This window comes from Pinus tabuliformis, chromosome 9 (genome assembly GCF_031772625.1).
Source record: "Pinus tabuliformis cultivar Carrire ecotype Pingquan chromosome 9, CPIR1, whole genome shotgun sequence".
Taxonomy (NCBI): domain Eukaryota; kingdom Viridiplantae; phylum Streptophyta; class Pinopsida; order Pinales; family Pinaceae; genus Pinus; species Pinus tabuliformis.
In genome coordinates, this window is record NC_142307.1 from 328,231,789 (window position 1) to 328,375,967 (window position 144,179).

Genomic DNA, 144,179 nt, shown 5'->3' on the forward strand with positions numbered 1-144,179 from the left:
CGCTTAGAACCTGAGAAGAAGTGGTAGCTGGTGCATCGCTTGTCTTAGAGGTGTCTGTGTCTTTGGAGCCTTCCTTTCCACTGATAATGGAATCGAATTGGTTCCATTGTTTAAGCAATTCTGGATCAATGGAGGTCTGTTTATGTTGCTCTGTCTGGGATTTGCTCCGCTCTTTTTCTTGTTCTAATCTCTGCTGCTCCTCTAGTCCTTTTTGCCGCTGCTCCTCTAACTCTTTTCTTTGTCTCTCTTCTTGCTCCCTTTTCTGCCTATCTGCCAATTCCTTTTTCTGCCTATCTGCCAGTTCTTTCTTTTGTTTCTCCTCTTCTTCCTTCTTTCTCTGTTCCTTTATCTCTTTCTGCTTTCTCTATTCTTGATCCTTCTGCGCCTTTTGCTGTTTTTCTATCTGCTCCTTCTTCTGCCTCTCAGCTTGCTCTTTTCTTTGCTTTTCTGCCTGCAGCTTATTTTGCCTTTCCTCCTGTTGTTTCTTTTGTTCCTTAGTTATAATAGGAGGTTGGCTCGTTTGCTGCCGAACAGGCTCGCTTGAGGAAGAAGCTGGGGTTGTTGTCAATAAATCTAGAGGCAGAGTTTGCAACCTCTGCTCTCTAAGTTTATTGAACTCAGTTAACGTCTCATCATTATATCTCATTCTAGCAAGCTCTTTGGCCTGGCCTATTGTATCGGTGGCGACGAACAAGTCATCAAACATATCCTCTTGATGGTCAACTTTCGTTAATTTGGCCTGTTCTAGGGCAGTGTAGGCAGTTTTATTTGGATCATAGAGTCTGCTTGGGATAGTGGCCAGGGATAAAGCTTGCATCTTTGTTGCCTCTTTTTCTGCATGCTTGAGATCATGCAGAGTAAAAACACCAATTCTCAAGGGAAAAGAGGGCCAACCCCTCTTCTTTTCTTTCTTGAGAGTTTGTGTGACACTCTCGGACATAATCTGGTAGGAGATTTCTCGGGCCAACAATTTGTCTGGAACATATATAGGAAGAACATGCGGCTTGGCTTGGCTCCCGAAAACCCTAACATAAGTAAAATGCTCTTCTCTGAACCAACTTGCTATAGATGGTAAGTCGAAGGAAGCCAGATAGGAGATTTTGGGAATAGGCCGATAAAAAATGGAATAATGAATGGGAACCATAAAACCATTGCAAATTTGATACAAATGGTCCTTGTAAGAGGACTTCCACAATTTCTGATGGTACAAATGAATGGGTGAAGGGTCTTGGGTGGTCCACCTCCAACCGAGGATAGGAAACTCAGAATTAAAGCACAAGGTATCCATAATGTAAGCACTATAATAAAATGGTGGGATTTTCCTTTCGGTAACTACGGATTTGGCTCTAAAGTCACGAACAGCTACGACCAACTTATCAGAAAGAATGGTGGCCCAATCCATGATTATACTATTAACAGCTGCTTCCATCAGGGGAACCATTTCTATGTCGAAATTAGTAGAGTCATGTAACCCCCATAGTCTACACATCATAATCCCCGCATAGCAATAGGGAGAAGCCAAAGAATCGACGGAGTACTTACCCGAGCTTTCGTGCTTGTGTTTGGCCAGATTCTGCCTCCAATCCCGGATGGGTTCAGATTGTACTTCATTTTCGACTGCAAATTTCTCCACGAAGGCTTTGTTATAGATTTTCTCCGGCTCGGGCAAATGATACATTTGCCTTAGGTGCTCTGGCTTGAACGACCCGAAAATCCTTCCATCCCTTGTGTGAAACGTTCTATCAATCATTGGAATTTCCTCGATTGCCCATCGCACTACATCAGTGTAGGGAAGGACTTGCTCTCTGGTTGCTATCCTGTGGAGGAAGGAATTGGCCAAGTCTTTGAGAGTAGCATTGGACTTCTTCAGTACATCCACACTAGCCTCTGTCACTATCACTTTTGGTTGCTCAGCCTCTAATAGATTATATGTGCCCTGCCATGAAGTCCTAGTGAGACCAGTGCACGTAGTGTCTGAAATTAGGCCTTTCTTCTTATCCGCGGCAGCTTGGCCTGCAACAGATGCAGCAGCGGAGCCCGCGGTCCTCTTGGATTTCTTCCCCATCATGCTCAGGCTTCTCTCAACAGATGAATTCTACACAAATGCAATAGAAATCGTAACAAGGAAATAACAATGACAATCCATAACGGGAAAGATATATCATTTGAAGCGTGGTGAGATTAATTCTCAAAAGTGGCTGCGGATCCAATCACTGGAAAGATATTGCAGATGCATTAATGGTGATTTAAGGCCTGCTACCCATTAAATGACTATTACACCGTTATCCGGCTGAATGACCCCCTTAAGCGTGCAACAGATATTTTGGCGGTTAAACGCAAGTGTTCGTTAATCGAAGGGGCAAAGTTTTAAATACAGATGCATTACCTTATCCCTGCATTTAACGGCATTTTGAAATTTGCGCTTTATCAACCGGATATCAATATAACTTTAAGGCTTCAAGCGATGACTTTTTAAGAATGCCGACTGCCGATGAGCGATATCGCATCGCATCGGGGAATAGATGCTACACAATCATTAGGAAAAGATCCTGCTGAGTGCCGATTGCGACATCGCATCGGACTAGCGCATGGAAACATTACAAAGTGCATATAAAGTGATTTACCGATTTTCGATTGCGATATCGCATCGCATCGGGGGTAAGATCTGAGCGCCTTATCAGAGTGCATGGGATTCTGTCGACGGCCGATAGCGATATCGCATCGGGTCGGGGTTTATAACTTAAAGCGTTTTTTCCACATGAGGCAATGCCGATAGCCGATCGTCGATATCGCGTCGCGTCGGGGCTTGAGTTATGTGCCCTTATTAGGTGTGCATGGAATATCGCCGATCGCCGACAGCGATATCGCATCGGCGAAGAACAAGGTGCCATTTTAATATATTTCTCATGTCATTGCAATATGCGATCTTGCGATCGCTTTATCGCAATAACAAAAGATTGTTTTATTATTGGAACACTATTATTCAAAAAGGCTTAAATACATAAACTCGTTTGATTATCATACCTTTTTGAACACAAAAGCATTGATGCCAATTAAATTTTAAAAGGGACCCATTCCATATGTTAATTTTTTGTGTGAGTGAAAATGTTATGAAATGGGGGGTTGTTGTAGAGCACAACATTACCTTTCAGAGGGAGTCGGGTTCTCCCCTCACTTTGTGATATGTTATGTATGATCTTGGTTTGAAGAAGAACGTGGTATTTGTTTCCATGTTGGAGGATAAAGGCTATGATGTGATATTTAGTAAGGAAAAGGCGTTCCTTCATCACATAGCCATGGGCGAGGTAAAGAGGATAAGGATTAAGGTGAAGAATCTCTACAAGTAGGAGGTAGAAGATTGTGTTGCCTTGAGCATGAAAGCAGATAAGGTGTAGATTCAAGATATCAGTGAGTTATGGCACAGGTAGTTGGGTCACTTGCATCATGGCGCTTTGAAGATAATGCAAGAAATTTCTACCAGTCTTCCCAAAGGTACACTAGAGAAAGTTGACACATGCAAAGGGTGTACTTTGGGAAAATTCACCAAAGCTTTTTTTCACGACAAAGGTAGTCGATCACAGGCGATCCTAGATTGCTTCCATTCAGATGTGTGTGGATTTTTCTTGACAACATCCATGGCCAAGCACATGTATTATGTTAATATTTGTTAATGATTTTTCTCATAAATGTTGGATCTTTTTCTTGCAAAATAAATATCAAACTTTTTCAAAGTTTTGTGAATTTAAAGCATTGGTTGATAAAGATACTAGTAGGAAGGTTAAAGCTCTCAGGAGTGATAACGGTGGAGAGTATGTGTCAAATTAGTTTAAAAAAATATGTGCACCAAAAAGGGATTAAGCAAGAGTTAACAGCACCCCATAACCCACATAAGAATGGGGTGGATGAAAGGAAGAATATAAGCATTGTAGGGGTAGCACGGGTGATGTTGCATGAAACAAAACTATTTATTTGCATAATATAAGCCCTCATCAGATTATTGGGATGAGTACACCAAAGGATACTTTCTCAAGGAAAATACCAGATGTGGATCACTTCACGATTTTTGGCTCATCGGTATATTTCCATGTGACCAAAGATGCATGGAAGAAGCTTGAGTCGACAACAGAGTTGGGGGTATTTGTGGGGTACGTTGATATAACTCACAATTATTAGGTGTACCTGTCAACCAACAGGATGACAGTGGTTCTCAGGGATGTCCACTTCGATCAAGAGGAGGCCATGAGATGTTCCCTTGAGAGGGAGCTTCAGCTAAATTTGGTTGATGAGATTTTAGCTCCTAAGGAGGAGCCTCATATTGATGTGGAGAAGCCACATGCAAAGGATCCGGGAGTGGATACATCCACTAAGGGAGAGTCTTCTAGAGATGGGAGAAAGCGCACTAGAGAGTATGACAGATTATTCCAGGATGCAAGAGAGAATGTGGGGTCATCCACATCACAACACAGGAAGAGGAGGTCACCTAAGAGGTGCACTGGATAAATGGCTCTTATGAGCGTATGTGCTGAGATAGAGCCATCTTATTTTGAGGAGGTAGTGCAACAATTGGTTTGGTTTGATGGCATGGTGGAGGAGTATGACTCCATTGTTTGTAACAATGTTAGGGATGTGGTCTGAACACCGACATACAAGTTAGTGGTGAGTTCCTGATGGCTTTACAAAGTAAAGCAAGCAACGAATGGTAGTGTGGAGAAACATAAGGCCAGGTTCATGGCCCGAGGCTTTTCTCAGGTAGATGGGATTGATTACGATGAGGCATTTTCTGCTATTGCAAGGTACTCATCAATCAAATCCATTTTGACACTATCAACACAAATGGGTTGGAAGATACATCATATCGATGTAAAGAAAACCTTCCATAATGACATGATTGAGGAAGAGGTGTATATGGAGCATCCTGAAGGTTTTGAGATCTTTGACTGAGAGTCGCATGTGTGCCAACTCAAGCAAGTTTTGTATGGGCTGAAGCAAGTACCCCATTCTTGGTACACTAGAATCGATAGCTACCTCACTGGGTTGGGATTCACCAAAAGTGAAGCAGATGCGACCCTGTACCATATTGTGGTGGAAAGTAAATAATTGATTATTGTTTTATATGTTGACGATTTGATTCTGAAAGGTGATGATAAATTGATCAAGTCTTACAAAGAGGATATTTCAAGAGAGTTTGAAATGAAAGACTTGAGGCTCATGTACTACTTTCTAGGCATGGAAGTATGACAAGGTGATGTGGAATGTTTTGTATCTCATGGAAAGTATGCCAATGAGATATTGAAAAGGTTCCACATGAAGAGCAGTAAACCTGTGGACACTCCTCTAGCAGGTAACTAGAGGAAGGAGGATGCTACTTCGGGTGAAGTAGTGGAAGCTATTGTTTACAGGATCATCATCTTCGAGATTGTGTGTAGAGGTGTATTATGTTGCTGGAGTGAATACCCATAGAGGAGTAGGATGCAAACATTTTGACAAAGCCATTGTCAAGATGTAAATTCAAGTTTCATAGAGACAAGATCAGGGTAGATGATAATCCCTTTCTTGTTGAGAGGGAGTGTTAAAAATAGAAACAAGAAATTCCAATTTAATTTGTGCTTGAATTAAATTATGAATTAAAATCGAATTCTATTCTCATAGCAACTTTTAAGTAGTTAATTAATTTAAATTGACTTAATTGACTTAGGAATTTGGGAGATTGTTGGGTGTGGAGCTTGATTATTTCCCTAATTCAGAGGTCTTGTTTCAGTTGCATTTGGATCCTAGTCCCTGATGGGGGTGTGTGGGGAGGCTTTTCCCCCCACTAGGAGTGCCACTAGGGGGGTCCACAAGGGGGTGACAATGATTCTTTAGATCCCCCCTCCCCCTAATGGGGGTTTGAGGGTATCACCCCATAAGCAAAAAACTAGAAAATAAATTCCTTGTAAAATATTGTCATTTCATTGGGTCATTCATTAGGTGGAAGATTTGATAGTAGAAGTTATGTTAATTAAGGTTTTTTTTCCATAGAAGGAAACCCTCGATTAATTTGAGGGAATTGTATTGTGATTGTGTATTGTTCTGTGTGCGAAGAAAAGAGGAGAGATTGTATGAAAGTAAAGAGGAAATTATAATGGATTTTTTGTAGGTTGTATCTCTTCATTTTGTTAGATGATATAAAAGGAAGGACCGGTTGTTTCTTCATGGATGTAGCCCAAATTGGATGAACCATGCATATTTATGTCTCTCCATTTTTATGTTTTTCTGTATATATTTTCTATAATATTATATGTGTTCTATTGCTCTGTTATTTAATTTCTAATATTTCTCTCTTTCAATCCATTTCTCTCTCCTTATCCTTTTGTCTCCCTCATATATCCCTTTCTTTGCTTCCCTAAGAACCCCATATTTTTGTCTCTCTATCCCTCTCTCCCTAAGCCCCCAAACCTTCTTTCTTTCTCTATTCCTTTCTATCTCTTTCTTTCCTTATTTTTTCCTCCTCTGTCTCTCCCACCGCTCTCTCCCCATACCCACCCACCCCCTCTCCATGTCTCCCTCTCCTTATGTCTCTCACCTCCTATATCTCTCTCCCTTTCCCTTCCCCCCCATCTCTTTATCTCTCCATTCCATCATATCTCTCTCTCCCTCCACCCTACTTATCCATGTATGTGTCCCTCCTATATCCCTCTTTCACTCTCTTTCCCTAAGCCCCCCCTCTCCTTATCTCTGATTCTATCTCTTCCCCCCTTCTATATTCCCCCATTTCTCTATATTCATTTCCCCATCGCTCTCTCTCTCTCTCTCTCTCTCTCTCTCCTTCCCACCCCACTTGTCTCTATTGCTAATAACCCTTCCTCTATCTCACTACCCCTTTCCATATGCCTTTTTATCTCTCCCCCTCTCGCCATCCCTACTATTATCTCTCTCTTCCTTTCTCTATTCCCCCTCTCTCTTTTCCTTTCACCATTACTCACTCTCTTTATTCCCCTTTCCCTATTCCTTTCTCCCTATTCATTTGCCTCCCTCTTTCTATTATCTCTTTTTCCCTATTTCCCCATCTCTCTATATATATGTACCCATTTCCATATCCCTTTCTATCTCCCCCATTCTTCCTATCCCTCTTTCTATCTCTTTCTCCCTTTCACTCTACCCCTCATCTCCTTTCCTTTTCTCATATCTCTCTCTCGCCCCTTTTCCGTATTCATCTCTCTCTATCCCCTCCAACCCTCCTTATTTCTCCCATTTTCCCTATCCATCTCTCTCTCTCTCTCCCCCTTTCCATATCCATCTCCCTCTCCGCCCCCATCCCTCCTTCCACTACAAGGAAAATACCTTCTAGTGGAGGTTTTTGTGGAAGCTCCTATAAAAATAGCCCAAAAAATTGTTTGTAGCAAAGGTCACTAGTGGAGGTGGGCAGATAGATGTTTTAGCAGATTATTTTTGAACGGTGTGTCTAAAACACACAAACGCGTTGATGCTTTACTATCCATACAAGCACTGGTGCTACAATAACATGTTCCACTGTCAAAAATTTATTTTTATAAAATAAAAAAACATGGTGCGCTAAATACCATAACACAAGTATGCTTGAAAAGTCTATAGCACCGGTACCCTTCACATAGTAAAATGTCTTGTTTCCAATGACACCTTGGTGCAAAAGTCTTAAAAAAATGCCATGAGACATCTTCTATAGAGCATTACTAGGTGGTTTTTAAATTCTAAAATTACAACGGTGCTATAGTAGAAACATGACACTGGTGTGGTACTTGTAGAGGAATGCCTGGGGCGTCTCAAGAGAAACACTGTGATATTTTTAATTAAAAAAAATGTGGTTCTTTTGGACATATCCCGCACTGGTGCATTTGGAGAAACACACTAGAGGAGGGCTAAATAAAAAAACCCTCATGGTCATAATTTTCATTTTTACAATCTACAGTGTGGGAGATATCTAAAGCACCGGTGCCATTCTTGCCACATGAAAGTTCCCTGACGTCGGTACTTCTCTTGCTCACCATACTTCCTTACCCTTCTCATTGTTTGAGTTTTCAATTTTTTCAAGCTGTCCTAAAATAAAATTTCTCCATTATATGTCCACAATGCATCACTGGCGAAAAAATGTCCAGGTAATGTCTATGTTTCTTTGTAACTAAATTTTTCAATGGATTAGAATTGTAAATTAGGCTAAATTTTCCACTGTTTAAAGAAAAAAAAAACCGTCGCATGGTGCATTCGATAAGTTCGGCTTGCCCCGCTAGTAGTGCGCCTTGTAAATTTTCAGGGTGCACCACAATTTGGTATCTGAACATAATACACCGCCATTGTTGCAGTTCGTTTTGTAAACTAAAATGCACCAGGATAGATGTGACAGATTATACATAAGTGCATCATGCCCAATGCATTTATATTTACCAAACACACCACAAACATAATATTTATAAATATAGCCATATCTCAATGTGTTCAATAACTTGAACGTTCCATACCTATGCGAAAAGGTTATCTGTGCACAAGGTTTCCACATCGCTATCAAAATTTGAAATTGTGAACCAACAATGGTGTATCATACTTATGTGTGCACCGATATCGGTGCAGTTATAGTTGAAAGTGCATTGGCATCGGTGCATGATTGTGTTTTGAGCGAACCAGTTTTTTGTTTTGTTTTGTTTTTAATAGAAAGTTATGTTTCCATATTTATAAATGCATGTTACATTCAATAAAAAAATAATGTATTGTATGTGTGAGGTTGATGTATTTTATATGTCAATCAAGTAGTAGAGATGCCAGTAGAGGAAGCGCCAGCAGGAGAGAGGAGGACCCATACAATATGGTCTGAACATGGCAGGTCAGAGAGAGGGAGAGGGATTTATTTCCTCGCCCTATTATTGCAGCAATCTAAGTGCTCTTGAGGAATATAGGCCTCCTCAAGTACTATGAGGAGGTTACATCCATAAAGGCACACTTTTCATTTTTGGCACATTCGATACGCCAATGGAGTGTGTAGGAGCAACCTTCACTGGCCTATCAAGGAGAGGGGATGATTTTCCCCAGTTCGCTAATGTCCCCCATGGGGTTGTAGTTGAGAGTCAGATTACGTACACTCTGAGATATGTCGGGCCTCATGCAATCCATCTATCAATTTTTCAGGTCCATGTTGGACAACTACGAATTTATTCTTTTGTTGCAGAGGAGGTTAGGCGCCTCTTATTATTAGTCACCACCATTGCACACTCTAGTAGTGATGTGCAGTGCATTAGTTTCCCTCATTTATATTATGTCGATTCTTTGATTCAGGGGCCATGTTGCATTAGATGGTCTACCAAATTTTTGAGGCAGTTTTGAATGGCTTTATATAGATGTGCATTGAGAAATGTAAGGGAGAACTTCCCTTTGACTTTCGAGTTTTTTTGGTTTAATTTTTTATAGGTTTACAGAGACAAGCCTATTTTTTCATCTCCTTCCTAGGCCAATCACTAAGGTTCAAATGCACATGTTGGGGTAGATGATGCCTAAGAGGAGCCTACCAGAGTTTCCATCCAAGATTTCTAGTGAGGCACTGGCACTACTGGACAGTAAGGATATTCTTCACTTTTATTTTACCAGGGGCTATGAGAGCCAACATAAGATGTTCATTCTTCATGGACAACCATGGGGGTATATTGTTATTGATCAATATTGTAGGCCAAACAAAATAGTTGGTGTTTTAGAGGGAATATGGGTTGACGCCATCCATGGTTATGCTAAGTTGTAGACTTCATACTTCATCCTTGAATTTTTTTAGGCCTTATATCCTCTATATGTTTCATGGCTAATGGATCTATTGGTATTTTCATAACTTGTGACTCACTTCTATGTGAGGCATAACATCCAGGCTGCAACATAGATAATTCTTCACAACGAAAAAGTCTATGAATCCTTCATATTATATGCATGTGCCTCAATATCTTATGAGGAGGACCATGCGATTTACCCCATTTTTTTTAATTACGGTACCTGTTATGCCCACATTTTTGACATATCTCTTTATCTACGTATTCTCCACTATATAAAATACAATCATTCAAACATGCATGATATGATATGTACTCAACACCAAATATTTTCAACAACAACTTTGCCTCTTCGCAGCTACTCGACAAGGCATTATCACTTGGAAGAAACTTATCTTTGAATATCCTAGAGTTGATGGTGAATAAAATTGTACAATGTCAATATTTAACATTCATATAATCAACCATTTTTAAATTTGATTGTGTGAAAAAATATAAGGAACTTGATCGATCATGTAATTCAAGTACCTCAATATTACCAAGAAACATGCATTCGACATGCCAAACTTCGCTTTCACGTTGTACAGCAACATCATTGTCCCCAGCTGAGTAGACTTTGACTTGCTGCCAAGTCCAAAGAGAGGGGTGGAGGAAGTAGACTTTAGGCTTTCGAATAAGGTATCAGTGATATGAGCATCATCCCCTAGCTCATCATTCTAGAATGCATCTAACAATATTGCCTCCATTTTAGTTGTATCCCATAAGTAATCATCCATACCAACCTCTATTTGAATACATCCTACATTTCCAACTTGTGATGAAGAACTATTATTATTGTAGTCACTCCTTATTGGTGAATCTAGACGTAGTGGGAATTGAATAGGTGGTTGATTCAACCATTCTTTTTATGCTTCCTCTTTTATTCTTGCTCTTAATGCAACCTTCTCTCGAGTTGAAATTGTGAAAGGTGCTCTGGACGATTTTAGGTGGGTTGTTCATCATCTCTAGAATCCTAATTTCAAAAATATTGAACGTCATTAATACAATATCAATGATATCAGTAAGCACGTCAATGCAATTGGTTTGTTGACATTACATTATATGAAATAACTATTACCATTGTTGATCTAGGATTGCGGCTGGAAGATGCCATGTTCCAATTGGCAGTGTGAGGAGGCTTTCCATTTTCATCTACCAATTTCTTGTGATATGTTGCTCTTGATAAGAGCTTACAAATTTTTTGAAAATATGGAGTAATATTTTATGCATCTAAACTCGATTCTGAATTAGGCTCCTACAAATTTGGATACATTTTTATTTAAATTGACTTGGATTGAATAAATAAATTCAATTAGATAATCAAAATATAAATAAAATATGAACTTACTGGAGATGGAAAGGAAAAACTTTGTGAAGGACTTTGATTAGCAATATGGAACGAGCTAGGATATGAAGAATTGGCCATTTGCAAATATTATTGAGATTTTGTCCCTGCATCTGAGAAAAATCAAAAATAAAAGTTTGTGTGCATATCCAAAAATTAATCTCGACAACCATATAACCACAATTTGAATTTTAATATAGTTTTCAAACCATTTTTCAAGAATAAGGTGACTTTAAGCAGAAAGTGTATATGAACTATTATAATTCATGTGGATGCATTCTAAAGGATAATTTGAGATTAATATTCCATTTTATGTGAAATTAAAATTTCAGATAGCTTTTAAACCAAACTGGTGCACTTATAAGACCAAAGCGTACCAATGGGTTTAAAACATTAACAACACCAGGGCATTTAAAAAATACCTGCACCGGAACCGTTGGGCCATCTATGCCAGGGTAGGACATGTAATTCTTCTCCGAACGATGGGTAGTATAAAACTTTCAGGGTATGGGAATATGTATGACCTCAACGTTGTCGGAACTTTCTTTCATTCAGTCAATGTTGTCCGAAGGGAGGGGGCCTAAATAATAGCAGTAAGAAGTGTATAAAGACGATACGGCATAATCAAAAGAAAGGGTGCTTCCTCAAACTACTTCACTTTTATTACGCTTGGATGGGTTGCTTCTAAGACCTTGGGTTTTCATACGCTTGGGGCATACGGTTGGGGCTTCAACTTGGGCCATCATTCCGAAAAAAAATACGTTACCATATCGGTGCTCTTCTAAAAAAACGCACCAATGCATTTAAAAAAATATAGCATCTCTACGCATCTATTTCCCGATTAAAAAAATAAAAACGAATTCAACCAACTCGGTGCTCTTATTACAATTAGAGCACCGATGCTTTTAAATAGAAACTACAGTGTTGCGTTAGAAAAATTAATCGCATTGTTTCGAAATTTCAAAAGTAAACAAAAAAAATGTATCATGTTGGTGCGTTGAAAAATTATGTCGCCCTAGAAATTTCGGTGCACTTTTTTTATAAATGCATTGGTTTGCTTGACTATCAAACACACCATTGTGCAGAGAAACTGAAAAGAAAAAAAAAACTTGTGTTTTTTTTCTTTTTTAAAATTAAAAAACGAGCGACAATTGATTTTTGGAAATATAATTTCATAAAGTATTTTAAATAGTAAAAATTTATTCACCATTTCATTATTTGACCCAAAATCTTAAGTGAGTGATTTGCAAGAGAGACATAACATGAGAATTGTGCAACAACAAAATACTTTGGATCAACAAAACTATGTAGAAGAAAAAGTGCATAATAAAACTTTTAAATTTTAAATTTTGTTGTTTATTTTACTAATAATTGTTTTTAAAATTTTGATTAGGGTTTAATTAAAAGAGAGGTCATTTGCTAGAGAGACACACTGAGAGCACTGTGGAGCTACAAAATATTTTGGATCCACCAAATATCAGAAGTTGAAAGGAATGGTGATTCACTCAAAACCTTAAATAGCAAAGATCTTAAATTTTATTGTTAAAATATTTTACAATTTCTTTTAGAGTTATTCACAATTCAGAAAAATAAAATAAAAACACTTGTATAATAAAAAAATTTACTATAGATTTTAATAGTAAATTTTTTTATGATCTGCTTTCCTATTTAATTAAAAGTCAGACAAAAAACAAAAAAAATCAATATTTACCTTAAACCCTTGCTTCTTCCTGCAAAATTCCACCTTAGAGGTTAACTTCCTCTACCACTTCACAATTAGAGTTTTTCAATTTAGGGATTTATATTTAATGGATTTGTGTACTTATTACATATAGGGTGTTTGACATGTAAAATATGAGAATCAATTATTGAATTAGATCCAAACCCAATAAGTTGTCTCCTTTTTTATAAAAATGGCTATATGTTCCAATGTGCACCCTCTGTAATATGATGCCTCGGTGCTCCCTTCGTAATACAACGCAACGACATATTATAACACTCTCTATTCTATTCAGTCCATTAACATTGCTTCTAATGTAATATAACGCACCAACGCGACTCTTTCAAATAACATCGTTAAATCATTTCGATGCATTTATCCTTACAAATTGCACCGTAATAATTTAAAATTATTTTGAAAAAATAATTTTCCATGATGGTACGCTTAAACAATTAAAACCTTGGTGTGTTTAATGTTTTAAATGCACCAATATGTTTAATTAGACAAACACATTGGTTTCCAGAGCTTTTTTGGCTAAAAATTATTTGATTTATTTGTAAAATATATTTTATGACTTCTATATTGAATGCTACAGGTTGTATATTGATACAAATGTCTCCGAAGGTCTCAAGTAACAAAAATGTTGATCGACACAGTGATAGCACATTAAAAAAAACAAACAAGGCAAGTTCTTTGTCAATTCTTTACAAAATTAATATATTTGAGCTATATGTAAGTTTAAATAATATGTATTGGTTGGTGTATGTCATGCAGATCCACAAAAAGAACAAAGTCAATATTAAAATTATTTCTAATATAAGTGCAGAAAAGCGTAAAAGCTTTGGAGGAAATTTGTAGAATGATGAACTAGGTGAATGAAAAAATATTATTCAATATGAGTTTTTGGTTTTTTTTTCATTAATAATATATTTAAGAATATTAGATAACATGTTTCAAACAATCTATTAATTCATATATGTTTAATGTTATACAGGGAGCAACAATAAAGGAAAAAAGCAATGTCCTTCTAAGAAAATAAAAATTATAGAACATGTAAATGACATGAATTGGTCCTTAGCTCATCTGGAGTGATGTTGGAAGTTAATGGAAAGGAGAAAGGTTTTATATAACTATGATGGATTTAGTGGAATGAATGTATAGACATACTTCCCACTTACAATACAAAAGTCAATCCAATGATTCCAAGAACCAAATTATATCTAAACTACAGGAAGTGGTTCCAGAAAAATGGTCACTGAGACATGTCAGACTTGCAATAGCAAAAACATAAAACAACAAAAAAAAAGAATCATTCAAAAGGTAATAGTTCTAATTGTATAAAATAATTTTCTAGAAGTATATGTATATATTACTACAAACCATTAATTTATTAATATCAATTTTTTTATATTTACATTTTATATACCATTATAAAAATAGTTTCTTACTTTTTTTTCAAGAATATTGTGAAATCCAAAATGATCAACGTGTTGTTATGCGAAACATGCCAGTAAGAATGTCCAAAAAAATGTATAAGGAGATGGTCAAAGAAATGGACATAATTACATCATAGGAGGAGCCATCTCAATAACAATGTGCTTAAAATGTATGTAATCATGATTTACTTTGTACATATATAAAAAATAATTTAGCAAGAAATATTAATCTCAAGTATTTTCTTGCAGGAGAGAAAACAAGATGGTACTCATTCAACACATAAAACAGGACGACAAGGAACAAAAGGGTTGATTTCAAAGTTTGTAAGTAATTGTTAATACTTCCTTATAACAACTCAAGGTTTCGTTTTTGTATATTTTAAATTGTTTTACAACAACCATCCTTAAATGTCTCCAAATAGGTGATAACATACAATGAAGAGTCATCAAAAGAATTGATTGACATTGGGTTAAATAAGGGTTGTGAGTATATGTTGGCATATTAAAAATTAATTGTGGAAATTGTAAGTATCTATGTTGTTTTACTTCTCTCACTTTATAATTAATAGAACAAAATAATCTTTCATATTAAATCTATGATTTATAACGGGGTTTAAAACATGTAAGAAACAAAGTATGGAACTATGCCACCAGAAAACTTGTTGCAACAAGGCATGATACTTGGTTTTCAAACCATGTGCATAGTTTATGAGTCACTTCTTGCTATGGTACATTTATATTCGATTAAAAATTGATCTATATTATTTATTTCGATTTTCATTATTCTCACCAATGTAGATACACTCATTACACTTTATGGAAATGCAAGACCAAGAAGATGAAAACAACCGTTGCAATCAACAAAACATTCTCCAAATAACCCAAGTCATGGAAGTAGCTCAAGTAGTGACAACAATTCCAGCAAAGAATCATGATCAATTTGGATATGAATGCAACCTATTGTATTTTTTGAAATAATTGTTTGTGAAAATCAAACATTTTATTTAATGTAATGGACTTAGTGTCCCAATTGAAAGAAAAGGGGTTACCAATAACAACCCATTTTGTATTACAAAGAGCCTCTTATTGATATATAATAAAATATATTTTAATTTATTCTCTTGTGTTATCCAATGTCGTTGTGAAACGTTACACCACTGATTAAAAATGTGGATGATTAAATATTATACTGAAGAGATGCAAAATATGATAATATAAAAAATTAATCCAAACATCATATACAAATGCACTAATCAAATTTAATTTATACTAATATTTTTATAAGATATATGTCGATTTTTTGAAGAATAACGGATTTAAACAATTACAATAATTACACTGTCACATGTCGATCTTTCCAAAAAAGAGAAAATCTCTTTCAAAAAGCTAGTGCGTCTATAACTTAAAAAAGCATCGGTGCGTTATGTTATATAAAAGCACCGTGACAACATATTTTTGCATGCCCGATTCCTTTTAAGAAAAAGAGAGCATCAGTGCATTTATCACTTGAAGCACTGAACCTATTTGAGATTAACGCCCTGGTGCATTGTAATTCTTAACACATCAGTGATTTCATATAACTAACTTCTGAGTCCTACAAAATATTATTTCCAAACTGGTGCTTTATGAAAAGTAATAGCCCTTGTCCTTTTGTATAACTAATGGGGTACTTTGTGCTAATGATACACATCGGCACTGCAATTTAAAAAAAGAATCACCTGCACAACAATTATTTTTTGTGTGCCCCAGTATGATTCCTTAGAGGAACGCCTCAAGGATTTTTGTTTCATAGCACTGGTACAGTATAGATTACGCACCAGCGTTATTTTCATTCAATGCCTTAGTGATTTTACTTATGTATGTTTCCCAATGATTTTATTTACATAGCTCACGAGTGCTACTTATTCCATTAAGCACACCGAACAAAAAAACACCCACTAGGACCTCCATCCGCCCAGATTTTTTCAATTGTAATGAAGTTCCATTAAAACCTTTGATATCCCAAATGAATGTTTTAGCAAATTTTTTTTTGACAATTATTGCCAGTTTTATAACACTAAAATTATTCATTATAACCTCCACTAGAAGGTATTTTCCTTGTATTGTTCTCTCTCCCCTTTTCCCTATCCATTTCTCTCTCTCTCTATGTTTCCCTCTTTCTATCTCTCTCCCTCTCCCCCTTTCCCTATCCTCTTTCTTCTCTCTCTCTCTCTCTCTCTCTCTCTCTCTCTCTCTCTCTCTCCTTTTCCTCATCTCTCTCTCTCTCTCTCTACCCTTTGCCTCCATCTCTATCCTTTCATTGTTCCTCCATCTCTCTCTTCATATCTATATGTCTCTCCCCAATTTTCCCTCTCCCTTCCTGATCTCCCTCCATATTTCTCCCTCCTCTTTCTCTCTCTTTCCCTAACCCTTCCTCTCTCTCTACCCCTGTCCCTATCCCTTTCTACCTTTCCCCCTCTCTTTATACCTCTTTCTATATCTCTTTCCCTTTCCTTACTCCTCATTATCTCTCTTCCTTTCCCCATTGCACTCTCCCTATCCCTCTCTGAAACTCTTTCTCTCTCTCTAACACCCTATTTGTTTCCTTTTATATCGCTTTATCTCACCTTATCTCTCCCTCCCTCTCCCTCATTTTATCTCTCCTTATCTCTCCATCCTTTTCTCTCTCTCCTTATGTCTCCCTCACATATCCCTCTCTCTCTTCCTCTCTAAGCCCCCCTTTCTATGTCTCTCTCTCCATAACCACCCCCTCTATCTCTCTATGTTTACTTCATCTCCATATCCCCTTCTCCCTCTTTCCTTATCCCTTTCTCTCCTTATCTCTCCTTATGTCTCCAACTTTATATATCTCTCTCTCCATTTCCCTATTCCCCCATACCTCTCTCTCCCCCCATGTCTCTCTTTCTCTCTCTCTCTCTCTCTTCCCATGTATGTATCACTTCTATATCTCTCTCTCCTCTCTTTACATAATCCCTCTCTATATATACCCCTTTCCTTATCCCTTTCTATCTATCCCCCTCTTCTTATCCCTCATTTTATCTCTTTCTCCCTTTCCTTATCCCCCATCCTCCTTTCCCCATTATTGATTCTATCTCTCCCTATCTCTTTTTTTCATCCTCACCTATCCCCCCGCCTCCCCCGCTCTCCCTCCTTTTCTCTCTCTGCTTATCTATCCCTCCTTCTCTCTCTCTCTCCTTACATTTCCCTCATATATCCCCCTCTCTCTCCCTCTCTAAGCCCCCCCACCCTCTCTCTCTCTCTGTTTCCTTTGTCTCCATATCCCCCTTATCCTTCTTTCCTTATCCCTTTCTATCCTTATCTCTCCTTATTTCCCCCTCTTTCTGTCTCTCTCTACCTTCCCCTATTCCCCCATACCTCTCTCTCCCCCCCATCTCTCTATTTTTCTCTCTCTCTGCCCATGTATGTCTCACTTCTATATATCTCTCTCCTCTCTTTGCCTAAGCCCTCTCTATATATATGCATTTCCTTATCCCTTTCTATCTCTCTCCCTCTTCCTATCCATTATTTTATCTCTTTCTTCCTTTCCCTATCCCCCCTCTTCATTTCTCCGTCATTGATTTTATCTCTCCCTCTCTCTCTTTTTCACCCCAACCTATCTCCCGCCCTCATATATCCTACTTCTCTCTCCCATGCCCACATGTTTTTATTGTATGTCCCTTCCTTCATCTCCCTCATTTTCTCTCTCTCCTTATCTATCCCTCCTTATCTCTCTCTCCTTATGTATCCATCATATATCCCTCTTTCTCTCCCTCTCTAAGCCCCCCTCTCTTTGTCTCTCTCTCCCTTTATAAGCCCCCCCTCTCTTTTTCTCTATCTCCCTCTCTAAGACCCCCTCTCTTTGTCTCTCTCTCCCTAACACCCCTCTCCCGTTCTGTCTCTATCTGTCCCCCTTCTCCCTCTTTCCTTATCCCTTTCTCTCATTCTCTCTCCTTATGTCCCCCTCTTTCTATCTCTCTCTCCCCCCATCTCTCTCTTTCTCTGCCCATGTATTTCTCACTTCTATATATCTCTCTCCTCTCTTTACCTAAGCCCTCTCTGTATATACCCATTTCCTTATCCCTTTCTATCTCTCCCTCTTTCCTATCCCTCATTTTATATCTTTCTCCCTTCCCCATCTCCCCTCTTCCTTTCCCCATCATTTATTTTATATATATATATATATATATATATATATCTCTTTCACCCCCACCTATGTCCCCCCCTTGCATATCCCTTTTCTCTCTCCCTTCCCCTACCCCACCCCCCTCCTCCTACCTTTCTCTCTCTTGCTAAGACCCCTTCCCTTTTATACCCCTTTCCCTATCCCTTTCTATCTCCCCCCATCTCACAATTCATCTTTTTATCTCTATCTCTCTTTTCTTATTCCCCACCCACTCTCTCATATCCTCTATATCTCTCTCTCTCGTTCCCTAAGCCCCCTCTCTATCTACCTATTTCCTTCTTGCTTTTTATCTCTCCCCCCTTCTTGAAAAGATACGACTTACCTCTAAAGTTAGAAGACCTCTAAATCCTCTGAAGTTAGATGACCTCTAAAGCTAGGGACCTTGAGAAGGGGTGAGTGTACATTTTGGCTATGTTGGAAAAGAAGAAATCACCATGGTTTAGTTGGGGAAATAATGAAAACTACATCCCCCTTTTTATTTTATGCACAAAGAACCACACACATGTTATTTTTTTAAGAACACGTGCACATTATTTTTTGAATAACATGTGCCCATTCCAAAGCCATTTCAAAAACCAAACATGGAGTTAGGAAAAGCTCAAAACTAGAAAAAAAGGAAAGTGTTCACATTTCTAAGAAAATGTATACATTCTTGAAATTTTCACTCTCGCATGCTCATGTTGCACCAAAATGAGGTGACATCTCCATGTCATCACCAATATCTAACAAATGTTGACTCACATTCCACCCTAACTTAATGGAGATGAGGGATGGGGTGTCACAAATTCACTCTTTCGCATACAACCCCTACTTTAGGAAAAATGAAGGTGGAGTGCATTTGTAACAATTAAAAGTGATGGGCTAAGGGTGATTAAGATTGAAATAATACATTTGTAACTCATGATTATGAGGACCATAATAATATGCAGAGGATTACATGACGATAGTGGTGGAGATGAAAAATTGCATTTTTAACTTAAAGACTTCTTCATCATAGAGTTAAAATTGTGTTCCCCAATCCTTAAATACATACCTACACCCCAAACTCTTAAATTCACTCAATTATCACCTATGAGAAGCATTAGAGGTACCGTTAGAGGATAAAATTTTGTTACAAAAGCTACCTTCATCCATACTCCATCAATACTACGACAAGATTAGGAAGAGATAAATATTTCTTTATATTTTTGTAAATTTCGTCAATGTATTTCTATTGATATAAAAAAAATATTACATATGATATTACATTAGGAGCCCTTCATTCCATTGTCTAACTTAGAGGATCATGAGAGTCCACCAATATTACCATAAATATAGTAGGAACTACCAATAGTAGAACTTTGCAAAAAGGGACTACCTTACTGATTAGCATGAGGACTGTGAACTATATACATGAAAAAGGACAGAGTAATGGTAGTATATGAGACTAACAATAACTTCTAGTAAAATTGATCAAATAAACTAAGATTACTAGACAAAAGAGGTTCCTTCCAACAAAAAAGACTAAAACCAATTTCTTGATGGACATATTAATCCAAAATGATGACTAGTGAGTGAGGACAAGAGTTTGTATTGATAGTGTTCAAAGGAGAAAGGTTAATGACTATTGCCTCTTCTTGATTACCATTTGAATCAGTGTCTGAGTATGAGACCACAAAACGTTCAACACGACTCAATCTTACCACTATATCATCCATATTATACCTTATGTCCCTCAAGATTATCTTAATATCCTCCTGGCCTACAAAGAGTTTGTATTTGTCCACCTACTCATCACAGATTACCATGTTGAGCAGTGTTTCCGTTTGAGATAAATATATATTAAAATACACTTTTTCAATTCATAGCGCCAATGTACTCCATTTTCATTTTATATGAAATTGAATTGCTCAATTCTAGACCTTTAATTATTTTGTAGGCATGAATAATATTTATTTCCACCGTATTATTTTTTAATATGAAATAGATGTGTCTGGATGTAATTGGATGAGAAATTGGTTGAGTGAATCCGTAAATATACGTCTAGCATTAGCCATCTCCCATTGCGATTGTTGAGTCTTCTCAATATCAAGTTCTCTGCCAACAAAACTGAGAGATACAAAGAGTTGTATATTGATTTCAAATGGGTGTTGGTTTACTTGGCTGCCTAACTATCTATGTGATAGTTCAAGTGTAATTCCTATAACTCCTTGGTTGCAAGGAAATTATCACGTTAATATTATTGTGTTTTTGCTTGATTGTAAGTTTTTAGGTTCGTAGGTTTTTAATATTTTTATTTTTTAATTGGTGATTCATATATTTTTTTAAAATAAAAATATGGCTTTATACTTTGTTAAAATGTTACAATATATTATAATGATTTTCATTATTATTTAAAAGTAAATCATTTTAAACGATTTTTTTTTGTTTTGTAAATAAGATATTATGTATTACTGAAAAAAATCTGAAAATTACAGATTTTGGGTTGTGCAGGGGAGAGCGCCCGACAGAAGGACCAACAGAAAATCCTAAAATGGCCTTAGTATTATCTTTTTTACATAGCAGTCATGGAAAAAGTGGGGTCTGAGTTCTTCGATGGAAATATAGCAGAACCCTTTTTACAACATACTCAAAAAGAAGAGTATTACTTATAACCGAAGCGTGCTAGACTAGGCCTGAGTCTATTATTTACAAGACTAAGAAGTTTGTTGCAAGCAGACCTCTATAGAGGAAAAGAGACAAAAGGGAGTTGGCAGAAGTCATTCTTGGTTGGTGGTCACCAGATCATTGTCCACGCTAATGGGGGCCTCCTAGGTGCTCCCCTCTTGCTACGCAATGGAGTTCGAGCGACTGGTAGAGGTACCTGCGAGATCCTTTTTTATGCTTGGGGAGCCTTCAACAAAAGAATTGACCTTTGCCGTCGACCTCCTCCGGATGACCATATATTGTGGTGAATCCGGAGTTATGAACCTATAGTGGTGGACGGCTTCAACATAAATGACAAACTTCTCAGTGAGACTATCAATATTTGTTTCGAGAACCTTGGTGCACTCCTCCTGCTCTTGCATTGCAAGCCACGTGATGGTTTTCATCTGCCACCCTGTTTCTATGGTTCGTACATAGAATATTTTGTGCGCTCTCGTGAGGGAAAGATCAAGGATCCAGCTGAATTCAGTGTCAACATCCTCAGTCGTGACCTTTGTGCGAAGAACATTTGCTTGGGCTTCCAAATTGTCTATGCATTGTTGAGTTTCTGGGTTAACAGCGGCTGCATAGCACAGATTTGCGCACTCGTGGAGGTCTCTGTGCAGGTAGTAGGGGGCAAACCCATTGAATTCCATTAGGAAGCTACGTGACTGTGCTTCCCTTCCCGACTAGAGCCTGGGATGGAGCTATTTTTCGGAGCTATGAGGAAAACAAAGGGGTTGGGGAGCAAAAGGAAACAAAGAGCGAATGATGAGCGAGGAGGAAAGAGAGCAGAGGAGAAGATGAGGGGGAGAAAGGGAGGGGGGAATGTATATAGGCCAGGGGATGAAGGGAGGCATGGGGTGGAGAAGAGGTGTGGGAAGGGGAAACATGCAAGGAATGAATGCTAGGAGGAGGAGGAAGAGCCAAGTAGAAAGGATGTGATGGGGAGGTGGTGTTGGCATAAGGGAGAAGAGAGGTGGCAGTAAGGGCCATGACATATGGCGAGCCAGGGATGGGTCTGAGCACGTGCGCAACAATGGTGTGCTTCCTCCTATACTTGTAAACGACCTTGAAATGATGAAGGGTACACGAACAATTATTGTTTATTAGATTGGATATCTTTGACATTAATGGATGTGCAGTGTTGACGGAGGTCACCATCCTCCAGATCCTTCCATGCTCTGGAGTTCAACTTAAGGGTCCTAGTTGTACCCTCATTTGCAAGTATGTCCGTGAGCTTATTACCACTCCTTCTAATGGCCTGAAAATGGATGCCTGCCATTCTGTCTATTCTGTGTTTGATCTGCTATATAATTTTTTTTAGTTGCTAGTTGTCAGAGAATTTTTCCACGTCAATGCCCGGATGTAACTTGTTGCCTATCTGGGCGACCAATGTGGAATCTCCTTCCATGATCAGAGGACTAAGATTTTAGTTGTGCGTGATGGTGATACCATTTTCCAAAGCGTGAAGTTCAGCAACATTGTTTGTGGTTGAACCTATGTTATGCTCATATATCCAAATTATTTCGCCTTTTGAGTTCCTGAAGACCCCTCCAAAACTTGCTTGGACCAGATTACCTTTTGCTGCGCCATCATAGTTGAGCTTTAAGGTGCCCAGCTCTAGCGACCTCCACATGTCTTTTTGATTTCCATGCTTGGGAAGGAGGTGACTTCGTTAACCTTAATCTGAAGAAGGCCCAACATTGAGAGAATGTTTGCTTCAGAGTTGGTGGGAGGGGCTTTGGAAGACTGAGTGGGTAGAGAAGTCACTGATTCCCGGATTTCTCTTTTGATCTTCGATATTATAGTTTCCTCCTAAGTCAAGATGCCTTAGAAGATTCTTACATTGTGCTCCTTCCACAGTGCCCAGCAGACCAAACCAGGAATTAGATTCCATGCACAATTAACTAGTGGATGTGAGGAGAAGGATGATCTCTAGTTCACGATGGTGTTCTGTATGGAGGAGGGATCCCGATCTGATCTTTTGAAAACTATTAATATCTAGTCCCAAAATTTGGACGCGAATGGGCATTCATTCAGAAGGTGACTGGGGGTTTCTTCTTGTTTCTGATAGAGATGGCATCTGGAGGGACCCATGAAGCCTTTTCTCCTTAAGTTTTCCCACGTTAAGATCTTCATGTGCATCACTAGCCATAGAAAGATAGATATTTTAGGCCACTGCTTTCTGTCCCAGATGGAATTCCATTTCGAGTCTGGTTGCAGTTGATCCAGCTTGGTAATGTATCTATAGGCTTCTTTTAAATTGAAGAGACCTGCTGAATTTTTGCCCCATCTAGTTTTTTCCTCACTAGAGTCAAGGAGGATTTGTCTTTTTTGAAGTTTTGAAGGAAGATCAGACCAAGTTTGAGGATTAGTATGGGGAGCCCAATCCTTTTGATCCAACTAGATTCTCCATCTGTCCTCTTCCTCACTCGGTTTCCAATACTGGCTTACTTTAGTCTTCCCTCTGTTTTGCATGTAGGTCTTGATTTGATGGTATTGATCTTGATCCAGTTCTAACCTTTTTTTCCAAGCGTCTTTCCAGAAGAGAGCCTTGTTTCCATTACCAATCTCCCTGAAACTATGTTTTTGAATGATATCCTTGTTCTCCCAGACTCGATTCCAGATAAGTAATCCTTTGATGATTCCATTTAGCCTTATGATTTTCTCCTACGAAAGGGAAGGGGTGTACTTAGCTTTCTATAGGATTCCCCAATGGGAGTTGGGATTTGAAATCCATCTCCATAAGGTTTTGGCACCTAGGGTTTTCCCCCGAAGGTCTATGTCTCTTAGACTAAGGCCTCCATATTTTTTAGACTTGCAATTTTTTTTCCCATGCAACCAGAGCCCATTTCTTCTTAACCTCTGCACCTCTCCATAAGAAATTCCTCTGCAGGTTCCTGATTTTGTTTAAGATCACTTTGGGGGCAGCCAAAGCCGAATACAAGTAGAGTGGGATGGCCTGAAATACAGATCTAACAAGGACAAGAAATCCTGCCAGATTGAGGGATCTGAAGGTCCAATTTGCAATTATTTTCTCCAACTTATTGATCAGGTCTTCCCAAGTAGCACTGGAGAGTGGCTTGTCTATCAGGGGAACCCCTAGGTAGTTGGAGGGGAGGGTGTTGATGGGAAGTCCAAAAATTTGGCAATGTTTATGTAGATCAACAATGGGGTGTTAAATAAGAACAACTTGGATTTTTCAGGGTTGATAGTGGTACCAGAGGCTGTAGAGAAGTCAGACATAATGGAATTAAAAGAGGATGCTTCTCTAATTGTCGAGAGCCCCATAAGAATGGTGTCATCCATGAATTCTTGGCTCATAGAGGGGGGAGCAGAGGCATAAGGTTATAAAATTGAGATCTTGTTGGAGTGCAAAGCATCATAAATAGAGTGGTTAAGCCCTTCAGCCATGATGACAAAGACGAAGGGAGAGATAGGATCTCCTTGTCTCATAACCCTGGTAGGATTGATGGGTTGTGAAGGGGAACCATTCACAAGGATGGATAAAAATTCTCCAAACACCATTGTCATGATCCATTTGATGTTGTCTTTGTGGAACCCAAATGCTTCTAGAACTTGTCTCATATACTCCCAGCTAATTTTGTCAAAGGCTTTGGACATGTCCAATTGAATCATCATACGAGGGTTTTTTTTAGTTTTGAGAGAGTGGATGAGCTCGTGAGAAAATATGATACTATCAAGTATTTTCCTACCTTCCACGTAGTCGGATTGGTGATGGGAGATAAGGAGAGACATAATGGATTTTATCTGATTGGCGAGGACTTTGGAGATAATTTTGTAAATGAAATTGCAGAGGGCTATAGGCTTAAATTTGTTTGGGGAGTCAATGGTTTTTCCTTTGGGAATCAAGGTTAGGAAATTGGAGTTCAGGGATTTTAGGACAGACTTCTGAATGTGGGACTCTTCCACAAGGGCATGGACTTCTAGTTTGAGGATGGGCCAAAAAGATTTGTAGAAGTCAATGGTGAAACTGTCCAGACCAGGGGCTTTGCCATTAGACATTCCAATTATCACATCTTCCACTTCTTGGAGGGACACTTTTTTTATGAGCATTCTGTTATGCTCTTCAGTGAGGATTTTGGGGATATGGTCGGTGATCCTTTTAATTTCCTGCACTTGGACATTCCTTGGCTCTTTGAGAAGAGAGCTAAAGTAATGAGTGAGCTCAACTTCAAACTCCTCTTGAGGTTGAATGAGATGACCCTCTTGGTTCTTCAGAGCCAAAATTCTATTGTTCCTCATGTGTTGTATCATTGATTTGTGGAAAACTGCAGGATTCTTTTCCCCACATTTCAGCCAACTAATTCTAGATTTTTTTGCCACAACTTCTCTTCCGGATGGCTCTTTCCCTTTAGCTTTGTTGTAATCTTTGTTCCTCTTGCTTTCTGCTTTTTGTCAGCCCTTCTTCAATTATATTTAGTTGGAGAAGTTCCAATTTGTGCTCCAATTTTTATTTTATTTTATTTTTTATTTATTTATTTATTTTTATTTTTTTCTGTGATGATGTTTCCGAATGATACTCTATTCCATTTTTTTATTTCCTCTTTGATATGTTTTAGCTTTTGTTGGAATTTGTACATTTTGTTTCCTAATCTGGTGGGAGGATTTTTCCACCATTGTTTAATTGTTTCCATGAAGTCCAAGTGATCCAACCAAAAGGCTTCGAATCTAAAAGGCTTATTTTTTTGGCCATTGGAAATTTGAATCTTGAGAGAGATAGGCCAATGATCTAAGCCTGCTTGTAGGATAATTCTCACCTCTGTTTCCCAAGAGGTGAGATAAGTTGCCTCTGATAAGAGAAGGCGGTCTAACTGTGAGGTTATTTGATGGTCTCCTCCTCTTATGTTATTCCTCGTAAAAATTCCATTAGTGGTAGGTATGTCTATGAGGTTGAGGTTTTCTATAATAGTAAGGAAAGCCTTTGAGTCCTTATTGAGATTTTGGATACCATCTCTCTTCTCAGCCACATTAGCTATCATATTAAAGTCATGCACTATGATATTGAAAGGAAGGTGTATAGGATCAAGGAGGTTGAATATGCATTGGAGAATTTTTATTCAGTCTATAACCTTATGCGTGGCATATAAATTTGTTATGCTGATACTCTCATTGGTGCCAATAATTCTTAGGACCACTGATATGGAATGATGACTGGCCAAGGAGGATATGGCGTTGACCTTGGATTTTTTTCATAGGGTCATTATTCCTCCCGCTAAACCTGTTGCCGAGTTGGCTAAGAAGTTGTAAGGCTTGCAACAAGAGTTGAGAAGGAGAGGGGGGTGTACCAACTCAAGCTTGGTTTCTTGAATTAGAAGGATGTCTGAATTATCAGAAAAAATTCCTTTTTTCAAGATACATTTCATCCCAGGATTGTTCAGTCCTCTAATATTCCAAGAAATGCAATTCATTGACATGGAGAGGGATTAAGGGCGAGATCTTTTACCTTTCCTTCATTGATTAGGTTGGCTCCCAGTTCTTGGAGGAGCTGGCTGGTGGTCTTTTTGCCTATTTTCCAGCTTAGCCCTTTGAGTTTGAGTCCTCCTGCTGGAATATTTGTTAAGAAGCCCTTTGATGCCATACTTTCTTGAACGGGGTGGAGTGCTCTGAGTATTAAATATTCTTGGAGGAGATAAGCACCTTCAATTTTTTGTAGCTAGTATTTTGGTATGGCATTAATTCCATTTAATTTCCATGCCTCTCCAATTGTTGCTAAATCCACCCCCTCTAGAGCTTCTTCTATGGCACTTTCCTCTAGTGTTTCTTGTATCACTATTTTCTCCATTTTTGTATCCTCTTGTGAGTACTCCTTCCCACTATTCGTATAGAATGTGTCCCTATCTTCGTATTATCTATCTGCTTGGTTCAGTCCCTCTTCTCCTTCTTCATCTCCTGTCAGTTAGTTGGGATCCGTTTTCCCCTAACTGATTTTCAATGCCTCGAACTGGTTTTGACTTGCCTCTTTGAATTGGTTCTTCTTGGGGATCACCTTTTTCCTGTTGTTCTTGTTCCTGGAGATGACTTTAGTGAATTCTTCACTCTCTCTTTTTTTTCTTGCCTACTCTAAGGATTGATGGGTTTTGTTAAGAGGACAGTCTCGGGAGAGATGCCCATGCTCGTGGCACTTCCTACATCTGAAGGATATATGTTCATAGTCGATACCTTGAATCCAAACTTCATACCTGAATATTAATTTGATTGCTTCCGGAAGGGCTCCAGAGACATCAATGTATGCGCAGATACGAGCATAGGAAACATAGTGTCCAGTTCTAGCACCTTCAAACAATTTGATATACTCCCCCACTTGGACTCCTATACCTTTTAAGATCAAAGGTGCCAAGTAATCAATTGGTAAAGAGTAAAGGTGAACCCGTACTAGAACTCTTGTGAAATTATCCTTTTCCAGTGTGAAGTTGTCCTTCCAAAATCTCATGTATAATCTAGCTGAGCTGTAGAAATAAGGTCCTCCTTCAAATATTTTGTCCCTATCTTCTAGGAGGTCAAAGATGATTGTGAAGAATCCTTTGGATCTGTTGTGGTATTCAACAACCCCCCATTTGTTAATAGTAATAGTTATTGTTACATTAACTAAATGGGGACCCTTTAAAAATTTTCATCCAAAAAACAAAACTTAGCATTTAGTCATTTCTTTTATTTTTGAATAAAGCAAAGATAACAATCAAAAACCTTTTTGGGAACTACTAAAGACTTACCTTTTCATATATAGCATGTCTAAAACCCACTAAAGGACCTTTCTAAAAAACCTCTGAAATCAAGCAAAGCATTTAAAATAAGGGCTCCATGGTCTAAATTATCATAAAATCCAACGAAAATGGAAGTCCTTAAGCTTTTTAGGCTTAAGTCTCGCATCGCATATCACGACCTATAAAGAGCTCTCTCTTAAATACGATATAGCAAGATTTGCGAGTTGTAAAACTACGATGGCACTTTGACTTTTATCACATCGTATTTCGGGTATTCGAGCAAACACTTTGCACTTACCATAAGCTGATATTACGAAATGTGATTCGTGCTTGGACCCCACCTTAGAAAATCAAAAGAAAATGTTTCGAGTCCATCAAGCCTATTGCATAGGATGGACCTAGCAATTAACTATATGTGAAACAGCTATTGATGGCTCGCATCTCACATCTCGCAGACACACAGAAGAAGGTAAGAATGCTAAAAGACACATCTTGTGATATTGCGATCTTCAATATTGCTTTGCAAGTCGCACAATTGCTATCATCGCGATATAATGGCTCACCACCCTAGAAGTTTTCATCCCATTTTTCGACGCAAACATTTATGAGAAATAAAGCTAAGGGAAAACGAATCATTGGTGGGAATTAGCGGGAAATAACTGCATTTATGTGTGAAAATCCATTTATTTTGATATGATATCTTGTTACGTGCATTCAAATAATTCTCCTTTTACCACCTTTACAAGATATCTGCATTATTTCATTTTTACGTTCATCTTTGAGTTTCCGATAGCTGTTGTTCTTCATTTAAGGAAAAACCCGCAGAGCAGAGCATTGAGAATAATGGGGAAGAAAGGCAAGGTTGTAGCCTCTGAAAAGATAGAGATGACTCCCTTGTTCATAGACACCACATGCAACAGAGAGGGAGGAACCTCTACATGGGAGACTATGTAAAACATACTGGAGTAGGAAAAACCAAGGATTATGAAAACAAATGTTACAGTTGATGGATGAGATTCCTCACACGCTTCCATGTTATAGATGGCTTACTCATTTTTGCACCGCATAGCCACTCGATTGAAGATAATTCCTTATACTGACATGGTAAAATGGGTTATCGATGAAGCAGACATCTCAGATAGGGAATTCAAGATGAGAAGCCAAGGGGTCATCTGATCTTTTACCCCAGAAAATTTATGGCTTATGTACCACCTACCAGAGCCACGAGTCATTTACAACAGGCAATTCGTAGAAAACTTTGCTAAAGAGAACAGCGACCCAGCGGATTGCACCCGCGCTTGGTCGAATAATGAAGAGAAAATAAAGAAAGACAAAAATGGTATGTACACTACTGCATCTAGTTGTCCCCCTTATAGTTTTGTTGTGGCTATGTTGTGTAGACTATTTGGCAAACCTGATAGTACCAAGTTCTCCCAAGAGTGATTTCCATTAATAAACGCAGTCGTTAATGCAACTATTATGAATTGGGCCCAAATCTTGTCAGACAATTTAGGAAAAATGATTATCGAGTATAGAAGGAGAATAAGTATTGCTTTGAGGGTTTACCCTCCATTTTTTATGAGCGCCTATGTTATGGACATTATTTGTTTTAGTTCAAAGTTCCCCATTATGGGGTGGAAATGGATTGTTCGGAATCCAATTGCCATTCACGTGTACCACAAGGTCATGTGGGAATCCAACTTTCAACCAAATTTTTTCAATATTTTCCATGGAGTTATGCTCCCTATTTACAAGTGGCTGTATAATCGAGACACCCCTGGGTTTTCCCAAGAAGATGAAGTTGACATCCTCCCAGTGGCCAGATGGTTCGGGGAGGAAACATTTATATATATCAAAGTTTTTGGCAGCATCACCTCCCCGCACATCCTCCCTGTTATGCTCTTAACCTGCAAAGTAATACCCAAACATAGAATTTGCGAAGAAAAGATACCGAGAACACAAAATATGCGATAAAAATATACCCAGAGCACAGAATAGCAATGATTTTATTATTCAGAGAGAAATGTTCACAAGCCTCTTCGAGGGGGCAACCTCCAATAGAGCAGAGCTCAATTACAAAACAAGACACGATGCTCCTCGCAGGGAGTCTCTATCCTTTATATATGACTCATACATGCAATACCACGGGCCAATATTTTGGGTTTTATTAATACCATCTATCTAATACTACCGCCCATTTACCATCTATCTAATACTTCCGCCCATTTGCAACTAACTGTGGTCCCGTCATTAATTGCGGGTTAACCACTTACAAATATTAATATGGGATTTATTGACTCTTGACTCTGACGTGATCCCATGACATAAATAAGGGGGTTAGGGTGGGACCCTAACATGCCCTCCCCCTTAATACTAGCCTTGTCCTCAAGGCTGAAGCTGCGGAAACTGCTGAAGAATAGTGGCTGGTTCCCAAGTTGCATCTTCCGGAGAGGTGTCTTCCCATTTGACGAGGACCTCCTTAATCATGCGGCCGCACAGGTGCTTGTCTCGTGTGTCTAGAACCTGTTCAGGTTGAAGCCAGATTGACCCTTCTTCATCCAATTCAGGTAGACTGGTTTGAACTCGGCAATTGTTCCCAATCACTTTCTTGAGGCACGATACATGGAAAACTGGGTGGATTTTTGCTGTAGGTGGCAAAGCCAACTTGTAAGCCACTTCTCCAATGCGCTGAAGTACTTGGTATGGTCCGTAGAATTTTGGGGAGAGCTTTTGACAACCCTTGTCTTTGAGTGATGTTTGCTTATATGGTTGCAGCCTCAAAATTGGCGCTCTGAGAGATGTTGGTCAGCCTGTTGCTTCATACAGTTCTGAGCTTGATGAAGATTCTCGCGCAGATGGGCAAGCATGGTTGTGCGGTGTTGTAGGAGTTGATCCACGGCTTGTACTTTGGAGCACCCCGTGAGATAAGAAGTAGGGGAAGGCGGAAGTTGTCCATAGACTGCTTCATAGGGAGTCATTTTGGTGGTGGCATGATAGTTGGTGTTATACCACCACTCTGCCAGAGGTAACCACTGTACCCAAAGGTGTTGCTTTTCTGAAGTGAAACACCTAAGGTAGGTTTCTAGACATTTGTTGATGGCTTCGGTTTGACCATCTATTTGCGGATGATATGAAGTACTGAGTTTGAGTTGAGTGCCTTGTATTCTGAAGAGCTCCTGCCAAAAATTACTGGTGAAGATTGGGCCACGGTCGGACATAATAGAAGTGGGCATGCCATGCAATTTGAAGATCTGATCCATGAAATTTTGAGCAACCAAGGTTGGTGTAAATGGTTGGGGTAGGGCTCAGAAATGAGCATACTTCGACAGTCGGTCCACAACCACCATGATGACTGACTTGTTCCCAGACTTTGGAAGACCTGTAATGAAATCCATGGAGACCTTTGTCCAAATTGACGCCGGAATGGGCAATGGTTGTAATGTGCCTGGTGTGTTGACGGTTTCCCCTTTGTGGCGTTGACAGACGTCACATTCTGCTACGAAAGTAAGGATGTCATGTTTCATGTCGGCCCAAAAAAATGATCTTCTGGTGCGAGCATACGTCTTCTGAAAGTCCGAATGTCCTGCAATGGGAGATGAGTGCAATTCTGCCAAAATGCGACTTTTGAGGGTAGATGTTGGCGATATTACGACTCTGTCCTTGTAGCGAAGAATATCATTCTGCCACGAGTAGCCCTTGCTAGAATTAGGATCTACCTGCAATTGAGAAATGAGTTGGGAGAGCCCTGGATGTGAAAACCATTCCCTGCGAGCCTCTTCAATCCAGTCGGGAATGGGGAGGGAAATTGTGAGCAGAGTACTTTCCTCCTCAAATTGGCGCGACAATGCATCTGCTACCCTGTTGTCTTTCCCTTTCTTGTAAATGATCTCATAATCATATCCCAGCATTTTGGCTAACCATTTATTTTGTTGTGGGGAAGATAGGCGTTGCTCCAAAAAATATTTAAGACTGTGATGATCTGTGCGGATTTGGAAACGTCGCCCCAACAAGTAAGGTCGCCAGGTCTCGACTGCATGTAAGATGGCCATCATTTCCTTCTCGTAGGTAGATTGGCCCAGATTCTTCCCACTTAGTTTTTGGCTGGTGAAGGCCAATAGTCGCCCTTCCTGCATTAAGACCGCTTCAATACTTGTTCCCGAAGCATCACATTCAATGACAAATGATTTGGTGAAGTCCGGTAGTGCTAAGACATGAGTGGAACACATGGCGGTTTTGAGAGCGGTAAATGCCTGTTGTGCTTCCTCGTTCCAGAAGAAGGATTTTTTCTTTAGGAGTTGCGTTAGGAGCTTCGCTATGCGGCCATAGTTGCGGACAAATTTACGATAATAGCCTGTGAGACCCAAAAATCCTCTCAAGCTTTTCAAGGTCTTAGGTTGAGGCCATTCTTGCATTGCCTGGATCTTTTTGGGGTCCACCTTGACACCTTCACGCCCCACAATGTGGCCCAAATACTCAACTTCTTCCATGCCAAACGAACACTTAGACATATTGACAAATAATTTATGCATTCGGAGCAGTTTCAAGAGTAGATCTACATGCTGAAGATGTGCCGCCCAAGTGCCACTATAGATGAGGATGTCATCGAAGAAGACAAGGACAAATTTTCTGAGATATGGTTTGAGGAGGTGATTCATAAGGCTCTGAAAAGTAGAGGGGGCATTACAGAGACCAAATGGCATGAAGAGGAACTCATAATGGCCTTCATGAGTTCTGAAAGTTGTCTTGGGAATGTCGACTTCCTTCATGCGAATTTGGTGATAGCCTGGGTGAAGATCCAACTTAGTGAAGAATTGAGCCCCATTGAGTTCGTCCAGCAAATCGTCAACCACTGGGATGGGAAATTTATCTTTGACTGTTAACTTATTGAGGGCCCTGAAGTCGGGACACATCCGCCACTCCCCATCTTTCTTGAGGACCATGACCACTGGGGATGAATAAGGACTAATGCTAGGACGAATGACACCTGCTTCCAACAATTCCTTGATGATTTTTTCTATTTCCTTCTTTTGGGTGAACGGATATCTGTATGGCCGCACATTTGGGGGTTGGGCCCCTGGAACCAATGTGATGCTATGATCATGTTCCCCTCGCGAGGGTGGAAGCTCATGACGCTTGTCAAAGACCGTCCGATGTTTATTTAAAATCTGTTGCATCTCAGGATGAATTGGCAGAGACATGGTGTCTACTACCTGGATGGCATTAAATTGAGCTACCACTCCACGATGGCCCTTTCTTAACAATTTTTCCATCCTATGCGAGCTGATGATAGAGGGGGCTCCCGCCTGTAGTCCACGGAGGGTATGTGTGGAGTTGTTCTGCTTAAAAATCATATATAACTCCTGGAAATCCATTGTGATTGGCCCAAGAGCGCGGAGCCATTCCGCGCCTAGGACAATGTCGCAACCCCCCATGTGTATTGCAAACATGTGGGTTTTCAATTGATAATCCCCCATTTGAATTTTGACATTTTCACAGCGACCTTCACATTTCATTGTGCCCCCATTTGCAATCTGGACTTGGAAGTTAGAAACTGCCCGGACAAAACAATGTACTGCTTCAGCAATCTTTTGATGGATGAAATTATGGGTACTTCCACTATCAATCAAGACTACTACTAGGCGATGTTTAAGAAAACCCCTGATTTTGAGAGTTTGAGGGGAAGAAATTCCTGCCAATGCATTTAGCGAAATAATTGGTTCATCAGATACAATTTCCTTTTGGTTATCTTCTTCGATCTCCTCCGGTTCCTCAAGTGGTGGATCTTCATCGGTGGAGCTGTAGTCAGTGGCATCTATTTGAAAAAACTTGTGCTCTTTGCATTTATGACCCGGGGAATACAGTAGTAACATAGTCCTTGCTTCCTTCTTTCGGCCATTTCCGCAGGTGACACCTTTTGAATCTTAAGTGTCTGAGTCGTATTGGGAGCCTGTGAGGGACAACCTTTAGCGGGGAAGTTGGGGCGGCTGGATTGGGCTGTTAATGCACGTTCCACCTTACGGGCTACCTGGCAAGCCTCTGTCCATGTGGGAGGGTGGTGGAGTAGAACCTGAGCTTTGATGGCTTCTTTAAGACCACTGATAAAGCATTCCATGTAGAACTCATCTGTGAGACCCCTAGTGCGGAAGGCTAAGGCTTCAAAAGCAGTAATATATTCCTCCACTGTACCCGTCTGTTGGAGCTTAGTGAGACGCCCCAAGAAAGAGTCTTCCTGTTCAAAGTGACTGCGAAGAGTTTTGGCAAATTGGGCCCAATCCCGAAACTGTCCATTGCAACGCTGATGCCATTCCTTCCATTGCCATCGTTCATTGTCCAAGTACATGGTGCCCACCATAAGCTTAGTCCCCTCATCTATGATATGGTTCAATTGGAAATACTGCTCCATTTGTGCTAGCCATGCGGACGTGTGAGAACCATCAAATTTATGCATATCCAACTTGGGAGGTCGCTGACTAGGTGGTGGATGGGTGTGCCAGACGTGATGAGAGTGGCTAGACTCACCCTCATGGTATTCATGGCCATTATACGTCTCCTCGTGGGCTAGCTCCTTGCCCTTTGGGAGTGCATCATGTATCTGGTTACTTATTCCTTTAAGCTCAAGTTCGATAAGCTTCACCGCCGATTGGAGGGAGTGCACATGTTCTTCAATTTTGTCGATCCTTTCATTGGCCATTGCTTGGGCACGAGTTTCTACCATACACCAACCTGAGGACAAAAATTGGGACCGCCTAAAATTTTTTTACTAAGAAATTGAATGGTACCACCTTGCTCAGCTCGTCGTCCTGATTCTGATGGGATAGGTCACCAATAAGCACCCCGGAAGATCTCAGACTTTTTTTTTTTTTTTGAAAAGCTCCTAATGGAGTTTTACTCCCTCCTGATCAATACTGCAGTCGCCAAATCCTCAGAATGTCAATGCCGCCAAAAGTCCTGCGAAAATTATATCCAGGGACAGGAACCCTTCACAACTACTCCGATCTGGTAGATCTGAGAGATTTGACTGGTGGAACAACTGCTGCTGCTGATCTGATGGAGATGCGGGACTGATGTCTGCTACTGCTGCACTTGCTGATCTGGAATAGGTGATGTGTGATCCCCCGATAGAAAGGGAACTATGGTCTTGAGGAGTGTCAGGTGCTACAGATCGCAATATACATAAGGGTCTGACAGTAGTACTCGGCCCAATGTTTCAGGGCTCTAACTAAGGAGGATCGACTGTACCCTTAGCCGTACAACCCAACTACCCTATCGTACGGGCGAGTAATCTCTCCGAGTGTTGTTCTCGGTGTATTGTAGCCACAAGACGGCCGAAGGTTTATCTATGGCGAGGTTTCAAGGGAGCTAGGGGGCTTCCTATATACCCAGAGGGTACGTGGAAGACAGTCCGTGCGCGGTTCTGTCTAATGCGCTACTACTCGAAGGGGTACCCATAGGGGTTACAAGGGAGTCCAACAGACGTGACCACCTCTTGTATTTCCTGCGTGCATGCCTCCCCAAATCCGCAAGTTTATGCACTTAACGACAGATCCCGTGGTTTAAAGACGCCAGAACACGTCTCTAGCCAAAAAAAAAACTGCTAAAATTTGGAGATCCCATCGAGCCCTGGAAAGTGCTCTGATACCACTTGTTATGCTCTTAACCTGCAAAGTAATACCCAAACATAGAATTTGCAAAGAAAAGATACCGAGAACACAAAATATGCGAGAAAAATATACCCAGAGCACAGAATAGCAATGATTTTATTATTCAGAGAGAAATGTTCACAGCCCTTTTCGAAGGGGCAACCTCCAATAGAGCAGAGCTCGATTACAAAACAAGACACGATGCTCCTCGCAAGGAGTCTCTATCCTTTATATATGACTCATACATGCAATACCACGGGCCAATATCGTGGGTTTTATTAATACCATCTATCTAATACTACCGCCCATTTACCATCTATCTAATACTTCCGCCCATTTGCAACTAACTGTGGTCCCATCATTAATTGCAGGTTAACCACTTACAAATATTAATATGCGCTTTATTGACTCTTGACTCTGACGTGATCCCATGACATAAATAAGGGGGTTAGGGTGGGACCCTAACACTCCCATACTATGTTGTAGATAAATTGATGGCTAGGGAGATAGCCTATCAGACAGCTAGTGAGGGAGGAATGAGCCATACACTGAAAGAGTCAAAGAAGGCCATTTTGCCTACATTCCCTGTACAGTGCGGAGAATTTTCACTACATGACCTGGGACACACATTCAAAGAAGCATAGAACATGCTATCTCTGCAATTACCCAAATTCCCTGGACAGTAGTACGACCCATTTGGGACTGTCAAGAATTTCACCACCCTGGTGAAGCATATGGCACAACTACTTTTTGGCGAAGAAGATCTGGAAAAGTTTTACAGTTACAGAAAAAGAAGGCTGGAAATGGTCCCATTGGACCAATTGTTAATTGAACCAACAAGGGAGCCAACTCCTAGTGTCACTGTAGAAGGTGACTCCAAAGAAAACTCCAAATCTGATTTTGGAGTAGAGTCTCAAGAAAAATCTATAGGGGAATCACGACATTCATCACAGAATGGAAAATGCAGGAGCATCAAGGATACAACCCAATCTACACAAAAGATAGCTGAAGAAGCTTCAGCTACCAAGCAGGTTGAAATCCCTACTACCTCTGCACAACCAATAAAACCCACGGTAATTGACTTCAAGGAAGAGTGGGATAATTTTAATAAAAGTATTAATACAGAGGAACAAGTGCCAGAGTCGCAAACTCCTAAACGAGAAAAAGCTCTAGAATTAGAGTGGAAGAAACTGCAAAAGAACCAGAAGTAGAGCATATCCCTGTTACCCCCAGCTCTGAAATAATTCTAAAGATTGAAGAAATACCCCCTATGGATGTATTATATAGCCCACAGCATAAGGTCGTGGTGAAGAGGCAAAGAAAGAAAAGAAAATTGGACTTTATAGCCGCTACTACCCCTAAAAATGAATTAATGGATGTGCTATGGAAGGACTCGCCTGTCAATCCATCAGTCAACTTAACTAGACTCTCGCAGTTTGTAGGCACTTATGCTACAGTGACCATAGACAAAGAAACAGAAGTCCAAATGTTGCTTAGAGAAAAGGAAAATAAAATAATGACGCTTGAGAAACAACTACAGCAAGTCAAATCCGACCAACAGGCAGAGATACAGTTGGCCGAGCTTCAACAAGAATTTGAACAGATACAAACAGAACATCGAATCAGCTTAGCCGAGAAGGAAGCACAAGTGCAGGTAGTAACTGATCTACATAAAGACGACCCAAAAATTGATCAGTTTATTACTGAAGCACTCGGACTTAATTCCTAGTTGACACATCAGAAATAATTATTGTGCCAGAAGATTTCACACTAGAAATATTATTGCAAAATAAGTGATAAACTGACAAGTCAAGTCATAGGAATGTGACTTGAATATGATGAGATCTTTAAAAAGGTATCTAATCACATCGCCTGGAAAAATATAGAGGAGGAGAGAAAATCTGACCTTTCCAAGCTAGAAGAATCACATAAAGAAATTATGTTTGCAAGCTAGGATTCTCAGCTTAAAGAAGGAGAAAAGGCAACAAAAAAAGCAGCAGCAGCAGCAAACATTATCATATAAAATATCAATGAGAATTTGCATGGTGCCAATCTAGTTGGAGAGTCCATTCCAAGGTTCCTTCCAGATGTGAAATAGCTCGAATAATAATGGAAATAGGCAGTGGAGAAAAAATCGGAAGTAATAAGGAAAATGACCAGGCTAGACTAGGAGGCATATTCACAACATTTGGTCAAGCCTCACAGCCAATGGATGATCCTACGATGCCTAACCACTTCTGCCGAGAAAATGGCGCTGACACTGATTGATGTTGTATTCGATTGACAGTTGAAAGCTAAATTCAGTTGGCCTACACAGCTGAAGCCTATGGTGAATATTTATGTTTTGAAGGATCACATGCAACATAGTTGGTCACCTTGCTTACTTTCATTTTTTATTTTATTTTTGCACAAATTGAGGCAGGTCATTTAAACCTCCTCAACTATTTTTGTAATAATCTATTTTTAGTTTTATAGTTTTAGTATTTAAACCTCTCTCATGCATTTAGAGAGGGGTCTAGAATTTTATCAGCAACTCTCTTCAAAACATGCACTTTTGTCCCTTTGAGGAAGTTCTGGTGAAATACATGGAACATGATTTACTTTTATCTGACTTAGCATCTTCTACTGAAATTTCACTTTTGTACTCTTAGATGATGTTGAATGGATTGAAGATATATCAATATTGCTAAAACACATAAGTAGGACATATTATAAATGGTGATTTTATCTCGTAATCCTTTTTACTTATGTATTAAACAATCTTTTCTTTCTGAATTATTTATATATGAAATTCTGAATTTCGATTATCATTATTTCACTTCTGTATGATGATGATCTTTGTTTTATGCTGAATATATGAATAACTCTTTATGCGATATATTTCTCATAATCGTTTCAGCTAACTTTTTATACGAAATGATTATTGTTAAAACGGATTCACTTCTAATCGTAATTGAATGATCTTTATTACCAATTTCTTTTAGAAATTATTTTAGATCACATATATCAAGCTTATCCTGGGTATATTATGATTAGATAGTTTTTAGAAATTAGAAGTTAAATGCATTTGTGATTGATTAGTTTATACTAGATTACCATTAGCTTAAATGTTACTCTAAACACATCACACATCACCCCATTTAGCACAAGCATTAAACAGATTGGGAAACTGGTCCCATTATCCCCAGTTGGAGCCACTACTCCAAATGGAAAAGGAGTTTCCAACCAAGTTCTGGACCAGGTGGTTTTCCCCCATGTTGAGGCAACGATTTTCAAGGCTTCAACATTTTGGCGCTAGAAGGAGGGCCTAAACTGTGAATGGAAAGTAAATCCAAATTAACAGGCCATTCTAAGAGTAAAACTCCCTCACCCTCTCCTCCAACTTCTCGAAAGTCTTCTAAATCCCCTAATCCCAAGCGAGAAGTTGCATAGGATATTATTCAACTTGTTGCAGAAAACCCAATTGATCTATAACTTTCTTCTCTTACCAAAGCCCCTAAAGTTTAATCTTTGATTCACAAATTACAGGGAATTTCTCTATCACAAGAAGAATTTGAGATATGTCAGGATAGTGTTACTTCTCAATTCACTCCATCTCAGCTGTTAACTAGAGCACAGAGCGAAAAGTTTAGAATACCTTTGTTCGAATTTCCTCTTCCAAGCCGGAAGAAAGTTAAGAAGACACCATCTGAATCTCACAATGAGGTTTTATCATCATCTTCATCCATCCCATCTATACCCTCAAAAGATCAATCATCCATCTCACCACTTCAGATCATGATTCACACAGGTACAGGAGCTATATCTTCCTCTACCCAATCACCTTCAAACCATATTGCATCACCTTCCCCTACCCACATACCAACAATGGCACAAAATCCTCCAAGGCCATGGAAAAACCCAAGAGGTATTAGGATGGCTACTCATTTACATTAGTTACCAGCGCATCTAGAAAAATGGCTACCCAAATTCAATCTTGATAATGGCCTATTGGCTGAGGAACACATAAATAATTTTATTTTGTCCATTAACTTGAATCAAGTGGAGGAGGAAGACGCAGTTGTAAGACTATTCCCATATACTTTGTAGGGAGGAACAGGATCATGGCACTTTTCGTTACCATTAGGTTCTATTAACAGTTGGGATACTTTTCACTAGCAATTTTTAATGTTTTTTGGAGATGGTAGATCTACAGCTACCTTAATTAATGATCTCTCCAATTTGAAAGCTGAGCCTGTTATCACAAAACCCAACCCTGATAGGCTACTGATCAGGAAGACTTTGAGTAACTATTTCAAACCAAACTTTTGGCTGAGGCTTTGCCTCCTCAACCTGAGATGGCTCTCTCACTGGGTTAAAGATTTTACTTTGAAGATTAGATGGATAACTCTATGGAAAATTCAAACAACAATGTATAAATGGTTGAAACACCAATTAACAAACTTCCATTGGGCTATGGAGTCAAAGTGTATTTCAGTACAACAGTAATATCAATTTCACATGGAAGTCCAGGCATAGAGTGTTTTAACATAAAAGAAAAACAAATATATAATGTAAGGAACACAGCCTACAAACACATGAAGGAAGTTAGAGCATCATCAAATGAATTCTAAGTAACATGTGTCTATACCACTGTAAGTAAGTATATGAAGGAAGCCATGAGGAAAATCAAACATTGAAACCCTTTCTGAATCCCGAGTAGTGAAAGAAACTCTTTGTATTAACCTGAAAACATACAATCACATACAATAACACAATGTGCTTGCTTCTTTGAAAATTGCCAGCCTTTGGTGTATTACAACTTCTCCAATATATATATTTCATTACATGACTTAGATTCCTCCTCCAGCATGAGGGGAATTCGAATTCATCCTACTATGACACCTATTGATACTTAAAACTAACTATTAAATGCAAATCACAGCTAACTAGCAGATGTAGAGACCTAATACAACTAGGAGTGTAACTCCTTATTATGATTAAACCACCTCAGCTAAACATTAAATGCATTCTTTGATAGCTGCAACCTCATGAAGTCGAATTTGATGAAGCCTCCCACGTTATCACCTGACTGTTGATGACAAACCCTAAAAATTAGGGAACATGTTTCCCTGTTTTTAGGTTTAGGACTCTTGAAAGTTGGCACGTGGGACAGAGCCTTTATCTCCTCATCCATGACACATTTTATGAAACTAAAGGATTTTTTTGTATTCCATGTTGTCTAGAACAAAAACCTCTCCTGGTTTTTTAAAACACTTCTCCAGCTGTCCAGAATTTGTCCTTGGAAAACACGTGTAAAACAGGAAAAATCTGTTCTCTGAAATTATGGTTTCAAAGAAATCTTAGTATATCCCAACTGAAAACACTTATGAATAAAGTGATATAGGTTATTGTAGCTGGAGAGTTGATTAAGAAAAACCTCCTTCAAAATTCCAAAATACCTTTTCCTGTGACCACAAACTGTCTTTGAATATCAGGTGCAGACTGGCAAATTTTGGTTTGTGAAAAACTGCACCTACAGAAGTTTCGTAGCGCAAGTTTATCCATAACTTCCTCTCACCTCAGAATGAATTTGAAGAAACGGAAAGAGGTTTTCTTATTTTAGTATGTTAGGAAGAAAAGCCTCTTTCAGTTTTTGAAATTGAGTTCTCAGTTTCTCAGGAGACCTTCTGGAAGTTGACTAGTAAAAGCAGAAAACATAGATTTTTATGCTGAAACAGGCTGCTTCAGGGGTTTCATAGCACGCTATGAAAACTCCTAGTTTAGAATCCCCAATTTCGTAGCGCAGCCAGTGAAAATTCTGGGTTTTGCGCTATGAAAACACCTAGAGTGAGTTTTGCACTACGAAAACCTTGACACAAGTTTGACACATGGAATTTTAGGTGATGTGGGACCAGTGATGGGCAAGAATGGAGTGTTGACCCTATTTGACCATACCAACAAGACTCTTTTCTAAATCTTAGACACTAAAGCGACCATGGAAAGACTAGACCAAGACTAACACCAATCCTTTGGAATCTTAGTGATGTCAAAACACATGGTGAGGCTTTTAGGACATGGAATGAGGCTGTGAAACATTTTTTTGGAAAAGAGAATGACACTTATTTAGATTAGATGACTCAAAACCTATAAGACTATGACTAGAAACAAGGCGAACTTTCAAAAGCTTAGAAACAAAAATTTTAGGGTGATAATAGTGGCTCCACTAGGGATAGTCTGCCCTTGTGGTATACTAAGAACTTGTAGCTCCAGTGCTGCTATCCATCTTCTAGAATAAAACTCTGAACTTCTGCCCAATTTTCTCCTCAAGCCTTTAATGATTTCTGAAAGAAGATTTCAAACTGCACCTACTGAAATAGATGCTCAATCAACCTACCCTGAGCTTATTTGCACATTCCTACCTACCTTATCAACTGCAATCTCCACTTGTAGCTCAAGGAACATGAAACTTCCAATGAAGCCAGTCGTTGATCTGATCTGACACTTGAATCTCTTGAATATGCTTGAAGCAAAAATAAACCAGATACTAAAATAACCAAGGCAATGTGAGGTGTAACTGTTCTTCAAGATGAAAATATAACTGGAAGCCTGAACAGTAAATCTTTTCCATGTAGTCAGCTATAGGGTCAAAAAACACATGGTTAGTTTGATGATTCTCATAACATTCTATATCTTCAAACAACTGATCCTCAACTACACAACATTTATTTGATATGCTATCCAACTGCTTTTCTGAATGATTCCCACAAACAATGTAATTTTCCTCATTATTATGATCATTCTTTGATGTAAGTTGCTGCAAGGAATTACAAAAATAAACAACCTTTTCCTCTACTTGAGGGTTATAAAAAATTGCTTCCAGCATTTCTTCTTGGTGTTTGTAATCATTTTCATACTCTTTATGATCAAAAGACTGGCAAGTTTGCTGCATCTCTACATCAATCTCGGAGGATGTAATATGATTTTCATAAGTAAACCCCTGTTGATTTTCATGTTGCGTTTCATGGGATGTTATACTTTCTTCTTGGTGTTGAAATGTATTGTTCTGAAGAGCCTCTTAAATTTCTTCATCCATAAACTCATCATCATCATAACAATCCTCTTGAATAAAACTTGTAGAATGTTTACAACAATCTTTGACCAGCAATAAGGAGGGATGACACTCTTTATACATGTCGTAGAACACATCATGGAAATCAGCAAGCAAATATATTGAACCATTTTCCAAACTTTTATACCAAGACCATGCTTTTCCTTCTAAAGTGGTCATAAACATCCTCATGAGACAATCTTCAGGGAACTGAACCTTAAGACTGTGTACATGCATATGGAACCTAACCAAATGAAGAGCAGCATTGTCTTTCTTTTCATCTTTGAATATTGGAATATCATCTAACCAATCAACCTTTGGCATAGGATTTGGAAAACCATGGATATGAGATCGATTCATAGGAGCATACCTGGCATTCATTCTTGCAATAGAACTCATCTTGAAAATTCATCAAGCTACTGACCTTCTAGCAGTGGAGTCACCTTCCAATTTGTTATTTTATGTGTGGATTCGCCAAGGTAGTTTTGCAGCCTCAAAAATATGTCTGAGCTCCTGCTACCTTTAGAAGTTTAGCTTCTTAATTTCGGGAATGAATAGACTTCAAGCTCCCGGCAGACGCACCAAAATCTTATCACAAAACCCAACCCTGATAGGCTGCTGATCAGGAAGACTTTGAGTAACTATTTCAAACCAAACTTTTGGCTGAGGCTTAGCCTCTTCAACCTGAGAGGGCTCTCTCACTGGTTTAAAGATTTTACTTTGAAGATTAGATGGCTAACTCTATGGAAAATTCGAACAACAATGTATAAATGGTTGAAACACCAATTAACAAACTTCCATTGGGCTATGGAGTCAAAGGGTATTTCAGTACAATAGTAAGATCAATTTCACATGGAAGTCAGTGCATACAGGGTTTTAACATAAAAGAAAAACAAAGATATAATGTAAGGAACACAACCTAAAAACACATGAAGGAAGTTAGAGCATCATCAAATGAATTCTAAGTAACATGTGTCTATACCACTGCAAGTAAGTATATGAAGGAATCCATGCGGAAAATCAAACATTGAAACCCTTTTTGAATCCTGAGTAGTGAAAGCAACTCTTTGTATTAACCTGAAAACATACAGTCACATACAATAACACAATGTGCTTGTTTCTTTGAAAATTGCCAACCTTTGGTGTATTAAATCTTCTCCAATATATAGAGTTCATTACATGACTTAGATTCCTCCTCCAGCATGAGGGGAATTCGAATTCATCCTACTATGACACCTATTGATACTTAAAACTAACTATTAAATGCAAATGACAGCTAACTAGCAGTCCTAGAGACCTAATACAACTAGGAGTGTAACTCCTTATTATGATTAAACCACCTCAAATAAACATTAAATGCATTCTTTGATAGCTGCAACCTCATGAAGTCTAATTTTATGAAGCCTCCCACGTTATCACCTGACTGCTGATGACAAACCCTAGAAATTAGGGAACATGTTTCTCTGTTTTTAGGTTTAGGATCCTGGAAAGTTGGCACGTGGGACAGAGCCTTTATCTCCTCATCCATGACACATTTTATGAAACGGAAGGAGGTTTTTGTATTCCATGTTGTCTAAAATAGAAACCTCTCCTATTTTTTTAAAAAAATCCTCCAGCTATCCAGAATCTGTCCTTGAAAAACACGTGTAAAACAGGAAAAATCTATTCTCTGAAATTAGGGTTTCAAAGAAAGCTTAGTATCTCCCAACTGAAAACACTTATGAAGAAAGTGAGATAGGTTATTGTATCTGGAGAGATGATGAAGAAAAACCTCCTTAAAAATTCCAAAATACATTTTCCTATGACCAAAAACTGTCTTTGAATATCAAGTGCAGACTGGCAAATTCTGGTTTGTGAAAAACTGCACCTACAACAGTTTCGTAGAGCAAGTTCAACCATAAATTTCTCCCACCTCAGAACGAATTTGAAGAAATGGAAAGAGGTTTTTGTAGTTTAGTATGTTAGGAAGAAAATCCTCTTTCTGTTTTTGAAATTGAGTTCTCAGTTACTCAGGAGACCTTTTGGAAGTCGACTAGTAAAAGCAGAAAACAAAGATTTTTATGCTGAAACAGGCTGCTTCAAGGGTTTCGTAGCGCGCTACGAAAAATCTTAGTTCAGAATTCCCGATTTTGTACCGCAGCTAATGCAAATTCTGGCTTTTGTGCTACGAAAACACCTAGAGTGATTTTTTCACTACGAAAACCTTGACACAAGTTTGACACATGGAATTTTAGGTGATGTGGGACCAATGATGGGAAAGAATGGAGTGTTGACCCTATTTGACCATACCAACAAGACTCTTTTCTAAATCTTAGACACTAAAGCAACCATGGAAAGACTAGACCAAGACTAACACAAATCCTTTGGAATCTTAGTGATGTCAAAACACATGGTGAGGCTTTTAGGACATGGAATGAAGCTGTGAAACTTTTTTTTTGGAAAAGAGAATGACACTTATTTAGATGAGATGACTCAAAACCTATAAGACTATGACAAGAAACAAGGCGAACTTTCCAAAGTTTAGAAAAAAAAAATTTAGGGTGATAACAGAGCCAAGAGAACCTATCAAAGACTTCAACTCTCACTTCAATAAACTATTGAATAAAATACCAGCGACATCTAAGCCTAGCGATGAGATCCAAAATGAGTGGTACATCTTTGCTCTACCGTCAAATACAACTATCTTTGTTGATAGAGCTGCAAAAACAACCTTGGCAGAAAATATGAAAGAGGCAATAACTATAAAAAAATGCATCCTAGCTGTCGAAAAAAGAAATGCATTAGAAGAACGGAAATCTAAGAAAGTAACCTTCAGAGATGACTCTAAGAAGAAACCACCAAAAGATCCTTTTGATCTTGAAGGATTACAGAAAGTCCTCAAAACCATGTCTAATGAAATGGTTGATATTAAGAAACAAGTAGCAGAGACTTCCTCTAAAAAACCTTTCAGACCATTCAAAAGGAATTCTCCTGCTAATCCTAAGCCTCCAAATTCCATATCAAATGCCGAGTCAGATGAGGACGAAGTTTCACCTAGCGAAGAACAAACAGATGAGGAGGAAGTAGCAGAGTTACAAGGGATGTGGGATTTTATGCCTCCCGATGAAGAAACTCAAGAAGCCTTACCTATCGCTACCCGAAGTAAAAATCCTGTCGAATTGTCACAAACAAATCTAAAACAGAAGGCTTCAATGCCACCCCCTAGGGATAAAGAAATAGGTAATAAATCTATACCAAAATCCACTCAGACAACACCTACTCAATTGGATCATTCTCCTTCATCTAAAACTTTGATAGTTTCTGATGAAATGGAATATAATATTATTGATGATATGAAGAAAACTAGGGCAAACATTACATTTCATGAGCTTAGCAAATTGAAACATCAGTAGAAGTTACTTCTAAAGGAACTTAAAGCAGTACCTACTACACCACTTCCTGTTGCCATAATCTCACAAGCTGCCCAAGAAATGGGAAGACCCGCTAGTGCTACTTTGAATAAAATAGATCCAACTGATATAGCTTTAATTGGAGGAAGATCAAAATCACATACTTTGCCTTTTCTTCTTACTTTTGAAGTCTTTAACAAAAACTTACACAATTGTCTAGTTGATTCCGGAGCTACATCTAGCATCTTGGGCAGAATAGTTTGTGAGAAGTTGAATGTTCAGCCTCAGAAATCTGTTATACGAATAGTTCAATTAGATCGCTCTCAAGTCGAAGTCGTTAGGGAACTTAATCAAGTAACCATCAGAATTTCATCAAACCCAAAAGTTTGCCAAGTCATCGACATACTTGTAGCTGACATTCCTGAGTTCTATGGTTTAATCCTTACTAGAGACTGGTAAAAAAAACGTCATGGTTATTTTGCAACTAACTAGTCTCACATGTGGATTCCCTATAACGATAAGCCAAATCAAATAAGGGTTGATCGTGAGAAACATCAAAAGTTCATAGTGACAGAATTAGAAGGAGAAAACAAACCAGTTGCATATAGAAAAGATATCATCGAAAATTATTCTGTAGAATCATTTCAAGGGAATTTCAATGCTTATACTTCACCTTTCTTAGAAAACTTTGTTGTCTCTCAAATTGAAACTTTTTTCCCAAACATACACTTCTAAATGTGTAAATTTTGTAGATAAACCTGCAGTTAAATCTTTATTTTGGAAATTATTTTTTGATGGATCTGAATCCAATGATGGAGTAGGATCAGGTTGCATCTTATTTAGCCTAGAGGGGGAGAAAACTTAGTTCAAGGTCTGTATAAGGAAATTGGCCTTAACATAAAATACCTCCAAGTGTTCGGGGATTCAGAAATTGTCATAAAACAGGTAAGAAACACTATACATTGTTTATCAGGTCACTTGAAACATTATCAGTGATTAGTTCAATATCTAACTCTCCACTTTACTGCATTTAATATTTCCCCTATCCCAAGACTCTAGAATGCTAGTGCCGATCTTCTAGCTAATGTTGCTTCCAAGCTTATCCCTCCAGAAGATTATAACCCATATTGATTCTCCATCGAATTAATTTTTAGGCATTCCATCCCTGATAATGTCACCAACTGGAGAGTCCTTAATAACGATGCAGATATCATAAGCTTCCTAGCCTCAGAAGGCTCATATGACGACCAGATAGTTGATGAAGACCAACATGATAACCAACTTAAACAAGAAACAGTCATTAATGCTATACCAAAGTCTGTAGTTAAGTTGGAATATTTATATGACCTCAAAGACAAATTTAAACGATCTACCAATTCAAAACTTTAGATTTCAACCCTAAGATTTGAATTGATCAATATTCGGATTGATTTAAAACCTCAAAACATTAACTTAGGTCTCAGTCTTACGTCAGATTAAAAAGCAGCTTTTATAAGTTTGTTGAAAAGATATAAGAATGTATTTGCTTGGAGCTATGAAGATCTCAAAACATATGACACCTCTATTATCCAACATACTATTCCTATGATATCTGACGAAAAACCTATTCAACAGAAATTGAGGAAAATCCTTCCAAGAAAGTCAAATTAAATCTGAGTTGAATAAACTACTGAAAGCCAAATTATTTTTCTTTTCAAACACTCCCGATGGGTTTCCAATCTTGTCCCAGTCAGGAAGAAGAAAATTGATATTCGAATATGCATATATGTCCACAACCTCAATAAAGTGTGCCAAAAGGATAATTTCCCATTACCTCCTATAGAGCAGATTTTGCAATTAGTAGCAGGCTCTGAACTAATGTCTTTCCTAGATGGATTCTTAGGTTATAACCAAATTTTAGTACATCCAGATGACCCACTGAAAACTACATTCAAGACAAAATGGGACATTGATGCTTATCAGAAGATGCCATTTGGATTGATCAACTCTGGTGCTACTTTCCAGAGAGCCATGGACATAAATTCAAAGGTTTGGTAAATAAGTCAGTAGTGATCTACTTAGATGATATAACAGTATACTCCAAAAAATGTAGTAATCATCTAAGAGACTTGAAAAAAATCTTTGAACGTTGCCAAAGGTATGGAATTTCTCTAAACCCCAAAAATTATTTTTTCATGTTAAGTGAAGGAAAGCTCCTTGGATTCATTGTTTCCAAAGCAGGAATTCATATCGACCCTGACAGAATTAGAGAAATTTCTGAATATCTTTACCACATAACAAGAAATCAATGCAATCTTTCCTAGGTCAAATAAATTTTGTTAAAATATTTGTCCCTGACTTCTCAAGAATTGTTTTACCTCTTCAATCCATGATAAAGAAAAACTCTTTGTTTAAATGGGGCATTCGGAACATGAAGCTTTTGGCTTGATAAAACAAGAAATTATTAACGCCCCATCTCTAGCAACCCCAAATTTTTCCAATCATTTCATTTTATATACTTTCACTCCGAAGAAATCATATGCAACCATATTAACACAAGAAAATCAGGATAATGCTAAAGCTCCAATCTCTTTCTTTAGCTCCAATTTGCAAGGAGTTGAATTAAATTATTGGTATGTTGAAAATCAGGCTTTTTCTGTTTTCAAATCTATAAAACACTTCAGACCTTTTCTCCTCAAGACCCACATTAAATTCATAGTACCCTTCTCAGCAGTAAGAAATATTTTAATACAAAGGGACGTAGGAGAAAACAAAGCAAATTGGGTCACTGCCCTACAAGAATATGACATAGAAATTAACGAGCTAAAATTGTAAAAGGTCAAGGTTTTTGCAGGATGTTTGTGGGCGCTTAAAATCTATCAGAGTTGCAACATCCAGGTGATGATGTACAAATCTATGAGGTAAGCCTCAACGACACAAAATCAAGGTACTCTGATATCATATTTTACTTGAAAAATGGATATGCACCAACCCAATTGAATTACACAAAGAAAAGAGCCTTGAGATTAAAAGGAAGACAATATCAGATTGTCAACGATGTATTTTTTAGAAGAAAATATGATTTTGTTTTACTTAGATTTCTTGAAAAACCTAAGGTATAAAAGGTGTTGTAGGAACTTCATGATGGACCAGCTGGTGGTCACTTTGGAGGTGACACTACGACACATAAAATCCTGCATGCCAGATATTACTGGCCAACTCTGTTCAAAGATGCACACAGTTATGTAAGAAGATGTAAGGTTTGTCAAACAACTGCTGGAAGACAAAGAAAACCTGCACTACCATTACAGCCCGTCAACATCGACAAACCATTTGAACAATGGGGATTGGATGTAATAGGCGAGATCATTCCTCATTATTCTAAACAACATAGATACATTCTTACAGCCACTGATTATTTCACCAAATGGGTAGAGGCAATCCCACTGAAGATATCCAATTCAAAAAATATTATTGAATTTATAGATCAATTTATCATCACTAGATTTGGCTTACCATCTTCTTTAATGTTTGATAATGCATCTTATTTTTCAGGCAATGCTATGACAGAATTTGCTCTTAAAAGAGGTTTTAAGTTTAAGTATTCTAAAAATTATTATCTGCGAGGAAATGGACTAGCTGAATCCACAAACAAAAATATCATCAGGATTATTAAATGTATTGTTGAACAAGGCCAAAAGAACTGGCATAAGTCTTTAGTGTTTGCTCTATGGGCCGATCGAATAACTCAGAAAGCTTACATTGACACTTATCCTTTTAATTTAGTTTATGGGAAAGAAGTAGTCTTACCAACAAACATAGCCATTCCCTCCCTAGCCTTAGTTCAATTCATTAGAGAAACCCCTTCCTCATCTATGCAGGTTAGACAATTACAAATTCTTAAGATTGAAGAGGAAAGGGAAAAATCCAAGACCACACATGCACATCATCAACAATTAGTCAAAACATCCTTCGATTCAAATTTTGTAGCTTCAAAATATTTCCAACTCAGAGACCTAGTATTAAAATGGGATAAAGCCCATGAAGGGAAAGGTAAGCATACCAAGTTCCAACAAATGTGGCTTGGCCCATTTCAGATTGCGGAACAGTTAGGCCCATCAACTTTTCTGCTACAGGATTTATCAGGTAAGAGAGAATATCTACTTGTTAATGGACAAGTCCTAAAGAAATACTTTCCATAGAAGATGATCTCCTTTGTTCACTGTATATTATTACCCATAGTTAAGAATTTTTCCTTTATAAATAATAATACCAATTCAAAAGCATTCACTTCTAGTTTTACAAAAGATAGTCTCTTTTCAATTTTGACTTTTCGCTTGTATAAGTAAAGATTTTTATGAAAGTAATCTTCACATATGAAATGTATAGTTAAGTTTTATTGTTTTTAAATTGACTATCTTCCTCCTTAATTATCTGATTTTGATGATGCTTAACTTTAAAAGAGAAACCACTCCTTTATATCAGTCTAGAAAAGCATCTATACAAAGCAAAGTCTCTCTCCATAAAGGCATCTCTAATACTCTATAATTGTCGTCCAGAAGCTCTTAAGGGGCCAATGATCCTCCCCACTTAGTCACTTTTCATTTTTAGAGTGTAATTCTAAAATATACCTAAACTTAAAGGATAATAGGTCTCATCAAGAGCCGGCTTACCATGATATTAAGATTATAACTGAACTGACATTACCAAAACTGCATATCAAAATAGGGTAATGGCTTATGATTATAATAACCAAAAGACAGGGGGTCTCATCACGAGCCAGCTTGTTCAGTTAAGTTATGAATCAAGTGTGTTGGGTGTGGAGCCTGATTATCTTCTGTATTCAAAGGTTTCAGCCCGATGTATACCCCAGGAAGATTGTACACCCCTCCACGTAGGGGGGTGTGGGGGGTACTTGTCCCCCCTGCGGGGTTCTAGGGGGGTAAATCCCCCCTAGCTGGGAGGTCCAGGGGCCAGCAGTCCCCTGGCGGGGGTTCGGGAGCAGCGCCCCCAAAGCTAAAAATAGATGAAAATTTGCCTTGTAAAAGTCTAGTAATTTCTAGTCAATCTGGCCACTCATTAAGCGGATGATCTGACGGTAGAAGTTATGTTTAATTTAGGGGTTTTTTTCCCTAGAAGGCAACCCCTCACTATATATGAGGGAATTGTATTGTGTCTATGTATATCATCTGTATTCTGAGTGAGGAAGAGAGAGGAGATTGAGAATGAAGAGGGTGTTCTAGTGGATCTGTTGTAGGTTGTATCTCTTCAGTTTGCTGGATTCTCTTCAATTTGCTGGATAATATAATAAAATAAGGACTGGCTGTTTCTCCGTGGATGTAGCCCAAACTGGGTGAACCACATATATCTTTGTCTCTCTTGTTTTATTCGTTTTTTGTGTTTGTATTTCTGCAATATTTTATGTGTTCCATTGCTCCGTAATATATAATTTTCTAACAAAGTGAATGGCATTGTCAATGTTGGTCACCAAACTAGGACATTTTCCTTTAGGAAATACAAATGAAAAGTTGAAGCAAAAAATGAATTACTTCAGAAAATAAAAAGAGCAATAAGTATACTTACGAACTTATCTTTAAAATTGCATTCTGATTTAAGAGGAATAGTGGGTCATTGCTGGTTAAAAGGTAACCCTATTGAGGCTATGAGCGCCTGCTGGCAGCAGAGGCTCTACCTACAACAATAAAATTAACCAAAATTCAATCTGGGGAGAGACTCATCACTTTTATCTTTAAAAAACCAAGTAAAGACTGATGTAGACAATGTTACTTTTTATAAGAAAAGAATAGTCAAAAGAATGGTAGGTAGGTAGATGATTGTTTTATTACGAAAGCAATAATTCTTACCTTATATTCCATATAAATTGTTTTATTTTCAAAACTATCTGTATTTTGGAAGTTTTAGAAATTTCAAAAAACTCTCAGAGATAACTAGTTCTTCCAAGTGAATCGCCAATTGTTGTAGTATTCAACAACCCCCCATTTTTTAATAGTAATAGTTAATGTTACATTAACTAAATGGGGACCCTTTAAAAATTTTCATCCAAAAAACAAAACTTAGCATTTAGTCATTTCTTTTATTTTTTGAATAAAGTAGAGATAACAATCAAAAACCTTTTTGGGAACTACTAAAGACTTACCTTTTCATATATATCATGTCTAAAACCCACTAAAGTACCTTTCTAAAATACCTCCAAAATTAAGCAAAGTGTTTAAAATAAGGGCTCAATGGTCTAAATTATCATAAAATCCAACGAAAACAGAAGTCCTTAAGCTTTTTAGGCTTAAGTCTCGCATCACATATCACGGCCCATAAAGAGCTCTCTCTTAAATATAATATAGCAAGATTTGCGAGTTGTGAAACCACGATGGCGCTTTGACTTTTATCACATCGCATTTCGGGTATTCAAGCAAACACTTTGCACTTACCATAAGCTGATATTGTGAAATGCGATTTTCTCCTGGACCCCACCTTAGAAAATCAAAAGCAAATGTTTCGAGTCCATCAAGCCTATTGCATAGGATGAACCTAGCAATTAACTATATGTGAAACATCTATCGACGACTCACATATCACATCTCGTAGACACACAGCAGGAGGCAAGAATACTAAAAGGCACATCTTGCAATATTGCGATCTGCGATAGTGCTTCGCAAATCGCACAATCGCGATCATCGCAGTATAATGGCTCGCCACACTAGAAGCTTTCATCCCATTTTTCGATGCAAACATTTATGAGCAATAAAGCTAAGGGATAACGAATCGTTAGTGGGCATTAGTGGCAAATAACTGCATTTATGTGTGAAAATCCATTTAGCTTGATATGATATCTTGTTACATGCATTCAGATAATGTTCGTTTTACCACCTTTACAAGCTATCTGCATTATTTCATTTTTACGTTCATCTTTGAGTGTCAAATAAATGTTGTTCTTCATTTCAAGAAAAACCCGCAGAGCAGAGTGTTGAGAATAATGGGGAAGAAAGGCAAGGCTGTAGCCTCTGAAAAGACAGAGATGACTCCCCTATTCACAGACACCACATGCAACAGAGAGGGAGGAACCTCTACATGGGAGACTATGTATAACATACTGGAGGAGAAACAACCGAGGATTATGGAAACAAATGTTACAGTTGATAGACAAGATTCCTCAAACACTTCCACATTAGAGACGCTTGATTTTTTTTGCACCGCATAGCTGCTCAGCCGAAGATAATTCCTTATACCGACATGGTAAAATGGGTTATCGATGAAGCAGACATCTCAAACAGGGAATTCAAGACGAGAAGCCAAGGGGTCATCAGATATTTTACCCCAGACAATTTATGGCTTATGTACCACCTACCAGAGCCACAGGTCATTTACAACAAGCAATTCGTAGAAAAGTTTGCTAAATAGAACAACGACTCAGTGGATTGCACCCACGCTTGGTCGAATAATGAAGAGAAAATCAAGAAAGGAAAAAATGGTATGTACGCTACTACATCTATTTTTCCCCCTTATATATTTTTGTTGCGGCTATGTTGTGTAGATTGTTTGGGAGACCTGATAGTACCAAGTTCTCCCCAGAGTGGTTGTCGTTAATAAACGCAGTCATTAACACAACTATTATGAACTGGGCCCAAATCTTGTCAGACAATTTAGCAAAAATTATTATCGAGTATAGAAGGAGAAGAAGTATTGCTTCGAGGGTTTACCCTCCATTTGTTTATGAGCGCATATGTTATGGACGCTATTTGTTTTAGTTCAAAGTTCCCCATTATGGGATGGAAATGGACTATTCATAATCCACTTCTCATTCACGTGTACCATGTGGGAATCCAATTCTCAACCACATTTTATCAAGATTTTCCATGGAGTTATCCTCCCTATTTACAAGCGGTTGTATAATCGATACACCCCCAGGTTTTCCCAAGAATATGAAGTTGACATCCTCCCAGTGGCCAGATGGTTCGGGGAGGAAACATTTACATATATCAGAGTTTTGGGCAACATCACCTCCCCCCACATTCTCCCATACTATGTTGTAGATAAATTGATGGTAGGGAGATAGCCTATCAGATAGCTAGAGAGGGAGGAATGAGCCATACACTGAAAGAGTCAGAGAAGGTCGTTTGGCCTACATTCCCTATACAATGCAAAGCATTTGGACTACACGACCTGGGACACACATTCAAAGAAGCAGAGAACATGCTATCTCTGCAATTACCCAAATTCCCTGGATGGTAGTATGACTCGTTTGGCACTGTTAAGAATTTCACCACCCTGGTAAAAATAAAAGTATTCACTAATGAGGAGGATGTTTTTGATGATATCATTTTGCAGAAAAACACCTTTGCAAAGGTGAAGCATATAGCACAACTACTTTTTGACCAAGAAGATCTGGAAAAGTTTTATAGTTACAGAGAAAGAAGGCTGGCAATGGTCCCATTAGACCAATTGTTAATTGAACCAATAAGGGAACCAACTCCCAGTGTCACTATAGAAGGTGACTGCAAAGAAAACTCCAAATCCGATTTTGGAGCAGAGTCTCAAGAAAAAGCATGGGGAATCATGACATTCATCATAGAATGGAAAAAGCAGGAGCATCGAGGATACGACCCAATCTACACAAAAGATAGCTGAAGAAGCTTCAGCTAGCAAGCAAGTTGAAATCCCTACTACCTTTGCACAACCAATAAAACCCACAGTAATTGACTTAGAGGAAGAGTGGGATAATTTTAATAAAAGTCTTAATATAGAGGAACAGGTGCCAGAGTCGCAAACTCCTCAACAAGAAAAAGCTCTAGAAATTAGAGTAGAAGAAACTGCAAAAGAACCAAAAGTAGAGCATATCCCTGTTACCCCCACCTCCAAAAAAATTCTGAAGATTGAATAAATACCCCCTTTAGATGTATTCTATAGACCACAGCATAAGTCTGTGGTGAAGATGTAAAGAAAGAAAATAAAATTGGACTCTATAGCTGCTACTACCCCTAAAATGAATTAATGGATGTGCTATGGAAGGACTCGCCTATCAATCAATCTACCAACTTAACTAGACTCTTGCAGTTTGCAAGCACTTATGCTACAACGACCATAGACAAGGCAACAGAAGTCCAAATGTTGCTTAGAGAAAAGGAAAATAAAATAACGACGCTTGAGCAACAATTACAACAAGTCAAATCCAACCAACAGGTAGAGATATAGTTGGCCAAGCTTCAACAGGAATTTGAACAGATGCAAATAGAACATCGAATCAGCTTAGCCAAGAAAGAAGCACAAGTGCAGGCAATAACTGATCTACATAAAGACGATCCAAAAATTGATCAGTTTATTACCAAAGCACTTGGACTTAATTCCCAGTTGACACATCAGAAAGAATTATTGTGCCAGAAGATTTCACACTGGAAATCTTATTGCGAAACAAGTGATAAACTGACAAGTCAAGTCATAGAAATGTGACTTGAATATGATGAGATCTTTAAAAAGGTCTCTAATCACATCACCTAGCAAAATACAGAGGAGGGGAGAAAAGCCAACCTGCCCAAGATAGAAGAATCACATAAAGAAATTATGTTTGCAAGTTGGGATTCTCGGCTTAAAGAAGCAGAAAAGGCAACAGCAGACGCGGCGGCAGCAGCAAACATTATCATAGAAAATATCAATGACAGTTTCATGGTGCCAATATAGTTGTAGATTCCATTCCAGGGTTCCTACCAGATGCGAAATAGCTCGAACAACAATGGAAATAGGCAGCAGAGGAAAAAGTGGAAGTAATAAGGCAAATGATCAGGCTAGACTAGGATGCATATCAACAATTGCTCAAGCTGCACAGCCAATGGATGACCCTGCGATGCCTAGCCACTTCTACCAAGAAAATGGCGGCAACACTGACTAATGTCGTATTTGACGGACAGTTGAAAGATGAAGTCGGTCGACCTACACAGTTGAAGCCTATGGTGGATATTTACAATCTAAAGGATCGCATGCAGCATAGTTGGTCACCTTGCTTACTTTCATTTTTTGTTTTATTTTTGCACAAATTGACACAGGTCGTTTAAACCTCCTCAACTATTTTTGTAATAATCTATTTTTAGTTTTATAGTGTTAGTATTTAAACCCCTCTCATTCATTTAGAGAGGGATCCAAAATTTTATCAAAAACTATATTCAAAACATGCACTTTTGTCCCTTTGAGGAAGTTCTGGTGAAATACATGGAACATGATTTATTTTTATCTAACTTAGCATCTTCTACTGAAATTGCACTTTTGTACTCTTAGATGATGTTGAATGGAATGAAGATAGATCAATATTGTTGAAACACATGAGTAGGACATATTATAAATGGTACTTTTATCTCGTAATACTTTTTACTTATGTATTAAGCAACCTTTTCTTTTCAAATTATTTATGTATGAAACTCTAAATTTTGATTATCGTTATTTCACTTCTGTATAATGATGATCTTTGTTTTATGCTGAATATATGAATAACTCTTTATGCGATATATTTATCACATTCGTTTCGGTTAACTTTTTATATGAAACGATTATTGTTAAAACGGATTCACTTCTAATCATAATTGAATGATCTTTATTACCAATTTACTTTAGAAATTATTGTAGATCGCATATATCAAGTTTATCCCGGGTATATTATGATTAAATAGTTTTTAGAAATTAGAAGTTAAATGCATTTGTGATTGATTAGTTTAGACTAGATTACCATTAGCTTAAATGTTACTCTAAACACATCACACATCACCCCATTTAGCACAAGCATTAAATAGATTGGGAAACTGGTCCCATTATCCCCAATCGAAGCCACTGCTCCAAACAGAAAAGGAGTTTCCAACCATGGTCCGGACCGGGTGGTTTTCCCCCATGTTGAGGCAACGATTTTAGAGGCTTCAATAAGATCCCAACTGAAGTCTTATCTATCCCTTGGGTGACCATTTTCTTTATATCCACCAGTTCAAGGATCTTTCAGTTGGCTAGATGCCCATAAACTTTCATATTACTGCATGTTCTTGCATGTATTCTCTATAGACTGCTACCCTGGGTCTTGGATTTCCAGTTCTGATATTTTCTTTGTTATGGGGTTGTAGCTGTTCTTTATTATTTTTCCTCTTTTCTTGCATCTGCTCCTAAGATTTCATTGGGTTTGTGTCTACTAGGGAAGGTAGGTCCGAGGCCTTTCCATTTGTTATTTGAATATCTTTGATTTTCCCTTTCTCTATTCCATTATTCCTCAGAGGCGATTCATTTTGTTGAGAGTGTATTGTTCCTTAGTTATCATAGTTTCCTCCTGTCGAGCAAAAGGTCAAGATGGAGGCAAACTTTGTGAAAAATGAATCCTGGTCTGGAGGTGTACCAGTGACCATGTCCTTGAAGGACTGGGCACCAAGGTTATGAAGTGGTTCCACCATGATGTCCAACGGACAACGTGGCCCTAACCAGCCTCGCCAGGGGAGGCCTCGAAGAGCGCAAACACAGAGATTAGGTCACCTTCATCACGGACTCTTGTGGCTTTCTCAATTCCCATTCTATCCCTCAAAAATTATAAAATTAAATGAAATTATTAATTAGTCATATCTATAAGGATTTGTTTCTATTTTTATTAAATATTTAAAATTTTTAAATAGTTAAATTTTTTTCTTAGATTAATTGATTTTCTTACATTAATGACATGAATGAACTTGAAATGTTGCTACAAGAAAACATTAAGCATAGCAAAAAATCTCTTGTGCATTCCATACACTTGCCTTGATTGTCATCTGCTTCTTTAAATTTTTTATCAAAACTTCACTTGTGTGAAACATCTGCTCGAGCCAACATTGATTATGGCACTTCATATTTTGGTTCAAAATTATCGTAATTCTAATGACATCAAATTTTAGAACTATATGTTCTACACACCATATTCATCTCTCATTAAATTTGATTAGGGTCCTCTACCAACGCATGCTTTTGAGACCTGGCTAGGTGCAGACCTATAATCTTCGATGTGTCTTGCAATTATAGGAATGAAAGTCTTCACCTCTCCAATTGGGACTATAACAGTAACAATATCTAGCATTATATAAATAAAAATCTTGGTGCTACCTTGCTGAGACTTTTTCCTTGCAGGTTTGTACGACACTCTACAAATTTTTCTCTTGGTTTTTACTCCATGAATGGTCATGGAACGTCATGCCACTAGACTACACCATTTTCAGTAGTGGAACTATGTTACCCTCGTTTAGGTAGCTCATATTGGCTCTTGATCTCTACCTTTATTCCTTTTTTATCTTATTGCTCTTCTCTGCATTTTATTTTGGTTTGGCTCCCTTGTACTTGTAATTGGCATGTTTTACTGCCCAAGTGGCTTATCAAGACTCTTTTCCTTGGTTTTCTCACCTCCCCTCGAAGTTCTCCTTCATTAGTTTTGAGTTTCCTTCCTTTGTCTTTCTCTAGCCGGCTACCCTCCCTCTATATTTGTTACCTATAGGTCTCTCCTTCTTATCTTGGCCATCCTCACTGCTCCATCACTCTCCCATTGTTCTCGTACTATGGATTATTTCCAGCTCTTTGACATCCTTCTTTGCCTCTTTGGCCCCTTTTCCTTCTTGGAATCTCCTCCATGCCTTGTCAACAAGCCCATGTTCACAAGGGAGAAACATATTATCGAGAATGGACCAATAAAGATAATACATATACTCACCATCATTTGGAGTAAATCGCTTCTTAGTTCCATCATCTTACCTCAGGCTCCATCCAAGATGAGCTCACCCATGTTGAATGAGAAGGAACCTCCCATAAGCATCACCTCTCGAACACAAAGGTTCTTACTGAGATGGAAGATTGGGTGTCAAACTTTGATCTTACATGTGGAAATTTCAACCAATACATGAACAAAGTGGATTTATATTGGGATATGAAATTCCTCCTTGGTGGGGTCCTTTTGGACAAGTTCAAGCATCAAACAGATCTTCTCCACTCCATGGAGCACTTCCATCACCACATGAAGGACTTGTATTAGAGGCTAGATCACATAGTGTGGTACTGTGGAATCCCACCCACAGTAGGATGCACCCTAGGAGACAATAAGGGTCCTATCAAAGTTGTAGCTACAGATTCAAACTCCTCCACCTAGTCTCCTTTTATGTTCCTAGTTTCCTACTTTCTTGTTTTTTCTATTTATTTCCAAGGTTGAAAAGGCTCATTTTTCAGTTTTTGTATGGTTAATTTTGGACTCCTAGTACTTTGATATCCTATGCCTCTCTACAGAGAGTAAACTTTTCATTATGGTTTGGTCTTCCTTGCGAATGATTAGCGAAAAAATTTCAATATTTCATGTACACTCTTGTTTAGAAGAGAATACAAAATTTACCCCACCATATATATATATATACATACATAGGGAAAATTAAAAAAAAAAAAAAAAAAACCAATTTTATGGGGTAACTTGTGGAGTAAATTTTGTATTTCCTTCTAAACAAGAGTGTACATGAAAATTCTAAAAATTTTAGGGGTGGACGTTTTCCAGGAAGACTAGACCATAACCAAAAGTTTACTCTTCATAGAGAGGCACAAATATTAAAGTACTTAGGAGTCCAAAAGTAACCATACAAAAAATGAAGAATGAGCATTTTCAGCCTTGGAAATAAACACAAAAAAACAAGAAATAAGGAACCCAAGAACATAGTAGAACATACTAGGAGAGAAAGTGGAGGGGTCTGAATCCATAGTTGTGACCTAGATTGGGTGCCTCTAGTTTGGGGTGGGATACCAAGGTGTTGCTCTATTTTCTCTAGCCTTTGATCCAAGTACTTCATGTGGTGATGCAAGTGCTCCATGAAGTGGAGAAGATCTACCCGATGCTCAAACCAATACAAAAGGACCATGTTGAGGAGGAATTTTATATGGAAATATAAATCCATTATGTGCTTGTACTGGTTGAATAATCCACGTGTATGCTTAATGTATGGAACCCAATCTACCATCTCTGCAAGCACCTTTATGTCCAATATGTGATGCTTTTGGAAGGTTCCTTCTTTCTTAGCACAGGTGACCTCATCCTAGATGGTTCCTAGGGATCCTCCAAACGATATTAAGAATGTGTATTTCCTTGAATAGCATGTTCCTAGTAATATTCCACTCCCTTGCACACATAGGCTCACTAACAGGGCATGGAGGATATTCCAAGAAGGAAAAGGGGAAAAAATTCGAAAAAAGGGCATCACAGGTTGGCAATAAAACATGCTAGGAGAAATAGGGGAGAGTGATGGAGAAATGAGAGACATACATCTAACAGAGAGAGAGGGAAGTTAGTTGGTGAAAGAAAGAGAAAGGAGGGAAACTCAAAACTAGGGAACATCGAGGGAAGTGAGAAGCCCAAAGAAGTAGATTGTTGAGAAGCCACATGATCACTAAAAAAATCCAATTACAAGAACAAGCGAGTCAATCCAAAATATAAGGCAAAGAAGACCCAGAAGAGAACTAAGGAATAAAAGGAGAGATGAAGAACCAAGAGGAGCTAATCAAATAAGAGTAATCTAGTTTTGTTATTGAATCTAGTGGTGGGATGTTCTATGACCATATATTTAATAAAATTCAACCACAAAAGTTGTTGAATCCCTACACACTTACAAGGAAAGCGTGATATCATTGAAAAACCAACCTCTCAAGTTGTTTGGTGCTAGTTGTTGTAAATGTCTTGGTCCTAATTGGCAAGGTGAAGACTTTCATTTCTAGAATTGAGGAGACACATTGAAGATTACAAGTTTGTGTCAGTCCAAGTCTCAAAAGTTTGGGCTGATAGAGGACTCCAATGAATTTTAATGGGAGTTAAAGCCCGCGTGTAGAACACATAACTCTGACAGTTGATGTTGATATAACTATGAGTATTTCAAACTAAAATATGGGTAAAAGCATGTTAATGTGTATCACTTTTTCCCTTTTTGTGGCAAAGAAGTTTTATAAAAATAAATGGAGTTGGAATGTTTACTCCTAAATTCACAAAATCATCAAAAACTAGGTGGTGGTAAAAGAAGACAAAACATGTCAATTTAAATTCAATTTCATGTCATATTTTTTCTAAAATTTAATATATAATTTTTATCTAATTTATTCATTTTCTTTAAAAGGTATCATTAATATTTTACAGAAATTTTTAAGTAGTGACAAAACCGCGACCCCCCATTTCTCTATTGATTTATTTTTTTAAATTCCAATTTCTTTAAGAGATGTGTTGTAAACATTCTAAAGATTGCTAAACAAATTTAAAAATAAAAAGTAAGCATATTTTTTAATTATTATTAAAATGCTAGTAAAAATGATCATATTTTCGTATATATAAAACCGCGACCCAAGAAACTACCCTTTAAAGTTTATAAAATCATTTTTTTTAAATAGAAATTTGAAAATAACATATTACAAAATGTTAAAATTATTTTTTGAAATTTTTTAAAATATATTTTATATTTTTTATAATAAAATTTTTAATTATGATTATAATAATGTATTTTATATTATTCAAAATATAATATATAAAATTATTTTTTTAGAAATTCTACTTCTATTTTTATATACATATTTAAAGAGTTTTAGCATTTCATTTAACTTTACATCAAGTTATTTATATTTTGTGAGTGATTAACCATAGCTTTTACTAATATTTACTATCAGTTGACTTATTTGCAAATTTAGTATTTAATTTTTATAACATTATTTATATTTTCTAAACCCATTAAATAGGTTCACTATAGCTTTTACCAAATTTATTGTGAGTTAGCTTTGTTACAAATTTAGCATTTATTTTTTATAATTAACAGGTATGAAACTCAACTCATTTAATTGATATTTTTATATTATTTTTTTTTATCTTTTTTTATCTGAGTACTTTTTTGCTTTTGCCATATAATGAGACACATTAACATACTTATCAAGTTCCATAATCAACATTAGCTTAGACTAATGTTTCACATGGATGAAGTTCCAAAAAATAGTCTAGAGATGCGGTTGCAGTCGAGGTAGGTGTATGGAGTGTGTAGGATATTAGTTTCTATGATTAATGTTTGCATATGGCAACGTTTTAGGTTCATTTGTACCATTCACAATACCTGTGGGGGCATGTTTCCATGTTCCCTAGTCTCTTGGCTAGGTGGGACAACAACAACCCAGCCCTCCCCTTCCCCTTGCCTAGAAATCACTCCATCTCGGAGTGGCATGTCTTTATAGATTCTTTTCCAACAAATTTTCTTGAGAGGAGAATCTGATAGAAGGCTCGAGGTGGAATAAATTCTTGGTGAGGATTCCATACTTTCATAACTAGCCAACATATCATCGATTTTTTTCCTTATTGATGGACATGGGAAGAAATAATGACTGAGATGTTAATTATTATGGATGAAACCCTGCATAGTAGTTATTCCAACAGCCAAATTTTGGATAATTTGTGCACCAGTGTGTCATTTTGGAGTTTGTGGAGCATGTTAATTATGAGGGAAACTTGTGTTTGTGAAAATTCCAATTTAGTTATGAGGGCAATAATTTCTACAACATTGTTGTTACTAAGGTTTATCATGCTTGAGTATATGGAGAGTGGAATACAACAAAGGTTTCTAAAGCTACCACCATTTCCAGTCGAGCCTGAATTCCCTTTCGAAGCATCGTCGAAATTTAATTTGAGGAAAGACAGGGTTGATGGAGTCCAGGAAAAAGGAATAGCAAGTTGAGTATATGAGTAGCAACAGAGAAAGGGGGAGGAGGAGAGGGGACAATATGCCATCTAAGGAGAAGCCTAACTTCTTTACCATGAACCTGTCATTCGTGGGGGGACCGGGAGAGGGTGAGGATATTTATTTAATGTTTCTTGTAATTGAGTTCTAGAAGAAGTCTAGGGAGATGGAAGAGCCCTTGAAAATTCAATGGTTGTGCTCTTTCCAGATCACCCAAATATGGAAACTAGGGGAAAGCGTCAAAATATAATTGAGGATGGTATTGGAGAAGGCATGGTTTTTCCAACTTAATATAGTGTTAAGAATGCTAAGAGGATCCCTATTAGAGAGAGGAAGACATTCTTCCATCTTAGTTGAAAGGAAAGAGGAGAAGGCACAACTATTGCATATATGTTCAAGGCTTTTTAATAGAGGATACAAAGGGGGGATCTATATAGTCCTCGGTAGTTGTGATTTTGTATGTTGTCCCATGTTAAAGTCTTTTTTTGAACTAGGAGCCACAAAAAAATAGATATTTTTGGCCATGCATTTTTCTTCCAAATTTTGATCCAAATCTCATTAGTTGGTAATGATTTATGCCTCGCTTCTAGATGATAAGCTTCATGGATGGAAATGGTACATTTTGAGTTGTAGGGCCATTGAAATTTGTTCAATTGGGATAAGGGATTAACCTTTGTTGGATATTACCACATAATTGTTGCCATGATTCTCCTTCTAGATTGGGCTGCCAAGATTTTGGAGGTAGCCATTGTTTCCATTGTTGGCTTATGTCTGTGTGGATCCAATACTCTATTGTAACATCCCTAGGTTGAAATCCCATGTAATAAAGGGGCATTATAAAAGGAAAAAATAAAACCAAGGTCATGGGACATGTATTCCAAGTTGAACGAGGGGAAAAACATTATATTCGGCATCACTTGTGGTTAACTATTGGCTATGGAAATTGGTATTGGAATTCATAGAGGAAAAGGGTAATAAATGGAAATTAATTCAAGAAATAAAGTAAAATAGGAGAAAAGGAATGTGAAGAGACAAGAATATGCATGCAAGGGAAATTAAATAAAAAAGGGAAATGGAAAAGAAAAGAAAAGAGAGACATTCATTCTAACTCTCTCCAGGACATTCTAGCACTCTCTCTTGAACACTCTCTTTGAGGAAAGGAGAAGAAGACTACACTACAACATAGACGATAGTAAGGTACAATACTTGGACAAGCAAGAAGCGGAAAAGGAATTCATGGGAAGTTGAGTAGAAGATTGAACAACAATAAGCAAGGGCAGAAAACAAGCAAAGAAAGAACATCCAACAGGAGGATTTGTAGGTAACATGTAACATGTGTGATTTCCTTGCTGGGATTTGAATGCAGTGCACATGCATTTGATTATTTGGTTATTTTTTTATCATTGGAATGGGATTGCCTGGATTGACAATGGTGTACAACCTTTCCTTTGCCATTTCCTCAATAGCGATTATGTAGTGGGTTCCCTCTTTGGTTGAGATTTGGGTGGTCATAAGATCTTAGAAGTGGATTGAGGTGGTCTCAGGAAAATACCAAGTGTTGGGGGTGGAGATGGTTTCCTTCAAGAAGCCTATGTTAGGTGGGTGGAGACAAGAAAAATCCTCTGGGTATGGTGAATAAATTCTGAAGCATCCAGGCTTGTTTTGGATTGGTGATCTCTGGACGGATTTAGGTGAGATCATTGTGACTTGAGGGTGGAGGTGGTTTAACCTATGGATTCATTGTTTGGATATATTTTGGTTTATCCCATGAAATCCCACATTCATGCTTGGAATAAGGCACGGGTGTGATTGGGCTAAAAGAAATATTTGGTTCAACCCTAATCTATGGTCGGGTGGTACGTGGAATTGCCTAACTTGGTTGGAATTTGCATAAGTTATTATGTGTTAATTTTTAATGAGTTCAATGAGCATAAGTTCTGGTTTAGTGTGTGATTATATCATTGGTTTGTCATGGTTTCCTTCTAGTTAAATGTTGGTTATAAGCATGGTATATTTCTCATTATTTGATGTACTCTTGTTATGGTTGTTTTCCATGATTTGGTAGCATTTGGTAATGTCAAATGAATGCATGAGCTAACATGTGTTTATGCAGCTAGTAGGAGAGGGCAGTGAGCCTTCTTGATGATCCCTAGATGATTTAATGAATTGGTAGCCAAATAGGCATTCATAAGCTATAGGTATTTTTTTTACAAAGTGTTCGCATAAGTGACTTGTGTGTTTTGTAAGTTTGAACATGATTAGAGCTTGGAAATTTATTTTATAGGTTCATGTATTTGGGTCATAAAGTTATAGGCATTTATGGCTAGTTGGCTTGGAGTCTGGGTCTAAAATTATGGGACAAATTCCCTGGCTGCAGAGTGATGGCCTATGCATGTGACTATATCCGCACAGAGGAAGGCTTGTGCATGCATCTAAAACCTTTTGGATGCATGCACAATTTGGCATGCATGTGACTGGACTAAATTCGTTAAAATGTAGTTCCAACTCAGGGGAAGATCATCGATTTTATACTAGGTAAATGTGGGGTGGGGTGTTACATCTATTAGCTTCTTTAAACCCCAGGATATCATTTGCATCCATAGGTTGTCCAATTGTTGTTGATCACATAATTTAGGGAGTTGTTTCCATGATTCATCCCAAAAAAAAGAGAAATAAAATAATCTTTGATTTTCCATAAGCAATTTTGTTGAATTAAATGTATTCATCTTTTAGCTAGAGACCATATGGAGGATCTAGGAAGTGTGGTATGCATTCAAATAAGGTGTTGTGAAAGCATGTGGGGAGCATACTTTTTATGCCAAATGAATTTCTAGATATCTAAGCCTCTTGTATCCATCACCACCATGGTTTTGCTAATATTACCGCCATGATAATGGGATCACATAAGCCCAATCCTCCTTTGAGTTTTGACCTACAATTTTTTTCCCAAGCAACTAGGGACCTTTTTTAAATCCAAATTGGCACCTCCCTAAAGAAAGGTGTGATGTATTCGATGAAGTTCCTATTGGAACAAGGTTGGTTCCATAAGTGTTGAACAGAAATAAGTGGGGAGGGATTGGAGCACCACTTCTAGAAGAACCAACCTTCCAACAACATTAAGGGAATGAAAATCCCAACATACCAGTTTTCTATTGATTTTGGATAATATTCCCTCCCATAAGCTCCAGTTAAGGGAGTTATTTTCTAATCGGTTGCCCAGTTACTTCAAGGGAATTTTACTTATTTGGAATCCTAATATGTGATGTGCCTCTAGAAAATGGTCAATGTATTAAAAAAATAAGACTTGGGATTTGGTCTTATTGATTTCCATGCCTGAAGCTTGAGAAAAATCTTCCAAAAAATGCATGAAATCACATGCTTCATGGATGATGGGAGTACCCATACCCATGGTGTCATCAAAAAATTATTGATGAGTTAATGGGAGATTGTCTTTGAATAGCCATATACTTTTGAGTTTGTTCTTTGAAGACGTCACTTTCAAATCTCTCCCCAACCCTTCCACTACTAGTATGAAGAGGAAAGGTGAGAGCGGGTCACCCCGTTGTAAATCTCAGGAGGATTTTAATGGGGTGGTTGGAGAGACATTAACCAATGTGGAAAATAAGGTGGATGAATATAACATGTTACTGATATAATCTACTAGTCTTGATTAAAACCCAAATATTTGAGAATGTTGAATAGGTACTACCAATTTAGTTGGTTGAAGGGTTTTTAAAGATCTAATTCGAGAAACATATCAAGTTTCTTTAATATTTTAAGAGAGTGGATGGTTTTGTGGGAAACCCTAATGCCATTTAATATTTTTCCATCTTCAACGAAATTTGTTTTCTCTGGAGAGGTTAGTTTTGGAAGAAGAGGTTTGAGTCTATTGGTGGTGATTTTAGTAACAACCTTATATATGACATTATAGAGAGCAATTTCCTTGTATCAATTGGTATCCTCAACTTCACTTTTCTTTGGAACTAATGTGAGAAAGGTGGCATCTAATGCTTTTAAGATGGATTCTGTCTATTGGGATTCGTCCACCACCTGCGAGACATATGGCCCACTATAGGCCAATTTATCTAGAAGAATTTTATAGTGAAGTCATTTGGTCTAGGCGCTTTGTTTCCTAGCATTTCCTGCTGCCACTTCGTCAAAAGATATTTCTCTAAGAGTAGCATCATTTTGTTATGGGGTGACTAAGGAGTGGATGTGCTTAATGATTTGTTGGATTTCCCATAGTCTATTATTGATGGGATCTATAAGGATATCGTGGTAAAAGTGATTAATCTACTGAGCTACCTCCCAATGTTCCAATATTTTTACTCCTCCAATATTTTTAAGAGAGGATATGAAATTATGATGGCAATGATGAAGCATGAATTTATGAAAGAATATGTTTTTTTAACGCCTCTTTAAGTCATCATATCCCTAAATTTTGTTTCCATTGAATTTCTTCCTGACTCTGATGTTTATCAATATCCATGAGAGTGGGAACCTCTTCTTTATTTAATTGCTTCAACCAGCCAGATAGGATGGCTTCCTACTATATTGCTTCCATATTTTTTTCTAGTCTATGTTTTTCTTCCAGAATGTTATCGATTTTTTTTTTATTACAACCTTTAAGCTTCCATTTCATGCATTTAACTTTTTGTTGGAGTTTATACATTGATTTTCCTTTTAGTTCCTTTTTCTTCCTTCGTGACCACTACCTTATATTAGCTTGAAATATAGATGGTCTAGCTATAACTTTTCAAACCAAAAGTGCCTATTGTGGGGTCAAGACTTAATGTCTATATTTAGATATATAAGCAGTGGTTTGAGTTGTGACTTGGGAGTATGGACACCGCCAAAAATATATCCCGGGTCATAATGGATTCCATGAATAGGAAACGTTCCATTTTCGAAGCCACGTGTTGTATCCCTCCTCTTTTGTTTTTCCAAGTGAAGGTACCATTTATGGTGTCAAGATTGACGATGTGGGAGGCTGTCATTTTTTTTTAATTATAATGGATTTTGAACTGAGCCATCTTATGTCTCTTGATTTTTCTTCTAGGGATTTAATAAGGTTAAAATTCTTTACAAGGATTCAAGGGTAAGGGAAGAGGAGTTTATGGGTGTTGGCAACGGATTGAAGGAAAAGGGATGTGTCCTTAGGTGAGGACAAATCATAAATATCAAATAGTTAGAATATCTCAGCGGAACTGATGATTTGGAATTGGATGGTAAGAATGTGGAAGGTAGCGAACATGTTTAATATTTGAATATCCGGGGAATTCCAAATGATGACAATGCCACCTAATTGTCCTTGGGCATGAATAGTGACTTCTTTGTAACCTCTTCCCCATTTACATGTTGAATTGGTAATTACCTCACTTGATGTTTTAGTTTCCTAAATCATCATAACTACAAGGTTTTAAGAGTATCATTTTTATTTGAGAAGCCATTGTTTTCCCTTGTAGTTGAGGCCTCTGATATTCCATGAGATGATTTTCATGTTGGGGGATGTTGGATGAAGGGAAGACATCCGTAATCACTTTGATACATCCTAAGTTGACCAAAATATCCCCCAATTCTTCTAAGATATCTTAATTTCTATTCCTTCCATTATTCTTTTCCTCACTATGTGGTTTGACTAGGTCCTTCAATGGGTATGATTTCACTCCAAGCGAGCCCGTGTTAGAAATCCGTAAAAAAAAATTAAAGCATAGTGGCAATATTTGAAATATGCATAAGCTAACAATTTAACTTGATTTTATTGAAGAGAAAAAGGATATTTTTCCTTCCATACTTTTACTAACTCCAACAGATCGAGCAAGTCTAGCTCCATGTCCTCATTATGATCGAGGGATTGAACTGGGCCCTCTTATAGGGAGATTTGAAGTACATGCAGGGGAGGTGGAGACACTGAGGAAGAAGTGAGTGAATCAAAGGAGGAGGATGGGGGAATAATAGGGTCTTGCATAAAAATTTCAAGAGATTATGAGGTCAAGGAGTAAGGAGCATCTAAAGAGAAAATTGGGTTGAAACAATGTTGGTAGAGGGTTTCTTCCTCTTGGGATTAGGATGTGAAGTAGGGGTTTTAATATCCTTACATTTTCCTCCAATTTTTATAAAACACTCATCATTAGAGGGAGAAATCGACTCGCAAGTAACATTGATAGATAGCAGAGGGAAATTATGATAATTATTACCATATTCGTGGCACCTCCGACATTGAAAATGGATGTGCTCATAATCTGGGGTGTACTTCCAAAACTCATATCGATAATAAATATTAATGAATTTTGGGAGTAGCTCAAAGATATTCGTGTAAACACAAATATGAGCATAAGAAATGTACTTGGGTTTGTTACTTGCTTTTAAAGCTTTGACAAAGTGGTCGAGGGAATTACCAATGCCAAATAAAATTTCCTCAACCCATAACACCCATAGTATTGAATACATTCTGATCCAGACTAGTGTTGTTGTGAAATCTTCGTTATCAAGCATAAATCTCTCTGTTCAAAAGCAAATATGTAGCCATACTGAGTTGAAAAAGTACAGACCAATTTCAAAGAATGAAGTTTTGTCTTTAATGTTGGTGAATATTACATTGAAGAAACCTTTGGCACCAAATTCTAGCTTAATATGTCCATTGGGCTTCCATTTAAGCTACATCAAGTGGGAGGGAGATTTTTTTTAATGCCAAATGCTAAGAAATTTCCTTATTTGTGTGTGGTATTGCATGTATTGAATATATTCTCCAATATGACTAGATTGAACTTCAAATTTAGAGTCTACTGCAACTTTAGGAAGACAACTTCCTCAGCCTTTATTTTCTTGATTGGGTAATGCGCTACTAGAAATTTTTGTAGATCCCCATTAGGGTTTTGTCTAAAAATATTGGGGTTAGTAGTGGAAGAATGCATTGAAGTATTGCATCCTTCTACAATCCTACTATAAAGGGAGTTCCACTCCCTCCACTCACATTCCACCATTGGAATAGTGTTAAAAGAGCCACCAAAAACACAATAAATAAAGTTTAGTCACAAAACCAAAATTTTACAAAATTACCTAAATGACTTTCAATCTTGTGAATTGTACAAAAGGCTTTACTGAAAAAAGAGATATATAATTATAATTAAAAAAATAAAATATTATTAATATTTTTTTTAATTTGAAGAAAAATTAAAAATTCATGATATAAAACTAACCAGAAAGTTCAAATGTTAATGACATTTATAAAAGTATTTAAGAGAAAAAAATTAAAAATAGAAATGTAAATAGCATTTATAAAAATATTTATGCAAAATGACATAAGATTAAAATATTAAATTATATATATATTATATTTATTTTTATTAATCCTAATCATCTCTTTAATCCTACTCATTACTAAAAAAATTTCCCTTTATTATTAATCATAGTCATCCATTTAAAGAAGGATATATAGTAACCCATATAACTTTAAATGTGATATATTTATATTTTTAAAAGAAATTAATTATTTTATTTGAGTTGAATGAATTAGTTTCACTAAGGTTTTTTATATCAACTAAAAAAACTTAATATGAATTAGGAACAATTAATTTTTAATTAGGAACAATTAATGCTTTTAAGAGGTAAGTTTAATAACTATATTTTCTATGTTAGACCCCAAAGAAAAGTAGATTTCCCCATAATACTTTTAATTATTGATCTTAATTTTGATCAGAAGAATATATATATATATATATATATATATATATATATATATATATATATATATATATATCTTTTAGATTTTATTTTTGTCTTTATTTTTCTGAGAGGATGAATGTGGACATGGTGACAAAAAACTTGTACTCTTAATAGATGACATATCAAATAGTAAAATGTTATGTTATCATGATCTAAGACCTAGTTACATATTGAAAAAGTTCGATTTGACGATTTATTTATTTGAAAGGTCCTTAATAAGGCCCATCTAACACAAATAAGAACATATGCACATAATCCCACTAAATATTTCGAAGATTTAATTTGTCATAAGTACCCAATATCTTCAGTAACTAGTAAATGTTAGGAATGTAATGGTAGATTATAGAGACAAATCCAAATTGGCATTCTAGTACTTGACATAGAGTTAACATAAAAACTTTAGGAACCAAGGAGTTACAAAAAACCTAATATTTCCTTAGAAAGAAATATTCTCCTTGATAATTGTTTGACAATCAACATGACCAAAATGATAAACAATAAAAAACCCATTTAGAATGAAGAGAGATATCACACTTCGTTTGATGCGATGTATGAATCCACCAATATAATGTTGATGTAGAAGGAGAATACCTATTAAATGGATGTATGATCATATCTTCTTAATATGAGTGTAAATGGTTGACCTTCGTTGTTGTGATCTTCACCATTAACGCTTCCTTAACATGCTCTACAATATCAACACTACAAATAGGTGAAGGCTTTGAAACATTAGGAATAATAGAATTGTTTTCAACCACATACCAAAAAAACCATAATTCCCACCACTCCATGCATTCACGAAACCAATATAATAGTTGAATCATTACTAATATGATATATGATAATCAAATAATTGGATATATCATCCATTGTTTTCTCTTATTAATAAGCAATGCATGGCAATAACAAACCTTTGACTATGTTCCAATTTATGCATTAAGTCCACAACATAGTTGTTATACTTCACCACATGCATAAGGATTACCTAGAGAGAGATTGAACATCATAATTTGAAATTTTGTCATTGTATTAGGATCTACCAAATAATTTTCAAGTGGGGCTTTCTTCAAACATTTGACATGCTAACATTCTATCAAATGCATGTCATGCACTAAACCCTTACCATATAGATACTTCATCAAATATTTTCCATGCTGATCATTCATAAAAACCTCAACAATCATCTCCATCATAATATCGAACCTATATGCCAAAAGACTTGTTAATCGCAACACCCACATTTGTATTGGAGTCTTGAATGCTAGGGTATTTAGACTCTCAGCAATGAATTAAGATCAACTTAGTCTAATTTATCTTTAAGTAAAGCGTGTTTCTTTAGTATGCATTTATAGTTATGTGATCTCATGATCAAAATATATTCTAGATATAAAGTGATCTAATGATTTATATTATCCTTAATACTAATGGATATATTGATGCGTGACTTAAAATCTTACTGATTCATGATCTTTATTTAAAAAAAACAGAAAATCGTTTGCAAAAAATCAATTGTGAAAATTTCCTATGAACAATATTTATTTTACATTAATATATTACCTCAAATAATTCTATTATCATTCTATTTATATTTATTAAGATTGTGAATTATTTGCCTCTTTGAAAATTTTAGCAAATACAATACACTAATGTATCAAGTGTATTGCATCAATTATTGTGTGAATTATTACTTTAAACATTTATTCTTATTGGTTAAACATTATATATCTATTATTGGTTAAACATTATATATCTATATTTCTCATAACCTACTTACTTATTATAATAAAAATGAACAAAACCCATCACCATATCCACATAGGTATCTTTAATTCTTTAATATTTTTCCTTATTCAAACTGTAGCATAATAGTGATCCAAGTTTACTAATATAAAGAAAATTTTATTATTAACATCTTCTAAACATGGTTTCAGAGCCATCAAATTTATCTTCGGTGCTAGGTTTTTAGAAAGGACTTTATCGTGAAGTCAATTTTATATATTTATGAAATGAAAAGACTTGATCTTACGTGCTAGATATTTGAGGACATTCTATATCTTTATCAAAAGATGGACATTCATATGAGTAGTTTTTCGCAACAAAATGATTTTTATGTTTTTTTAAATAAAATATATATATTTATTTTTAAATTGATTGTGTTTGAAAGAGAGGTTTACAAAAGATTTTTTGGCGAAGATCACATGAAACATCATTTGTCGACGCGTTTCGAACCAACCAGTGTGGTTCATCGTCAGGACAAGTTGAAGAAACAGATCCAGCTTAGCAAGTTAAATAAACAGAGCAGAGCCTCCAACAGCTACTTTTGACTAGGTATCGGGGTCAAAACCTTTTTAATAATTTAAGGGAAAAAATTACCCTAGGGGAACCAATCCCTTAAAATAAAATAAATAAAAATAATTTTATGATATAAATAATTAAAAAATTATATTTAAGGGAAAAAAATTTACCCTAGGGGACCAATCCCTTAAAATAAATTAAACAAAAATAATTTTATGATAATAGTTAGTAAAAAATAATTAATAAATAATTTTATGATAATAGTTAGTTAAAAAATATTAATAAATAATTGAAATATTAGTTAAATTAGTAATTAAAAATAATTCATGATAAATATATAAATAATTAGTTAAAAATAATTAAAATTTTATAAAAATAATAAATAATTAAAAATAGTAAGTTAAATTAGTATTCGAGGAATTAAAAACAGGACTATTCTTATATAAATGAATGAAAAAATTAATATAAGTCAACTTAAAAATAATAAAGTAAGTTAATAAATAAATAAATAAATAAAAAATAATAATAAAAAATAAATAAATAAAAGTTAATAAATAAATCAAAATCAAAATCAAATAAAAAAAATAAAAAAGGACGACTAGGTCGAGAGTGCTGGGACCCAACACCGACTGATTTTCCAGCCATCATCTCTATTGAGATTAATCGGCCTCTTTTCAATCTCAAGTGCCTCCCGAAATTTCCAATGATGGAAGTGCGAAACCTTAGCAATAACACTAGCTTCCTCAATACAAACATGATGATTGGTTTTCTCAACATGCTCAGCTAAAGCGGAAGAATTAGTTCGCCTATGCTTAAGGTCTATTGCATGCTCACTAATCCTCTGATTAATGGAGCGACCAGTTTCCCCAATGTAGGGGGTCCCATAGGAATATGGTATCAAGTACACACCTTTCATATCTTTAGGGTCGATAGGATCCTTCGCTGATCGGAGGGACATGCGAATGGTGTTCAGGGGCCTAAAGGTCACAGGGACACTATGCGTCCTGAGAATGCTACCAAAATCTTTTGTAAACTTGATATGGATCATAGAAGCCCAAACTCTACTATTGAAAGAGATGTTGTTTCATTTTTTATATTTAAAAATAAAAAAATAAAATTTAGATGATAAAATAATAATAATATAATTAAATTAAAAATAATAATATAATAAAAAAATCAAAATCAGTTATAAATAAAATATTTTAATGCTTTTTTATGAAGTAATATAATTTTATATCAAGTAAATTAATTTTATATTAAGGTTATATAGAAAAAATAAAATAATTGAAATACAATTTTTTTATACTTTCACTTTCATTTTAACTAAAATCTGTAATTTATACCATTTTTAAAATGTAGTTTATATGTAATATCTAAAAAACATTAATAACAAAAAAATTCAAATCGTGAATTATAAATAAAATATTTTAATATACATGTTGAGTAAAATATTTTAACATCAAGGTATTGTTAAAAAGTGTGCAACAAGAAATGCTAAATTTAGGAATTGCTAAAAATAGAACAGCTAAAAATAGCACTTCTAAAAATAACAGTTTGGCCAGTGAGCATTTTGGCCAGTGAGTATTTTGGCCACCTTGGGTGAGAGGTGAAACTGCTAAAAATAACATCTTCTAAAAATAGCATTTCATGGTCCCTTCCTATTTGTTGCAGTCCTTGGTCTAACTATAGGAAGTAAAATCGAATTTGGTCTTACCAACAGTTTGATTATTAATTAATTAAGTCTCCATGAGTTAATTAGTTATGGAAAATTAAACTTGAAGTCTTTGTGAGAACATGCAATTAGTTGTCCCACTGATTGAGAAATTTATCCTTGATTTTCTCCATTTATTGAAGAATCAAGTATGAGTTCTATAATGGGAGGATCAGTTGACTTAGTTTAACTTAGTCAAGTCTAGTTAGATTAATTTATCAAGTTGTTAAATTAATGAAATACAGTTAGTCAATGCTTGCATGTATGTGACTACTGTTTTTTCAGATAACTGAGTATTCTCTCATGGATAACTGATGCATGACAGTTCAAACAGAGACCCAATTGAGATCAGATGAGGGACAGTGTACTATCAGATGCTAGGATCTTCCTTGTGAATATTCCTTGCATGCATGAGGAACTTGTGTCCTCAAGGATTGCGTAGTTGGACTTGAGGTTGACAGTAGGTATGATTTGGGGTCAATTCACACATGTTATGTAATTGGACCCCAATCAAAATTGTGCAAGGAAATAGGGGATTGGAGGACTTGTGGCCTATATATTGAGGCCTAGGGAGTCTATGATCTTCATCTTCTGATTGCAGAGAGTACAGGATAGCTCTTGAGCTGATTCTTTTTGTAAACTGAAGAGGATTTCCACTTGATTGACAATACAGTGTTGGGGGTTTTATGCTGGTGCTTTCCCCAGTGATATATCTTGTGTAATGGTTGATTATTTCTCTTACTCAGTTCTATATGTTTATGCTTGATGTTGCTCATGAAATCGATTATGCTTCCGCTTAATGTTTTGTAGAACTAGATCAAGTATTATGCTTTAGTACATTGCATATATCAGGTTGATCTACAGGTGAAATTTCTACATGGTATCAAAGCATAGGTGATCAAGGAAGAACAATATACAGGAAAGAGAAATTCGAAGTTTATTATTTGGGATATAGATCTCAAGTTCTTATCATGATCCGAATTTAAACAAGAACGCAACAAAATACAGAGATAACCATATACACAAAGATGCAGCAGAAATAATACTTCATTTCATTAATTTAAAATACTGACATATGCTTACAACCAGAAATGGAAATAAACCAGCTAAGGCGATGGTATCTTATCTCTTAGAAGAGATGTGGTGGCTACATGCCTCTGAACTGTGTTATAATGAGGCTCGAAGGCCTATTTATTATTGAGAAACAATGGAAAACCCTTAACATTCCAAAACCTAACCCTAGAAGATGAAACACCAAATTGTGGGCCCCGTTTGGGTAAATTGGTACATCAATTTCCCGGGGTCCTAACTTTGGCACCCAATCTCTGTTTGACGCGTACAGTATCTCGTTAGAAAGATCTATCCGAGAACTACAACTTTGGGAAGAGAAACATCAGTCCATTGACCCATATTGGTCCCAAATTTCCCAAAAAATGTCGTTTAGGGCCTCAAAATGGCTCCAGAAGTTCATGACCCGAAAAACTGCTAAAAATAGTAAATTGTGCTACAATTACGGAAACTAGAAAACTGAAAGAGATAATCATGGGGGTCCAAATGGGATAGGTGGGTGGCCACCAACATCCACCTGGATCATTCCTCCCCCTTTAGGAAGCAATGGTCCTCATTACGTTGAGTTCCTTCATCTGTTGAACTTGTTCTGCAATCTCTGATCTGTCCAGTAATGGTGGGAATCATGGTCGACGACAATCCACATTGAACACTTGGTGCAGGCGAAGGAATGTTGTGCTCCAAAGCATTGTTCCACGCAACCTTGGTACTGCTGTAAGAACCATGTCAGAGTGGTCTGAGCTTCTGATGGGCTCTTGTAAGGTGTTCTATCTGCAAATGTAACCAAACTTTGTCACTCACCTGAAACTTGTGTGGAACCCATGTGGGTGAGCAGAAGTTGTTGTTGTGTTCTGTCATGACCATATCCCTTTGTTGCTGTTGCTGCATGGAGGAACCCTTCACGGGGGTCATGGATGTGGTGACGATCTTCCCCTTACTTTGGGAGCGAACCAGACATAAAATGAATTTCCTAGTCTGGGAGATGAGCTTGCTTCCTTTCTTAGTAGTGATCAAAGAGGTGGTGGTAGGTGGGGCTACCTTTGGTATCTTGTATAATTAATTACCCAAAGAAATAATGACAGCACGAGGCCTTGACTCATACACAACTTGCCGCCTCCACAAGTATGGCTAGCCAAATAGTACATCACAAACATCTAGAGGTGTAACATCACACAATACCTCATCTGTGAAGGGCTTGATGCTGTAGGGAAGGCGACACTACTAGTGAACTTTGAGATCCCGTCCTTCATGAAGCCACCCGATACTGTATGGTTGTGGATGTGGTGTAGTTGGTAGGCCCAACCGCTTCATGACCTCTACTGAAATAAGGTTCTTTTGGTTGCCACTGTCGACAATGAATTGTAGCGGCAAACCCTTCACCCACATCTGTGAGTGGAAAAGACGCTCCCCCTCCTCTGGGTCTTCGGGCTCATTCTTCTGGATCTTGGTAGTGGCAACAGTGACGCTGGGCTCTACATAAATGATCTACCTCCCTTTGCCATTCCCCTTGGTGGGTTCTGACTCAGGGTCAGAACATGCATCTGATTCTAAAGCCTTCAACTTGGCCACCAACGACTACTTGGTCCGACACTCACTTGTGTTATGAGTGGGACTCTTGTGGAACTCACACCACTTTCCTGTGTCCTTCTTCAACTTCATGGTGTTGTTCTTTTCTTGCGGCTTCGACGGGTTGTCTAGGGTCACCCCACCTTGGCTTTGTCCTTTGGTCTTCAGATTTGTAGATCCAAAGTCTCGCTTCTTTTGTTTGAACTTTTGCTCGAGTTTGATAGCGTATCGGTACGCCGTGCCAAGCGAGGATATTTTCAGGAACTCCATCTCTTCCTGGATGTATCTGTGTAGGCAACCATGGTATTTTAGTGCCAAATGCAACTTAGAATCTTTGATACCCAGCTGTGTGCGAAGGGTATAAAAAATGTTTGTGAACTCTGGCACGTCTTGGTCTTGTCCCTACCGTAGCGTGGTCCACTTTATAGATTTGTCCTCATAGATTTTGACAGGGTAGTACTGCTCCTTGATAGCATCTCGGAATGAATCCCAAGTGGGTGCGGCTGAAAATAGTGAGCCTGTAATTTCATCCTTCTGCTTGCAGTAGGTTTCCCACCAGTCCTTGATGAGGGGGGCTGCTTTGAGAAGAGAAAAAACAATCTTTTCCCGACTCGAAAATTCATGAACAGAAAAATACCCATCTAGCAGATTTAACCATTTATCTACGGCATCTACATCTATTTGACCCTCAAAGATGGGGATTTCAAAATTAACTTGTACCTTAAATGATGTGGCGTTTCCAGAGTAGCTGTTGGAAGTCGATGCGTCGCCTCTAGGTAGTCGTTGAAGGTTCTGCGCAAAGCTATCCATCATCGCATTCCTTTGTCGCTTGAGGGCTTCTTCGAGCAAGATTTTAATAGGATCTCTTGCCCCCTCATTTTTCTTCTCATCCGCCATGGGAGGCCGTCGGGATTTGCGAGGCTGCTCTTGCAAAGGTTCGACCAATTCAAGCCCTAACTCCTTATATCCTAACCTCGTTGGGGACATGCAAAGAAAAACAGAGAAAAATCAAACCGCTCTGATACCACTGATCTGGATTTAAACAGGAGCGCAAAAAAATACAGAGATAACCATATACATAAAGATGTATTGGAAATAATACTTCATTTCATTAATGTAAAATACTGAGATATGCTTACAACCAGAAATGGAAATAAACTAGCTAGGGCGATGGTAGCTTATCTCTGAGAAGAGATGTGGCAACTACATGCCTCTGAACTGTGTTAAAATGAGGCTCGAAGGCCTATTTATTGTTTAAAAATAATGGAAAACCCTTAACATTCCAAAACCTAACCCTAGAAGATGAAACGCCAAATTGTGGGCCCCGTTTGGCTAAATTGGTACATCAATTTCCCGGGGCCGTAACTTTGGCACCTGATCTCCATTTGACGTGCACAGTATCTCGTTAGAAAGATCTATACGAGGACTACAACTTTGGGAAGAGAAACATCAATCCATGAAACCATGTTGCTCCCAGATTTCCCAAAAAACGTCGTTTAGGGCCTCAAAATGGCTCCGGAAGTTCAGGACTCGAAAAACTGCTAAAAATAGTAAATTGCGCTACAATTACGGAAACTGAAAAACTGAAAGAGATAGTCGTGGGGGTCCAAATGGGATAGGTGGGTGGCCACCAACATCCACCTGGATCATATCACATCTATTTCACCGATGGCGTTCTATGGTTTGAGGCTTGAGTATGCCCTTGATAGCAGCTCAAACTATATAGATTGGAAGGATCGCATGGAGGCAGTATTGGAAGATAACGGCCTTAAGGACTTCAATGATCAAGAAGTCCCTAAGCCTACTGATGCTACTTAACTGGTGGAATGGAAGAAGTGTGTGGCTGATGCTACTCAACTGGTGGAATGGAAGAAGTGTGTGGCTAGAGCTAGGAGAATCATCCTGGAGGGAGTTCGAGATCACATAGTCTCGAGCCTCCATGGGAAGGAGACTCTGCATGCAATGTGGAAAACATTGAAAGATTTATATCAGAATAGCAGTGATCAAAGGAAGTTGGCACTGAAGGACAAACTTTGCAAGATCAAGTGCAAAAAGGGTGACACTATCTCTACATTCCTGAACAAGCTCACCAACTGCAGAGATGAGCTTGCAAGTGTAGGGGTCGTGACTGTTGATGATGATATGGTGAGTCTAGCACTCCTTGGCCTTCCTAAGAGCTGGCATAGCTACCAGGACTCAGTGAATTGAAGGGAAAAACTGCCGGATTGGGAATGACTATGGTTGGATTTGATGCAGGAGGAGATCAGACAGAACACCAGGGATGGATCTTCTTCATCAAAACATGATGATGAAGAGAATTTAGCTTTAGCAACTAAAGCTAAGAAAGGGAAAGGGAAGGCATCCCAATCCAAGTCTTCCCAAGGAGGGAAGAAGTTTTACAAGCCGAAGGTGATATGCTTTCATTGTCATGAGTTGGGCCATTATGCTACTAATTGTCCAAAGAAGAAGTCCAAGAAAGGTTCCTCCAAGGAATCTGATGGTGATGCACTAGCTTCACAATTTGAGCTGGATTTCTAGCTTATGACATGCATGGTTTCATCCAGCATGGGATGTGTTTGGTACCTGGACAGTGGAGCCTCTTTCCACATGTCAGGTGACAAGAAAATTTTCAACACTTTGGAGGAGAAGGATCTCCAGATACGGATCGAGATGGGCGATGACAAAAAGTATTGTGTCTCAGGTGAAGGTGCAGTTGTGTTTCAGAGGGAGCATGGTTCTCCCCTCACTCTTTCTAATGTTATGTATGTACCAGGGCTAAAAAAGAATCTTGTGTCTATTGTTATGCTTGAAGATAAAGGCTATGATGTAGTCTTTAGTTTGGGAAAGGTTTTCCTAAGGCATATCAGCACTGGGCAGATCAAGCAGATAGGGATTCAAATTAAGAATCTCTATAAGTTACAGGTAGAAGACTGTGCTGCACTAAGTTCCAAAGCAGAGGTGGTGCATGGCCAAGATATTGACGAGTTATGGCATAGGATACTGGGCCACTTGCATCATGGGGCCTTGAAGATCATGAAACAAATTTCTATTGGATTACCCAAGTGCAAGTTGGAGCAAATGAGCACATGCAAAGGGTGCACTTTGGGTAAGTACGCAAAAGCTTCCTTTCATGATCGGGATAGTAGAGTACGAGAAATTCTGGAGCGAGTTCATTCAGATGTATGTGGGCCCTTCTCTAAAGCCTCCACGGCAAAGCATAGGTACTATGTTATTTTTGTTGATGATTTTTCTCATAGATGTCGGATCTACTTCATGCAAAAGAAGGATCAAACCTTCTTGAAGTTTTGTGAGTTTAAAGCTTTGGCAGAGAAAGAATCAGGGATGAAAGTAAAGGCCTTGTAGACTGATAACACTGGAGAGTATGTTTCCCAGTAGTTTAAGGACTTCTGTGCTTCAGAAGGAATTAAACGGGAACTCATGACACCTCATAACCCACAACAGAATGGGGTGGCCGAAAGGAAGAACAGGTCTATTGTGGGAGCAGCTCGAGTGATGTTGCATGACCAAGGCCTACCACTTCATCTGTGGGCTGAGGCATGCAATACAACAGTGTATATTCAGAACAGAAGTCCTCATCGTATTTTGGGGATGAAGACACCTTTGGAGGCTTTTTCGGGGAAGCGACCAGATGTGAGTCACTTTCGCATCTTTGGATCACCAGTCTTCTGTCATGTGACCAAAGATGCTCGAAAGAAGCTAGACCCAACAGCTGAGTTGGGAATACTTGTGGGGTACATGGATACACCTCACAACTATCGTGTGTTTCTGCCTGCTAGTCAGAGGACCGTAGTGTGCAGGGATCTGAAGTTTGATGAGCAATGAGCCATGCGAGTGTCACTTGAGAGGGAGCTCAAGTTGCATGGTGATGATGAGGAACTATTAGTTCCTAAGGAGGAGGAGCCTCCTGATGATGTGGATCAACCACATGCAAAGATTCTAATAGTGGAGATCACCACCGTTGGAGAGTCTTCCAGAGATGGGCGGAAATGCTCACGGGAAGCTAACAGATTGATGCAAGATGCAAAAGAGAATGTGGGGCAGCCATCCTCTTAGCGCAGACAGAGGAGATCTCCCGATCGATACACTAGCTACATGGCCCTGGTTGGGGAGTGTGTAGCAACCGAGCCTTCTTATTTTGAAGAGGCAGTGCAACAGCCAGTTTGGGTGGATGCAATGGTAGAGGAGTATGATTCTATCATGCGGAATAGTGTGTGGGATGTTGTCCCTAGACTGGGGGAAAAGTCAGTGGTTACTTCCCAATGGCTTTACAAGGTAAAGAAGGCAGCTGATGGCAGTATTGAGAAAAACAAGGTAAGGTCTGTTGCTTGTGGTTTCTCACAGGTTGAGGGAATTGACTATGATGAGACCTTTGCTCCTGTTACAAGGTACTCATTGATCAGATCGATTCTAGCATTATCAGCTCAGATGGGTTGGAAGATCTATCAGATGGATGTGAAGACAGCTTTCCTCAATGGGAAGATTGAGGAAGAGGTATACATTGAGCAGCCTGAGGGATTTGAGACCTTCGATCATGAGTCGCATGTGTGCCAGCTTAAGCGAGCATTGTATGGGCTGAAGCAAGCACCCCGTGCTTGGTATACCAGGATCGACAGCTATTTCACTGGGTTGGGCTTCACCAAGAGTGAAGCGGATGCGAACCTCTACCACATCATGGTAGAAGGTAAGCTATTGATTATTGTACTTTATGTCAATGATCTGATTTTGGCAGGTGATGATCAGTTGATCAAGTCTTGTAAGGAGGACCTTGCAAGAGAGTTTGAGATGAAGGACATGGGCCTCATGCACTACTTTCTAGGCATGGAGGTGTGGCAGAGAGATGGGGAAGTATTTGTGTCTCAAGGCAAGTATGCCAATGAGATACTCAGACGCTTCCACATGGAGATGTGCAAGCCCATGGAGACTCCTCTAGCAGGTAACTAGAGGAAGGAGGATGCTACTTCAGGTGAGGTAGTAGCTGCTACTGTTTATTGGCGGCTTGTGGGTTCAGTCATGTATCTAGTGAACACACGACTGGATTTGTGCTTTGTAGTGAACCAGCTGAGTCAAGCTATGGTTAAGCCAACCAAGTTATTTTGGAAGGCAACAAAGCATGTGCTGAGATATCTCAGAGGCACTACACAGTATGGATTATGGTATAGGCGGACAAATGGAGTGAAGCTCCAAGGATTCACGGATGGAGATTGGGCAAGTAGTCCATCAGACAGGAAGAGCACTTCTGAAGGAATCTTCAACCTTGGGTCAGTTGTGGTTTCTTGGTATAGCAGGAAACAGAGATCAGTTGCACTTAGCTCAACAAAGGCTAAATACATGGCTGCTAGTTAGGTTGCATGTGAGGCCGTCTGGATGCAGAAGATTCTAGTGGGATTGTTTGTTCAGATGATGGATCCTACCGTGATATATTGTGATAATCAGAGTTGCATTAAACTCTCTAAGAATCCAGTGTTTCATGACAGGTCCAAGCATATAGATATCCGCTATCATCATCTACAGGATTGTGTGGTCAAGAGGATCATGATGTTGCTATACATTTCAATCGAGGAACAGGATGCAGATATTTTGACAAAGGCATTGTCAAAGGGAAAGTTTGAGTTCCACAGAGACAGGATCGGGGTTGCTGATAATCCCTTTCTTGTTGAGAGGGAGTGTTGAAAAGTGTGCAACAAGAAATGCCAAATTTAGGAATTGCTAAAAATAGAACTGCTAAAAATAGCACTTCTAAAAATAGTAGTTTGGCCAGTGAGCTTTTTGGCCACCTTGGGTGGGAGGTGAAACTGCTAAAAATAGCATCTTCTAAAAATAGCATTTCATGGTCCCTTCCTATTTTTAGTAGTCTTTACTCTAACTACAAGAAGTAAAATCAAATTTGGTCTTACCACCAGTTTGATTATTAATTAATTAACTCTCCATGAGTTAATTAGTTATGGAAAATTAAACTTGAAGTCTTTGTGAGAACATGCAATTAGTTGTCCCACTGATTGAGGAATTTATCCTTGATTTTCTCCACTGGTTGAGGAATCAAGTATGAGTTCTATATTGGGAGGATCAGTTGACTTAGTTTAACTTAGTCAAGTCTAGTTAGATTAATTTAACAAGTTGTTAAAATAATGAGATACAGTTAGTCAATGCTTGCATGCATGTGACTACTGCTTTTTTAGATAACTGAGTATTCTCTCATGGATAACTGATGCATGGCAGTTCAGACAGAGACCCAGTTGATATCAGATGAGGGATAGTGTACTATCAGATGCTAGGATCTTCCTTATGAATATTCCTTGCATGAAGGAGGAACTTGTGTCCTCAAGGATTGCGTAGTTGGACCTGAGGTTGACAACAGGTATGATTTGGGGCCAATTCACACATGTTATGTAATTGGACCCCAATCAAAATTGTGCAAGGAAATAGGGGATTGGAGGACTTGTGGCCTATATATTGAGGCCTAGGGAGTCTATGATATTCATCTTCTGATTACAGAGAGTACATGATAGCTCTTGAGTTGATTCTTTTTGTAAACTGAAGAGGATTTCCACTTGATTGATAATACAGTGTTGGGGGTTTTATGTTGGTGCTTTCCCCAGTGATATATCTTGTGTTATGGTTGATTATTTCTCTTACTTAGTTATATCTGTTGATGCTTGATGTTGCTCATTAAATCGATTATGCTTCCGCTTAATGTTTTGTAAAACTAGATCAAGTATTATGATTTAGTACATTGCACATATCAGGTTGATCTACAAGTGAAATTTCTAGAGGTATGATGGAGATTTATAATTCCTTCAATGTTTAACATGGATTTGATATGTATGATTTTAAAAATGATTGCACCCACATATATACAAGGAGAGACTATCGTGGAACTGAAAGATGGTGTGGATCTATGTTAGCCCCAAATATATCAAGTGTCAAAATGATCAAATCTATAGAGATTCAAATCTTTCTTCAAGTTTTGCACCTTAAAAGAGGTTTTCAGCTAAAGAGATTTATTCCCTCGTAGGGCTTGATAGATTAGGGTTAAGATGGATCTATTTTGGTGTTATAACTTAAACCTAGATCTTTCAAGTTTCAAAAGGATGAAATCCCATGCAAATCTTTTGCATCTCAAGAGATTTGCTCCTCTAAACACTTGATAAATCTAAAATTAACCTTAATCTATATAACATAATTTGTCTAAACATTTTTTCTAAAACAAATATTATTATAACTTTATATTTTTCAAATTAAAAAAGAAAAAACGCCATAATATTTTAAAATTACTACCTTAATTTTCATTAACGCAATCTCCAAATATTTATATTATTGTTGGTAAACAAAACCTATGACCTAAAATAGGGAAAGATAACTTCCACTTAACCAAATAATTTTATGTTTCGATAATTCTCCTATTTCTTTAGATTTTAGGGGAAATATATAATTAATAAAAAACAATTTTAAAATTATATTTTGAAATCAACAACCATATTTTAAAATTTTATTTTTCAAATAAATAATCTAAAATTCTATTTTGAAATCATCGATCATATTTTAAAATTTTTATTTTGAAATCATCAATCATATTTTAAAATTTTTATTTTTCTATAATAGAGAATAAACTAGCATAGCTAGATAAGTTAAATGCTCCATCAATGTTGATAGGCATAGGGAAAGCAAGAAAGATAATTGTAACAATATGATTAACAAGAATTCAAATTTTAGAGTTGAAAGTGAGCTATATGACTAAAAAAACATTTTAATCATACAAATAATCACAAACCTATTGATAAAATGCAAATAACATAATGAATTTAATCACAACCTTTCATTAAACAACCATGATGCAGAATATTCTTTTTTATAAACTCCTGAATATATACATACTAGTTGTAATAAAAAAAAGCTCTAATGTCTAACATGCTCCCTCTTTCTTATGTATCACATCCCATTAGAAAGAAATTATTACACTCTAAAAATAATACATGTGTAAATTTCATCTTTATTGAATTCATAATTTGAGATTTTATTACATAAAATTTTCAGCATATATCATACAAAATCATCATTGTACATGCAAAATTCAATCTCAATCTACCACTAGTGAAATGATATATGTTGGCCATTAATGACAAGTAGAAAAATATTATACTTATAAACTACTAAAACTACAATGTACTAGACTTCAAGAGTTTGAAGAGATGACTAGAACTAGGTCTTGCGCCCTAGTACCCACTAGAGCAAGGCGTTTTATGTCATACTGAATATAACTTTGTAGGTGAACTAATTGGGCATCCAAACTAGAAAGATAGGAACGTTGATATTGTTGCACTAGCTTGATTTTGTCTAAAGAAGAGATATTATCATTGAAAAATTTTCATTTGCCAATGGAGCGTAATTCAAGTACTGACTTCGTCTTCCCTTGGTATGACCAGGGTCAAGAACCCAATTAGCTAACTCCTATTAGATTTCTCGATTCAAGTAAATGTGTTGGCCACTAGTAGTGAGGGATTTGAGATGATGTATTTCTTCACGAATTTTAGGGGGTGTGGCAGAGTGAAAAATGGTTGTTGCCTTGTGGACCTGGGCTTGGGCATGAGACCTATCCTGAGGGCCTTTGCCTTAGTTTCTCAATAGTTGTGCATTCGCTTTCAGGGCATAATGCATTAGAAAAGAAAAATCTAAGCTAAATAGCTTACCCACAATCGTCCAAGATTTAGAGGAATAAGAATAACCTGAAAGACACACAAACCAAGGGATTCTATGAAACCTGGGCAAGCAAGGCCAATATATAGAGAAGAAAAATGTAAAAAGAAAAGATATATGAAATTCTATGGGCGGGGCTTGAAACATGCAAGGAGACATAAAAGAAACTTACCATGACCTGGCATAACAGAACTCAAAACTAAGCAAACAAACATCCACCATTGAGGAACAAAAACTAGAGAATAAGATTAATGAGCTAGAGGGATAAGACAATACTTCAAGTTTTCCAGGCCACCAAACTTGGCTCAACAAAGACATGTGCTCTGGAGGGAGGCAAATGTCACATGATTCTACAACCTCCAACTCCAATGCAACCAATGAAGTGTCGGAATGTGAAAACTCTCCCTACCTAAAGCCTACATCCTATCCATTGCTCGACTGCCAAATCTTGTGTTGTAGACCTCCAAGCCTAGGGACTAGTGTAACTTGCATGCAAGTGTAGGTTATGTCTAATCCATCGTCGAAGGCCAACATACATGCCTGGTTGAATCTGACAAATTATGCCAAGAGTCTGAGAATTTCCCACGACACAGAGACCTTCCTCTATCAAACACCCAACGAAATTGTCCCACCTGTAGTGGGGAAGATCCGAGTATACAAGAAAAACCAAGAAGCAAATTATCCCCTCGTAGAACAATGGAATGAAGGAAATGTTGACATTAGAATGAGGATAGTGTATGAAGCTCACAAGTGCTTTGGATGGGGAGGGTTGGCCACACTATCTCTAACAAACACCTTGATTAAGAGGATTTGGTAAGCATTTTGAATTTAAGACCATATTTGAAAAAAACATATCGTTAAAACATTTAAATAAAATAATTGATTGGAAAATTAGACTACGCTATCCAGAGTAGTTTGATCGGTAAAAGAACGGTCCTCAATAAGCTAAAAGCTTTAGCCAAATTTGACAACCTTGTTGCACTGAATGAGGGGTTATTTTATTTTTGAATCATTTGTTGATGTAGTCTCCTCATGTAAAATATGATTGTATCATTACAACAATGAAATTCTATAGCGATCAAGAAAATGATTTGGTATATGGAAGTACTATGACAAGAAGTAATATTTTAACTTTTTAATTTTTAATTTTTAATTCTTTTGTTATATTTTTTTATTAAATTTATTAAAAAATTAATAAAATTTTATTATATTTGTAAATTTTGCAAAATTAAATATTTTGAATTTTTTCAAAATCTTAAATTTATTGGTGTATCTAAAATATATTTTAAATAACAATAAAAAAACCAATCTAACCTAAATTAATTTCACTCATTTCTAACAAAAACTTCAAAATATAGAATATATACTAACACTCTATATCAACATGACTATAATACCTATGTAAACAATTTTTTTAATAAAAAAATGTTGATTTTCTCTTTCTTTATTTTTTTTTTAACCACATGGTGAATTGGTAACTGCCAGTCTTGATCTATGGGAGAACCAGGATCAATCCTCGTAGCTGCCTTTATAACACCAAGAGTATATCCAACTACCTACAAGTCGGGTATACTAAGATCCTATGATTTTAGCAAGAGCAGACTCACGTGCTGCCAAGACGGGATTGGAGAATCCACCCCTTTAGCTTCCACCACAGCAGGTCAGTGTACTCAATGGGATTTGAACTTCGGTCTGCGTAAAGCAATGTGCTTTAAGATCAAAACAACCCTTAATATAAAAAGAGTAATTACTTACTAATGAAATTGAATTTGGTGAAATTAATATATATATATATATATTATTTTAAATCTGCTAATGTTCAGAGTGGATTAAGACAAAACTGAGCTTTCCATGTGCGTGCACACTGAAGTGGAGCAGCATGCAGAAGGGGCGATGCCTTCAATCACGCCTCATGGTTTCAAACACGTACCTTTCATAATTCTACACATCCTGCCAGGCGGGTGTTACAGTAATGTACGTGGTGCGTTATGGAACGAAATTTACGGCGGCATGCGGGGCAAATTGAGTGGTCCCAGGGTCGCAGCTATTGGGATCATGAATTACGTGAAATTTGGCCGTTTTTTATTCGATAGCACATTTAAGCATATGAGCCCAAATAAAATAAGTGTATGACTTAATTGTTTGACTTTATTCATGTTGATCTCATTTTTGAAATATCTATTCAAGTTATACTCAAGTGTGAAATTTTCATGTGTGAATTTATTAATAAACGAGGTTTAATTTTTTTAGTTTTTTTTTTTTAATTAATTAAATTGAGAAGAGTGTGTTGAAATTGTTGCTAAATGATGTTATAATATAATGGTTAATAAATTAGCATAATTATAATGATATTAGTTAATTAAATGGTTTGTAAATATTGATAGGTATGGATTTATAATAAACATTAAAAAAATGTTATATGATTCATTTTATGTTATTAAAAAAACACATAAAAATTAATTAATTTATTTAAAATACTACTATTATTAATAAATAATAAAAAGTATTAATGTATAAGTTAAATGTACTATTTTAGAGATAAATCTCAATTTTTGATTTGATTTGTGTATACTATTATAAATATTCTAAAATATTATGTAGAAGACAAATCTCTACCATCCACCTAATAATTATTGATAATTAAATTACAATTCAAAAAACTATTATAAAATAGACTAAATAGATGCCATATGATATAATATTTATAATCTTTTAACCTAATAAACAATTTTCATTTAAATATCTCATTTACTTTTATTTATATTTATGTTAAAAAATAATCTTATTTTTAATAATAAAATTCATTATGAACCTTCAACTTTTATCCACCCAACTCCAACAATATTTGCATTTTTGCATAAGTTCTCTTCACTATGTTCTGCAAAGTATGCTTAGGAAGCTAGATTTCATAAAAGCATTGAAGCATAGGTTGAAACACCATCCAAAGCAAATGGAAGCTATGACCATAATGGAATATGTTCTTCAAGGAAGCTACTCCATGAAAAATTCTGCCAAGATGCTTTGGAAGCTATGACCATAATGGAATATGTTCTTGAAGGAAGCTACTCCATGAAAAATTCTACCAAGATGCTTTGGAAACTACAACCATAATGGAATATGTTCTTGAAGGAAGCTACTCCATGAAAAATGTTGCCAAGATGCTTTGGAAGCTATGACCATAATGGAATATGTTCTTGAAGGAAGCTACTACATGAAAAATGCTACCAAGATGCTTTGGAAGCTACGCCCATAATGGAATATGTTCTTGAAATCCATGAAAAATGTTGCTAAGATGCTTTGGAAGCTATGACCATAATGGAATATGTTCTTGAAGGAAGGTACTCCATGAAAAATGTTGCCAAGATGCTTTCGAAGCTACAACCATAATGGAATATGTTCTTGAAGGAAGCCACTCCATGAAAAATGTTTCCAAGATGCTTTGGAAGCTATGACCATAATGGAGTATGTTCTTGAACTCCATGAAAAACGTTTCCAAGATGCTTTGGAAGCTACGACCATAATGGTATATGTTCTTGAAGGAAGCTACTCCATGAAAAATGCTGCCAAAAAGTACAAGATGTTGGGATAGGCATGGAATCACAAAAAAGAGCCACGAATCCAAGAACGATGGTGGTGTCTAGAAACATGGTTACAATAAACCATAAATGATCTCCATGATCACACAATGATACATTGATCTTAATGGATCATCTATAAGTAAATTTCAATGTGGTATAAACCAGCAACCATGAAACCATATTACACCATACTAATGTAACTATCCAGGAAAAATGAATAAAAAAAATTGAATCTAGACATGGTCAAAAGTAGCTAATGAGGTGAGTTATACCAAGGAACCCAATGTTCCAACCAGATGAACCCCTTATGAACCCCTACAAAGGCCAAAGCAGGATTGGTATGCCGTCAAAACCTTGTCACAGTTACTTAGTCCCTAGACCGAAGCCATCAAATTCGCTATACACATATTTATCAATCTAAGCTTATCATCAATATTTCTGAAGAGATCATTGCAATAACAAAAACTTATAGGATACTCCAATTTCTATCTCAATGGTGGTAATTGAAAAGTGGTTACAACTATGTCCCAAATATATAGCAATTGGTATTTTTTTTAGTTATTTGAACATGCTATTGCAATAAAATAACAAGGGCAATTTTTTTAAAAATTCGATTGCAATTGAGCTTTGAGTTTAATCTTATGATAATAAAAAATATTTGATGTTTCTTCAATCTAATCATCTACTCAATATTTATTATTAAAAAAAACATATATTTAAATTTCAATTAAAAAAATTTATTTACTAATAAAAAAATAAAAACATTTATTAACATAATTAATTAATTTTTTTAATTTTTTTTGGAGTAAAAATTATATTATCTTATAAATAGGAAATTACACAAAAAGTTAAGAAATTTAGATTGGTTTGTCACTTAGAATCTAACAAAATCCAAAAATAAAGACAAGCTAACCTGAGATTGAAAATATAGATACATATACTAAGATTTTGATCATTGAGACCTAGAATTATCATGGGATTTTTCAAGGATATTTTATTCCTTTCTTCTTATGAACATAAATCCATCCCCTGATGAAGTTTGGAAAAGTTTCCATGGAGTTAATGCCTACATCTCCTTGAGTTGATCCCATTTTTTTAGGGTCTGCAATAGTGGTTTCTTTCGTATCACTATTTGAGTGATCTGATTCATGAAGACATTTGTGTTTTTTTATGGACGAGACTATGATCATGGTTGTGTCTCTTTCTTCGACATATGAAGGATCCATACAAGTGTGGGAAGATGAAATCAAAGGAGAAGAGACCCTAGGGTTTGAGGGATGAGATGGCACTACGTAGGGTTGAGCTAAAGCCAAAGGCCAAGAACTGGTTGCGTATGCTTTATGTTCTTGCATGTTTTCTTGCTTGTGATTTGAGGAATTATTAGATCCTTTTAGATCTTTTGGGTCTTTCCAAGCTTGATTATTTTCTTGGTGTTGACGGGGGGAGGGTAAGAGTGCCTTTGAAAATAGGGGTAAGCATTTTGGAGATGACTCGGTTGTTGATGGGACCTATAGAAGAAGGTTGACACATTTTCTTAGTCCACTAATTGTGAAAAAGGTATTTCATTTCATGCTACGATGATTCTGTTAGGAAACCCTTTGCCAAGGTCTTTTTCAACATAGATGTGTTCAAAGGTTTCAATACATATCCCATCTTGTTTTTATCTATCTTAATAAAATGACCAAGAGAGTTTCTTATATCTAGATTTATCAAATGAATGGACATATTAGGGAGTCTTACCCAAAATGGAGTGGTCAGAGTTGTCATAGATAGAGGGTTGAAAGAAGGAAACTATCGATGAAAGGAGATCCTGAAGATGCCCCAAAACCAAGGCTCTTAATTAAAAACCTTTGATGATCCTCTTGATTTTTAAAGTAAACCACAAAGAAACCTTTCGAACAAATATATATATATATATATATATATATATATATATATATTCGTATTCCAGGACCAAGTTTTATCTACCCATTCTAGAGCATAAATGTAGGTTTCCATAGCCCATTAAAGCAACAAATGATGCCACTATGCTTATCGACCATGCAAGAAAGAGTGGATTGGGATTCTTCCACCTCTAGAATTGGAATATCTTTTACTTATTCAACAATAAGGGTTGGTTGTAAGAGATATTTAGGAATCAGTTGTGAGAGTTGGACTTAAAGTCTCCTTAGAGGATTGTGACTGAGAGGAAGAGGGTGCACCCCTACCTTTAATTCCTCCATTTAATTATGAAGCTAGGAATATTAAGGCGCCCTTGGCTATAATATAATCTTTAAGAAAATTCCCTTCTTGAAGCTACCTTCCCAAATGTAGAAGTTGCATTGATATGGAAGGGATTCCTATTGGATTTTGAATTTTCAACGCAAATGTCAAGACAAAGTCGACGAATTTTAGTTGCATATAGAGGGTACCGCTTGAGATCAGCCTCATGAAGACTGAAAAAACCGAGAGATTGAGAACGATTTCACCACTTTGGAGGGGAAAGAAATCCTATTGCAAATGAAATTTTTATTATATTAACAAATTTGCTGTAATGGCACCAAAATCCCTTTGAGATAGGGTGATGATTGAAGGCTTTAGAGTTTCTAGAAGATGACTGGTAATATTAACCTTGACACCATTTCCAATCAGATATTTGATTGTGGGAGAGATGGCCTTCATACACATATTATCGATGGTGTTATAATTTTCATTGAAGGGGACATTCAAATCATCCCCTAAAAAAGCCCTCTTTCTCTTAAAATCAGGTTCCTTCAATCCTCGACACTCCTCTTGGCCATGAGATACTATCAATATTGGCACCACCAAATTGTGTTGTGGCAATAAAGGTGAGATCATTATTAGAGGCAAATAGGTTGGAGGTGAAGCAGATCTGAGCCTGGAGCTGACATGCAACAGTGGCAAGGAAGCAATGGAGCAGACTCAGTAGGGAGGTAAAGGGGGCCACAATCTGGATCCAATAGCAAAGCGGCCCACAAGAAGAGAAGTGGAAAATGATGACATGGAATTATGATTTAGTGTCAGGGAAAATCAATCGAGCATTACATCAACTGTTGTTATTGAAGACATTAAAGTTTTTGCAAAGCCTTAAGAAAAGGGAAAAGGAAAAGAAAATAAAAGAGAGACATTCGTTCTAACTCTCTCTAGGACATTCTAGCACTCTCTCTTGAACACTCTCTTGGAGGAAAGGAGAATAAGGCTACATTACCACACAGAGGATAAGAAGGTATAATACTTGAACAAGAAAGGTTCAACCGGAGAAGGAATCCATGGGAAGTGGAATAGAATATTGAACAACAACAAGCAAGGGCAGAAAAAAGAAAAGAAAGAACAACGAGCAGGAGGATTTGCAGGTAACATATAATGTGTGATTTCCTTGTTGGGATTTGAATGCATGGTGCATGCATTTGATTATTATTATTATTATTTTGTCACTTGCATGGGATTTCCTGGATTGGCAATGGTTTACAACCTTTCCTTTGCCATTTCCTCAATAGAGATGATGTAGGGAGGTCCCTCTTTGGTTGAGCTTTGAATGGTTGCAAGATTTTGGAACTGGGTTGACGTGGTCTTAGGAAAATCCCAAGTGTTGGGGGTGGAGATGGTTTTCTCTAGGAAGCCCTTGATAGGTGGGTGGAGACAGGAAAATTCCTCTGGGTATGGTCAATAAATTCTGAAGCATCTAGGGTTGTTTTGGATTGGTGATCTCTAGACCGATTTAGGTGAGATCACTGTGACTTGAGGTGGAGGTTGTTTAACCTATGGATTCCTTGTTTGGATATAGTTTGGTTTATCCCATGATATCCCACATTCATGCTTGGAATATGGAACGGGTGTGATTGAGCTAAAAGAAATATTTGGCTCATCCCTAATCTATGGTTGGGTGGTATGTGTAATTCCATAACTTGGTTTCCATTTGCATATGTTATTATGTGTTAATTTTTAATGAGATCAATGAGCACAAGTTTTGGTTTAGTGTGTGATTATATGACCTGTTTTTCATGGTTTCCTTCTAGTTAAATGTTGGTTATAAGCATGTTATATTTCTCATTATTTGATTTACTCTTGTTATGGTTGTTTTCCATGATTTGGCAGCACTTGGTATTGTCAAATGAATGCATGAGCTAACATGTGTTCATGCAGCTAGTAAGAGAGGGCAATGAGCCTTCTTGATGATCCTCAAATGATTTAATGAATCAGTAACCAAATAGGCATTCATAAGCTATAAGTACATTGTCTACAAAGTGTTTTCATAAATGGCTTGTGTGTTTTGTAAGTTTGAACATCATTAGAGCTTGGAAATTTATTTCGAGATTCATGTATTTGGATGATAAATTTATAGGAAGTTATGGGTAGTTGTCTTGGAGGCTGGCCCTAAATTTATGGGACAAATTCCCTTGGCCATAAAGATGATGGCCTATGCATGTGACTGTATTGTTGAAAATAGAAACAAGAAATGATGAAAGTAAAACCCAGAATATTCCAATTTAATTTGTCCTTGAATTAAATTGTCAATTTTCAAATTTAGTCTTATCAACAACTTGGAAAAGATTAATTAATTCATTCTGAATTAATTAGTTGGAGAAATTCAAGTTAGAAGTCTTTCTGAAGTCATGCAAGAGTTATCCCTTTGATTAGGGAGATAAGATTGAGTTATCCCTTAAATCAAGGAGATAAGGTTGAGTTATATTTGAGTTGTAATTAGTTAACTCAGTTTACTGAGTTAAGTCTAGTTAAATTAGTTCCAAACTGTTTGAGGAACTAATAGAGAGTTTTCAGTCAATTGATGCATGCATGCATCCAACTATCACTACTCAGTTAACTGAAGATTCTTTCATCAGAAACTCATGCATGTCTATTCTGAGAAAGACCCAGTTGAGTTAAATGTCAAGGACAATGTACTATCAGTTGCATATGTTTGCCTATAAAGGAAACCAATGCATGTAGTCAAGGTAAGGTTCCTTGAGGATTGCACAGTTATGAAAGGGTGTGAGATCAATGTGAGAGATCAGTGTTCCACTTGGTTGAGAGTCTTCCACTTGGTAACAGTAGGATCACCTAGGAGAAACTGTGCAAGGAAATAAGAGGCTTGGAGGGAAAAGGAGAAGGCTTAGGCGAAGCCTTGACTACCTGTGAGCATCTGTGAGTATTGTACTGACAGTTGGCTAGTTGTGAGAGCTAAGGCTTTTTATAATCTCTATGTATTTCCACCTTCATCTGTGAGGATTGCACTGAGAGTTGGCTAGTTGTGAGAGCTAAGGCTTTGTATAATTCTAATGTATTTCCACCTTGTATGATAATACAAATAGTGGGGTTTTTAGCTGAGGCTTTCCCCTGAGTATTTTCTGTGTTTCATGTGCATTGATTCTTCTTCTTATGGTTATATGTGTTCAACACTGATTCAACTAGATTTTTAAGCTTCCACAAAACAAATTGATAGTAGAAGTAGATTATAGTATTTTGCTTTAGTTATATTACATTATTGGGTTAATCTATAGTCATATTTTCTACATAGTATCAGAGGTAGATCTGTAGAGAGAATTTCTATAGTTTATCAGAGCTGGATGTGTAGGAAATTTCTACATGGTATCGGAGCCAAGTTTATCGAAGTTGTGAATAGTATACTGAGAAGAGAATTCAAAGTTTGAAGTTCGGGGTTGCAGGTGCAAATCGAATTCATATCATACTTCAAGGTTGGTCAATGGCGCTCTATGGTTCTTCTCATGGAGGGAAGAAGGGTGACAATTCTAAATTGAGATGCTTTAATTGTCACGAGATGGGACATTATGCGACTAATTTCCCATCGAAGAAGTCCAAGAAGGGATCCTTGGTAGGATCGGAAGGTGAGGCATTAGCATCTCAGTTCGAAATGGAATTTACCCTCATCGCATGCATGGTGTCATCGATGATGGGTTGTGGTTGGTATCTTGACAGTGGAGCCTCATTCCACATAACCGGTGATAAAAGTTTATTTAGTGCCTTGGAGGAGAAAGACCTCAAGATGTGCATAGAGATGGGTGATGATGAAAGGTAAAGTGTTTTAGGAGTGGGCACGGTTTCTTTTCAGAGGGAGCATGGAGCTCCTATCAACTTGAATGATGTGAAGTATGTGCCTGGACAGAAGAAGAACTTGGTATCAGTCGTGGTATTGGAAGACCGTGGCTATGATGAGTTTTTTAGTAAGGGAAATGTTTTCCTTAGACACATCACCACGAGACAGGTGAAACAGATCAATTCACGGGTTAAGAACCTGTATGCTCTTGAGATTCAAGATGCATGCAAAGTCTTGAGGAGCAAGGCAAATGTTAGAGACTTAGTGGTTAAGAGGGAAAGTAAATTACCTCTCAACATGCAGTCCCAGAAGAAGTCTCAGACAATTGTGGAGGAGCCACAATTGGAGTTGGCAAAAGGATCACATGCAGCCATACCTCTAGGTGTGAGGTGGGGTGATGTGGAGTGATCGTCACAAGAAGGTTGAAATTGGGGACGGTCCATTGAGAGGTTTTATCTCATGGATCGTACCTTGCTACGAGAGCCCAAAGTACATATTAGTGGGAGGAATCAGTGGGATTAATGCAGTCAAAGATCAAAGTGACATAGGCTAGAGCAGTCAGATACTGAAGAGCACATAGAAGGATTGACAATAGTGCAGAAAGGCAGAGTCAATCGAAGCGCAAGTTTTCAGTCAATAGAGGCAATATCAGTGAGACACTTTGATGACAGATGCAACATATTGATTCAGGTTGGATGTTTTTTTTGTTTCTAGAGTTGCTGGAGCAACAAAACTAGAGAGAAGTGTTGCATGCATGACATTCCAAAGGCTCAAGATCAGGGTCGAGTTGAATTCCTTTCTTGTTGAGAGGAAGTGTGGAAAATAGCAACAAGAAATGATAAAAATAGAATCCATAATATTCCAATTTAACTTGTCCTTGAATTAAATTGTGAATTTTCAAATTTAGTCTTAACAACAACTTGAAAAATATTAATTAATTCATTTTGAATTAATTAGTTGGAGAAATTAAAGTAAGAAGTCTTTCTGAAGTCATGCAAGAGTTATCCCTTTGATTAAGGAGATAAGATTGAGTTATCCCTTAAATCAAGGAGATAAGGTTGAGTTATATTTGAGTTGCAATTAGTTAACTCAGTTTACTGAATTAAGTCCAGTTAAATTAGTTCCAAACTATTTGAGGAACTAATAGAGAGTTATCAATTAGTTGATGCATGCATGCATCCAACTAGTGCTACTCAGTTAACTGAAGATTCTTTCATCAGAAACTCATGCATTTCTATTCTAAGAAAGACCCAGTTGAGTTAAATGTCAAGGACAATGTACTATTAGTTGCATATGTTTTGTGTAGAAATTTTGAATAATTTAACACATATTCAACAGAGATTATCCTGATCATGTACTATTGCGGAATACATACACAATACATAAGCTCCTCTACGTTGATCATCAATATAGCAGCATCAATAACAATAAAACATCAAGAGCATTCACACATTAACACAGTATGTAACCCGGGGAAAGCATCTCGCTAAAAACCCCACACTATCTGTATATTAATGATTGAGACCATGTAACATTACAAAGTACAATGCTTATCACAAGCAATCCAGTACCAGCTCCACCTGTTACACACAATACAGCTTAGATCTGATCTCCAAATCTATTCCACTGCTTGCCTGCCTCTCCAGCTCAATACCTGCTCAAGAACTGATGAGAATGGTTTACCAAACTTGTATTTCACCTGCAAAGAATCACTCACACTGTGTTGGACGTGAGCACAGGCTACAATTCTTGGTATTGGCCAATTCATTGTCATACTCAATCCCTCTGATTGTGCAAATCATCATGCACAGCTATAGTCACAACCGATAGCAATCTGATTCTCTAACACCTGTCCCTGCTGAACTGAACATGCACTGACATGCAACTGAGTTAACTGATGTGTTCTATAGTTGCATTATGAGTTAATAACTTGTGAATTAATTAATAACTAATTCACCCAACTCATCTCTAGTCTATTTGCCAGTTAGACTAAATACAACCAGTTTAACAAAGCTAAACTGAACACAACTCCATCAACTGCACCTTCAGTCCACTAAACTCAACTCACTTGAGTTCTAATTGAATTCCTGCATGCAAATATTAGTCATCCCATAGGTAACCACGTATTTCCCTCTGGGATCTGCATGTACCACATCTGTAGCTCATCTTGAAGTGCTCCAAGAGAATAAGATCAAGTTTATAGTCCAAATATTATTATGAGACAATAATATTTGACTTTTCTATTTTTGACAGCCAGTCTAAAAATAGACTTTGATCACTCATACTGTGATCACCCACACTGTGGTCACCCACACTGTGGTCACCCACACTGTGGTCACCCACACTGTGGTCACCCACACTGTGGTCACCCACACTGTGGTCACCCACACTGTGATCACCCATACTGTGATCACTCATACTGTGATCACTCATACTGTGATCATCCCTGCTGGGATCAAAAATAGAACTTGCGCCATAATTTGCCTGCAGGCCCACTTAGTGAAGGCGAATCTTTTCACTAAGCTCCATCATCTTGTTGCAATCTCAACACTCCCTCTCAACAAGATATGGATTATCAACAACCCCTATCCTGCCTCGGTGGTACTCGAATTTGCTCCTGGTGAGAGCCTTCATCAGAATATCAGCATCCTGATCCTCCATTGGAATGTATGAAAGCAACATGATCCTCCGCTGCACACAATCTCTGATATGATGGTACCTGATGTCCTTGCTGCCATGTACATGCCCTCTTGAGCTCCCTGCCCAATCTGCATCCTCCTGTTTGTACCAAGATCCATATCTCGATGTGCCTCTCAAGTAGCGCAATACATGCTTGCCCGCCTTCCAGAAGAGCTTGGTAGGCTTAACCATAGCTTGTGAAAGCTGGTTAACTGCATAGCATATATCAGGTCATGTATTGACCAAATACATCAGCGACCCCACCAACTGTCGATAAACAGTGGCATCCACTTCTTCTCCCGAAGTGGCATCCTCCTTCCTCCAACCTCCAGGAAGAGGAGTATCAATAGGCTTGCAGCCATGCATGTTGAACTTCTCCAGTATCTCCCGAGCATACTTGCCCTGAGAAATAAACAGTCCACCACTGCGTTGCCATATTTCCAATCCTAGGAAATAGTGAAGGAGGCCCAAATCCTTCATCTCAAACTCTGTAGCAATATCCTTCTTGCATGACAGTATCAACAGCTCATCACCAGTTAGAATCAAATCATCAACATACAGTACAATGATAAGCAACTTACCCTCCACCACAATCTGGTATAGGTTAGGATCCGCCTCGCTCTTGGAGAATCCAAGTCCTGTGAAATAGCTATCTATCCATGTGTACCAAGCACATGGTGCTTGCTTCAACCCATACAATGCTCTCTTGAGCCTGCAAACATGCGACTCGCTGTTGAAGACCTCAAAGCCTTCGGGCTACTCAATGTACACCTCCTCCTCAATGACTCTGTTGAGGAACGCAATCTTCACATCCATCTAATGAATGTGCCATCCCATCTATGCTGAGAGAGCAAGAATCGTCCGTATGGAAGAATACCTTGTGACAGGTGTAAAGGTCTCCTCATAATCGATCCCCTCTATCTGTGAAAAGCCTCTGGCAACAAATCTTGCCTTGTACTTCTCCACACTCCCGTCAGCTACCTGCTTGACCTTGTAGATCCATCTCGAACCCACCACTGATTTCCCTTCCGATCTAGGAACAATCTCCCATGCACTGTTTCTAACAATAGAATCATACTCTTCCACCATGGCATCTACCCATGCGGGATCCGCCACAGCTTCCTCGAAAGAGGATGGCTCAGTCAGAACACACTTGCTCATCAGAGCAATGTATCCAGTGTACCGATCAGGTGACTGTCTCTGCCTACGTTGGGCTGTAGGTGGTCCTACAACTTTCTCTGCATCTTGAGCCAGTCACTTAGCTTTTGTCAAGCGCTTTCGCCCTCTGATGGTTGGCGCTGCATGAGTGGTCTCTTCCACTCCATGAACCTCATCTTGTGGCTGATCCACATCCTGAAGCTCATCCTTAGGAACTAATAGCTCCTCATCTGCATGCAAGTGTAGCTCCCTCTCAAGCGAACACTTCATGGCTTTCTCCTCCTGAAATTTTATATCCCGTTGCACAATAGTTTTACCATTGTTTGGCAAATACACACGATAGTTGTGGGGCGTATCAATGTACCCCACAAATATCCCAACCTCTGCGGTCGGTTCCAACTTCTTCCTGGCATCATTCGTCACATGCATATAAACGTTGGCACCAAAAATCCTCAAATGAGAAAGATCAGGGTTCTTACCAGAATAAGTCTCCTCGGGTGTACTCATGCCAAGTATCCTATGAGGACAACGGTTCTGCACATAAACTGCTGTATTGCATGCTTCCACCCACAAGTGAAGGGGTAGGCCCTGATCATGCAACATTGCCTGTGCAGCACCCACAATCGTTCTGTTCTTCCGCTCAGCTACCCCATTCTACTGTGGGTTATGGGGAGCTATGAGCTCTCTACGAATCCCTTTTGCCTTGCAGAAATCCTTGAACTCGTCCAAGATGTGTTCACCACCATTATCGCTCCTAAGAGCCTTCACCTTCTTCCCCGACTCCTTCTCAACCAGTGCTTTGAATTCACAGAACTTTGAATATGTCTCGCTCTTCTTCTGCATGAAGAAGATCCAGCACTTATGAGAGAAATCATCAACAAAAATCACATAATACCTGTGTTTTGCTATCGAAGCAACTGAGAAAGGTCCACACACGTTTGTGTGAATTCTCTCAAGGATCGTCGTGGCGCGACTATCCTTCTCATGAAAGGTGGCTTTCACAAACTTCCCTAAAGTACACCCCTTGCACTGATCTGACTGCGCAAGTGTGCCTTTAGGAAGCCCTGTAGTGATCTGCTGCAGTATCTTCAAGGCTCCATGGTGAAGGTGACCCGATCTCCTGTGCCACAACTCGTCATCATCCCGGCTCACCAATCCTTCTGCCTTGCCCGCCATTGTTGCGCATCCATCTACATGCAACTGATAAAGGTTCCTCACTTGAACCCCTATCTTCCGGGTCTCACCAGTTGTCTTGCTGCGCAGGAAAGCCTTTCCCTCGCTGAAAACAACATCATACCCCTTGTCTTCTAACATTGCCACTGAGATGAGATTCTTCTTCAATCCTGGAACATGTATGACTTCCTTTAATACAAAGGGTTTACCAGACTCCCTCTCAAAGGAAATGGTACCGATACTGGTCGCACTGTATCTACCATCATCGCCCATCTCGATGTGCACTCCAAGATATTTGTCCTCCAAATCAGAGAACAAATCTCTATCTCCCGTCATGTGAAAAGACGCACCACTGTCCAAGAACCACACTGATCCCATCACACTTGAAACCAAGCATGCGATCAATGAAAAATCAAGCTCAAACTGTGAGGCTAGAGCCTCTCCTGCTGAAGATCTAGCAGCCTGCTTGTTCTTCTTCTTCTACGGACAATTAGTGGCATAGTGTCCGTGCTGGTGACAGTGAAAACACTTCACCTTGGACATATCCTGCTTCTTGCCTTTCGCACCAGACTGAGAAGCTTTCTTGCTCTTCCCTTTCTTTGCTTTGGCAGCCAAAGCACAATTCTCTTCATCAGATACCTTTGATGAAGATCCATTCTCACCTTTATTGTTTCTGAGTTTATCCTTGAGCGCCAGGTCGCTCTTGCTTTGGAATAACATTTGCAATCCGTTGAAAGACATTTCAACAACACTGCTGCAAATTCGAAGTCCACCAGCTCCAACTCAACTGCTTCCGATCTAGAATTCGTGAGAACAAAATATTTCTCGTACAGAGATTGAATGTATGGGCATTCACCGAATATCTCACCTTCCAAAGGAAGGATGAATCCAGAGGCTACCTGGCCCGATTACAGACTCTGCCTAAAGAAATAGAATGTAAACACTTCCTGAATAGTAGATCTGATGATCAACTGCTCTGATACCATGTAGAAATTTTGAATAATTTAACACATATTCAACAGAGATTATCCTGATCATGTACTATTGCAGAATACATACACAATACATAAGCTCCTCTATGTTGATCATCAATATAGCAGCATCAATAACAATAAAACATCAAGAGCATTCACACATTAACACAACATGTAACCCGGGGAAAGCATCTCGCTAAAAACCCCACACTATCTGTATATTAATGATTGAGACCATGTAACATTACAAAGTACAATGCTTATCACAAGCAATCCAGTACCAGCTCCACCTGTTACACACAATACAGCTCAGATCTGATCTCCAAATCTATTCCACTGCTTGCCTGCCTCTCCAGCTCAATACCTGCTCAAGAACTGATGAGAATGGTTTACCAAACTCGTTTTTCACCTGCAAAGAATCACTCACACTGTGTTGGACGTGAGCACAAGCTACAATTCTTGGTATTGGCCAATTCATTGGCATACTCAATCCCTCTGATTGTGCAAATCATCATGCACAGCTATAGTCACAACTGATAGCAATCTGATTCTCTAACACCTGTCCCTGCTGAACTGAACATGCACTGACATGCAACTGAGTTAACTGATGTATTCTATAGTTGCATTATGAGTTAATAACTTGTGAATTAATTAATAATTAATTCACCCAACTCATCTCTAGTCTATTTGCCAGTTAGACTAAATACAACCAGTTTAACAAAGCTAAACTGAACACAACTCCATCAACTACACCTCCAGTCCACTAAACTCAACTCACTTGAGTTCTAACTGAAGTCCTGCATGCAAATATTAGTCATCCCATAGGTAACCACGTATTTCCCTCTGGGATCTGCATGTACGACATCCGTAGCTCACCTGAAGTGCTCCAGGAGAATAAGATCAAGTTTATAGTCCAAATATTATTATGAGACAATAATATTTGACTTTTCTATTTTTGACATCCAATCTAAAAATAGACTTTGATCACTCATACTGTGATCACCCACGCTGTGGTCACCCACACTGTGATCACCCACACTGTGATCACCCATACTGTGATCACTCATACTGTGATCATCCCTGCTGGGATCAAAAATAGAACTTGCGCCATAATTTGCCTGCGGGCCCACTTATTGAAGGCGACTCTTTTCACTAAGCTCCATCATCTTGTTGCAATCTCAAAATTTTGCTATAATGGAAACCAATGCATGCAGTCAAGGTAAGGTTCCTTGAGGATTGCGCAGTTATGACAGGGTTTGAGATCAGTGTGAGAGATCAGTGTTCCACTTGGTTGAGAGTCTTCCACTTGGTAATAGGAGGATCACCTAGGAGAAATTATGCAATGAAATAGGAGGCTTGGAGGGCAGAGGAGAAGGCTTAGGAGAAGCCTTAATTTCTTGTGAGCATCTGTGAGTATTGTATTGAGAGCTGGCTAGTTGTGAGAGTTAAGGCTTTGTATAATCTCTATGTATTTCCACCTTCATCTGTGAGGATTGTACTGAGAGCTGGCTAGCTGTGAGAGCTAAGGCTTTGTATAATTCTAATGTATTTCCACCTTGTATGATAATACAGATAGTGGGGTTTTAACTGAGGCTTTCCCCTGAGTATTTTTTGTGTTTCATGTGCATTGATTCTTCTTCTTATGGTTATATGTGTTCAACTTTGATTCAGCTAGATCTTTAAGCTTCCGCAAAGAAAATTGATAGTAAAGTAGATTATAGTATTTTGCTTTAGGTATATTGCATTATTGGGTTAATCTACAGTCAGATTTTTTACATTGTCTCAGAGGTAGATCTGTAGAGAGAATTTCTACAGTTTATCAGAGCTAGATGTGTAGGAAATTTATACATGTATCATCATGGAGGAAGGCTTGTGTATGCAGTTGAAAGCTTTTGGATGCATGCACAACTTGGCATGCATGCGACTGTGTCATGCGGAAAGAGTCAATTTTGCGGACAAAACTGACCTCCCTAGAAGCTAAGGCTTTCTAGTGACAAACAAAACAATTTAGCCCTATCTTTCCCTAAATATGCATTTAAAAGACAAGCAACCAGGTGTTTAAAGCATACCTTTAGTCCAACGCTTGTTTGTTGTAGTCCAGCCTCTTTGATCCAGATGAGCTCCTCCTTCTCTTTGAAGCTTGCATTCACTAACAAGCAAACGATTACATAGCACCTGAATAACTCATATAATCAAACATATTCATCATAAAGACCAAGGAGTATATGAAACAAATTATATGTAACAACTTGTTGAGAAAAATGAACTGAATTGTATTAATTGGAAACAAAAGAAACCATTACAACCAGTGCCTTGGTGTTGTGCAGGTCCCTCCCAGGGTCCAGCAAGAGTTCTCCTTTACTTTGATCAGCTCACCCACTTCCAAATGAAGCTAAGAAAGGATTGGAATCTCTCCTCTCAAGCTCTATAAGGGAGTCCTAATTTCAGCAGCATCTACCCTTAGGAATGTTCAGCTTTCAACCTCTCCTCCCTCTGGCCCAATGCCTGTATTTATAGTGCTTTGGAGGAAGTTAATCAGGTCCACCATGAATGGGATAAGCCCCTCTTTCAATGGGATAGCTCCCCTCTTCATGGGATAAGTTCCTCTTTCATTGGGATACATGAACCATCTGGAGGCGCTCAATCCACGTCAAACCATCTTCTAGAATGCTCTAGAATCAACCACAAGTAACTTTTTTGGAGTAAAACTTGCGCCTTTTGACCTTTACAGGAGTACGCACCCATCCCTTTACATACAGAGCGTACAAGTACGCAGGTTTTATGAACTTGGGGTGCGTACACGCAGGTAAGGATAAGAGAAACTGCGTAACCAGAGTTTTATTGATTTTTAAGGACTTTCTCTCTTTCTTGGAGTTTGACATGAGGAGCAGAGGTATAAGACTTGGCAAGGAGGACAGTATGACAGTTGATGGAGCCATACCGACTGCAAATAGTCATGGTGACAAATTTTAGTGTAACAGATTGCCCCCTAAAGTGCGAAGCCTGTAGTAGATTATAGTTTCATATCATCTAGGAAGGGTGAAGTACTTTATCATTTCAAGGATTATCTTGTGGAGAGCCCAGTCAGAACCTGCAAATATTCAACACAAAATACATGTACGAGACCATATCATCGCTGAGGTAGGCATTCCCATACTCAGATCAAAAACTTTAATTAACAAACTAACTACTGCTCTGATACAGGAATGATTTCGCAGTACATCATAATCATAGACTCATGCTGACACAGTATGGACGCAGCCATCTGTTTATACTTAGCCTACTATATAATGAATACAAAACTTCTCGCAGCCTGGATGGCAGAAACTAGATCCAGGGTCTTCATTTCTACTTCCCAAAATAGTACAATTCTATCCATGCGAATAAATGAGTTGATGTCGAGCATGGTAGAAACCACTTGATTACCAGTCAATGATGTAAACTGTTAACAAGTGTGAGAGAGACCACCAGTGATGTCAATGGTTCTCAAAGTACCCAGTACAATCCATGAGATGTGAATGAATGTGTTGACGTCGAACATGTCACGGAATCCTTCGATCGAAAGTCAATGATGTAAACTGTCGTCGAAGGCGAGAAATCTGCCATTGATGCATGCGGATTTCAAGGTACTGACGATTTCTAGATCATATTTCTAGATAATGTGCTGATGTCAATAGAAAGTGATCCGTTGCAGGCAAGCCCACAACACGAAATCACAGATCAAGTTGAAGAAATGTAGCTGTAAGGACTGACTCAGGGATGGTCAAGATGAATGACAGGTATTTTGTAGATGAATGTTTTATTTGCAGTGACTTCTTGAACACATAACGACACAACAGATGGCTTGGTGATGATTGACTCAAAGTTAATACCCAGAACCCGGCTGAAGACTTTCAATGTGGTTTGATTAACTGTGAGGCAAAAGATTTCCCAACCCAGGTGAATGAAAAGTGTCGTGTTCAAGAGTGGTGATAAGGTTTCTCTGAGACAAAGGATAACAACTAGGCTCATTTTTCTCTCTTTTCCCCCACCATTTCTGGCAAGTACCTCTTTATTTTTGACAAGCTTGAGGAGGATAACATTTTCTTGATTATAAGCTCATCCTTCGGATGAGTCCAACTTAGTTTAGATTCGAACTCTAAGAAGGAGTGGTTCGTTCCTGTTTGTAATCGAATAGGTCCTTTACTGTGAAATTTTAACGAGTCCAGTATAGGAGAAACTGGGCGTTTTTCAATTTTAGAGAGTCTGAAAAACTTAAGAAGACTCCAGGGTTGACCTTTTTCGTAGATTTGTGTCTCCCAAGCCCGAAAAAGTATAAAATAATACTTGAGAGAACCGCTTGATCTTTCGACCAAGGAGTACTTTCATGATTAGTGTCTCTGACCTTAAAAGTAAAAAGCGATCAAGGACACGTCGTTTTATTTCCAATATCGAATTTGAAACGACAAAAATCCGACAATCTTTCCATGTTTTTACGGTAAGAAAAGGGCTATAAGAGGACCGTCTTTTAGTTCCGTTTTAACGAGTGTAAAAGAAACGCTCGGCAATCTTTTCATGTTTTAGGAGTCAGAAAAGGGCTTAAAGATGACTCTGATGTTTTTGTTTGTAAAAAATGACAATTTTCCCTGAAAATCCTTTATCCTGCACAAAAACCAACACATTACTCATACCTGTTGACGATAGATAAAAATACTTTGAAAAATACCTTTTCATGGTGAAAAATAAACAATTTACCATTCATTTACCCAAAAAAAACCTATAAAAAGGGTTTTTACCAATTCATTTTTACCGTTTTACTGTTGAGGAGAGAAAAAGGGCTTTTGGCAAGAAACTTCCCGTGGACATTGCGGAGAATCTGACCGTCGAAACCGAACACCGTCTCTTTCAGGTATTCCACAACATCCTCCTCTTCATTTTCATCCGTTTGGAATTCAGTTTTAGGCCCTAGTTTCATTTTTTGGAGGCTTTGGGGTTTCAAGGTCCGCCTTTCGGGGTATGCAGGTGCTCCACTGGTGACCTGCGTACCCCGACATTTTCTCAGTTGGGAAAATGCCGGGCGTACGCACATGGCCTTAAGAGAACCCGCGTACCCACGCTCTGTTCCTAAAGGCGGGGTGCGTACCCCGCAAAACGAATTTTCAAACCCCAATTTCTTCAAAATGGACCAATTTTTTTGATTTCATTGAATCTAACAGATGTTTTTTGGTGTGTAGATTGCCCACCATGCTTGATTGGCGCGAGAGAGAGCACGAAGACGTTGATTTGGCCGCCATTAATCATCAACCTTCCATTGATGCTTTGAAGGCATGCGGCCTCTACAAATACTGGGCCATACCTGGCATGAGGGCCCAAGTGAGATTTCTAGAGTGGCTGGTCGAAAGGTGGAATGTTCAGGAGTAGTGTTTTTATATTGGGGGGCACCAGCTAGAGATAGATCCCTCAGATATTTACTTTCTCACTGGTTTGCCCAAGAGAGGCGAACACTTGACTCTGTTCGGGACTAGGCCGGGTGGCCAGTCCATCGCTAGTCTCCGATTAGAGTGGTGTAACACTCAGAACCAGGAGAAGGGGATAGAGATCAAAACTATATCCCGACCTGAACTCATGGTAATTTCCTTTACAGTTACCAGACTTTGCGGGGCTGCCGCTTTGCACATTGCCACCGGGTCCCAGATGCGGATGGCGATTGATTGCTATCGAGGTACCTTTTTCAACTGGTGCGATGCTGTGTTGGCCAATATAAAAGGCCATCTGACTCGGGCCAAAAACGGACAGCTGAAGACCTTTGGTTATGGGCCTTTAGTTGTGAGTTTTGGCTTAGAGAGGGTTCCGATGCTGATCCCTCAGCAGCTCACTTTTGGTGTTGGGCTTCCTCGAGAGCCCAAATTGATGCGATGGGTTGCGGTTATGGCCCGTCATCTTGACGAGGGAACGGAGGTTGTTCGATTTACTCCGGAGTACTTTCACTGGTTAGAGGACCAGGTATTTTCTATTCAGGATTTTCCTTATGCCAGTGTTGATTTTTGTGGAGATCCGGACATGATTCTTCCACCGGGAGAACAATGGGACGACACAGGTAACTTCATTTTCCACAAGTTTTTAAATTATCTATTTTTTTTGTTTTTATATCGTCTCAAAACTGACAGTAACAATTTTCAAAATGCAGATGTAGGCCCACGTCGACCGGCCAATCTCCGGCCTTTCGAGAGGAGACTACCAGTTGCAGCGGCACCGGCACCGGCCCCACAGGACGAGGCTACAGAGACTTTAGCTGAGTTGGAGCATGACCTAGAGCACCTTACAGCAAACATACCGGAGACTACTATAGATGATATTCCTATCAGGCTTCAGCGCTTTGTAGTCGGGGTCCCAGGACCTTTTAGGAGATTCTTGTGTAGGGTAGCTCGCGCAGTGGTGTCGTATAGAGATCATCACCAGTGAGTGGATGGTCGTTCTTGTAGACACATGTGACATTTTGGTTTTTTGTACTTATCATTTTTGCCGATCATAAGGTGTTTTTCAACCTATGATCGAAGACGATGTATTTTTTGACACACTCCTATTTATATATATCATTATTACCGGCCTATCTTGTAAATCATGTTATGGAATGGTTTTAAATTTACAAGTATGATTATTGCAAATTTCTATTTAACATTCGAGAAGCAATTGCATCTGCCAATGTATTTAAAGACCTTGGAATATGTTGATATTCAATGTAATCAAACTCACGTTCCAAGAGACGCACTCTAAAAAATAACCTTAATAACACTGGATTTCTAATGGCATACACTCTATTAAGCTGTAATACAATGAGTTCAAATCTAACCTCACTATCAAACGCCGAATCCCAAATGAAATAGATTCAGACAATAACTCAATCACTGCACTGTATTCTACAATGTTGTTTGTTGTTTGACCGAGGCTCACCCCATGCATAGAGACTAACTCGTCAGAGGGCGAATAGATAACCCAAGCTGCGGAAGAGATATTCCATGTACTACGACAAGCACCATCAACAAATCCAATGTATGTTTGGAGAGGCATCGATATCTGCAATATCAAGAGTAAAACCAAGATAAGCCAGAATAACGACGAAAACACACTTTCTAAGCTAAGCACACTGTCTAAACTAACAAACACACCAGCTAGAAAGAAAAACCTAACCTAACTAAAAATTCTCCATACCCATCATTTATGCATAATACCTCTTTAGGTAAAGTCCATTTCTGGGTTTACCCAAAGAGTACCCGTCAAAGTCTACCAGCTCATAGGCCCCTTTTGCTAGCTTTCGCTTGACAATGTAGGGCCCATGCCACATAGGAACGAATTTTCCAGCACCTAACTTATCATTAGCTTGATCATATAACAACACTAGGTCTCCTTCCGAAAAATTTCGAGGGGTTACATTTCGATCATACTGAGCTTTCATACGTTTTGCATGAGTCTCGATCGCCAATGCGACATCACGTCGAGTCTCATCTAATTGAGCTAAGTATAACAAACGCTTCTCCTCTTCGGAAGTAGCTGGAAGTAATTCGATGGCCATTTGCAGTGACGGGATTTCGCATTCAATGGGTAACACAGCTTCCAAACCATAAACTAGTTGGAAAGGAGTGAACCCTGTTGATGTTTTCACTGAGGTTCGGTATGCCCAAAGCGCTGAAAATAACATGTTGTGCCAATTCGACCAATGAATACCAACGATTCGTCGGATCATGATAACTAGAACTTTGTTGATGGACTCAACCAGACCGTTGGCTTGTGGATAATACGGAGTTGAACTATCGTGACGCAAACCAAGCTGGCCTGTAAGTTCTGTCATCATAACGTTTCGAAAATGGTGCCCATGGTCAGTGATTATCGCTTGTGGGACACCAAACCTAGCAATTATGTGATTGAACACGAAAATTGCAGCTGTCTTGCCGTCTGCCTCGAATGTAGGCATCGCCTCGGCCCACTTAGTAAAATAATCAACTGCAAGGATGATATACGCATGCCCCCCGGCCGAGTGAGGGTTACAAGTAATAAAATTGATACCCCATTTGGCAAAAGGACCAACGAAAATTATAGGGTGGAGAGGAGCAGGTGGAGCGCGCATCTTTCGATCAAACACCTGACAGTTGTGGCATTTTCGGACCACAGTAATACAATCTTTAAACAAGGACGACCAGAAGTAGCCAGCGCAATATCTTTTGGGCTGTGGCATACCTAGACATATGGCCACCACACGCTCCAGAGTGACAATCATTCAGAACCCTTTCAGCCTCTTCGTGAGTTAAGCAACGTTGAAAAACAAAGTCTGCCCCACGGCGATAAAGAGTGTCTCCAATAATTTTGTACTGTTGGGACTGGAATCAAATTTTCCGACGTTCCGACTTTGAAACTTCGGGCCGAAAGGATTGGGTCTGGAGATAGACGATTATATCCCCATACCACAGATCTAAAGTGTTGATGAGAAACAAAGATTCTTCCACAATGGACTCCTCTGCCACAGTCTCCGTGTCAGCATGCGGGAAGTCACACATTAACTCCACGAAAACTAAGGATTTCTTAGACTTGGATTTCTCAAACTCCAAGTCGAACTCTTGCAGGATGACAATCCATTTAGAGTACTTGCCCCCTAGCAATTGTTTAGTCAAAATGTAGAGCATAGGGTTGCAATCCGAAATGACTGTAGTTTTACGAAGTAAAATGTAGTGACGAAAACGCTGGACAGCTTGAACGGCTGCCAATGCCAATTTCTCCACATGCGAATATTTTAGCTCAGTTGGGTTTAACGTCCGACTAAGGTAATATATCACATGTTCCGTTCCGAATTCATCTTCCTGGACTAACACCATTCCAATAGTCGAATGCGAAGCTGCGAGGTATAAGAAGTAGTCCTGGTTGTAGCTGGGAGGATGCAACAACGGTGCATGGGTCAACGCGTGCTTGAGTGCATCAAAAGATTTCTGAGCTATCTCATCCCAAGAGAATTGAGCGTTCTGTTTCAACAATCGGGTGAAACCCTTAGTGACCTCGGCGTAGTTAGGAATGAATCGTCGTAAAAAGTTTGCCTTCCCCTGCAAACTTTGGAGTTGGCGAAGACTCGAAGGAGGAGGAAATTTGATGATAGCTTCGACCTTCGAGGGATCGACGCGAATGCCGGCTTTTGAAACAACAAACCCCAGCAATCGACCCGCTTCTATACAGAAGACACATTTGTGTGGGTTCAACCGAATACGATAATGCCTACACCTCATGAAGATTGCTCGTAAGTGGACAAGGTGATCAGCTCGATGTAAGGAATGAGCAGGAAAATCATCGAGATACGGTTGCACAATGTGTTTGATGTCATGAAATGCATAAGACATCGCCCTTTGAAAAGTGGCTCCGGCATTCTTGAGCCCAAAAGGTAATTTGCAATAAGCAAATGTCCCCCATGGACAAATGAAAGCCGTTTTTGGTTGATCGGCCGGTAGAATATTGATTTGATTATAACCGGAAAAACCGTCCATAAAGGAAAACATTTCACTGCCGGCACAATCGTCAATGATTTGATCGATATAGGGCGTTGGGTAGTTGTCTTTTGGACAAGCTCGATTAATATCCCTATAGTCGATGCATATTCTTATTGTTCCCTGTTTTTTGTTAACCGGAACAATATTCGATACCCAATCCATTAACGGGATCGGATAAATGAAACCTGCTTTCAACAACTTCTCAACTTCTGCTTTAATTGCAGCCGCTTTTCGTGGGTGAATCTGACGCAAACATTGCCGGATGGGTTTAGCGTTCGGGTAAGTCTTGATCTCATGGACAACAATCGCGGGATCAATTCCTGGCATTTCCTCATAGGACCAGGCAAACACGTCGCGGAATTCTTGAAATAGGGCCTTGTATGTTTGAATTTCGTCATATGTACACGAGGCACCTATATGAATGTTCTCAACAATTCCAGGCTTCACTGAAATGTCAATGGGAATAGTTCGAGAAATGTTTCCCAAATTCAGCTCTGAATCAGGATGTTTCATTGGATTTTGAGCTTCTTTGACATATTCAGCTGTAAAGATTGATGAGAAATCATTTTCAAAACGATCATCCTCAGGTAAAAACGAAGATCTGTGATGAAGATCTTCCCATGGTAAATCGTCTACACACAGGACTTCACGAAGTTGCTCGTCAGATGAAACAACTTCGGGAAACACTATTAACTCCGAGGTTGACGTGAAAAGTGATTCCTCACGGACCACATTCATTTGGTCGACTTTGGTTGAACGCGGGTCGGTAAAAGACTGCACGGCTTCATAGGAAATTTCATATGGACTCAAAGGCATAGCATCACCAAATGAGTCTATCTCAGATTCAGAAGGAACGATCCAAGGATTGTCATAAATAACGGTGTCTGACGTAATCATATGAATGGATGCAAATGAAGACAATGCGTTGATTGGAGGAAAAGGAAAAGTTCCCAGTAAACTGGCATCTTTAACTAATCCTATGCCAACTTCCTTGTATGGGATAGTCGTTTTACCGACATGCTGAATACTCTCGGAAGAGGATGGGTCGGACGAAAAATAAGCCAGCTGGTCTATTGTTACGATCTTTCCATTATATGGGAACTTTATTACGCGGAAGACCGATGAAACGACCGTTGTCATAGCGTAAGACCAACTTCGACCCAAGAGAAGGTTGTATTCTAGAGGGGCATCAACCACCTCCACATCTAGACTAACGGTTTTTCCTTCAACCCCTATAGGAAAATCCTATAGAATGCCAAAAGGATGGAACCCACGGCCATCAAAGGCCTTAAGAATTGTCGGGGATTGATTTAGTGAAGGAGAACCAAGTGATCTCCAACACTGTATCGACATAATACACGTGGAAGCTCCCTCATCAATTACAGTCCGATGAATAGGCCTGTTTTTGACTATCACTGGGATCTGGAAAGCCATTTGATGAGTAAACGCAGTGTACTATTTTCTAGATCAAAGATTATTAGGTTCGGGTCCTGAACATCAACAACTCCTATAGCCGACAAAAGTAATTTTCTATGTGCGGGGCATGATTGCAGCACTTCCAAAGCCGACATCGCTGAGGGTGAAACAGCTAAGTCCTCAACGATGTTATAATATTGGGCCGCTCTCGCATGTGGATTGAAAGCAGACTTTCGAGTATACCCTTGGCGGGCGGTTTGATTACCAAGTCCGGGTTAGGCTTCTCGATCTGTAGTGGATCGGAACCAGGAGCTGAGGTTGATGGATTAGAATGAGAAGATTCTGCTTCTTTGCCATCAACAGGACTTTTACTACCATAATCTTGCGATCGAGTCGCAATCCTTACATGAGACATCATCAATATGAGTTCTTCACTGGCACTCGAGGAAGAACCTATCATTTTACTTTCCTGCTTTGGAAATGGATCTTTCAAAACAGCAGGAATTTGGGAACCCTTGACGATCTTCACAACCTTTTCTCGATGAGGGCAGTCTCTTGTAAAGTGATCTTCTTCACAAATAAGACATGGATAACGAGGTTTGCGTTTTTCATCATTGGATTCCGCCTTTTCGGTTTTCTCCTTTGGAGTTTTGTCTGCTTTATTCTTCTTCTTGCCTTTCTTCTTTCCACCGGATTTTGATTTGGCTGTAGATGACTCTACAGCGTGAATGTCGGCGGAAAGTTCAGCAGAAGAATCTCCTGTCGGGGAATCAGGCAAGGTTATTATAGGAGAAGAATTCTTAGAGGATTTCTTCTTACTTTTAGTGTTCACCGTACCAATCATACCATCAGCGGCATGAGATCCCGAAGGAGCAGCAGCGATTTGATTTGACTTAGGAAGATCTGGGATCTTTTCGTGTAACGTACCTGACTGAGTATAAACTAAGTCAAGGTACTGCGCTTGAGCAATGACTTGCTCCTCAGTAACTACTTCGGCCTTAGCTACGTCTTCAGTAATCTTCGGTAACAATGATTTAACAAACCATTCAGCTAAGATTTGGTCTGGGATAAAAACTTTCACTAACCGCCTTCGACGTCTCCATTCATGAATATGATCGGAAATATATGTGGACGTCGATTGTTTTAATGAAGTTAGTAACTCCGTGCCATTATCATATCTGACCGGCAACTGAAAATGAGTTAAAAACGAGGTAGCTAACTTGCTAAAATTATAAAAAGAGGCCCGTGGTAACTCAATGTACCACTTGGCCGCAAGACCAATGAGAGTACGCTGGAAAAGTCGTAAGCGGATCGAATCATCCGAGATTGAATTAGAGGCACACCAGAGGTGGTAATTCATCACATGATTCGACGGGTCCTCTCCAGACTTACCTTCGAACTTGGGAATGTCACTGGGCAACTTATTCAGCATTGGCGGCCAAAACGGAAGATAATTGATTGGATCGTTCGTTAGGCGTGACAAGTCTGGTAAATCCAAAGTTGCGATAAACGGTAACTGCCGATTAGGATCCCTAAAACTCTGGGTCACTATACCAGCCCTGGGAGGAGGATATCCAGGATAACTTGGAATAGGAATCGCGTTCGGGATATTGTATCCTCCCGGAAAACCAGGATTAACCGGACCATACTGGGGTTGTTGAGGTTGTTGATAAGTGTACCCAGGATATGGTTGATACTGGTAAACTGGCTGCTGGACAGCAGGACCGAATTGGTACTGTCCCTGGTACGGTTGATAAGTGAACTGTGGTTGACTTGTGACAACCATACTTAAACCAGGTTGTCCTACAGGTATCTGAACCGTAGTTTGAATCGTGGATCCAGACGGTGGTAAAGATGTCTGAGGAGTAGATACAGAGACAGTAGAAACCAGAGCTGTCGATACTCCAGAACTAAGTGGGGTAGATTGAACAGATGTTGCGGTAGTTGCAGCAGTCGTCTGAGATGGAGTACGAGGTGAAATTGGCCCAGACTGAGAAACTACCAAAGGTACAGAAGCTTGAATATTAGACTGGACTAGTTGCTGGGGTGAACCAGAAACTAAGGGTTGTCCAGTTTGAGATGACAACTGTACACTTGGCTGCAACACTTGTTGAACTTGCGATGGATCCCACACTATGTTCATTCCGGGGTATTGACCCATAACAGGTTGAGGATATTGAGATCCGTAACCGGATTGAGGGTAGGATTGATAATTGACAGGTACATTTCCCATACCTTGAACATAAGATTGACCTTGGGGTGGTTGGAAACCTTGGTTCGAGTACTGACCTTGGGGTAGAAACCCTTGAGGCATGTACTGATACTGGGGTTGACCTTGAGGTATAAATTGATACTGAGGTTGACCCTGAGGTACATATTGAGGCTGGGGTTGACCTTGAGGAATGTATTGTACCATGGGTACATACTGTCCTTGAGGTTACCCCCCAGACGCAATTTGTGTACCTTGAGGTTGCCCCCCAGGTGTTAATTGAGGCTGCCCCCTAGGCGGTAACTGGCCACCTTGAGGTTGAGAATTGGGAGAAGAACCTGACATCATGTAAATTTCTCCTACGCTCAATGGTTTATTACCATTGTTTCCATTTAATAACCCATGTTCAATGGGTTGAGGAGATGCGCCCGCAAAAGTACCAGACAGTGACTGATACCCAGAGGGAACAGAAGGACCACCATACAAAAATGATTCAGGTGATTGAGTAAACATGGATGACTGACCAGACATATTTACAGGAGTATAAATACCTCTAGGTTGATAAGGAGTACGAGGTGGTGAAAAACTTGAACCTGAGTTGTCTAAATAATTAGTTAACGAAAGATACCAAGTAGTACTTCTTGGTGGACTATTAAAAATGGATTCACGCTCCCTTAGATCAATAGTAGGTTGATCTTCAGGAATAGGGATGCCTATTTCTTCTTCCGGAGCAAGTTCTTCAATAGCTATCAAACCAGAAGGAAGATTTTCGGTGATGACTCTTTCTACCCTAGGTGAATCAGGAGCACTAGAAGTCGGAGTAACAGGTTCAGATATCTCAGGTTCTTCACCTATATCACTGGCAGATGAAAAGCTACCAGCAAGTTCGGAAACTTAAATAGACTCAGGATTATAGCCTGTTACTAGAGCTTGGTAATCAGGATGAACTACCAATGAAGACTCTCCTTCTTCAGGTGAACCTACTTTAGTGCCACTAGGAGTTACGAGGACTTTCAAACCTTTGTAATGACTCGGGACTTCTTCAGGAGGTTGACCCCGAAGTCTACAGGACTTCCTCAATAAATCAGCCATGGTAGCAATCTCAGGAGACTGGCCCCGAAGTCTACGGGACTGTCTCGGTAATTCAGCCACAGCTAAAAACTTTTAACTACTGCACACGAAAACAAAGTAAAATCTCAAAGCAAACCACCTAAAGTCTCTAAAGAACCAAACAAATTTGAATCACACGCCTAAAGAATCTAGGGCATCAAACCACACACAAACAGTAAGCTTTCCGGACCGAAAACACTAGTTGGTGATGAAGCCCAACCTCACAGAATTCAGTACAGAAATGGCGGGTGGAACAGTTACCCCGACAACCTTCTTAATGAATAGACTGGACCAAGTTCCTCCACTTTAACCGTCTCGAGTGAAGTGAACCCCCCAGAAAATCCAAGTGAGTCTAGCCGACGTCTGCTCCAGGTACAGTGGGATCTTCCCTCCACCGTCACCTTGGGTAGAACCCTAAAGATAATAGTCACTAAGGTCACCAACAACAACAAATACACCTGGGGGAACAGTCTACGATCCGACAGCATGCAAGGGTAGAGTAACAAGCTCAATCCCCTTGCCGGGCCCTTGACAATAATCCAAGGTTTACCGACAAGTGACCCCAGGCTCCTCGACAATGGTTAATCCGAGGTTTACCGTTTGTAGTACGTGCGTATCTGGCATCGTTCCCAACGAGGGAGGATTGATCCCCTCACTGGTTTGGACACGATCTCGTGCTTCTCCTTTAAGAGGAGCTTTCCCAGAGCATAAATGTAACAGTTGGATTTATCCTACCACAAGATAAGCTACTTGTTTGGTTTTGCTGTCTTGGAGAGTTAATTACTCTCCTACTCCAAGACACTAGCCTGATCTATATTGGTGTTTCAGAGCCCTAGTAAAATAAAAAGTTACTAAGTTGATTTTACTTTAAGCGTTAATTTTTATGGCTTTTCTTTAAGACAAAAGGTAGTGGAGATGAAACTGATGGTGTGTAGACTCGACTCAAATCCACTAAAAAGATGCACCTAAGATGATTTAAACTATCTTTCCTTTTCAATGAATTCCCTAGCTAAGAGAGTTGAAGAATGCAAAATTGATAAAGACAACTTTCTTAACAGACAATCAAAGAAACAATCTCTTTATCTTTTCCAAAGCATACAACACATGACCACTGATTATTTCACGAAAACATCCTTTCTCTTTTCAAATACTTCAAATGCTACTTAAAACAAACTTTTTCAAAGGAGATTTTTTGTATTTTTCCCTATTTTAACAAAGCATGTAAAACTACTTTAACACAAATCAATTTCAAGATCTATGGAAATCTAAGAAAAATTTACCTAAAAGCAAATCTAAGAGAAATTTACCTAAAAGCAAATCTAATGAGGCAAAAGCCTACAAAAGATAATTCCAGGTTGTTTTACTCAGTTACAATTCAACCAAGGACCAACTCATGCAGAATCATAAACCAGTCAAAAACAAAAATAAAACTCTTTTGTTCTTTTTCTTAAGAATGAAATTCACAGCTTAACCAACAAGCCTTCTCGAAATTCCGCAAAGAGACAACACAACGGTAGGTTTCTCACAAAGGTGGATTTTACGAAAGGTCTGAATCCTAAGAAGATTGAAAAGACCAGGGATATCCAAGGTTTTTACAACTTCTAAAGCCAAAGTCACTACAGGACCAATGCAAAAAACAACCCTAGGGCCAGAACTTCTATGAATTTCACTAAAACCCTTGATGCTAATGAAACAAGCTTAGATGAAAACTTTTGAGAGGTCAACAGTGGATTTGGGCAGGAAAAATAAGCTATAAACAAAATTTAAAATGTAAAAAAGCAAAAAATTGAAATTTTCTAAACTTTTGACAGGGTACGCAGGCAGCCTGTTTACACAGGTGCGTGTACGCTTTGTGCTCAAAGCAGAAGTGCGTACAAGTACGCACTGCGCTTAACACAGAGGGTGCGTACTGCTCTCAAAATCAAGAAAAAGAAAAACTAACTCAACCCTAAGCTATTCCACCCAAATTCATGGTCAATCAGTCCAAAACTAGAAAGAAATCAGAGTTTCTCAAATCAAAGTATCAATCAAAAGAGAAATCAATCAAATCCATGGATTCCCCAGTGGAGTCACCATTTTGTAATGCAGAAAGAGTCAATTTTGCGGACAAAACCGACCTCCCTAGAAGCTAAGGCTTTCTAGTGACAAACAAGACAATTTAGCCCTATCTTTCCCTAAATATGCATTTAAAAGACAAGCAACCAGGTGTTTAAAGCATACCTTTAGTCCAACGCTTGTTTGTTGTAGTCCAACCTCTTTGATCCAGATGAGCTCCTCCTTCTCTTTGAAGCCTGCATTCACTAACAAGCAAACGATTACATAGCACCTGAATAACTCATATAATAAAACATATTCATCATAAAGACCAAGGAGTATATGAAACAAATTATATGTAACAACTTGTTGAGAAAAATGAACTGAATTGTATTAATTGGAAACAAAAGAAACCATTACAACCAGTGCCTTGGTGTTGTGCAGTTCCCTCCCAGGGTCCAGCAAGAGTTCTCCTTTACTTTGATCAGCTCACCCACTTCCAAATGAAGCTAAGAAAGGATTGGAATCTCTCCTCTCAAGCTCTATAAGGGAGTCCTAATTTCAGCAGCATCTACCCTTAGGAATGTTCAGCTTTCAACCTCTCGTCCCTCTAGCCCAATGCCTGTATTTATAGTGCTTTGGAGGAAGTTAATCAGGTCCACCATGAATGGGATAAGCCCCTCTTTCAATGGGATAGCTCCCCTCTTCATGGGATAAGTTCCTCTTTCATTGGGATACATGAACCATCTGGAGGCGCTCAATCCACGTCAAACCATCTTCTAGAATGCTCTAGAATCAACCACAAGTAACTTTTTTGGAGTAAAACTTGCGCCTTTTGACCTTTACAGGAGTACGCACCCATCCCTTTACATACAGAGCGTACAAGTACGCAGGTTTTATGAACTTGGGGTGCGTACACGCAGGTAAGGATAAGAGAAACTGCGTAACCAGAGTTTTATTGATTTTTAAGGACTTTCTCTCTTTCTTGGAGTTTGACATGAGGAGCAGAGGTATAAGACTTGGCAAGGAGGACAGTATGACAGTTGATGGAGCCATACCGACTGTAAATAGTCATGGTGACAAATTTTAGTGTAACAGACTGGACTGTGAAATTAGTTAAAAGGTAGTTTCAACTCAGGGGAAGATCATCGGTGGATGTTGTGTGACATCTAGGTGATCAAGTGTCCCTGGGAGGTTGCAAAAGGCTGTTAGTCTAGTAGGCCCCACATCAATAACTGGAACTTGGTTTTTGGGTCATGTCATAGTAACTATCAAATCATGTTTACCTTTGAGAGCTTGTAATGTGAGTAAATGTGGGGTGGGGTGTTACATCTATTAACTTCTTTAAACCCCAAGAGATCATTTACATCTGCATGTTGTCTAATTGTTATTAATCACATAATTTAGGGATTTGTTGCCATGATTCATCCCATAAAAAGAGAAATAAAATAATCTTTGATTTTCCAGAAGCAATTTTGTTGACCTTTTAGCTAGAGACCATATGGAGGAGCTAGGAAGTGTGTTATGCTTTCAAATAAGGTGTTGTGAAAGCATGTGGGGAGGATATTTTTGATGCCAAATGAATTTCTAGATATCTAAGCCTCCTTGTATCCACTGACACCATGGTTTTTCTCCTAATATTATCGCCATGATATGGGATCACATAAGCCCAATCGTCCTTTGAGTTTCGACCTACAATTTTTTTCCCAAGCAACTAGGGACCTTTTTTAATCTAAATTGGCACCTCCCTAAAGAAAGGTATGATGTATTTGATGAAGTTCCTATAGGATCAAGGCTGGTTCCATAGGCGTTGAACACAAATAAGTGTGGAGGCCTTGGAGCACCACATTTAGAAGAACCAACCTTCGAACAACATTAAGGGGTTGAAAATCCCAACCTGCCAATTTTGTATTGTTTTTGGATAATAATCCCTCCCATAAGCTCCATTTGAAGGAGTTATTTGCTAATCAGGCACCCAGGTACTTCAAGGGGATTTTACTTATTTGGAATCCTGAAATGTGATGTGCCTCTAGACAGTTATCGATGTATTAAAAAAATAAGACTTGGGATTTGGAATCCTCAACAGAATGGTGTAGCTGAAAGAATGAACAGAACAATTTTGAATATGGTACGATCCATGCTTTTCTTCAAAAATGTAAAGATAATGTTTTGGGCTGATGCTGTTCTATGTGCTGCATATATAAAGAATAGATGTCCATCTAGTGCTATAAGAAACAAAACTCCTTATGAATTGTGGTATGGACATGTTCCTTCGGTAAAACATCTCAGGATTTTTGGTTCCACCTGTTATGCTTTAATACCAAAGGTACATAGAAACAAACTTGGTGCTAGAAGTCGTAAGTGTATCTTCCTGGGGTATTCAAACACATCTAAAGCATACCGTCTCTATGATGAAGTAAATAAACAGTTTGTTGTATCTAGAGATGTCATTTTTCTTGAATCATCCAAATCTGACAGTGTTGTTGAGCGGAAACTTGATCACTTGGATAGATTCATAAAACCGAAATCATTCCAAGAGTTTGATAATCAGATTCCACATCTTGAAGGGGGGATTCCTATACTAGATCAACATGTGGAATCTTCTTCTTCTGAAGAACAATCTCCCCTGCATGACACTCCAACAACGGATGATGCTTTAAGTGATGTAATTGATAGAATTGGGAGACTTAATCTTGATTCAGTCCCAACTCAATCAACAGAGCAGCCTGGACCATCTCAGAAAGGTCCCCCAAAGTGGCTGACAAAGACACTTGAAAGTGTTCATCCTGATGAAATTGGAAAAACACGAAGCAGAAATACAAACCGACAAGATGGAGGTGATGTAGATAACTCTAATTCACCTGTTGATATGGATGTTACTTATGATTGTGAATTAAACTTGTCTACAGATTTTGAACCAACTTCCTTCAAAGAAGCCGCTTCTCATGATGAATGGAAAGAAGCGATGCAGAAGGAGTATGATGCCCTCATAAAGAATGGAACTTGGAAGCTGGTTGATCCTCCATTTGGAACCAAACCAATTGGCTGCAAGTGGGTCTACAAGAACAAGTACAAAGCTAATGGCTCACTTGACAAGCACAAAGCTAGGCTTGTGGCAAAAGGTTTTGCACAGAAGGAAGGGGTCGATTATGAGGAAACTTTTTCCCCCACAGCAAAATGGGCCACCGTCCGGACACTCTTTGCACTAGCTTCTCAGAACAGTTGGAAAGTCCATCAAATGGACGTAAAAACTACATTCTTGAATGGATATCTAAAAGAGAATGTTTTTATGTCCCAGCCTGAAGGATTTGCTGTGAAAGGATATGAACATAAAGTATGCAAACTTGTGAAGTCCTTGTATGGCCTCAAACAAGCACCACGAGCCTGGTATGAAAAACTAACTGAGCATCTTCTGAAACTCAACTTCAATCATTTTGATCTTGATGATGCAACTTTATTTGTCAAGAAAGTTGGCAAAACAGTTGTATATCTTGTGGTATATGTAGATGATCTTTTAATGACAGGGAACAATGAAAGCTATATTGAATCCATAAAGAAAGAATTAAGAAATTTTTTTGAAATGACGGATTTGGGCTATGTTCATTACTATCTTGGCATTGAAGTAACCCAACATCCAAAGTCCATATTTCTTTCTCAAAAGAAATACATTGGAGATTTGTTAAACAGATTTGGCATGACAGAGTGCAATCCTCTTTCTACTCCAATGGAACAAAACTTGAAGCTCACATCTATTGAAGGAAAGGAATTTGAGGATGCAACAAAGTATAGACAACTTGTAGGAAGTCTCATCTACCTCACTACTACCAGACCAGACATTTCATTTGCTATTGGAATCCTCTCCAGGTTTATGCAAAAGCCTTGTGAGGGACATTGGTCTGCTGCAAAAAGAGTTCTAAGGTACTTGAAGGGAACTCAAGACCTTGGAATCAAGTATACACAGGTGGACGACTTCAACTTGATTGGATAATCTGATTCAAACTTCGATGGAGACAAAGAAACTGGGGTATCTACTTCAGGATATGCTATGAGTCTTGGATCAGGAGCTGTCTCCTGGAGATCACGCAAACAATCAGTACCAGCAGATTCCACAACAGAAGCAGAATATGTGGCAGCAGCTGATGCAACGAAAGAAATTGTGTGGCTCAGGAAAATTCTTGAAGATTTGCAGGTAAAACAAATACAATCAACTACACTCATGATTGATAACACCTCTGCAATAAAGTTGGCCAAGAACCCAAAGTTCCATGATCGTACTAAGCACATCAATACTAAATATCATCTGATCCGACATCATGTTGAGGCCAAAACAATCCATCTCCGTCATTGTTCCACAAACGAGCAAATTGCAGACATCTTCACCAAAGCGCTTGGAAGAGAAAAGCTTGAAAGATTCAGAACGATGCTTGGACTCACCAACATCCCTTCAGATTAAGGGGGGGAATGTTGACACCTAATCCTCAACGGATGGGTGAACTGGACAGTCATCAAGAAGATGAACTGATCCGTCATATTTATGTATATAAATGTTAGTTAGCTTATGAATAATCAATCACAATTTCTTCCGCTCATTCATTCTGGAGTTACCCTGGCCTGACAGTCTTATTGATTTCCATGCTTGAAGCTTGAGAAAAATCTTCCAAAACTTGCATGAAATCACATGCTTCATGGATGATGGGAGTACTCATACCCATGGTGTCATCAAAAAATTGTTGATGAGTTAATGGGAAATTTTCTTTGAATAGACAAAGACTTTTGAGTTTGTTCTTTGAAGACACCACTTTCAAATCTCTCCCCAACCCTTCCACTACTAGTATGAAGAGGAAAGATGAGAGCGAGTCACCCTGTTGTAAATATCAGGAGGATTTTAATTGGGTGGTGGGAGGTACATTAACCAATGTGGAAAATAAGGTGGATGAATATAACATGTTACTGATACAATCTAATAGTCTTGATTAAAACCCAAATATTTGAGAATGTTGAATAGGTACTACCAATTTAGCTTGTTGAAGGGTTTTGAAGGATATAATTTGAGAAACATACCAAGTTTCTTTAATATTTGCAGAGAGTGGATGGTTTTGTGGGAAACCCTAATGCCATTTAATATTTTGCCATCTTCAATGAATCTTGTTTTCTCTGGAGAGATGAGTTTTGGAAGAAGAGGTTTGAGTCTATTGGTGATGATTTTAGTAACAACCTATATATGAAATTATAAGGAGCAATGGCCTTGTATCAATTGGTATCCTCAAATTTATTTTTCTTTGGAACTAATGTGTGAAATGCAGCATCTAATGCTTTTAAGATGGATTCTATTTGTTGGGGTTCATCCACCACCTACTAGACATATGGCCCACTATAGGCCAACATATCTAGAATAATTTTATAGTGAATCCATCTAGTCTAGGGGCTTTGTTTCCTAGCATTGCAGGCTTCCACTTCCTCAAAAGATATTTCTGTAAGCATAGCTTCATTTTGTTATGGGGTAGCTAAGGATGGGATGTGATTTGTTGGATTTCCTATAGTCTGTTATTGATGGGATCTATAAGGATATATTGGTAAAAGTGTTTAATCTGCTAAGCTACCTCCTAATGTTCCAATACTTTTACTCCTCCAAGATTTTTTAGAGAGGATATGCAATTATGATGGCAATGGTGAAGCATGAATTTATGAAAGAATGTGTTTTTTTTACGCCTCTTTGAGTCATCATATCTGTGACTTTTGTTTCCATAGAATTTCTTCCTAACTCTGATGCTTATCAATATCCACGAGAGTGGAAACCTCTTAATTCCTTCGATTAGCCATATAGGATGGCTTCCTACTATATTGCTTCCATATTTTTTTCTAGTCTATGTTTCTCTTCAATGTTATCGATTTTTGTTTTATTACAACCTTTAAGCTTCCATTTGATGTATTTAAGTTTTTGTTGGAGTTTATAAATTGATGTGCCTTTTAGTTCCTTTTTATTCCTTCATGACCACTACCTTATATTAGCTTGAAATATGGATGGTATAGCTATAATTTTCAAACCAAAAGTGCCTATTGTGGGGTCAAGAATTAATGTCCATATTTAGATATATAAGCACTGGTTTGAGTTGTGATTTGGGAGTATGGACACCGCCAAAAATATGTCCCAGGTCATAATAGATTCCATGAATAGGAAACATTCCATTTTTGAAGACACGTGTTGTATCCCTCCTCTTTTGTTGTTCCAAGTGAAGGTACCATTTACAGTGTCGAGATTGACCATGTGGGAGGCTGTCATATTTTTCTAAACTATAATGGATTTTACCAAGTCATCTTATGCCTCCTCATGTTTCTTCTAGGGATTTAATAAGGTTAAAATTCTTTCCAAGGATTCAAGGGTAAGGGGAGAGGAGTTTATGGGTGTTAATGACGGATTGAAGGAAAAGGGATGTGTCCTTAGGTGAGGATAGATCATATATATGAGATAGGTAGAATATCTTGGTGGAACTAATGATTTGGAATTAGATGGTAAGAATGTGGAAGGTAGTGAACATGTTTAATATTTGAATATCTGGGGAATTCCAAATGATGAAAATGCCACCTGCTTGTCCCTGGGCATGAATAGTGACCTCTCTGCAATCTCTTCCCCATTTACTTGTTGAATTGGTAATTACCCCACTTGATATTTTAGTTTCCTAAATCATCATAACTACAAGGTTTTCAGAGTATCATTTTTATTTAAGAAGCCATTTCCCCTTGTAGTTGGGGCCTCTGATATTCCATGAGATGATTTTCATGTTGGGGTGATCTTGGATGATGGGAAGACATCCGTAATCACTTGGCTACATCCTAAGTTGACCAACATAATGTTGCCATTATGATATAGGTGTTGTCCTTGATCGCAACTCACACAGATGATAGTTCATAGTGAAACAAGTTAATAGCAAAGGATTATAGATCAGACTCCAGAGATTGAAGAAAGAGAGTGGTTTAAGAAGTATACACTAGTTCACTTTGTCCAAGCAGCGTATACACGCGAGTTAATAGAAAAAAGGAGCATATACGTATACACGCACTTTCACATAAGGAAAAGTGCGTATGGGATGGAAAATTAAGGTTTTGGTCTGAGGTATTTGGTCCAAGGTGTTTGGTAGGAGGTATTGGTCTGAGGGATTGGTCCGAGGTATTTGGTCCAAGGTATTGGTTCTAAGTGGTTTTGGTCTGAGGTATTGAGAAAGGCCTAAAACTATATAAGGAGGAGAAGATCATTAGGCCAAGGTGTACAAGTATTGAATATCTTATGAAGTGTTAGATCAAATATGCAGGTTATGGGTTTCTGATGCTTTGCTTGATCTGAACTAAGGATGCACTTATGTGGTTGATGATGTGATCTAGATTTAAACAAGAAACAAAACAAATTACAGAGATAACCATAAACACAAAGATTCAGTAGAAAAAATACTTCATTTCGTTAATGTAAAATAATGAAATATGCTTACAAATAGAAATGGAAATAAACTAGCTAGGGTGATGGTAGCTTATCTCTGAGAAGAGATGTGGCGGCTACATTCCTCTGAACTGTGTTACAATGAGGTTCGAAGGCCTATTTATTGTTGAGAAACAATGGAAAACCCTCAACATCCAATGACCTAACCTTAGAAGATGAAACACCAAATTGTGGGCCTCGTTTTGGATAAATTGGTACATCAACTTCCCGGGGTCGTAACTTTGGCATACGATCTCCATTTGACATGCACAATACCTTGTTAGAAAGATCTATCCAAGGAATACAAATTTCAGAATAGAAACATCAATCCATTGACCCATGTTGCTCCCATGTTTCCCAAAAAACATTGTTGAGGGCCTCAAAACGGCTCCAGAAGTTCAGGACCCAAAAAACTGCTAAAAATAGTAAATTGTGCTACAATTAAGGAAACTAAAAAACTGAAAGAGACAGTTGTGGGGCTCCAAGCGGGATAGGTGGGTGTCCACCAAAATCCACTTGGATCATTCCTCCCACCTTAGGAAGCAATGGTCCCCATTGTGTTGAGTTCCTCCATGAGATGAGGAAACTTCTGTTGAACTTGGTCCTTAGTGAGTTGTTCTGCAACCTCTGGTGTGTCCAGTAATGGTGGAAGCATGGTCAATGATGGTCCACATTAAACACTTAGTGCAAGTGAAGGAAAGGGGGAATGTTGTGCTCCAAAGCATTGTTTCCCATAGCCTTGGTAATGGTGTAAGGACCATATCGGAGTGGTCTAAGCTTTTGATGGGCTCTAGTAAGGCGTTATTTCTGCAGATGCAACTATACTTTGTCGACCACTTGAAACTTGTGTGGTACCCAATGTTGATCATGTCACTTCTTTTACTTATCATTTTTCATAATGGAGAGGTGATATATTGGCCCGTTGGGTAGAGGTGCTCTAGGAGTCGGATCGAATGAATGCTTGACCTGATAGTGCAACGGTGTCCCTGTGCGTGAGGAGAAGACGTTCTTATATGTTTTCATGACCGTATCCATTTGCTGCTGCTGCTGCATGGAGGAACCCTTCATGAGGGTAATGGATGTGGCGACGATATTCCCCTTACTTTGGGAGCGAACCAGACATAAAATGAATTTCCTAGTCTGGGAGATGATCTTGTTGCATTTCTTAGTAGTGATCAAAGAGGTGGCGGTAGGTGGGGCTACCTTCGGTATCCTATATAATGAATTACCCAAAGAAATAATAACAGCATGAGGCCTTGACTCATACACAACATATTGCCTCCATAAGTATAGTTGGCCTAATAGTACGTCATAAACATCAAGAGGTGCAACATCACACAATACCTCATCTGTGAAGGGCTTGATGCTATAGGGAAGGTGCATTACTAGTGGACTCGAAGATCTCATCCTTGGTGAAGCCACCTGATACTGTACGGTTGCAGGTGTGGTGTAGTCAATAGGCCCAGCCGCTTCATGACCTCTGCTGAAATGAGGTTCTTTTGGCTCCCACTATCAACAATGAATTGTAGTGGCAAACCCTTCACCCACATCTGTGAGTGGAAAAGACGCTCCCCCTCCTCTGGATCTTCGGGCTCATTTTTCTAGATCTTGGCGATGACAACAGTGGCGCTGGTCTCCGCCTCAATGATCTGCTTCCCTTTGCCATTCCCCTTGTCGGGTTCTGATTCAGGTTCAGAACATGCATCTGATTCTGAAGCCTTCAACTCAGCCACCAACGACTACCTGGTCCAATACTTGTGTTGTGAGTGGGGCTCCTATGGAACTCACACCACTTTCCTGTGTCATTATTTGACTTCGTGGTGTTGTTCTTTTCCTACGGCTTCGACGGGCTGCCTTGGCTCACCTTGCCTTGGCTTTGCCGTTTGTTCTTTGGATTTACAGATCTAAAGTCTCACTTCTTTTTTTTTAACTTCTGCTCGATCTTGACGGCGTATCGGTATGTCGTGCCGAGCGAGGAGATGTTCAGGAACTCCATCTCGTCCTAGATGTACCTATGTAGGCAGTCGCAGTATTTGAGTACCAAACACAACTCAGAATCCTTGACACCCAATAGTGTGCGAAAGGTATGAAATTTTTTTGTGAACTTCGGCACATCTTGGTCCTTTCCCTACCGCAGCGTGGTCCACTTTACATATTGATCATCATAGATTTCGACAGGGTAGTACTGCTCCTTGATGGCTACCCGGAATGAATTCCAAGTGGGTGCGGTTGAAAAAAGAGAGGTCGTGCTTTCATCCTTTTGCTCGCAGTAGGTTTCCCAACAGTCCTTGACATGGGGGGTGGCTTTGAGAAGAGTGAAAGTAATATTTTCCCAGCTGGAAAAATCATGAACAAAAAAATACCCTTCTAGCAGATTTAACCATTTATTTACAACGTCTGCATCTATCTGACCCTTAAATATGGGAATGTCAAAGTTAACTTGTACCTTAAAGGGTGTGGTGCTTCTAGAGTAGCTACTGGAAGTAGATGTGTCGCCCCTAGGCAACCGCTGAAGGATCTGGGAAAAGTTGTCCATCATCGCGTTCATTTGTCACTCGAGGGATTCTTCGACCAAGATTTTGATAGGATCTCCTGCCCCCTTGTCTTTATTTTCATCCGCCATGGGAGGCCGTCGGGATTTGCAAGGCTGATCTTGCAAAGGTTCGACCAGTTCAAGCCCTAACTCCTTATATCCCGACCTCATTGGGGACATGCAAATAAAAATAGAGAAAGAGCAGTCCGCTCTGATACCACTGATCCGGATTTAAACAGGAACGCAAAAAATTACAGAGATAACCATAAACACAGAGATGCATCATAAATAATACTTCATTTCATTGATGTAAAATACTGAAATATGCTTACAAACAGAAATGGAAATAAACTAGCTAGGGCGATGGTAGCTTATCTCTGAGAAGAGATGTGGCGGTTACATGCCTCTGAATGGTGTTATAATGAGGTTTGAAGGCCTATTTATTATAGAGAAACAATGGAAAACCCTAAACATCCAAAACCCTAACCCTAGAAGATGAAACACCAAACTGTGGGCCCCGTTTTGGGTCAATTGGTACATCAATTTCCTGAGGTCGTAACTTTGGTATACGATCTTTGTTTGACGCACATAATACCTCATTAGAAAGATCTATCCAACCACTACAACTTTGAGAAGAGGAAAATTGGTCCATGAAGCCATGTTGCTCCCAGGTTTCCCAAAAAACATCGTTTAGGGCCTCAAAATTGCTCCAAAAGTTCAGAACCCAAAAAATTTCTAAAATAGAAAATTTTGCTACAGTTAAGAAAACTGAAAAACTGAAAGAGAAAGTTGCGGGGCTCCAAGTGGGATAGGTGGGTGGCCACCAACATCCACCTGGATCATGACGGATGATGGATTGGGATCATAAGGCTTGAAACGAATTATCATTATGTGGTTTGATCATGGATAGTCTAGATCTAAAAATTAACACATGATTTACACTGTAAATGTTCTGATCTGGGTATGACTGAAGTGTGGAATAGTTGTGATGTTTTAAGTTAGTATTTGCAGATCTGTATGCTGGTTCACTTTGATAAAAGCGCGTATACATGCTGGTTCATCACATCCAAGTAGCATATACATTATGAAATATGATATTTGAAGTTGCAGTTGTTGTTGGTTGTTGTTGCAGGGTTTCGAGTTCTACTTTGTGTTCTGGTGACTGTATTCTGGTGACAGTGTTCTGAATGTTCAGATTGATTGATTGTGATTTGCTTCAGTGATCATGGATTTTCCGTGATTGATTCAGTTGTGGATGATTCAGATATTGATGATTGAGTGTCAGCGATTGGTTGATGCAGATGTATTTGATGGTTGTATTGCAGTGGTGATTGATTTTGAGCTTCAATGTGACTGATGGGTCCAGTATGAAAATTTAATGAAACGAGGCCTTCATGTGTATTGTTGTGTACTAGGAGCATCCAGTCTGAAAATTTACGAAACATGGTCCCTGGAGGAAGAGAGAAGGTCGTAGCCTTCTGTAGGCTGGTGCCTACGCACTAGTAAATGGATCAGCTAGTACAAGAGCTAGAGCATTGGAGCTCCCTTCCAATAGAAACTGGAAAATGAGTGAAGGTTGGAGCCTTTTGTAGGTTGGCGCCTATGTACTAGTAAATGGATCGGCTAGTACAAGAGCCAAGGGGCTGGAGCTCCCTTATAGTAGCAGCTGGAAAATGAGTGAAGGTTGGAGCCTTTTGTATGTCGACGCCTATGTACTAGTAAATGGATTGGCTAATACAAGAGCTAGGGGGTTGTAGCTCCCTTCCAGTAGAAGTTGGAGAAGGTTGTAGCCTTCTGCAGGTGGGTGCCTGCGTACTAGTATGAGTCTGCACCATACAAGATTTTAAACATATTTTTCTTATATTAAAAGAAGACAGTAGGAGGTGGTTTTGGTCTCGCATTGGGTTTCCACCTTAAATCTTGGTGTTCATGTGTGTTGCTTATGTGTGATGGTTTATTCTGTTATTACTACACATGGTCGCTGTTTATATGGTTAATGAAGTACTGATGCACTGATTAAAGATCAACATATGATGAATTAACTGAATCATAAGTTTGTTGGATATATGTTAGTTGCTTTAAAGACAGTTGCATGTACACACGAGTTACCTTCATTGAAGTAGTGTATATAAATTTGAGTATGAAAAGAAAAAGTTATTGATTTGATAAAGATTGATTCAACACCAACCCTCCCCCTCTTAGTATTATTTCCAACACATATCCCCTAATTATTCTAGGATATCTTAATTTCTATTCCTTCCATATTTCTTTTCCTCACTATGTGGTTTGTCTACGTCCTTCAATGGGTGGGATTGCACTCCAAGCAATCTTGTGTTATAAAGACCTATTTTTTTTCTTAGAGCAGAGTGGAAATATTTGAAATATGCATAAACTAACACTTTAACTTGATGTTATGGAAGAGAAAAAGGATATTTTTCCTTCCAGACTTTACTAACTCCAACATATCGAGCAAGCCCAGCTCCATGTCCTCATTATGATCGAGGGATTGATTTGGGCCCTCTTATAGGGAGATTTGATGTTATGAAACCAGCTCAAAAAAATATAGAAAAGATAGATCAACAACGTCAAAATCAATCTCTTCGAGGGGGAAACATCCTTTACATTACACAAATGAACAATTTTTAGATGATACAAATGACAAGACCTCCTTTCTATATATAGGAGTCTAAGGAGTCATAATATAATCAGAGCCGACATAACAATAATAATGTAAGGGCGCAACAATAACAATAGTGGGCTTCTATGGAGCACAATAATAACAATATGGGGACTACATGGGCACAAAAATATAATAATGGGGTTGCACTAATAACAATAAGGGGTTACACTAGTAGTATAGGGACCTAACATGCCCCACTCCTTCAAAAAGTGTTGTCCTCAACGCTTGAGTAGTTATGGATGCTTCTGTATAAAATTCTCATCCTCCCATGTGGAATATTCAGGGGGTAAGTTCTTCCACTTGATGAGATACTCTGAAATTGATCGATTTCGTAGTTTTCAGGTTCTTTATTTTATGACTGCTTTTGGTTCCAATATGATTTTTCCTTCCTCGTCAAGTTCTAGCAATATTGTTTGAACTGGAATATTCTCACCTATAACCTTCTTTAAGCATGAAACATGGAAAATTGGGTGCACTTGGGAAGATGCAGGAAGCTCCAATTTATATGCCATAGTACCAATCTGTTGTAACACCTTGTCCGAACCATAATACTTTGGTGATAATTTATTATCCTTCTTATCTTGCTTAAGGGACATTGTTTATATGGTTGTAGTCATAGAAATACCCAGTCACCTACATCAAAACTTCTTTTGGCTGTGATGTTGATCTGCCTATTGTCTCATTATATTATGCGCCAAAGTGAGGTTATCCTTTAAGAGTTTGAGAACTTGTTGTTGATGCTTGATGTGATATTCAACTGCTTGAACCTCAGAATTTTGTTTTAAATATGATGTGATGGACGGTGGATGATATCCATAAAGTGCCATAGATAGGGTCATTTTTGCTGCAGTATGGAAGGAAGTGTTATACCACCATTCAGCAAGAGGAAACCACTTGACCCATTTTGTCTGTTTATCAGATACAAAGCAACGAAGATATCCTTCTAAACCTTTGTACACTATCTCAATTTTCCCATGAAATTGAGGATGATAAGATGAACTATAAGATAACTGAGTACCCAAATATTCCACTTCTTGTACTCCAAAGAAACATTTGGATATTTTTGCATATAATTGTTTATCCTCCAATAGTTTGAGCACCCTATCAACATGTTGAACATGATCCTTCCAAGAGTTGTTGTAGATTAGTATATCATGAAAAAATAATAACAAAAATTTCCTAAGGAAGGGTTTGGAAATGGAATTAATCAAACCTTGAAATGTAGAAGGTGCATTGATAAGGCCAAAAGGCATGACAAAAATTTCATAACAACCCTGATGAGTGCTAAATGATTTTGGAATGTCTTCAGTCTTCATTCTAATTTGATGATATTCTGAACTAAGATACAACATGGTGAAGTAAATTGCTCCATGGAATTCATCCAATAATGCATCAATGACAGGAATGGAAAATTTATCTTTAATAGTAAGCTTGTTTAACTCTCTTTAATCTAGACACATGCACCATGATCCATCCTTCTTGTGTACCAATACCACTGGAGTAGAGAAAGAACTTTGACTAGGTTGAATTATACCAACCTCTAGCATTTCTGCAACCATATGTTCAATTTCACTCTTTTGGGCATATGGATAGCCGTAAGGCCTATTGTTTGGAGGGACACTTCCTGGAATCAAATGAATAGCATGGTCATGATCAAGAATAGGTGGGAGACATTTGGGAATCTCAAATACCTTGGAATGATTGTCCAAAACATTTTGGAGATCTAGAGAAATAGATGATTTCGATGTGGGAACCTCACGTGAACATAATTGTGAAATTTCTCCTCGTTGTTATTTCTTTAGAAGCTTTGTCATGTTGTTAGAGATGATTATATTTCTTGGTTTCCCTATCATACCCCTTAAATTCAACTTCCTTTCCTTCCCAAAAAAGTTTCAAGAAAAGTTCTTGAAAATTAAAAGATATCATACCCAAAGATTGTAGCCATTGGACTCCTAGTACAACATTTGCACCACCCATTGGAATGGAAAGAATTGGACTATTCAAGACATATTCTCCCATGGATAGCTTGATATTATGGCAATTTCCAAAGAAATTTATGGTTCCTCCATTTGCAACCATTACTTGACACTCTAGTGCTGGATATAGGAAGAAATTCAATTCCTTGGCTATCTTACAATGAATAAAATTATGGGTATTACCTGAATCAATCAACACTATTACCCTTTTATTCTTGATATGCCCTTCTATCTTGAGAGTTTGAGGAGTGGTAATTCCTTTCATTGCATTACAAGATATGGTTAGATTCATTTCTTCTTTCTCTGGGATTAGTTCTTGGTGTATATCCTCTTCTTTTGATGTTTCTTGTTCCTTTTCTTGCTCCTCTTCCCCATCTATGTAAATCAATTTCTTGTCAGCACACTGATGACCTTTAGTGTATTTTCTATCAAAATTGTAACAAAGCCATTTTTCTCTTTTTTATTCCAATTTTTTTGGTGTCAACCTTGTAGGCGGTGAAAGGCTAGCAACAACAACACTTCCATCTTTATAATTATGAGTGGTAGGATTCCTTGTTGCCATAATTTTTCTTGCCAACCTGTATGACTTCTCCAATGGATCAAGTTCCCAAAGGTGAACCTCATGTTGGATGTTATCATTTAAAGTCCCTATGAAGACTTATATCCTATGCTTCTCTGGAATATCATTTAACCTTATATTCAATTTTTGGAAGTCCTCAATGTGCTCTTCCATTGAACCCATATGTTTGAGATTTATCAATTGGCTAAAGAAGGTGTTGCTCTTTGTATCTGTTGGAAAATATTGAGAGGGTTCCGGGGGGGGGGAGTGTGAATCAATATTTCTTACAATTAGCACTTTTAAATCTTTTCATCACATTAGTTAATCTTCAATTATTATTAACATTTATGTAGTGACAACTGTAAATAAAAGAACACAAGAGGCACAAAGATTTTAGGTGGAAAACCCCTTCAAAAACCATCGAATGTTTTTCTGATAAATTCTTTAATCTCTAGCCCCAATTGAAATGAAAGCAACAAATTCCTAGAATTCTAGAAAATCATTCTTCTCCAGCTCCAACTAGATGGACACTCCAACACCAGAGATTCTTCAGTAGTCAATTGAATGGGTGCCCCGACACCCAATGAGCTACAAGTCACCCTAACACCACCCTACCACCTTGAAGTTTTCACAGGCTTGAACCTGTTGGTGACTTCATGCACTAGCCTAGTACCACCCAACCACCCTATAGAAGAATAAAATAAGAATGGACTCCTATACCAGGGAAAATGGTCCACTTTACAATGATATAGCATGATGTAGAAGAAGAAGACACACTAGACCATAACCCCAACTATGACACAACCGCCTAATAATGATCCTAGACCTCCTAACACTGGCTCTTCAACTCTTGGTAGATAGGCACTTGTAAAATTTTTACAATGATGCTTTTACAATGACTCTGTACAATGATATTTTTACAATGTCTGTATGCAGTGCTTCCCACTTGAAGACTTCATGTCGTGAACTTCTTGTTGCTGTTCTACACCTTGATTGCTGCTCTTGCCATGCTACCCTTTCTCACTCTTCAGAACATTATAGTTGCATTGATTCTTCTCTTGATGAATATATAATAGATGCAAGAAGTCTTCAATGAAATACCCATGACATGATAATAGAAAAGCTTACCTCATCCTACAAAGCATATGTCAGTGCTAAATAAAAACAACAAATTAGAATACAAAGAACCTAATGCAATTAAGAGATGAACATTCATATACATAAGATAATTACTTGTATCTTACCTCTGCTACATCATTTTGCTGCACCTTTCTCTTTGCTGCCCTAGAAAGTCTGGTCCTTTGCACCCCTTGACAACAATTGATCTAGTTTATTTTTTCCTTCTAGGAGCACGATATTTAATCTGATGTATCTCTATGATTACATATCCCCAATATGTGATATTTAGTCCTATAGTAGCCCTCTAATTCTTCTTTCCAATGCCACATGTCTGACCCGATTTGGACTCTTCAAGGCAATGTTATGCCCAATCTCTCACAATGACCTAATTATGGACTAGTTCCATAGAGCAAACTTGTACAACATGCCACGCGTGAGTATTTCCTCCTTTGGCTTTGAAATTTATATACAGAAAATTAGATTCCGTGCACTATCCGTCACTTTTTACAGAATTTCAATCCTCTTCTCAAAGAGAGAGTTATGATGATTTTCCCACAGTCACTTCTTTGAGATGAAATTCAAGAGCCTGCAAAAACCATAACTTCCACAGATCATATCTCCGAAAATATAGCGAACCAATATTTTAATTTCGGTCACGACATTCATCAACATTTCGAATCAAATGGGTTTCAATTTCCGAATCTAATACTTCACGGAAATGAAGTTATAGCGAAAATTCCACAACCACTACATTTGGAGGATATATGAGATTTCTTTTTATAGAGTTGAGAGGGGCTTCTATAGAGAATGTTGGAGGAATTTTAGGAGCTTAAAAAAATATTAATTATTTACTATTCAATGACAAAAACCAATTATGAATGCCATGCCACAACCCCATAGGGTTTTAGCCCATTAACTAGGGTTACTAACTTCAAACATGAATATCTCTCAAACCGTGAAGAATTACTTGACATGCCATATATCAACGGAAACATCTCGACGAGTAGAATCTATCTAGAAGTTCCTTGACTCAAAATAGAGTAAGTTTTAAAGTCAAAATTCCCTTGCAAGATCAGGGTAGCCCCTGGTGTTGGTTGGGTTGACATAAATGACAACCTCATATCATCTTTAGATCAACGGTATCCTCACAATGTGCTATCATTTCCTCCTTGAAAATTGACTAGGCGATAAGTTGTTTATGAGAACAAATCCCTCTATACCATACAAATTGATTCAGTTCTAAATATAAATATGCAATACATACCTTTTTTGTGTTTTGCAAATTATGTATTACAAAATATTTCTCCATTTGTAGTACCCATGTTACGGGATCCTTGCCATAAAACTTCCCCATATCTATCTTTGTAATATTCTGGGTCTTCAATCTAACATTAGATTCTTTGAAATCATGATTAACATTACTTTTGTTCTCATCATGAGTTTCCTCTACTACCTTTTCACCATTAGGAGGTCTTTCTTGTAGCAGCTTTATCCCAAATTCCTTCAAACCTTCCATTTATTTCTTCAAATATGCTTCCATACCATTGATATTAGCTTCCATGGCATAGATAAAACTATTTATCTTAGCTTCAGTCACATTCTTCAAATCATCCATCCAATTTTGCTTACTAGGTGTTTCTATTTTCTTGATTCAAGTCATTTTTTTTCTTGCTTTTAGGATCTCGATATTGAATCTATTGTATCTATGAAATTTTAGATCTCCAAGGTCTGTCATGAACTATAGTATCCCTCTATGTCCTCTTTCCAATCCCACCAGTCTGATCGAAATTGGATTCTCCAAGAAAGCGTTATGCCCAATCTCTCAAGATGACCTAATTATATAAGTTTTTAGTAGAGTGAACTTGTATGAAGTTCCATGTGTCACTGTTTCGACCTTCGGACCTAAAAACAATACAAAGAAAAGTACAATCGGTTCTCTTTCTATAACATCTGACGAAATTTCAATCTGATGCTCAGAAAGAAAGTTATGACGATTTTCCCAAGATCACCTGTTTGGGATGTAATTCGAGAGCCTACAAAAACCCTAAGTTTCGTGGACCATATCTCCAATAATATAGTGAAACAAGATCTAAAATTATGTCCCTAGCTTCATCTCAATTACAGCTCAAATGGGTTTTAGTTTCAGACTCTGAACCTTCATAAAAACAAAATTATAGCAAAAATTCCACGATGTCTTGTTTGAGATGGAATTCTGGAGCTTGCAAAAACCCTAACTTCCTCAGATCATATCTCTGAAAATATAGTGAGACAAGATCTGAAATTCGTACCCGAGTTTCCAAACGATTTGGGCTCAAATGGGTTTTTTTCATCTTTTGAAACTTCGTAGAAAAAATGTTATAGCACAAATGGCATGATGACTTGTTTGGAGCAGTGAAACCCTAGAATCTAAAGCTTTGATACCAAATGTTATGAAACTAGCTCACAAAAAGATAGAAAATATAGATCAATGACTTCAAAATCAGCCTCTTCAAGGGAGAGATCTCCTTTACATTACACAAATGAACAATTATTAGATGATACAAATGATAATAACTCCTTTCTATATATAGGAGTCTAAGGGTCACAATATAATCAGAGCCGACATAACAATAACAATGTAAGGGTCCAACAACAACAATAGTAAGCTTCTATGGGGCACAATAATAAAAATATGGGGACTACATGGGCACAACAATCTAATAAGGGGGTTTCACTAATAACAATAAGGGGTTACGCTAGTAGTATAAGGACCTAACATTTAAAGCATAGACAGGGGAGGTGGAGACATTGAGGAAGAAGTGAGTGACTGAAAGGAGGAGGATGGGGGAAGAATGGGGTCTTACATAAAAATTTCAGGAGATTATGAGTTCAAGGAGTCAAGAGCATCTAAGGAGGAAGTGGGTTGAAACAATGTTGGTAGATGGTTTCTTCCTCTTGAGATTGGGATGTGAAGTAGGGGTTTTAAGATCCTTACATTTTCCTCCAACTTTTATAAAACACTCATCATCAGAGGGAGAAATCGACTCAGGATTAACGTTGATAGCCAACAAAGGGAAATTATGATAATTATTACCATATTCATGGCACCTTCGACATTGAAAAGGGATGTGCTCATAATCTGGGTTGTACTTCCAGAGCTCATATTGATAATAAATATTAATGGATTTTGGGAGTTGCTCAAAGATATTCATGTAAACACAAATATGAGCATAAGCAATGTACTTGGGTTGGTTACTTTCTTTTAAAGTTTTGAAGCTTGGGTTGGTTACTTGCTTTAGGAAGACAACTTCCTCAACCTTTATTTTCTTGGTTGGGTAATGCGTTACTGGAAATTTTTGTAGATCCCCATTAGGGTTTTGTCTAGAAATATTGGGGTTAGTAGTGAAAGAATGCCTTGAAGTATTGTATCCTTCTACAATCCTACTATAAAGGGAGTTCCACTCCCTCCACTCACATTCCACCATAGGAATAGTGTTAAAAGAGCCACCAAAAACACAATAAATAAGGTTTAGTCACAAAACCAAAATTTTGCAAACTTACCTAAATGACTCTCAATCTTGTGAATTGTACAAAAGTTTTTCTACTGAAAAAGCAGATACATAGTTATAATTAAAAAAATATATATTAATATATTTTTTTAATTTGAAGAAAAATTAAAAATTCATGGTACAAAACTAACAAGAAAGTTCAAATGTTAATGACATTTATAAAAGTAGTTAAGCAAAAGGAGGTGACAATAGAACTGTAAATGGCATTTATAGAAATATATATGCTAAATGAGGTTATATATATATATATATATATATATATATATATATATATATAATCCAAGTTATCTATTTAATCCTAGTCATTTCTATATTTTTCTTTTCTTTATTATTAATCATAGTCATCTCTTTAAATAAGGATATATAGTAACAAATTATAACTTTAAATGTGATATATTTATATTTAAAAAATACATATATTTTTTATTTGATTTGAATGAATTATTTTCATTAAGCTTTTTTTTATCACCTAAAAAGACTTAGTATGATTTAGGAACAATTAATTCTTTTAAGAGGAAAGTTTAGTAACCATATCTTCTATGTTAGCCCCAAAGAGAAGTGGATTTCCCCATAGCACTTTTAATTATTGATCTTAATTTTGATCATACAGTTTATAGAAAAAATTTGTCTTTTAGATTTTATTTTTGTTCTTATTGTTCTCAGAGGATGAATGTGGACATGAAGATAAGAAACTTGTACTCTTAGTGGATGACATATCAAATAGTAAATTGTTATGTTCTCATGATATAAGACCTAATTACATATTAAACAAGTTTTATTTGACGATTTATTTATTTGAAAGGTCCTTAATAAGGCTCATCTAACAAAAATGAGAACATATGCACATAATCCCACCAAATCTTTTTGAATATCTAATTTGTCATAAGTACCCAATATCTTCAGTAACTAGTAAATGCTAGGAATGTAATGGTAGATTATAGAGACAGATCCAAATTGTCATTCTAGTAATTGAAATAGAGTTAACATAAAAAATTTAGGAACCAAGGAGTTTCAAAAAGCCTCATAATTCCTTAGAACAAAAGATTCCCCTTCATAATTGTTTGACAATCAACATGATCAAAGTGATAAACAATAAAAAACCCATTTAGAATGAAGAGGGATATCACACATCATTTCCTGCGATGTATGAATCCACCAATATAATGTTGATGTAAAAGGAGAATACCTATTAAATGGATGTATGATCATATCTTCTTAATATCAGTGTAAATGGCTGACCTTCAGTGTTGTGATCTCCACCATTAACACTTCCTTAGCATGCACTACAATATCAACACTAGAAATAGGTGAAGGCTTTGAAACATTAGGAACGATAGAATTGTTTTCAACCACATCCCACAAGAAACCATAAGTCCCACCACTCCATGCATTCACGAAGCCAATATAATAGTTGAATCATTACTAATATGATATATGATAATCAAACAATTGGGATATATCATTCAATTGTTTTCTCTTATTAAAAAATTAATGCATGGCAATAACAACCCTTTGACTATGTTCCAATTTATGCATTAAGCCCACAACATAGTTGTTATAATTCACCACATGCATAAGGATTACCTAGAGAGAGATTGAACATCATAATTTGAATTTTTGCCTTTGTATTATGATCTACCAAATAATTTTCAATAGGGTCTTTCTTAAAACATTTGACATGCCAGCATTCTATCAAATGCATTTCATGCAATAAACCCTTGGCATATAGATATTTCATCAAATATTTTTCATGCAAGTCTTTCATAAAAACCTCAACACTCATCTCCATCATAATATGGAACCTATATGCCAAAAGACTTGTAAATCTCAGCACCCACATTTGTATTGGAGTCTTGAATGTTAGGGTATTTAGGCTCATAGCAATGAGTTAAGATCAACTTAGTCTAATTTGTCTTTAGGTAAAGTGTGTTTCTTTACTTTGCATTTGTAGTTATGTGATCTCATGATCAAAATATATTTTAGATATAAAATGATCTAATGATTCATATTCTATTTATACTAATGGATATATTAATGTGTGGCTTAAAATCTTAGTGATTCATGGTATTTATTTAAAAAAAAAATCATTTGCAAAATATCAATTACGAAAAAAAATCCTATGAACAATATTTTTCTTTACATTAATATATTACCTCAAATAGTTATATTTACTAAAATTGTGGATTTTTTACCTTTTTAAGAAATTTAACAACACAATATATCAATTATTATGTAAATTATTACTTAAAACATTTATTCTTATTGATTAAACATTATATATCTATATTTCTGAGAAGCTACTTATTATTAAAAAATTGAGCAAAACCCATCACCATATCCACATAGGTGTCTTTAATCCTTTAATATTTTTCCTTATTCAAAGTGTAGAATAATAGTGATCCAAGTTTACTAATATGAAGAAAAGTTTTATTATTAACATCTTCTAAACATGGTTTTAGATCCTATCCAATTTATCTTCGATGCTAGGTATTTAGAAAGGACTTTATCGTGAAGTCAATTTTATATATTTAAGAAATATAACACACACACACACACACACATATATATATATATTTTGATTGTGTTTTAAAGAGATGTTGTTTCATAAGTTATATTTAAAAATAATAATAAAAATATTTATTAGAACGATATCGGGGATGGAAAGGAGCTTAGGGTCACGGGCTAGGGTTTGATGCAAGTTTGCCCTGGCAAGCCTGCAACAACAACAACGGACAGGGGATACAACAGATACAGACGGTAGCACACCATAACAACTGCAGAGTGAGACAGACTAAGGCAGGTGCAGATTGACGAAGGCATGATGAGCTTGGAAGGGGGGGGGTAGTGATCCCCTCCTATAAGAATGTGACGGCAAGAGAAGCAAGTAGAAATGGGACTAATGGAAATCATGGAAAAAGGAGCAAAGACACACCGGTCATGGGAGCGCGTTGGCAAGCTGGTCTCAGAGGTAAATGCCTGCCCAGAGCAGCAAAAAAACCTAGGTTTGTCATTCCCAACAATAAACTGGAGGAATACAGGGGGTTCATGAAAGATCATGCATTGATCTGTAAATTCATAGGGGCCTGGCCTATAGAGAAGGAGTTGGTTAAATGGATCCAACAACGTTGGCAACTGAAAGGTCACATAGATCTGAAACTAGGAGTGAAAGGATTCTTTTCAGTATTATTTTCCAATATAGAAGACAAAGAGAAGGTATTTGAGGAGGGCCCCTATTTTTAAATAATGTTGGCTTATTCATGCGGCACTAGGAAGAGTGCTATAATCCGGATCAGGAAAAAATGCTGGCGGCGCCAATCTGGGTTCGAATGTTTGGCCTCCCAATTGATTTATGGGATCTAGAAATCCTGGAAGGAATAGGAAATTCGATTAGGACCTTCGTCGAGGTGGCCAACACAACAAGAAAAGGAACGTACACCTCTTATGCCCGGATATGTGTGTTACACAGTAATTTGTCACTGTCTCCCTGTCAGTCACCTTACTGTGTCAAGAATTCACAATAATCAAGTTCATGCCTTCTGAACTGCCCCAAAACCCACTTTTCCAAAGTTTTCCTCATCAGCGCGTTTGTTTCTAAAATATCCGCGCTGACTGGCGGCTCGTAGTGTATTCAGTGCGCTGCCAGCGCGGAAGCACATCACTTTTCCGCGCTGGTCGCATTTTATGAGCCAGCGCACCTCTCCTTTATATTGGGTCGCGCTGACATGACTTTCCCAGTTATTGAGGCGCGACGTTAGCGCGTCAGTTACCTTATAATCCGCGCTGATCCTGTTTGGGCGAATTTGTTCCAATAGCTAGCCTTCCAGATAACTCCAGGTGTGGTTGTTGGCTTTGTGAGTATCGACTCCCTTCTATGGCATGTCTGTTCGACCCTTTGCAACCACTTCCCTCAAGGATAAGCCAATCCTTCCACCCTTTTAGGAGGCTCCTTCTCCTATATAAACTTCCACCATTACCATGAGCAGCTAGTTTTGCATAGCTTGGATTGTGTAGAGCTTATAGTGCTCAGATTGCTGCTACTATAGGTATTTGGTGTGCTAAGTGTGGAAGTGATTGATAGCTTAGGGAAGGTTGTTTTGTGTTGCTTGTGTGAGAGAGAGTTTCTTGTCTTGGGAGAATCATTTCCAAAGGTGAATGCTTGAGACACTTGCTGACTGGCCCCTCCTGAGAAGGATACCGACGTCAGAACATTTGGTTGTACTCTTCTCTGTCTTGATTAATAATAGATGACTGCTATTATTGTTCCATTCTCATTTGTCTATGCAATGGTTAAATGTGAATTACATCTTTTCTGACTGATGTATGGTTGCTTTTACTAGATTTCACGCTTGCGTTTGTTTCCTCTTCGTGTGTGCAGGTATCTATTCGCGGGGATCGCGGAGGATTGTGACCAGCCAAAGCGAAGGAGCGAAGGCAGCATCTCTTCATCAAACAACAGCGCTGGAATCCAAGTAGGTGCTCTTTACCTCTTGTTTAATTATAATTAGGAGCATGCATAGTAGCATTGTTTGATTGTTGCTAGACCCTTGCTGGGCTAGTAGGGATCGCCTCTATCCGTAGAGGGGATTTACCTCTCCAACAATTTGGCGACTCCGCTGGGGATCAGCCTTTTTGTCTCTTGAGTCCACTTTTGTGTTTGAATTTGATTGTTCTCTCTTTTCGAGATTCTGGGATTGTTTCTCTGCTTATAAACTTTCTGGGTGCATCTGGGAAGTGTCTTAATTGTTAAAAGGTTCTTACCTTTGGTTTGGGAAGTTTTTGCTTTGGCTTTACTTGCTTTTTACCCTCAGCGCGCTTTAATTCAAAACAGACGCGCTGACGTCGCGCCCTTTCTTCTTTGTTTTCCCTGTCATCGCGCCTGTACACCTAATACCCGCGCTGACCTCGTTTTTGAGCCAGCGCGCTTTTCCCATGTGCTTCCGCGCTGACGTCGCAAAGATGCTACGGGACCCCTCCTGTCAGCGCCGAGTTGCTAAAGGCCACCCGCACTGATCCTGTAAAACTCGATTTTGTCCAGATTAGCCTCCTGAACTTGTTGCTTTAGCTTTCCCCTCTTCTCTCCACTTGGTTTGTGACTTGTTTTTCATTATCTGAACTCTGAGCTGCTTGCTTGCGAAGTCTTGTTCCAAAGGGTTTCGTTTTGCTCATTTTTTGTTTTTGCAAATACCTTCCTCTTTGCTTTCTCTGCTTGGTTTGTATTTCCGCCATCACTTTTGCAGCTGCTGGATTGTGTTGAATCTCTATTTGACTGGTTGGGACTCTTACCCTCCGGGTGTTTGCTTTTCTCCATTGATTTCGCACTCTAGCCCTAGGGCATCTAGTGGCCGTGTGTGTGTCAAGCCTTCCGTAGGGATCTTGTTTGCTTGTTTGACCGGCCAACTTCAGATTTGTTGTTGCACTTGTTCAGTGATTGTTGAAGTGTTTTTGGTTGTGTTTCCGAGTGGTTTTCACTTCCTCCTTGTTTGAATCCTTGCTTGTCTTGCCGAGCTTAGATCACATAGCTCGTGCGGAACTTGGTTTTCCTTTTGATTTGGAAATCTTTGTGGGACGTTTTGGGAACTTTGTGTGCTTTCATTAAGTGATTTGCTTGGTGTTCCGGTTCCTCCAAATTCATTTAGATGCTTTGTGCCACTGAAAGAAAATCAAACTAGTAGCTTTGCTTTTGAGAATTGAAAAGGAAAAGAACGTTTCGTTGATTTGCGTTTTCAAAAGAAAAAGTTTCCTTTCCTTGCTTTTAGCTGCATTAGGTTGTTTGATTGCTTGTATTCGTTTTGTTTGATCGAAATCTCTTTACCCTTTCATAGCTAGAATTCATCGAACAAAATGGTTTTCTTTGGCATATAGTTTGCATCTAGGTAATTGTGAGAGAACATACGATAGGACCTGAAATCGAAACTTAATTTCAAGATCAACTATAAAATGAACCGAATGAATCTAAAAATGCATTGGAACTAAACGCAAACATCTAGAGGTCTAGGTTAGAGACGTGTTCCGGCGTCTTTAAACATAGTCACTGTTGTTTCACATTAGGTTGGGTGATTCCTCCTTCTGTGACTCGATAGTGGTCTAACACGGACTGCGCTCCCACGTACCGTCGCGTATATAGGGAGACCCCACTAGGCTTTTATCCTTTATCCATAGGAAGCCGAGTCTGCCGCCTTATGAACTGTAACGCACCGAACACAGCATTCGGGAAGATTGACTGCAGTACGGAAAGTCCTTGGCTCTCATACGATTGCTGAGGTGTATAAGCAGTTTTACGGGTTGCTTGGTAAACCTTATACCTAGAGTCTCCAGAGCAGTCACTTTTGATCCTTTTCGGACTCCCTAAATGAAAAGGTGCCTGTGAGTGTCTTGTCACTTCGTGCTCATTAAACATTCGAAGGAGACTGGAGTCATCTTTTCGTCCTTTTCTCGACTCTTGAAACATGAAAAGGTCAAGTTTGGTTCTTGTGTCTTAAAATTAATTGGGCCACGATAACATCACCCGGTTAGATCTTGTGTGCGTTAGCTTGAGTAGGTTTCGTTTTCATTCGCTATGGCAACTTTTTCGGGGTTCACTAACCCGGGTTCCCCTTCTGATGGGAATCCAGGACAATTCCCTCCTCTTGGGAATGTTGGTGCTC